General features: G+C 47.2%; 3 protein-coding genes and 3 pseudogenes across 3 annotated transcripts; 3 read left to right on the top strand and 3 right to left on the bottom strand.

The window, feature by feature from the left end:
* Positions 1-13050: 13050 nt before the first annotated feature.
* Positions 13051-15728, top strand: LOC120837816 (annotated as a pseudogene).
* Positions 15729-80812: 65084 nt separating this feature from the next.
* Positions 80813-84553, top strand: LOC8035451 (juvenile hormone acid O-methyltransferase-like). Its single transcript, XM_029982836.2, has 3 exons — positions 80813-81367; positions 83088-83244; positions 84375-84553. The coding sequence occupies exons 1-3, from the start codon at positions 80813-80815 to the stop codon at positions 84551-84553; spliced, it is 891 nt and encodes a 296-aa protein (XP_029838696.2).
* Positions 84554-98875: 14322 nt separating this feature from the next.
* On the bottom strand, positions 98876-108010 carry LOC120837817 (annotated as a pseudogene).
* A 5747-nt stretch (positions 108011-113757) lies between these two features.
* LOC115325663 lies at positions 113758-114455 on the bottom strand (the record flags this gene model as incomplete). The annotated part of the gene is made up of 1 exon (XM_040207434.2): positions 113758-114455. A coding segment is annotated over exon 1 (633 nt), but the record flags the coding sequence as incomplete, so codon positions are not given.
* A 6528-nt stretch (positions 114456-120983) lies between these two features.
* LOC120837818 lies at positions 120984-125230 on the bottom strand. The gene is made up of 3 exons (XM_040207427.1): positions 124191-125230; positions 121193-121330; positions 120984-121049 (listed from the first exon to the last, which is right to left on the bottom strand). The coding sequence occupies exons 1-3, from the start codon at positions 124995-124997 to the stop codon at positions 120984-120986; spliced, it is 1011 nt and encodes a 336-aa protein (XP_040063361.1). The 5' UTR covers positions 124998-125230.
* Positions 125231-132101: 6871 nt separating this feature from the next.
* Positions 132102-133669, top strand: LOC120837824 (annotated as a pseudogene).
* The last annotated feature ends 10510 nt before the right edge of the window (positions 133670-144179 follow it).

Below are 144179 nucleotides of genomic sequence, written 5' to 3'. Positions count from 1 at the left end.
TTATATTCGAACCTTCTTTTGTGTGTCCCAGAGGTCGCTTTGTTTCCCTCAAAGATTATAGACGCTTTCAGGCTCCTGTGCATGGGCGCCGCCATAACTGACCTTCAGTTTTTGTTTTCTTTTATTCTATTCGCTTCACTTCGTCATTTCCAGAGCAGGACAGGTTTTTGCCACTTTAGGTACTGTTGTGTCTTTTAGGTGCTACTAATCTGCTAGCCTGACTGCCTTCGCCGATTGCTGAGTTACGGTGCAACGGAGTATAAGAGAAATTAGCGTTTTGTGTCCAGAGCTTCTCTCCCTTTCCCCAAACAGCGACGAAGGTCCACAGTGAAGTGACCTAGCTGCTTTAGGGACCAATCTTGGTTTCCGGTTGTATGTCACACATGGTCTCAAGCAACGATAGACTGCAAGTGGCAAAAACCCATTCTAGGTAAAAAAAAAAAAAAGGAAAACTTTCTTGGTGAGTAGCTATTATCGCAAGACCGGCAACGAACGTCCGTGTGCACACTCTGACCTCTGGGTTCACTGATACCTAGGGAAAGTTGTCCGACCTTTTTCTTTTTCTAATCTCGGGTGCTGGCGTCCATGATAACGAGACCAAAATTCTGTTATTTAACTCATTCATCCCCTAAATAGGTGTTAATAACCCGGACTATGCCAATAATGATATCCATAATGCGGAGTGTCCACATTAGTGGCGTCCATATAAACGAGACATGGATGCAACACATTTTAGGACACGGGAAACACGCCAAATGGAGCCGGGTTCAAGGGGTTTTGGCTGTGACGTTGTTAAGAAATGTACAACCGACCGATCGATAGGTCCGCGCTTTATAGACCAGTTTCTTTGCAAAATCCACTAATCGGTGTTCCAATCTTCGACGCCCCAGAGAACTTCCGGCTCACAATACAAAGAATCAACAAAGCCTACCTTAACATTTCTTCTTGAAACGTCGATGAAACATTTACCCACCGATTGCACAGACGAACGCCAAAAAAAAAAAGCGGGAGATCTGCTCAATTTTTTTTTTTAATTCTAGTAAACCAACTTGTTTCCTCCAAGACGTTAAATCGTACAGCCGAAGGCCCTCGCTAAATCTCCAACTTTTTCGTTCGTGTAGCATTTATGATCTCTAGCACTTGTCCCGTACGAAAATGTCAAATACATGCCGGAATAAAAAATCCCGGTTCCACCTGGACCCAGAATTGGGGCACCAGTTTGTACCCAGTCTGGAACCGCGCAGTTCCGGACACCGCAGTTTCAAACGGGATACAAACTGCTGCCCCAATTTTAGATCTAGTCGGAACCGGCTGGTTCCAGTGGTTCTACAGAGCCACTGGTACCGCATGGTACCGGTGCCCCATTTTCAGACCCAGGGGGTGCGCCGCCGGAATTCCCGCTGCGCTCACCACTGGAGTCTATAAAAGTATTTCGTGCGATGCCCTTAGCCGTTACAAGCAAGATCGTCGCGATTTCAGACCCGGGCGGAAGATCCCGGGTCTAAAATCGAGACGATCTCTCGCTTTTAACGGCTAAGGACATCGCGCGAAATACTTCTGTAGAGTCCAGTGGTGAGCACAGCGGGAATTCCGGCGGCGCGCACACGGTCGTCCAGACGTCGTCACCAAACACGGTGCACAGAACACACAAACAGCGCGCTTAAGCACGGCATTCACTGTTAAGCGCATCGGGAAGTTAGGGTGGACAAGCGGTATCCAAATTGTTCAAGTATTGTCACCAAGCACACCAGCGCATCCAGATGCCGAGCCAAAGTGCAATGGGTCAGCAGCTTCATACTATATGAAGATTCAAAGCCGAGGTCAGTGGGTATCCATGTCGGGCAACGATGGGCGCGTTAGTACCCGTGCGCCGGCAACGCGAACGTCACCGTTGGGCGAGCGCCGGCCGACAGTTCGACGAGAGAGAAGACCCGAAACTCTCAGAGCGCTGCCGCCGACTGCGACAGACAAAACGAGGCGCGGAGAACGTTCGCTCGCAGTGCCTACGTACACTCTTTGTCTGGGGCCCACTATTGGGCCACCTATAACCGTGACAAGCGAGATCCAACTTGTCACGGCTCCATAGCTGTGACAAGTTGGATCTTGTGTCACGGCTGTATTGCCATGACATTATGTCACGACTTTGTAGCCGTCACAAGTTGGATCTCGTGTCATGGCTATATTGCCGTGACATTGTGTGACATAAAATGTCACCGCAATGCAGCCGTGACATTATATCTATTTTCTCGCGGCTTTATAGTTGTGACATGTCAAGTCAATACAGGCGGCCCATTTTTAGTCGGCCCGTTGAAGATAGCCGTCCAAATTGCTGTCCTTTTAGAGCCGGCTGTTTCTACACTTTGCAGCACCCACGCGTAAGGAAGAACAAGAACAACGACTCAGACAGTTACAAACCCATTTAAATTAAATCTAGTGTTCCACTTTACCTAGCCCATACTAATAAAAACAACACACTCAACCACTTATGTAAACTAAAATGAGTGTACAGGGTTTACACTTAAAACATAAACTTAGAAAACAAACGCTTTTTGACCTTAAATAACATGATTAAAAAAGAAACAATAACATAATTGTTGAAAGTAGATGTTTTTCAACAGGTTAGTCTGTCAACACGAAAAATATAATGTTGGCGTCTATTTCAGCCAGGGAAATGGTGCTTGATAAAAACCACAATCAAATACTCAGACCTCCAGAACTGTAAAAAAAACGGTAATCAGTTATTGAACGAATTGTATATATTTTCGTCACATAAAAGTTACATGCACAGAAATATTTAGCACTTCCTTCCCTGGTTCTAAGATTACCACACGGTCAGCCTGAGCCAGACTTGGACGTAGTTCATCTACTCTACTCAAGCTACTGTAGTTTAACTACTTTTCCGAGTAACTTGGTAACTTTCAATTACAACTTTATTTGGGTAATTACTAGTTTAATTTAACTCCGTTTTTCAGGTAACTTCTACTTAAACTATACTAACTACTTTCGAAATCGAGTGCTAACTTTGCTCATCACAAAAGTTAAGCGCAGAAATAAATAAGACGCCGGCAGATGAGGTGGTATTCTCGAACAAGGGGCCCCCTGACAGTCCGTTCCCACGCACTTATACTCGGCAGCCCTAGAAACCGCATCACAGGCGTCCTTGGGCCAAGGTCGCGACGGCAGACATGTACAAATTACTCAAAAAAGGTAGTTAAGTTACTGAGTATCGACGTTAAAAGTAATTGGAGTAGAGTAGAAATTACGCATTTGTAATAGTAATTGAGTAAACTACTAACTACTGTAAAAAGTAGCGAGTTACTTTGAAGTTACTTTCGAAGTTACTTTTTTATATTTTTGTGGTAGCGAAATGAACAGCAGTTTTGATCAATGAAAATCCCTGCGAGCCTAAAATAAATGCAGACTATTTATGGCTTGCGTTTTCGCCAAAATAGTTTATTCGCTCGCAGAAGCAATTGACTTTCAAAGTTCTTGATAGGAGAGTTTTCCCCTTTTCCTTCTAAGGACCTCCCCAGCCAAGCTAAATAGACGTTCCACCGACGGGCTGGATGGAACGGCATGTTGAATTTGAGAAACAGGCTGTCCAGGGTCGTGTAAGCGAGTGTCGGCATCTTAGGTGTCCATGACTAAACACGGGAGGGTTGCCTCGGGTAGATTGTCTTTTATAACAAACTTTCCTCCTTTTTTCTTTTTTCTTCGTCAAGTTGAGATTGTTATGACTGGTCCCTCTTTATTCCGACGTCGTTCTGAGAGTACACTGAGCGAGTGCACCAGACCGTCAAGGGTTCAAGTCTCGCGCCACGACGATGAGATCATCCGAACGACTGCGCCTCCCGTTGTAGTGCTAGTGCTACGCTACTGAAAAAAAAATTGTATTGGTTTAACAGAAGATGAAAAGAAGTATACTTCGCCGCTGACGCCGGGTCCAACAAAATGATCTCCTAGGGTAACTCGCAATCCTCGCCGGCGACTACAATATTCTGATGCGCCTGACACGCCTGACAAGTAAATCGTTTTTAACAAAAAAGTGGTCTCCCAGGCATGGATGGTCGGAAGGACGCGAAGGATTACATGAACAAGCATCGTCGTTCGTATACAGTTGCAGCTGTAAGCGGGAACGTGCTCTCATGAACGGATTATCCGTGCCAGGGTTTGTGCGCGGGGGAGTCCGGCTTTGCAAAGGCGTATGCGCTGACGACAAGGCGACCATAGGAACAGGCGCCCAGCTGCGAGGTCATTCCAGTGGCGCCTCCCGTGGAACCTACCGCTTGAGTCAGAACTCCACTAAAGACAGACAACACGAAAACAACTCTCGGAGTGTCCCCGTCTTTCACGGTTGCAGCTGGAAATGCGGCGCCTGCGTGCATTACCGGATTAGGTCAATACCCGACCAAGGCTTGTTTAGCATCTCTTCCTGCGTTCGTGCGTGCCGGTGTTATATTTTGGCTGCTCGTCGCCACCTTGGCCCAAGGACGCCTTCCCGAACAAGGGGGCCCCTCCCCCTTGTTCGGGAATGCCACTTTATCTGCCGGCGTCTTATTCATTTCTGCGCTCAAACGTTCGTGATGGGCAAAATTAGCACTATATAATTTCGAAAGTAGTTAGTAATTTGAGTAGAAGTTACCTGAAAAAAGTAGTTAAATTAAACTACTAATTACCCAAATCAAGTTGTAATTGAAAGTTACCAAGTTACTCGAAAAAGTAGTTAAACTACAGTAGTTTGAGTAGAGTAGTTGAACTACGTCCAAGTCTGGGACACAGGAAGGGATTCTTAACAAGCCTTGGTCGGGTATTGACCTAATCCGGTAATGCACGCAGGCGCCGCGCCTCGAGCTGCAACCGTGAAAGACGGGGACACTCCCAGGTTTGTTGTTGTTTTCATGTTGTCTGCCCTTAGTGAGTTCTGTCTCAAGTGGTTTGAAGGTTACACGGGAGGCGCCACAGGGATAACCTTGCAGCAGGGCGCCTGTTCCCATGATCGCCTCGTCGTCAGCGCACACTCCCTTGCAAAGCCGGACTCCCCCGCGCACAAACACAGACACGGATAATCCGTTCATGGCAGCACGCTCCCGCTTCCAGCTGCAACTGTACGAGCAACAATGCTTGTTCACGTAGCTCAACTACGCGTCTTTCCGACCTTCCACGCCAGGGAGACCTTTTCTTTGTTGAAAACGATTTACTTGTCAAGCGTGTCAGGTGCGTCAGGAAATCCTAGTCGCCGGCGAGGATTGCGAGTCACCCTTGGGGGACCCTTTCGTTGGACCAAGCGTCAGCGGTGAAGTACGTATACTTCGTTTTATCTTCTGTTAAACCAAACAATTTTTTTTCAGTAGTGTAGCACTAGTAATGTAACGAAATGCGCAGTCGTCCGGATGATCTCATCGTCATTGCGCGAGACTTGAACACTTGACGGTCAGGTGCACTCGCTCAGCGTACTCTCCGAACGTCGTGAGAATAAAGAGAAGCCAATCATAACAATCTCGATTTGCCGAAGAAAAAAGAAAAACAATTAGAAGAGCTGGTTATAAAAGTCCCTCTAGCCGAGGTAAACCCTACATGTTTCGTCACGGACACCCAAGATGCCGACACCCCCTTACCCGACCCTGCACAGCCTGTTTCTCAAACTCAACGCTACCGTTCCATCCAACGCGTCGGTGGAACGCCGTTTTAGTATGGCTGGGGACGTCTTTAGGTGGAAAAGGAAAAAACTCTCGTATCAAGAACTTTAAAAGTCAATTGCTTCAGCGAGCGAATAAACTATTTTGTGAAAACGTAAACCATAAAATGACAGCATTTATTTTGGGCTTGATGGGTCATTGACGAATCAAAAATTCAAAACTGCTGTTTATTTTGCTACCACAAAAATATAAAAAAGTAACTTCGGAAGTAACTTCAAAGTAACTCGCTACTTTTTTACAGTAGTTAGTAGTTTACTCAATTGCTATTACAAATGCGTAATTTTATTCTACTCCAATTACTTTTGGCGTCGATACTCAGTAACTTAACTTAATTACCTTTTTTGAGTAATTTGTACATGTCTGGCCTGAGCGCATTCCAAACCCATATGTGAGATCTTGTTTAATTATATGTTAAATAATAAATAACGTTACATAAATAAAAATTTATATAACGTGTATAAAAACGAATATACACCTTGATTATGTTTGTCACGACCCTGAAGTGACAGTTAAAGCGGAAGATGGAGAGTTTTACCGCTCCTTCGGCAAGCCCGTTACTTTGAGGGTAATGGTGACTCGAGGTTATGTGAGAGAAGTTGTACTGCTGCGCAAACTTTGAAAACTCAGAATGGCACGTCTTGACCCGTACGAAAATGACAGATCGGAATGGTTCCAGTTCGGATCCGCGCGATTCTGGGAGTAACCAGTCGGATCCACGGAGACGCAAACCACTGGAATCGCACGGTGTTCGGTGGATCCGATCCGCTCTCCTTGTTCCAGTAGAGTCTGCTCCCAGCCAGCGGGCGCAAACATGCGTGACTGGAGGAGGGGAGTGGTGGGGGGCTGGGGGGGGGGGGGGGGGGGGGCGGGCGGGGGGGGGGGAGTTTTTGCGGTTTCTCGCAGGTCACGTGTTAGGGACAGGCGCATCCGCTACGCGGGCGCTGCGAGCGGGCGTTCTCCGCGCGCACGCCTGGTTTTGTCTGTTGTCCGTTGCAGTCGGCGGCAGCGCAGCGCCGAAAGTTTAGTCAGTTTAGTTTTGCTCTTCGCTCTCATCGGACTGTCAGTCGGCGCTCGCCCGGCGGCGACGTTCGCGCTGCGGGCGCACGGATACTGACGCGCCCATCGTTGCCCTGGATGGATACCCACTGACCTCGGCTTTGAATCTTTATATAGTGTGAAGCTGCCGACCCATTGCACTTTGGTTCGGCATCTGGATGCGCTTGACGCTGGTGTGCTTGGTAAAATACTTGCACAACTCGGATACCGCTTGCCGCCGGAACTTCCCGATGCACTCCAACACTGGATACTGTGCTTGTGCGTGCTGTGTGTGTGTGTGTTCTGTGTACCGTGTTTGGTGACGACGCGCGCCTTGCATTGTCTGTTGCAGTCGGCGGCAGCGCTTCGATAGTTTCGGTTTTTCTCCGCTCCCATAGGACTGTCAGTCGGCGCTCGTCCGGCGGCGATATTTGCGCTGCGGGCGCACGAAGAATATGAACTTTCAAAGGATCAGAAAGGAGTGCGCCGAACAGTTGTGGCTGAAAGGAAAAGTCGCTGGGGAATCAACAGTCCTTGTAGTTGTTTACTTATAAACAGGGACAGATGCTAAAGAGGAAAACAGAAAAATGATTGATTGCATATCAAGAGACATTAGTGAGCTAGGGGAAGGCTCTGAAATAATTATTATGGGAGACAGGAATGCCCATATCAAGGGTCTGGATGGGTATACGGACTCAACTGGGAGCATATTACTAGAACTGGTAGAAAACCATGACTTAGTTCTATGTAATACCAGTCAGACGTGTGACGGGCACATAACGTGGGAAACTTGCAATCTACATTCAACTATAGATTACGTACTCATATCACACAAAATATATGGTAAGTTACAAGTAATGAAAATAGATGAAGAAGGTTCCAAAAGTCTTTGTAGTGATCACAAACATATTAAGCTGAATTTCGCCAGAGAAGTAAATGCCTAAACTAGACAACATAATTCAAAGCAAACTTTCTGCACCGACAAAGAGTTGGAAATAGCTGCTGAAAGAATAGAGGAAGCAGTTTCAGGGCAACGGTATACAGATTGGACCTATGAGAGCCTAACCAGGCTTTTTGCTCTGGAACTAGACAACGTTCAAAGTAAACGAAAGTGGAAGCAAGGACAGACCAAAAAGCTGGTGCGACAAAGAAGCAAGCGATACAAAAACGTCAAGAAGCCTTTAGAGAACACAGGTATTCCAAGCGCAGTAAGGATTCAGAAACGTAAGTAAAAAGAAAATGGGACACTTTTATAACATGTCGCCGAGAGGCATCCAGTTTGATCAATGCGAAAATTCAGAGAAAGGGTGAGGAATGGATGATTAATGTAAGCAAGAAAGATAGAAACGCAGCCAAGAAGTTTTGGGAGCACTTGAACTCACTCGGTGAAACGACGCAAGCTAGACAAAGGTTCATACTCTCGCATCAGGGAGATCAATTAGAGGGACATGATCCAATACGATATATAGGAGCAGTAATTGAGGAGAAATTTCGGGAACGGGTACATGTGGAAGATAGGAGAACCGAAGAAAGTAGCAGTCCAGCGTGTAACATCGCGGTTTTTGGACAAAGAGAATGGGAAAAGGCGGAATGAAGAGTCCCTAGTGGCACGTCGACAGGCACAGATGGCATCCCTATCAAGCTGGTGAATAATTTGGGTCCTAAATCTAAGGTAAAACTAAGGGAGGTAGTGAGCACTACGATAACAAAAGGAAATATTCCAGATGAATGGAGGCTTAGTAGGATGAGTATGATATATAAGGGAAAGGGAGATAAGTCTGATATTAGGAATTATCGTCCCATAACCGTGACACCAGTTATTTACAGGTTGGTAATGCAGATTATACAGAACAGACTGAAGGAATGGGTAGATTGCGAGGGCGTACTGGGCGAGTTACAGAACGGGTTTCGGAAACAAAGAAGGTTAGGGGACAATATATTTTCTCTAACACAGTGTATAGAAATAGCGTAAAAAAAAAAAAGACAACTCTGTCTGGCATTTCTGGATATCAAGGGTGCCTATGTTAATGTGAACCAAAGGAACCAGTGGGACATAGTGGAGGGCTTAAACCTAGATGAAGGACTAACAGCCATATTAAGGAACATTTACAACGATAATAAAGTGATCATAACATGGGAAGAAAAGGCGACGGGGAGAATAGAGATAACACGAGGCCTTAGGCACGGGTGCCCGTTATCGCCTTTACTGTTTATGTTGTATCTGAGAGGATTGGATGATAGACTACAGAAGAGTGGGCTTGGATTCGACCTTTTGTACAGTAAGCTAGGCCAAAGAAATTGAGCAATCCTTACTGGGATTGATGCATCCGGATGATATCGTACTAATGGCTAACAACAGGACAGAGTTGTAGGAATTAATGAGCATCTGTGGTAAGGAAGGAGAGGAATGAGGTTTAGAATTCAATAGTGAAAAATCAGCAGTCATGATTTTTAACGATGATGAAGTTAAGAGGCTGAAGATACAGAATATTACAGTTGAGAGAGCATGTCATCTCGCCCGCGCGAATGTTGCTCACTGCTTCCCTTGCGGGCCGCTCGTTGCCGGCTGGGCGGTCTCCGTCGGGTAATGGCGGAGGCCGCCACACACCTACTCCCGTTCCGTTGGTGTTAGGTCACTGGAGGGAAGCCATACGCTCGCGAGAGCTTCATTGTCATTCATGTTGACAAATTCGACAAAACAACCGCGTTACCGTGCTGCTCTACCCCACCGCGGTAACCAAAGTCTCGATCTCCTAAATACTACCGATACCGACTATTGACACCTGACGTCGTTCCCCACGTCACCTCCGGTTTTGGAAGCCCAGATATGAGAATGGAGATAGTTCAGTTTCGGTTTCTTCTGTTCTTTCGTAGGCACAAAAATAGGCGTCACAAATGTCTACAAAAAATTAGGCAGCGTGCTAGGTTCCTAAGAATCCTGAAAACACCATTTACAAAAATTAAATAAAATCGTCTTCATTCTCTCTTTAAGGGATACAGAACTCTAAAATAAAGATATGTAATTGCCTGACTCGGATGTCACAAAAGAACTTTCCGCGAACAGTGCCTTCAGCCTAATTACGTTGTGATATACACCTTTAGTTAGGACTGAAAATTAAATTAACGCCCATATCAAGGCATATACTCAAAAATAAAACTATTATGTGTAGCGACGCTATTAATCTACACGTGATGTTTTTCATGATAAAGGGACGATATGCGAGCATAAAGGCCTGTTCCCACATGCAGCGGAGCGCTACAAGCATAGCGCTGACCTCGTGCTGAGCACGTGCCGACGGGAGCGTTCACCAGCTTTGTACCGCACCGTCAAAACTGTTGCTCATGGCATACAATAAGTACCAGACGGCACGTGAGCAGCGCTACATCAGCTCTTCGCTGCATGTGAGAACCGGCCGTAAAACCCCAGCTTGCTCGTATAAGCTGAAATAATCTGTGTCGCTCAGTGAAGACAGCACACTGGACAGGCTCAGCAACCGATATCCCAGAACGCATGTTTGACCCTCAATATATTTCCGCCATCTTGAAAAAGAACGAGTGGTGCCCCCTAGAGACAGTAGGAGTCGCTAACCGCTGTGAATGGTATAAACCTGTGTAGGGCAGTCTAAAGTCGCACAGTATTTTTTCAGAAAAACGAGGGGGGGGGGGGGGGGAGGGGGAGGGGGAGGACCAGCTCATTCGCGAGACGCCTATACATTATCACAGGTAGGAAGCCTGCGCTGGGACGAGGGACGACTGAAAAGGAACTTAGCTACAGTTTTTATTTTGTCCATATTAGTAAAGCAAGAACAAAACTTATGCGTCACGCATATCTTTAAATACCTGTCGTCGGGAGGCGCTCCTGCGCTTTGAATGGATAGGATATTGTAGAATATTATTCAGATTCAAGCTTTTAGACGCCTAACAACATAAAATTAGTTCCACCTCTCACATTTCCATTCCTGCCTGCAGAAAATATTTAATTCTTCCTTAAAAAAACCTTACTGCGCTTTCTATAATAATTATGTTTGCATATATAAAAGAAACGTGCTAGCTAGATAGCAAAAACGTTCCTCTTTTAGAAACGAAACTGAGATCATAAATGTCAGCTTTTATCCTTGGATCTTCCACGCGCACATTTACCACAAATATACGCCTTGGCGCTCGTAAAAGTGTCCACAGAAACTTTTAGTAGGCCGTACGATAGAGCTCCGCGTTCAAAAGCTCGTTCCAGGGACGGCTTTAAAAAGGGGGGAGGGAGGGGCAGAGGCCAGCGGGTCCAGCGGTCACGTGCTCAATCCACGCTTCGAAGTGACGGCACGAGCTCCTGCTCTCAAAGCGCAGTTTCTAGAATACAATGAAATAAAAGTAACTGTGGATTGATAACGCGCCAGTTAGGCCCGCAATCCTCAAAGCGTAAGGTCTACTAAAACTATTTTAATCAATGCCATCCTCGCCGCTATTCCAGGTATCTTCAGAACACTTTAAAGGGAGATAAAGTTTCACGAGATACAAGATTGGCCTTTACAGCCAACTAAGTTTCGTTATACTTATAATTAAACTGAATACGGAGGAAGGTTTTCCGACTGACGCGTGAAATATTACCTGCCTCAAATCGAGAGAACAATGGGAAGAGCGCTCGTAAATTCCGTCTACCACGAAATGCTGAAGGTTTTCAAGCCTTTATTTAGTCGTTCTCCCCGACTAAAAGGCAAGATCGCCACAAGCTTCTCGGTGAGACTGTCAAGAAAGTTGAACTCCAGCAATGAACACCTTCATCCCTTTTCTCCTCTCGGCGTTGCTCATGGCCTCACTCACTCAAGTAAGTGTGTCGGACGTTGTCGGTTATCTGAATAATATTTGCGACCGCGGCAAGACATAGGGCACCAAGCGTACCAAAAAAAAAAAGATTTTTTTTTTTTTTCAATTTCTGCTTTCCTTGTGGTTTGCGTGACTGCATAATGTCGGCCGCTGGCGCGATAGCCGCCGAAGTAAAGCGAGGAACGTTTCGTTGGTTGTGTCTAAAGCAACGAAAATGGCAGGAACGACAGACCTCAGGGAAAGTCACGACGCCGAATGGGCTTAAACATTAGGTGCGCCTTACATTGCATGACTGTCGTTAGTGTCCTATCAGCGTGTTGCATAGGTCGCACGGAAAGCATCCTACGCAGCCGGCGTCATCCAGACAATTGCAAGTTTCAGAATTTCAGAATTTGGAATACCAGCAAAAGCAAGCAATGTGCGCTTGCGTTAGCGTTGCGTGTTTTGCGTTTAGAGTGCGCGGTGCCCCAGACTGCGTCTTGAATTGGCGAATGGCGAAGGCGCGTATGCGCCGCGGCGAGCATGTAACTCAAACGCAAACACACAAAGGTTGCGTTTGTACGCAAAACCAAAACTCTCGATTGTGCTTTCATCGTTCATCAACGCAGTATGAGGTCACTAGGTAGTCCTTTGATCACCACCCTGAAAAAGGTCAAACCTCTGAGAGCTCCATCGCTTACGCCAACACCCTGCGGCGAGGGCGTTCTTGCGTTAGAACGCCGGCGTTCGGCGTTCAAACGCGTTCGACGAGTGCATCGGAGATAAAGGCTGCCTCTGTCTGTCCAAGCCAATGGAGGCTTGAGGGACGGGACCCGCCAGTCGAGCGGAGAGGTACTACACTGCAAAGTATCATTCCGTTGCGGGTATGTTTACACAGCCGTAACCAGACATTTATCAGTAATTTAGAAACGTAATAATTACATATTTTCAAGAGTAATCTTAAAGTAATTTTCTTACATTTTTTACGTAACGAATTCCATGTAATCCGTTACATTTCTTTTCAGGACCAACCCCCCCCCCCCCCCTTTTCTTAAGAAAGTTTTTTTCTTTTTTTTTTGGTACAGTCGAGCGCAGTGACACTGTCACGCGAATTGACCAGCGCAAAGGAAGTCTTGGCACTCTTCAGTTCCGCAAAGCCTTTTTTTCAATACCTCGGTGGAACGTGGTACCCCACCACTGAAACGCAGGGCTGCAAGCGGATCCACGCATGACCGTAATCCTGGAAATGCCTGTGCAGAACCAGCGCCGGAGACGCAGCCGTTCAGCGACATTCTGCCACCCTCGATGTATTGTAGCAGTATCGTTTTGTCGAACGATCCAACGGCATTGCGCTTTGGATGGCACGTCAGGATGGAACCAGACGACGTGTGTGTCATAAAGCACATTACGTTCTCGGCATGTGCCGAAGCCACCGTGGCCACCGCTGCACAGGCGAGCGCATACCTTTGCACCATATATTGCCGAGGCATCAAAGTCGAAGAAATTTGAGTAAGTAGACGAGATGACGCCCTGGGCATTGAAAAAGACTGAGCAATTGCTTCTTTGCCCAGGCTATGGAATTGAGCCAGTAAGAGCTGGTCAGTGTGTCCAGTTTGGTTCCATGCACTTCGCAGAAAACTGCTGTGTGACAACAGCTGACGAAGAGCTTGTTTACGATGCAAATATACAAAAAAGCTCATCCAAAAACCAGACGTACAGGCTCAAGAAAAAACGTCAAACGACATTTAAGCAACGGATTGCCAGGAAGTCCCTTCAGCTGTTCTGGGCGAAAAAAAGTCTAGAAAAAGCCCAAGGAAGTGTTGCAGAGCTTCGGGCAGTCACAGAAACAATTTCCAGCTCATTTTTGGAGGAGAATATCAGGAGCCTCTCACCAAAGCAGCGTCTTGCTGTAAGAACCTGTTTTGAGGCGGCATCCAGAAAATCAAGCAGAGGCATGGCGTACGACATGCAGTGGGTTCTGGAGTGCATTTTGATGCGCATGAGAAGCCCCCAACTCTACGAGTATGTTAGAAGACACAATATTCTTGCCTCGCTGAGCAAGTCGTGCCTGGACAAACACATACAGGGATTTAAAAGCATGTTTGGTTTCAACACCAGTGTGTTTTCAGCTTTGGAAAAGAAGACACGAGACATAGACGAGTTCAACTGCCATGGTGGTCTTGTGTATGACGAGATTAAGCCCTCGGAGAACATCAATTTGACGGCATCTGTTGAACTGAGTGGCATCGTTGACCTCGGTCCTTTCATGGAGGATAGCAGCGAGACAGCACTGACTGACCACGGCCTCGTCGTAGTATTTCAACCCTTTAAAGGCAAGTTAATTTAAATAAGTTTGTCGTGATGGCGATACGATTGTATACTTTTTTTGGTTGTTGTACATCCTAGAGCCTAGTCCACCTAGTAAAGTTTGTGATGTCATTTACAACATACTTGCTTCAGTGATGCCTAAGCCCTGATTTACATTTTTATATTTCTCACAGTGAAACATCTTATTGTTGCAGGAAAGTGGACACAAATCCTGGGAGTCTTTGCTTCCAGAGGCAATGTAAAGGCGCCTGTCCTCTCGAAGATTCTCCTGGAGGCTACGATACTGGCTGAAAAATCCGGCCTCTTCGTCGATTTCTGGGAAAGTGATGGTGCTCCCTGGAATCGCTGTCTCTGGAAGCTGCTCGACATCCAAGTTGGGTAATTTCCGTCCCAGAATTACAGTGAAAAGCTTTTTTTTTTTTTTGCTTACCTCCTGTTATTCACAGAGATTCCTTACTTGTGCAGCTTCGTCTAAGGAAGTCACCTGCAAGGTTCCCCATCCTGTCGACACAGCAAGGAGCCTACACTTCATCTTTGATTTTCCTCATCTGATCAAATGCGTGCGGAATACCTTTGTCTCAAAAGGCGTACAGATTCCATGTGTTCATGCTCATGTTGATATCATCAAGGAGGCATGGAAAAGGGACAAGGAAGCATTGACGCTGAAAGTGATGCCACACACAACACAGACACATGTACAACCAAACACGTTTGAAAAAATCTGTGTGAATTTGGCTTTTCAACTGTTCAGTCAAGAGGTGTTGAAAGGGCTTTTCTTTTACAAAGGTGACTTGGAAAGAAGGTTTAGAACAACTGAGCCAACAGAGCAGTTTGTAAAGCTGATGGAGATGTTGATCTTCGTGATGTCATCCAGGATCCCGTCTAAGGGCCTTCGAGCCCAGTCAGGAAGTGCCCAGTTTTTGAAAAGGTTCAGTGCCTTCTTAAGTGAATGGGAAGAGCACGCTGCATGCCCAACACGCTGGTGGATTCCGAAGCGCAGGGACTGCTCTTGGACTCCGTGCGACTCTACAGAGCACACTGTCACTTCTGGGCTATCTGATTACCTCAGTGCACTACAGGTACTTGTTGACTGCAAACCTTAGTCAAGATAAACTAGAAAACATCTTTGGGATTATGCGACAATCCTTTGGATGTAATGACCACCCTCCCCTGAGCAGTTCTTGGTCAATATTAACAACCTAACTTTCTACAGCCTTGCAAGACCACCAAAAAATGGAAACTCGCCAGCTGAACTTGTAACTGCACTTTTGCAGCCATCTGATAACGGAAAAGAAAAGGCTGCTTGTGTAACAGCACTCATTGATGAACTCTTGGACGAGAAAGGTCTGGCTCATGCTGCAGTTCTGCTAAAAGAGCACAGTAGCCTGATTGACCACCACGTCTGTGTCGAAAAAAGAAGTGACAGTCGGCTGATATACTACGTAGCGGGTTATGTTGTCCGCAAAAACTCCGAAAAAATTCCCGTGCCCAGAATGTGCATCTTGCTTGAGTGTCCTGCTCCTGCAGGCCGAGTGCAATGACAACACCTCATTGACGAGAGAATTCGATCATGGGGGTTTGCTGTACCCTTCAAAACCACTTGAGGCACTGGTGACCAGACTGGAAAACGCCTTCACTGTGTTCTTTACCAGGAGCAAGCTCCATGCTAAGAGCGTGATCTGTTTTCTGCGCTTCCTTCAGGGGCATGCGCTGCAGGAGGTTGGCTGCAGTGAGCATGGACGCTTGGTCACAGCAAATGTCATCAAATTCTATGCTCTGACCAGGATGCATTTCTTTGCTAAGGCTCTTAAAAAGGGTCGAGATTCCCAAAGGGAAAAGCAAAAATTTCTCAAAATGAGGCGAAGCCGGTGAGAACCGGACTGCAGTACTGGGGAGGCAGAGCACACTAAATAAATCTTCGCGTACAAGGACCTGGAATAGACATTTAGCTTTGTGATGTTTTGTGTGGATGATTCGCAAGTTTGTATGCTGTTTTTTTTTTTCTTGTGCGAATATACCTTTAACTTCATTTCCAAAACGATAAGGAGATGAAGGGATTGTTTATTACACGCGCTGCGCTTGCTGGCTTCTGCAACGGTCGATTAGTAAAATAAAAATGAATGGCATGTTCCCCACGCTCTCGTCATCGTCTCATTTTAGCGATTTACTTCCAACCTTTCCTACATACAAGGCGAGCGCGTGCAGCAGATGCAACTACACTCGAGCGCTTCTCTTTTGCCCGTACCGCTCCGCGCGGTCTGTCTCCAGCGAGCTGTGGAGAACACCCGCCGAAGCAGAGAGGTTTTGCAAGACTCGTAGAGAAGTGGTCTTTATATATATATATATATATATATATATATATATATATATATGTGTGCGTGTGCGTGTGCGTGCGTGTGCGTGTGCGTGCGTGCGTGCGTGCGTGCGTGCGCGCGTGCGTGCGTGCGTGCGTGCGCGCGTGCGTGTGTGTGTGTGTGTGTGTGTGTGTGTGTGTGTGTGTGTGTGTGTGTGTGTGTGTGTGTGTGTGTGTGTGTGTGTGTGTGTGTGTGTGTGTGTGTGTGTGTGTGTGTGTGTGTGTGTGTGTGTGTGTGTGTGTGTGTGTGTGTGTGTGTGTGTGTGTGTGTGTGAAGATTAAACGATAGCGAGCGCTACAGCAGCCACACATTTACATCCGGAAACGCGTATCCCGTTGAAAATCGCGCGCCTACCGCCAAGCGACAGCGCGCCTGCAGAGCCGTGCGTTGGGAGAGTTTGGCCAATAGGCGGAGCAGAGGCCGCCACCAGCGCCGAGTATTCCCCCCGCGCTTAGAGCGTCTACTAAATTTGTGGCATAGCGTCGACCAATCTGGAGACCGCGACGTCACAATATTGCAAACGACATTTAAAGCGTGAAATAGAAGCGTTCAATCGCGGCCTCTCTACTCCGTCTAACAAATGTCTGCACTAAAGACAAAGGCACAGGTGCGTGAGCCTAGCTCAGCAAAACGCTTTTGTTTGTACGAGAATTCGTGCATAGGAGGCACTTTCCGAAGCCACTCGCTCGTGCCCATGCCTTTGTCTGCACTGCTGATGTCTGTGCAGATGAATTATAGGTGACAGTTCACTCTGGGCCGGCTTGCTAGAACAACGTCTAAGCTAAGACTAACTGAAAAAAAAAAAAGAAAACCAGTGGTGGGGCGCGCAAGCGTCTTGAGACGCAGAGTCCCGCTCAGCTCGTGCGCTGGCTTTGGCAGCGCTTTCTTTCCCCGTCTCGGCTGAGACGCTGTTTCTAGCAAGTCGGCGCTGGTTTGGAGCGCACGTTCGTTTTTTCTACACTTGAATATTGGCGTGACTAAAACCTCACATGCACAAAGTTTTCAGTCCACCGAGCGCTAAACCTTTTCACTCTAGCGCCGCTGAAACGGCTCAAATCAGTCGTGTCACATACTTAGAGCACACGACCACCGCTAGGGGCTGTTTCGCGGCATGTGGTTGGCCCCGAGATGCTCGCCTATTCAAACCAATGTATGGCCGAACTCTCTCAAAAAACGGCTCTGCGCGCCTGCAGGCAGCAGCGCCACCCGCCCGCGTCATCGCAAAATATTGCCGCTCATCGGCCTGCGTTGACGACACTAGGAAACCCTTCCCAGCCTTTGTAGTACGTACGTGTGTCGTCGGCGGTAGGGGTGTCGCGATCCGGCCGCGGTTCGAGTTCGACCAGGTTCGACTTTTTCGACCTTTTAGTGAAAAGTTCGACGAACCTTTCATTGAGGTTCGACTCGCGTGCGCACGCGCGACAGACTGGCCAGTTGGCTTCGGATTGGATGATAATGGCTGAGAGATAAATTAAGTGCAGCGGTGATTGGCTATTTCAGTTAATACAGTACTAAAAAATAAGTTATTAAATTCTTCATTGGTTAGATTTAGTTTCTTTTAATTGCAGCTGTTCAGGATATAAAATAACTTTGTGTACACTGTACACAAAGTCGAACCGGTCGAATCTGGTGAAAAGTTGGAAGGTTCGGCGAACCGGTACGACCCGTCGAACCCCGAAAGTTCGACCAAAAAGTCTGGTTCGACAAAAGTTCGCGACACCCCTAGTCGGCGGTCGGCGGTGTTGGTAACTTAACAGAGCCCCTAGACAAAGTACCGAATGCCGAACTCACATGGATAAATAACTTGAACAAACTATTTAGAATCGAGCGGTAACTTGCGCCACCAGCGAGATTTCTAGCAGCCTACGTTTAAAAAAAAAAAAACGAGTCTGTTCATACCCTGCCCGAACGACCACGACTATACTTCGTTTCAGCTTACGTCCGAGCGCGGCCGATGTTATGAACCGAAGGGCCAATCAAACAGCGAAAGAGGCACAAGGTCATGACGTGCGTGCTCTCTGCAGTTGATAAGAGTAGCCGGCCGGTATTCGCTGTCTCTCTGAGCGTGCTCCTCAGCCGGCTAGTCCTATCAAGCACAGAGAGCACGCCATGACGTTGCGCTTTTTGCGCTGTTTGATTGGCCCTTCGGCTCATAACAGCATCCGCGCTCGGACATAAGGTGAAACGAAGTACAGACAGCAACCCCACATACATCGCAGGCAACACCAGTACCACGTACTACACAGCACCGACATGTACACAAACACGACAACGACCACTACGCCCGACACTTCCTACCCGAAATTCATCTCTCCCGGCGGCGCATAGAAGCTTGACATGTGCGGGTGAGCTCTTTGGTCGCTGACCATTAAAGATTTATAGAAGACACAAAACACGGCGGAATGGACAGCCGTGTGCTAGAACTGTTTCCATTTAAAAAGTATGAAGGCAAAATCTATAATGTTAGTCCGTTGCGACAAATAGCGATATATCAACAATAAATCTTAAACCGGTCATGAAAACGTTCAAAATTTTGTTATTTTTTGCTGGACCAGTGTTATGAGCAGTCCGGCTAGCTTGAATCAGATAGAAAACCAAATTATTGGGATTTTGTTATTACGTATACAATAATAAATGAAAATTATCCTTGCGCAAAGCATTTTTTATATATTTTTGTGAAGGACATCCGCCCAACACTTCACTTCCGCTAAGTGCAAGTACGGGAGCAGACGCCTTCACTTTTGGGGCGTTTTGATGCAAATTGTTGTCGTATGTCGTGTCGGTGTCGAGTGGAGCGGTGGGGCTTGGGTATTTGTAACCGGTGTTGTTCGTGAACACTGGTGTGGGGCGCTGATGCGTCTTTTTTTTCTACTGCCACTACCCCGAACTTTGAAGATACACGGGCCCGTAGCACTGCATTATGCTGAATTGCGAGCCCCTTTTCTGTTGACGTCGCTTTCCTGGTACCACTCGTGGATACTGCGAGCGTTTAAAAAGTGTGCACCGTCTCGCCTACATCCCCGGTGACGTACTCGACCTGTTGAAACTTATTGCTTCCGTCATTTCGGAGTACGCAAGGCAGTTATCTGGTTGCTCTGGTTTCGGCTGTAAAAGCAAGGCAAAACGCTCGTAGTTCTTGCCCTCAGTACACGTTGGACATCTTCCACACTTTGACACCGGATAACTGAATGAACGAGGATCTACATTCACTTCAGAGGTCACTCTCGCCGCTTCCTCACCGTTCAGCAGCAGGATCAGCTGGCGTCAAGCCGCGGATGAAAGGCTGGAGCATCAACAGCCCAAGCGCACTCGGTGCCGATGCGGGCGATGCGGGTTTCTGTCAACCGGGAGGCCAGTACAAACAGTAACCGTTCCAGCTCTTCGTCATGACACGGTGTCGCTGAGAGCATTGTAAAATACAACTACATGGACAGCCGAAGCAAACGCACTGCTACCGTAAATCTTGGCTTGTTTGTGATTGTGCTTTTGTAGATCATCTTATTCGTTTTGCTGGAGACGCAAACGATTGGCATAATAAAATCGCTTGCATATTCTGCATACCTCGCAAAAGCATTTACCCCGTCACCTTGCGAAAAGCGCGAAACACGGAGTCCGCACCGTCCTAAGCTTCCCCTGTATTTTACCTGCTTTAGAGCAGCTTGTACCTGCTAGTAGATATGCCTACTGAAACTGAAAGAGGGCAGTGCCAGAGAGAAAAGAGACAATTTGGGAAAGCTTGCTCGCTCTCTCCGATTTCTCAACTCTCAAGTGATCGTACCATAATAAATGCACCAACGCCCTTTCCCAAGATAAAGAAAAAGCACTACGGTCACTACGTAAAATATAGTCTCAGTACATGCATCTGTGGGGAGGTAGGAAATCTTGCCCTAATTTATTCACGCCGCATGATGAGCGCAACCTCGCACGCGATTTACAGGTAAATATTGGAGGTGACTTAAGTTTCCCTGAAATTCTGTATAACCGGTTGTTTGCAGGACCGAATCTTCTACTTGAGCAATGTGCGTCGCTGTGCAAACGCAGTCGAACACGAAGCATAAAAACGGAAAATTTCGGACAACAATCCGGAGTCCATTATTCAATTAAAACGACGTGATTTTGTTGAAAACACCCGCAGCTCCTTACTCACCGTATGCGTCGGAATACTTCCACAGTTTGAAACGGAACGAAGGAAGATTTACTTTTAAAAACACTCGCTGCTTCCTCCCGGACCAGCTGACGACGACGGGACTAAACCCATTGAACCTCCATGCACTCCACAGCAACCAATTTGCGCTCCGTGTTAGTGTGGGTTCCTACCTCCAAGCACCGCACCACACAGCACGAACGTTTCGTCTCTTTCTCGCATCACCGTGTTTCACCAAACAAACGAGATCGCCGAAGTCAACGCAGCGCTGTCGTGAACCTTGGCTTGTGGTTGCGCACTCGTGGACCCTGTGACTCCCTTCGCTTTCAAAGCACACACGACGATTACGATTGGTGCTTTCCGTCTCCTGGGAACATCACAGGGGCACTTCTCCGGTCACGTCTTCGCAACATATAATTGCAAACCTTCGAGCTTCTAGCGTCCCGACAAACCAAAACAATACCGGCGCCATGCTAAACGAGCGTTGTTTTGTCAGATTTTCTCCGACCAAACAAAAGCAACGAAAGCCAACCGGCTCTAGCTTCCAGCGTACATCGGCGTTGCGCCGTGGCCAGATTTTCTCTGTCAGCTCTAACTTAAAGATGGACTACAGGTGCAGCAACCGGTATAAAGTTTTAATATCGCGGCCACCACGGAGCGCCGTAAATGTTGAGGAGGATGCATAAGAAGCGACGGCACACTCGCTTGCAGTTGAAGGGTTGAAGCCAAAACGAAACCAACTGCAATATCACGTGTTCAGATCAAGGGCACGCTTTTTGTCTCCATTTTAACTGTTTAGAACGAGCAATTAGACCCATAACCTTATTTGTGGGATGTAAGAAACTATTATCAAGACCCCTAAAATAAATACCAACATCGGCGATAAGAGGGAAGCCGCATTGCCATCGACCAGGATCAATGGCATGCAGGGGGGTAAAGGCGGGTGAGGAGAAGTGGCAATCCCGTGCGCCGACATCCTGGGTCCCGAGTGAGACTGCGAAAGAGAGCGACAGAACACGAGAGAAAGAAACCAATGTTGTCAGCTGATGGACGACAGTCGCAATGGTAATCGCAAAGACTGAAAACACTCAACAATATAAACAGTGATAACTTAACGTTGTAAACTAAATTCTGATCGAGCTATTCTAACGCTTATAAGAAGCAGTATACTGATTACGCTGCATTAACTTCCCTTGTGTCGAAATCTCAGAAATCTGGTGGTTGCGCGGTTTCGTATTCCTGGGGAGCGGCCACCGGCAAAGCGGTTTATCTGGTTTAGTTTAGCGTTGACTGGAGGCCGTACATCTGCGCGCTATGCAAAAAGAAAGCTTTGAAAGGAACGCGAATATCTTTCCACCGGTGGTTCGTGGATTGTTCAAGTTCATAGAACTGTTCTGATGATATAATTGCATTCGTGAAATCATAGGCAGTTGGTAACCATGTGTGGGACCCCGAAGGTCTGCCTGCAGGCTCCGCCACTAGCGGCCAGTGTTGCCAACCGTAGGGTAATTACCCTACTTGTAGGGTATTTTAGGCATTTTTGGTACATTGTAGGGTTGTAGGGGCCGTGCGGCCATTTCGCTGCCAAAAGTAGGGTATTTTCAGACGTTGCTTCTTCAACGGCAAGCATAATACAAAAAAGTAAAAAAAAAGCTGATGTGCAAGCTTTGTATAACTTTACAACCCGTGTGCTGCCACACCACGACATCATGCAAAACGAAAGTATCCAAGTTACAAGACGTGCTAACAGAGTGCACCACACGCCAAGTTGGAGTAAAGTCCCTCGATGTTTTTCTAGAAAGTTTTGGAAAGCTGGAGCAAGTGGGAGGAGGTGGGAGGAGGTGGAGTTGCGCATATGGAGTTTGGAGCCAGAAGAGGTATCTTCCCAGTGGAAACGTTCCCGCCAATTTTTTTCTGGTGACTCTGGTCCATCCGGCGGCCCTTGTTACACCTGCGAAAAACGTGGCACCGCGGGCGGAACCAGGCCGATCCCACCAGAACCGGCAGCCCCCTGTTCAACTGGACTTTTAAACGCGCTGGCGTAAGGTGCGCATGCTGCAAATAACCATAGCGGGAACTACCACTCGTAATGGGTGCTTTTTTTTTTTTTGTTATGGCGCATTGCAATTAACTCTCCTTACCACGCCAATAGAGCCCTGATCACGGATGATCGACGAGTACGGAAACTGATTTCAAAGCTCCCACGGAGCTTCCCGGCACGTTGTGCAGTCAGTAGGCAGTTTGAAGACTGTCTACCGACTGCGCAAGTAGTTGGGACTGGAGGCGTTCACTTGAGTGCACGACGTTTTAGCGAACGAAGTCGAAACCATCACGTTTCATCGAATGACACTTTAGCGAATACGAAAGAGTCGCCGGTTTCCTATCTTCCCCCGGTGTAATAGCCTCGTTTGTCGAAATATTACTTTAGTTTGACGAATCCCTAGGCGGTTCACCCAAAGAATAAGCTAATATACCGTTCGGATTAGCTTCCTTTGTAATGAGCCGCCTTGTCTGTCGCCGCGAGTGCTGGTCCCACGTAGCCCAGTTTTTAATTTGATGACAAATCAGCTAAACATGTTGGTTGAGGATGTCTGTGCGCTCGAAGCAACACTGTTGTGCTGATGCTACACAGTTCGCATGCAAGCATAGTGTTCTAGAATAACCCAGGTATGCGCCTGCATGCGTGCCCTGTCGCTTTGTACTGTATTAATACAACCCTATATCAGCATAATTCATGCAACAGCATTATTTGAACAAAGATTTGCCTCGTAGGGTAGAATGTAGGGTAATAAGAAATATTCGTAGGGTAACGTGGGGTTTTCTGGACGCTGGCGTGGAGTATTTTCAAAAAATAGGTTGGCAACACTGCTTGCGGCAGCCAAAATGCATGGGAAAATGGCGTACCTTTCCCTTTAGAGTTAGTATGTATGATCTCTAAGATGGCAGGAATGGCAGCGAGCGCGGTAAGCGCGGGGTTCGCCCCGTCCCGCGACATGGCGTAATTCCTTTTGGTGCATATCTGTCCCCGAGACATGTTTCTTTCCGCGGCATTTGTCTCGAAGGTCTTTTCTAGGTGTGTCCCCAAGCATTCCGGTGCTTCAATAGCCGGCAGTGCTGCGGTCGTCGTCGGGGGTCATGCGTGTTTTCGAGGTCGGCTACACGACTATGCGTGTATGACCGAACCAAAACACGTTTTTTACAACCTCGCATGACTTTTGAACAAATTATCCATTACTCAACGTGTAAATTTCTGGTAATTTGTGTACATAGCGTGTTTTTCACCCCAAATTTTCGCTAAATACACGGGACTTGCTAACAGTGTACGTTCGAGTAAAATAGTACTTCCATTGTTTCGCTGAAAAAGCTCAATTACAGAGCATGAAGCGTTCGTGAGGAACAATATGGCACTCCCATCCAGTGCCTTAGTTCAAATGCTGTTCAGCGTAGCAGCTGACATATTGAGTAAGAAAGAACGCAAAATGTCTGACGAGACTTTCGAGAGCCAGCTGTCGCTCAAAATACTCAAGCTCACTAAATGGAACAGGTTGCAACAATAAACACTTTAATAACCCTCTTCCCTTTTTTCTTACTTGAGGACAATAATGTTGAAAGTAACGCCACGAAAGTAACGGATTACTTTTTGGGGTAACGGTCAGTTACTTTTGTGGGAGGGTAATTGTAATTGTAATAAATTCCAATTTAACCTTGAGTAGTTGTAAATGTAGTTCCTCACTATTTTTCAGTAACGTGTACAAGTATGGCCGGAAGTTAGTCAGCCGGAAAGAGCGTCTGCTGTATCACTTTAGACGACCAATTTCGCCAGTGCAGTGCAACCGCTAGTATAGGGTCTCTAACGTGCGCCACGCAGTAGGGATTCACAACCCCACGCCGGCTTTGCTCCAAGCAGATTAGGTTAGGTTAGGTTAGACGCCATACTTGTCGTCGATCTCCAGGACGCCATCCTCGACGTCGTACGTAGTCCCACACTTTAATACGTGTAGAAGCACTATTCGAAAACATTTCTCCCGCGAGACGTGTCCGAGTATCGAGTGTCCTCCTGTACTTTTGATATTCTTTTATATTTTTACACCGGACTTCCACTACCTAGCCGCACTTCTGTGATAAATCAGAGCACGATACTTTTAGAAACCAATTAGGGCAGATCGTCCAAAGTGTGTTTGAAGCACTGGCGTACATACTGTAATTCTTTCAAACGTATATTCATGACGGTTCCTTGTGACTTTGTAGTCATAAAACGAGGTTCATAAAATTCACTTTGTGTTTAAAAAGAACATTATACTCAGGTAACGTGCGAAAGAAACGCCAAACTTGACCTAAGATTTGTAATCCTAAGGGCCTAGCTTGGGCCTAATATCGTTTTCCTCAAGGGCGTTAGTTAATGTCGGAGTACCTATTTTGGCTTTTCTCCGGTTTGCCCCAAAATTTCCAAGGTGCCATACTTCAACAAGACACACCTCGAATCAGCCGAAGAAGACGCAGAGCAACCTAATCCTGGCCTTTGCTCGGCAATTTCGCCCAAACTTGGCACATGAAAACCGAGCAGCCAGAAGTGAAGCCTAACTATGGCACATGTTTGGAAATTTAGGTCAAAAGGTGGCAGATGAGAGCCTAGCTAGCAGGCAGCGAAACCCAACTTTGTCATTTGTTCGTCTATTTATCGCCAAGATATTCAGATTCAGACCAAATTAGACCAAGCTTGGCTCTGACTTGACTTCCTAGAACATTTTGAAACCCTAAATTCCTAAAGAAAACTGAAACTTCCGCACAAGGAATTGTGATACCTGAGTGCCTTGTAGGTAAGATTCTAATAGTTGTTCCGTTGTGTTTTTATTTTTTTTTTCTCCAGCAACAGGAAAGCGGAGATGCCTGGGCTCCTCAGAGGAAAGGGAGTCAGGGCTCGTTATGCCACGGCGAAGGCGACTGCAGGCCTGGACTATGCTGCCTAGGAAAAATAAACATCGACTATATCGTTTCTACCTGCCAACCTTTGCTTAGAGTGGGCCAAAGGTGCTCCACTGAAGAAGGTTACGGAGGGATCCACAGTGGGACGTGTCCATGCAAAATAGGTAAGGCGGCATCTGCCGGTCCGTGTAATTTCTCTTTTCTGGGTCTGCATGTTTTTTTTTTGTTTTTTTTTTCATGTTTACGCACTTATACAAATTATCAATAAGCGTCAGATTTCTAGAACTGACTTTTCATTAAAGGTACACTAACAACCCCAGCATTAATATATATATATATATATACATAGAGAGACAGATTTTTTATCGTCTTTTTTTTATATCCGCGAAAACGATTGTAAAAGTTCTCAAAAATCGTCCTAATATCTTCAAAGGGCGATTCCGGTGTATGTTTTCGAAATCAGGATCACGACTGTTTTAAGCTCAGTCAATGCCCTTGAATTACAAGGCATCTTTTTCTCTCTTGATATTGTGTGTAGTGTTAATAATATCACGCTTAAAGCTTGGTTTCGGGAGTCCACGGCAAAACCGAAACTATCGGTTGGGGGGGGGGGGGGGGGGGGGGGGATCGCCACACTGATCATCAGCTGTTCGGCCGCGACATGACATCACCATTGTCTGCGATACGCGGTATTAAGTGCAGGAGTTCCCTTGCTTCTACCCGCCTTGGAGAATGACAAGACACACTGGTTTAACAACGCGTAGTCATTTATCCACCGTCATCGCCCGCTTCGCGATCCCAAAAGCCCTGGCGCATCCGCTGCGACGGCCTGTTATCAGCAACGGAGCGCCGCTCGCTTGACCAATTGTACTTGGCCCCCCTCGGGTTGATTTGTCATATGGGCCACATGGCCCAACGCTTTGGGCCCAAAGGTTGCTCATACCCGGGGATAAAAACAAAACAACATAGGAGACGTCTTAGGACGTGTAGGGGCGGCCTTCCTTTTGGCTCAGCCAGGGTCTTCGCAGTTGGGTAAGCGCCGGTCTGACATGAGTAATTCCGGACGGTACCTATTCTGCTGTGGAGGATCTGAAAGGAGCTGTGTCGCGCCGCTACGTCTTTGGCAAGAGGCTCTAGAACTTAAAATGATGCCAGGGCGGGACAGTAATAAATGACCGCACCCGAGAACGACACCTGCCCAACTGCAACACGGAAGCACGGCAACTTTCTCTTCTCCTTTTTCGAAAAACCGAACAGGGCACAAATATAATGCAACGAAGGGTCGTGGTCCCTTCGTCGCATGCACCGCCGTCGCAGGTTGTATCTTGGCAAAGACGGTGCGGAATCTTCCAAGAGGTAGTCAAGATCGATGACATCTGGAACCTGCTACATATCTGCCTCCTGGGGTTCATAGAGAGCATTTGGGTCGGCGACATGAATGGGTTAGCACATTTCACCAGATTTGCGATGCACAAGCTTGCAAGACGACAAGTGGAGAGATTCTTGCCAACACAGTAGGGGCCTCCCCATCTCTTTGCTAAAGAGGCCTTGAAGCCTCTAGCAGCATCACTAGTCGATGAGTTCGCCTCAGCACTAGGTCTCCTACCTTGAGCTACAGATTTCGCCTCCCCTTGTTCAACTGGTTGGCCGGCTGCCGACTCGAAACGTCGAGACTCTCGAAATTCCCGCAAGTTCTCCGTGAAACGCTTCCGGAGATCTTCTGCGAACTGCATAGTAGCGCGCTGCATACTGGCTGAACCTCTCCTAAGATGGCCATTTCAAAGAAGAAACGCGAACTCTTTCCCAAATTTAAGTTGAGCTGGAGTAAAACCCGTGAACCGGTTGGATGTCGTACGCGTAGCGAATGCCATATCAGCCAGTTTTCAGTCCCAGTCTTTGCGTCGCTCTGTCTGCACTACAAGCCTCAGCTTCAGGCTACGGATGATACTTTCCGTGATATTTGCCTCTGGATGGTACGGCGAAGTCCATTTGTGCCGTATCCCTGGTGCCTTGCACTTATCCACGAACACCTTGCTAACAAATAAGACACGATGCCTGTAATGAACGTTGCGGAAAAGCCAAAGTGCACGAATCTATCAAGAAGACAGTCCCAAATTTTTCTAGATTCCAGCTTGCACAAAGAAAATATGTCGACCCACTTCGTGAAGTGGTCCGTCACTACTAGCAAATATGTAATTCCGCGTGCACTGCAGGGAGAGAGACCAACAATGTCACAGGCTCAGTCAGTGGGCTTTCAATTGACTGCATTAAATCTGGTGGTTTGCCACCTTCTGTTCTCGCCTTGTTAAATCTGACCTTTACGTAGTTCAACTACTCTACTCAAGTTACTATAGTTTAAATGCTTTTCTGAGTAGTTTATTAACTTTCATTTACATTATTATTTTGTTAATTAGTTTTTACTTTAATTAATCTTCCCGAGTGACTTCAACTCAAATCACAAATTACTTTGAATTTTAGTGCTTGTTTTGCGTATCAACAAACATTCCTGCACATAAGAGATAAGATGTTGCGCGATCAGCTGATATTTGCAAAGAGGGGAAAGCATGCCGGCGGAGGCAGGGGGGAGGGGGAAGTTGGGGGGGGGGGGGGGGGGGTTCGGAACTGCCTAAAATGTTCAAGAGCCCTCCACTGCAACAATCCTGCTACGAGGCGCCTCGAGCGGACAAACACGTCGCAAGGGAGGCCGAGGAACTGCGGGTTTAGCGCTGACGACTGGCATTTCTTTGTGTCCCGACGCTCAAGGATACTTGACGCATTTGAAGAAAGGGCTTGTCGCCGCTTCTCCCCAACATAAGAACTCTCGCCCACTACAGGAGGTGTACACAATGCATACTCAGTCAAAGGAGGCAACAAACTGCAGCACCCGCTCTGGACCTCATCTGGTACTCCCGTCGTTCGTGCTGGACTTGCTGAATCACGTGGTAAAGGGCAACTCAATGGCGGCCCTTTTGCGTTGCCTTTCCTCCCGAAACTCGGAATATGTAGTTCTTCAAAAGATTCGAAGATCGTTCTAGAAACCTTATTAATTTCCCCAACGTTTTTACATAAAAAACTAATAAACACGCAGTGTTAGAATGTACTTTAAGGGCATGCTACTTAAAGTATTACTTTAAGTAGGTTGACAAAACTTGTACATTACTTGAGGTATATTCACTGATCATGTACTTGTGCTTTAGTAAAGTATTGTTTCTGGTACTTTCCGAGTAAAGTACAACTATCGACTTCAAAAATACATTCCTCAAATTTAAGAACAAAAAAGTTGGCGTATCGTTATGTGAAAACGTCTTTCCGTCATCTGGTCATTTCTCTCAATGAAGTAACGGCGGTTATAAGACCGATACAATAAGTGCCTATAAGTTTATTGCGTTAAAAAGTTCGTCAGCGAGAGTAAAACAAGTACTCTGTGGCAACTTGACTATATTCAATATGGGCCGCCATTTCTGAAAAAAGTTGATGCGCCACCGATTACCCCTGGAGCAATGCATAGTGCGTACAGGTAAAAAAACTATAGGGGATTGAATGACATCATGAAAGAATATGCTAAAAAGTACTTGCACATTACTTCGAAAGGACATTGCATTTATAGTACTTTACTTCTTCAAGTACATTTCATCAGGTGTACTTCCTACTTTACTTGAAGTACATAACCTCTAATTTACTTTGTAGTTTACTTCAAGTGCCTCTTATATGTACTTAACGCAATGCTGTAAAAAAGCAAACACTGTCTGCAAAATCAAGCTCAGGCAGTGCTAAACCTCAGAGTAGAAATCACACATTCGCAGTACATCATTGTGCAAAAAAACAAAGTACAAAACAATTAAGCACACAGAAGCAGAACCAGCTATTAAAGCGTGTCTGTGAAAACGCAAGCCACTTTATGTTGGCTAGCCTAATTTCACCAAAGTATCGAAACCCATGTACCTTTTGTCACCATAAAAATATAAGAGCAACTTCAAAAGTAATATGCTGCTCCTTTGCGGTAGTTAGTAATTTGTTCAATTTCTTTACGTGTGAGTAATTTCTACTCTATTCAAATTACTTCTGATGCCAATATTCAGTAACTTAAGTTTTTTTTTGTAAATTGTCCATGTCTGTCTCAAACACCGTGCAGCCACGCGCGTACCTGATGTGATTACATCCTTTCTCATGCATGGCCACGTTGCCATTTGCAATATTGTTAGCAGCTTCGGCGACGTCCATTGCTCGCTCTCGTGGAGCTCGAGGGTCGGGAGCGACTTATGAGAAGTCCCTTGAGTTCACAGGCGAGTTTGCCTATTCGTTCTTATATCCGTGAGTTGGAAGTCATAAGATGAGTCATTTTGTTTTTCGCTGACAACGATGGTCGTGCCGTATCGTATCGTTTAGTCTTGTTGGCCCGGACGACGGAGATAATGGGAAAGCCCGCGTCCATTATTTGCTTGGCCATTTGTTCCAACATCGCGGTTTAATCGCTAGTAGACGTGCTCTATATTAATTAGACTTGGTGTGGCAGTCTCTGAAAAAAAAAAAAAAAAAAAAAGCTCTTGGAAAATTGTTGTATTCATATTGGGTGCTTTATCTCCCAGGAGCTCCTCCATGCGCCGAAGGTGCTCCGTCGGCTTTTTGTCACCGAGCTCCTCAGCGTTCAGGAGTTGTTGTAGTCGGCGGTGCTCCGATTCTGTTGTCCGGCGGATCAGTTCAGTCTTAAAGCGTTCATAGGGCTGATTCTCTAGTGGAGCGCGGTGGGCGCTTCGGACTACCGCTGCCAATTACGGTGGCAGGGCGGAAGCGACGTGGTCAAACTTTGTCAAGAACGATGTTATTTAGCTCTCAAGATATTGATTCGATGGTGAGGAACCAGAGCTCTAGGTCCGCCACCCAAAATTCCGGCAACTTGAAGGTGACGGCCGTCTGCATTGTGGGATCGCCTGACGACCTTTCGCTTTAGGAAAGACTAATCTTTCGAACGAGAGTCGGTGTTTCAAATCTGGCTCACCGGTGAAGGGAAGTCATCAGGCACGAAGCTGGCCTTGTTTGAAGATCCGCGTCACCACTTGTAGAAATGCCCCTGGCTTTACTCAGACTTTTTTTTTTTTTACATTATTTACAAGGAGAATTAAAGGGGCTGCGTTGCTGTTGTACCGGACCCGTTGAGCTCGTGCTGGTTTTCTCGGGTTTCTTTTTTCCATCTGGTACGTCGTCCTTGTTCTTGCTGGTGCTGCCGCTACACACTCCTGGTTTCAATACGGTGCCGCAGACGATTAGAATTCACAAGCCGTTCTGTGAACATTGGCGAGAACCACTCCAATAGATGTTCGAGCCGCTGCTACTGGGACACTTCTGCACGACCGTGTGCACGCTGTCTGGGTGTAAAGAAACTTGCCCCGCAAAGTTTGTCGGAATAGACTCTTTCCGAAATTCAGCGTCATCTGGTGGCTCGTATAGCCGTTTAGGTCTTGCCATACCATAGGTGGTAATAGTATTTTTTCGGGCAATGTCACCAGCGCAAGTCAACGGCAGACGAGGAATTGTTCAAGGTGTAGTTCTTTCTTGATTTTCAAAATAAATAGCGCGAAGGTCAAGCACAAACTGACGGCAGAAGCGCCGTCAGTTTGTAATTGGAATTGCTCAAGGTGTAGTTCTTGATCACTTTCAGTTCGATGGTGACGAAGAACCAGCAGTAAGAAAAAAGCTCCAACCCACACAGGCGCCTCGATAAACATTTAGACACCAAAGGGCTTTCAAGCCAATAGTGTACCGCCCGCAGCTTTACTGAGTTTGAGTTGGAAATGTACGCTTACACAGCTCTTGCGTTCAACTCCTACGCAGCATCGTACTAACCCCCGAGACTACAGGCCTCGCATCATCCGCTTAGGAGCATTTTCAACGTTTTCCATTATCAGTCACTAGAAGGCCGCCATTGATACGGCTAAATGCCGTACTACAGATGATCATAGTGATCAAAGTGGTCAGAGTGAATTTCGGAAAGGGTCTCTACAATTCTCCCGTCTCTTGTTAAAAAAAAAAAAAAAAAAAAACATCGCAGTTGGTACAAGGACAAAAAGACGAAGAGAACACGAGACAAGCGCTGTGTTTTCTTCGTCGTTTGGTCCTTATTTCATTTGCGCTGTTTTTTCACCGTGAACTCTTACAAACTTGCCCAGTTATCTACCCTAACATCCCTTCTCGTTAATCGCGTTAGCTCAGTTTCATCTCTCAACCGATAGCCGGTTCCAGCGAATTTCATTGTAGCCCGCTTCGCCACGATAAAATTTCTTCCAATGATCATGGGCACCTTTAGCCAAGGCAGGTACACGAAGCGCTGTCTTCGCTTTCTGCCATAGAACGATATTCGCAATCTCAGCACCGCCAGCAGGTAGTAGAAATCCCGACGCCAGCTGCAAATTTACATGTGCCGTCCGAAGGCTTTTTTTCTTTTTTTACACAACTCGAATACGGTATTTCAAATATGCGATATGCTTGCACCTGTATCTAAAAGCGCGTATATTGTGGCACCCAGCTGATCCAAGGGCATGTCGAGTTCAACAGACTTGCGAGTGCGTTCAACTCTACGTACCGCTGGGATGAGCGGTGCTGATGACATGGGCTCAAGGGGTGTCGTAGCCCCGCACGTCTGGCGCGAGTCTCTGCGTACTCGACCATTTAGAGTGACTATCCTTGGTGTTAAGAACTTTGAGCCGCCGGTGTATGATGAAATCATGCCGAAACTTGCCAGCAGCCCGGCATTCAACGTTAACGGGACCGCGTTGGGTTTAAAGCAAAGGCGATCGCACTGCGTTTCAACGCTGAGGCGATGCGACCGGCTATCTCATGACTGAGATTGTTTTGTCTGGCCTCCCGGGGCTCGACTTCCTAACGGACCGACCGGGTATCTCACTCTAAGAAAAAAAGGGAGTGCGACTTAACTAAAACAACGCACAAGCACAGAAGGAATAAAATAGAACACAGGAAAGGAGCGCTGATTCCCAACTTATGTATTGTGAAAGAAAGAGAAAGTGGTCAAAGTAAAAAAAGTCAAATTAGTCGTTAGTTGTTTACACAGCAGGAGGTTAGCCTGCCAGAACATCGTGACATTGTTACCCACTGTAGATAAGCAATTTAGCCAGTGCAGTACGACTGCTACCGCACGCCGGTACGATGCTCATCCAGATCGAAACGGGCAGGGGTGAAGATTGAACCCAGAATCCCTAGGTTCTGCAGCGTGAGCTTTCGCTCCACGTGCTCTGAGCTGGTGTGCGCTAGCCTACTCGGCCATCAATCCTCCAGAGAAAGAGGAAGCTTCAGACACGAAGCCCACGTGCACCCACAAGGTAAAAAGAAGAAAGAAAAAAGGGATACATTACTAATTTTCGGTAGGAAAGGAGAAAAACAAAGGCATTATAAGGTCACGATGAAAAAGGGGAGGAAACGAAAGAAAGAAAAGCAACAAGAAAAACAGAAGAAAAAAACATTTGCATAACGTACAGGCCGGCCAAGTCTACCTCCCTGCCACTCAAAGATAGTGGAGGGTCACTCACACACCGCTCGCCTGATATTTGGATGTGGTAGGCTTCTAAAGCTTCTCTAGTTTGCCGATCTCGATATCGTCCTAATATTGTTGTGTCCGAAAAAGTTGGTGAGCACTGACGGGTGAGGCAGTGCAAGGGTAGGAGGCCTCCCATGGTGGCGTGAAGTGAATAGAAATATTCACGGAGTCGGCCATTAAGACATCTTGCAGTATGTCCAATATAACAACCACCACACGTTAGGGAGATCCTGTACACAACATCCTCTGAGCAGGGAACAGACTGGTGCTTGTGACGCTTCTGGCACCCTGGTGTTCAATGATTGTCAATAACGGAACCCACTTTAGAACAGATGTTGGCTATGTTGTAGGAAGCAGGAAACACCACCGGGACCTCGTACCTGCTGGCAACTTGTTTTAAGTTGTGGAAAAGTTTATGAAGGTGGGGAACCACTACCGGGTGCTTCCTCTGCAAATGAGGTCCGTCCCTATGAATCTCCTTCACCCTCCGTAACAGGGACCTTGAAGCCTCAACAAGCACCTGAGAGGGAAACCCAGGCGCCCTTAGGCGTTCAAGCTGAGACCCTCAACTATCTTGAACGCATGCTGCTAACAGGGCCTAAACAGGGCCGATTCTAAAATGAAGATTACTATGCCTCTTTTTAAGACCTTTCATTGGGAGGACCTGTTTGGAAGAATGCATTTCTTTGATCGGGGAGAAAAGGACCAGCAGACGTGATTTGGCTATCAGATAACGAAATATAATACAAAATGCAAGGTGCCATTCTTTGGCTGTTCAAAAGTGAACTTGAGGCCTAAGCCACACCTAAGGAAGGTTTGCAACACCTGGTTTACGATGTCACTCTCTACATCTTTTTCATACACAATCGAAAAATCGTCGACATATCTAAAACTTTCCCTAGCGTAAGAGGGCTAAATGCGATGTGAATAACATGATCTACCCTTGGACAGAAAAATGTCACGAAAATAGGGACAACACAAGACCTTATACAAACACCGCATTTTTTTGCAAATAATGGCATCCTTCCACCCAGTGAATATTGATTTGAGATAGAACATAAGAAGCTCTAGGAAGCTTTCCAAGAGCATACCGGTAGCGGTTCGGAAATGGAGCTCACCGTTAACTTCAATACATGAATGAACCGAGGCTAGCAAGGAATGGTGTGGAAGGGAATATAAAGGTTTTCAACATCTATGCTGAAAACACCATGATTGCTGAACCTCTCAGAACTCAACGATTCAACCACTGCCTCAGAGTTGCGGACAAGAAAGAGATCAGTGAGGTTTAAACCAGACAGGTGCCTTCGAAGATAGGCTGCCATTTGACCACTGCCAGTTCCCACACTCGGTAACGATGGCACGAAACGGGCGGGCATCATTATGGGTTTTGGCACTGAAGAACGCATCTGCTTTGTTATGTTGCCAGCCAGTTTGGTCAGTATCATGTTACACAGGTTCATTGCCCGACGCTTTACCTTCTTTAAATTAACAGGCTCCGTTCGAAAGTTCTTGATAACAGCTGCATTGGCTCTGTCCTGGCACATTTCTTCTGGCATAAGTACAAACGAACCTTCCATGTCAGCTTCCAAAATACGCAGCTGACTGTCCACTGCAAACTTGACCACTGGACGGAGATCAGAGGAAAGTGTACGCGAGCGGGCAGGTTGTAAAGATCATCCACACATTCCGAAACGCAGCGTGGTCTGAAGACTTCATTGAACATGTTCGACACACTTGTGGGCACGTACCATGCTTGATGTACCATAAAGCCACCTCTCAACTAGTGATGCTTTGGGCCGCTAGGTTGACTAGAACACCAGGGTCAATGAAAGGAAGGTTTAAAACGTCAAATGAAGAGCCTGTTGTACAAGAAATGAACTGTATTAACGTAGAGAATTGAGCTAGCTGGTACTTAGAAGACATACCTAAAACCGAGCACAAGCACTGTGTTTGTGCGCTGTTTAGGTATGGCTTCTAAGTTCCAGCCAGCTCAACTCTCTACGTTCCTACAGGAGCGTCACTTGCTCCCTCATGGGAGCGAATTCGCTGCCACAACCGTTAGTCCACTAGGAAAGCAACGGTAACGGGAGCAACTGTTGCACCACGTCCATTAGTCCCTCGCACTAGCACCGTTGGGACTAAGTGTTACATCGTTTCAATTGCCCCTCAAAGACCAACTGTTAGGCCCTTGCTCTTGGAACCCTGGGACTGAGCGTTGCGTTCTTTACATTTAGACCCCTGGGACTAACGGTTAATCCTTTACATTTGGTGCCGTGCCACATTTTGTAGCCTTGTTGTTAGTCCCTTTGAGTCTCAAAGTTGCGCCCCACAAATTGAACAAAACTGAAGAAACAAGCCTCGCACAAGTCTACTGGTTGCCTAGTGTACTGCAATCTCAGAAACAAAATTGTGCAGTTCAAGTTAAACATAGCTTTATTGCCTCGTAGATACACAACACATTCAAGGATGACTGAAGTCGAAGTTCCTGAGCGGTGAAATCCACGCTAAAGCAGAATTTTGAAGAGTGCGCTTGCGTCGGAAATGACTAGAACACTGGGACGTCTGTGTAAACCGGTCGAGGCTCAAGCACCGTTTTGGGGTCAATGGCAGCTTCTTGCCAGTTTGCGAGGAATTTGAATTATTAGTAACAATGGCAGCGTGAAATATCCGATCGCTCGACAAACGTACGAGACATAGCACATGCATAATAAAATAGCAAAAAGGCTGCGTAAGTGCTGCAACGGTTCACATATGACATGCGATCTGTTGACAGCAGACCAGCGCAATATTAGATTTTTAGTAGCCCGATCGCTGCGAATTACAGACCCAGAGTGCGCGAGCTCAATCTTCAATGCTTCAAATTGACGGCACGAGCTCCCGAGAGCAACGCGAAAGTCTAGCGTACGATCGAATAAATAGACAGTTTTAGCGGACCGTACGCTATAGCTTTGCGTACGCAAGGAGATTGCGGGTCGTGAGTGCGCATGCGCAGAACGCAATAGAAGGGCTAGCGTATTGCGTACGCACGCAACGCTGGGGACTTTACGTTGCTGGCTAGCGGGCCTTGCGGGACGCTCTCGAAAGATCTCGGACCCAATGAGAGCGCCAGTTTCAAGATGGCGGTTGCCTCGACTGGCGCAGAGAGGGCGACGTGGTGTTTTCCAAGTTCTGTGTTACGTGAAATTGCGTGGTGTTCAGCTCGGCGATTCTTTCTGGGACCTACCACGGTCGAATCAGATCGCCGTGCAGCTGAAGGAGTGCACAGTCAAAATGTTCGCCGCTCGGAATGTGCGTCGACGCGGCGACCTGCTCAACGCTAAGTTTATTCCCTCCCACAGCTCATCGCCGACGGACGAACGACTCTAAAAGAAATCGCCGAAGTTTTCGCTATGCACTGGACATCAGGGTCATGAATTTCATTGCGCTATAGCATTGATAAAAGGTGCCATTTCCACGGGGCGAGTGACGGAGGCTCCGTGATCGAATTTGACCCACTTGGGCTTTTGTGCTGAGCTGGGTAGGGGGCATGCTGCATTGTTCATGCAGGCCGGTGTGGTAACAAAAGAGCCACTCTTCCCCCTCACCGAAGAACACGAACTCCAGCCGAACGCTGCCGCCGCGTTCGGTTAAGTCAGCCGAGCGCTGAGCCATTGTGTTTGTTGTCTCCATCCATCTAGTTCTAGAGTTAACCGCTTGGGGCGCCACGGTCTGATCTCCTCCCCAATAGCTAAAGCGACCTCTTTCTTGTTGCCCCAGAAATGTTTTGTAACATCTATCAGTGATATTGCCACGTGTGTTGCCTAGCGAGCGCGTGGCCGAATGGTTACCGCGCTTGGCTCTCGCGCGGAGGCCCTCGCACGGAGTCTCCGGGTTCGATACCAGAAAGCGGACTTCTCTTTTGTTTATTTCTTCAACTTGACATTCTGGTAAGTTCGAGAATTTTGTCGTCTGATCGAGTTACGAATGTTCTACGCGTCGAACTTTCTACGCCGAATGTTCCAGAAACCCACGCGGGTACAAAAGGTGCTGCGAGCGGCGGTCCGGAGTCAGTCTCGTCCCAGCGGTCGAGTCTGCTGTTTCGCCGACATCGACGCCTGCGATGCTAGCCTTTCTTTCTTTCGTTTTGGGAACAAGTTTGCCCCATTAAACGTTTAGTCTCTTCACTTATTCGCCGCCTCATCATTTATCATTCGTGACAATATTTTGCTCTTTATAGTCGGACTGCATAAAACAGCCCTACGATACTTTTTTTTTTCGTTTTGTGTTGTTACGTGCTAATAAACCATACTGGTAACCCAGATTTGCGTAGCTGCATAATTGTCGTCGCCAATGACGTCGATACAAATTAAGCAATGCGGAAGTATCTTCAAAAGTAGCTGAAATACATTTCTAAGTATTTGTACTCTACTCAAGATACTTTACGGTGAAAGTAACTTGCGTAGTATTTCAAATACTTTATGACGCAGGTATTTAGTAACTTAACTTAAATACTTTTATCGAGTATTTTGTCCAACACTGGTATAAACATAAGTTGCACAGACCTCGCTTGGTCAGACATAATGGACGGTTTCAGAATTGCGTAAAGACCCTTCCGTTAGCGCGCGGGCTACTCACGCAAGCTGGATCGGCAACGCTGCGGTGCGTGTCAAACAGGCGCTTTTAGTACGGCGGTTTGACGCGGGCCATAGCAAGAAAATAAAATAAATGAAGAACTAAGGGCACCGCTGCGTACGCCCGCCAAAATCGATAGCATGCCTATGTATTCCAAAAGCTTCCCGTGTGCCGTACGCATGGAGCACGCGTAGCGTGAAGCATGCAACGCTGACAAACGCGCAATGATTTCATGTGTTCCTGTATCATATACTAAAACACTAAAATGGGAGAAAGGGCGAGTGAAACAGTAGCTTCCGCCGCGTTAACGTGGCACTTCTGGCCTCCAGAAAATAGGGCGGACTGACGTCCTGTGCATGGCATATCATTAGCTGATTTTGAAACGCAGTCTCTTTAGTTATTTTGTCATCCTTAGTTATTTTTTTCTACCCCTGCGAAAATGTTTTGCTCCTGCCTCATTCCCGGGTTAAAGTAACGATGGGGGCCTTCCACCAGCTCGCCTGCGCACTGACTGCATTTTCGTTAATCTTAAGGTTGCTCGGCAGTCAATAATTCCGACATTTCGAAATATTCAAGTTCCCCTCAATGCGCTCTTTGAGGCTGGCAGTTGCTCCCAGTGTCTATGACAGTAGTGTAAATACATGGCCCAGTTGCCCGTCACCGGACAAACTTAGTTTTGTTATTTTCGGGCATTTTCTTTTATACAGGAATTTCTTCTTTAAGGCCTCAGACTTTTTTTTAAAGGCGCCAAATATATAACACTGGGGTTTGTAGAGGTAATTTATGCGGCCATCGGGCATGATGTTTTGGGCTAATCGTCCCAATAAGCCAGTTAAACTAACGTGTGTTAATCAACTTTTGAATTATCAAAAATGCACAAATGGCTTCATTTAGAAACTTTCTAAACGTCATCAAAAACCAGTAGACAAATAATATTGAGAAAGATCAGGAGGCGCGTGGCAAGTGCGGGGTTAATGGCGTCATTTGAGGGGGGGGGGGGGGGGGGGGGGGGGGGGGCGTCACTGCCCCGAGTGTCGCTGACCCTAGTGACGCCACTGCGCGGGTGTCCGCTACAGTTGCCACTCCTGCAGCTTTTGCCGTCGAGTATCCTTCGAGTTTTCGCAGCGCCGGCCTTGCCTCCATTGCAGGGGCGTCGAGAGTAACTTCAGCTTAGTGGGTGGTTTTCAATTGCGTTATGCAAGTTTCTAATTGGGAACCTGCGTTTATTGTGATTAACTATAAAGTTAATGAACAGATTTTTGTTTTCTATAATCCGACCTGTTGTGGCGATTGACCCCTTATATTTGTGGTTCTCAGCCATGAGCCATGGATGTGTCGGGGACACCTTGCGGACCGCTGGCAGTGATGGGAGACCCCTTCCCGCGGGAAGTGGGGGGGGGGGGGGGGGGGGGGGGGGGCGTTAGTAAGTTAACACATCTGGAGCATGAAACAGGCGCCTTTTGTTGCTACGTAGCAGAAAAACATAAAACAAAGGTGCCGCATCACTTCATTCTGGTCAGCTCATCAAAACGTGCCAACTAAAAAAAAAAAAAAAAAACATTTTGTTGAGGGTCTTGCGGACCCCAGAAGTGGCTTCGCGGACCCCCATTTGAGAACCACTGCCCTAAATTATATCTCCTCGATCGCATAACTCACCTGCAGACACAGTATTTGAGCAGCTTTCACGACTTTGATAAACAAATGTGCAAAGTCTAAAAAAAGCACTGCGTATAGCCGCCCCTTTGTGATAAACTATACTGCGTTCAACCAAAAGCTGACAGTAGGGGGAAGCTCAGGCGGACCAATCAGTCGCTTCCCTTTCATCACGTGACCCTGCTTACTGCTCGTGGAGATGGGCGGGTGCCTTATCGCGTGGCGAAAGATGGGCGCATGACTGGTCCGACGAGCAGGTTACTTCCACCGCACTATCAGCTGAGGGGCGAAGGAAGAAGAGTCCTGGGCGTGCGAAATTGATATGTTGAGACTTATTTCTAGGCGGTTTAATAATCACGACTGGCGTGCTACTTTGATGACATATAGTTACTGTTTTATGTACTATCCTATAAAAGAGCCGCGTATTTTATTCTAATAATTCTCACCCAGCGTGCCTCCTGTATGAAGTCGAACTTCGATGCAAACAGTTTGAAACTGTTAGTGCTATTTTTGACTAACTCTTCTCTCCAAGTTATAAAAATTGTAGACACGTGACACGGAGAAACGAAAAAAAAAAAAGAATACAACTGAAAATTGTTTTATTTCGCCGTATTTCTTACACAAAACTAGAGAGACACCTACCAAAATTGCACGTTTCTCATAAACCTTCGTGATTTTTGTTCTAGGTTCGTGCGACCGTGGTAGATGCCAACCGTATATAATCAACTGACCGAACAAATAAACGTTGATTGAATAAAGGCTCTACTGTGTTTTGTTTTGCGTGGCAATCGGAAATCTGTCTCAAATGAGGCAGCGAGAGAGCCTGGGCGTTCTTGTGAGTTCTGAGCATGCCAAGGTGCCTCCAGTTAGTTTTTATAAATAAATATAAAAAGAAATTTGTTGAAAAACAATCCTTCCAAAAGATAGTCACGAAGACATTTCCGCATATAAATGTATTAGTATGATTTGGGAATGCTGCGCTCATGCAAACGTTATTTAGCTTTAACTCGAACCGCGGGAATGCGACTGGTCTGCGTGGGCACATAACGCCTGAGTCAAAGGGAACGTGGACCCTTTGAATGAAAAGTATGAATTGCATGGCTTCCAAACGTATTGGATTAAGATTTTGCACAGGGGTGATCAAATATAGCCTGTCTTGTGCTTCTAAATGTGAAAAACTGAACTTACATGAGTAAATAGTTAAAAATTAAGAGCTTGAATTCGCTACCGTAACGGTCAGTCTGCCAACGAAAGCATGAGAATCTCAGAAGCCATGACGCAAGCTTGGCCCCCGAGATTTTTGCACGCAAAGCTCTTCTTCAGCCCTTTCAACAACTCGGAGGGTCAGCAAAAGGACCGCATGAGCTTACAGCACTGGGACCATAGGAGCGGTCGGGATCGACCAACCGGTGCTGCGATCATAGTTTCTGTGGTCTGTCGCCCTCGGACCTCCACTGAGAATGCCTTCCAGTCACGTTTGCTGTCTCGTCAGACGCCACGACAGCCGGGCAATTGCAAGAGGCATGCGTTCACCTGTTCACTTGTTCCCGGGGAAGACCTTACAAGCGTAGGTCGCCACGGTCCGTCGAATCGAATTTCTTTCAATTGAATTTGTTTTCATAACAATGCATTTCCCTTAAGGCAGAACTGTTTCATTGTTATTGTATTTTAATACTCATCTGGTCCTAGAACTTGCACAATTCCGGCGTTTCACATCCACGTTCCAAGAGGAGAGCAGTGTGCTACGCGGTCTCTCCTCATCAAACTATGTTGTTATTCTTATTTATTTTTTTTTTTTAGTTATGTAAAAATATAACCCGATCAGATAGCAATATCCGTGAAGATATTTTTTCTGTCCCGTAAATCACTGCCATCTTTTCACCGCTCGCGTTGATTCGCTATCCCCGCGCTCCGCGGAAAATCAGACCCACAGGCCCTGTTCATAAGTGTGACTATTACTCGAGCAAATACTGTATCAGTCACTCAGGTAAGTCAAAGGCGAAGCTGCGAAGCCCCCTGTTGATTAAACTGGATGGCGTCTTCTACCCATCATTTTTATGGCTTGGTAAGAGATGGGTCACAGCAGGACAGTGGATTATTTTGTTCCATGGCGCCTTGATAAGCGGTAGAACGGAGACATTCATTGACTACATTCTTAGAAAAAAAGGGTATGGATAGTCCTCCCTTAGGGGAGGAACGGTCTTGTAACCTATGTTCCTTTAGAAAGGGAGAAACTTTCGTCCCTGAAGCAGGGGAGCAAAGTTCCTCCATCGCTTGCATCTCAATATGGCAGCCCCGAATCGAGCAAATCGAGCCCAATAAGGCTTGACGAGGACGCTACGTCTCTTGTACAGGACGAGAGCAGCAGCAAATAAAAGCGTAACACGAGCTTCCCGCAAACTGTGTTTATTTCCGAAGCCTGATTCCCCCCACAGGTACAGAAACTTGCGTTTTGAAAGCAGTTACTCAGTCTTCTAGTCGACAGCACTGCGATGTTAAACGGAGACAACCGATACCCAGTTACTTTGCGCACTTTGCGTCTTACCTTTGGTGTTCCTCGAGTCACAATTCCTTCGTCAACCGCACATCACGGAGAAGGGCAAACTCAATCCGCGAAACCAAAAGGCGCTCTCGAAAGAACAAACTCGAGTCTCGAAGCCGCTGTTTATCGCGTAGCATGAAAGAAGGTTAAATCGCTAGCCACCAGATAGCGGGGTCAAGCAGAGTAATTGCAAGTAGCTAGGCTAGGTGGCGCTAGGTGCCGCCCAATTCATGTTCTACAAGAAATAATTTGCTTCTCTCAAGCCACTACTCCGCTTGGGGACCCTCAATATACACACATTACGCTTATTACAAGCATCAGGTGAACAGACATTGAGCACATACACGGCACATACAAATATCAATACAACGGAACACCACACTAAACCGAACACTACAACCGTGCTCTGCCTTTCCGTCTATTATACTGGTCGTTTGGAACGTACGGAACTTTTCGGTGACACCCTAAGCAATAAAAAATATTCCCAGCATGTTGATTTTTTCCCGGCAATGTCATACCTCTGAGAGTATTTTGAATGGCTCAGGAGATGAATCTCTTATTAAGAAGTAAACGCTCGATCATGCCGTAATTACTTGAAAGTCAATAAATCAAGCCGCTCCAATGCGATTCGAAGCCATGAGTATGTTTCCCCACACGGCACGTCGTAGCCTGTATTTCTATTGGTTTTTCTATTTGTGCTGTTCGCGCAAAGCTGCAATTGCCGTCTTGAATTAATTTCTGTAGAGTGGATATTCACTCAGCTGGAAGTGATGCCTCACGGGCTGAGAAATCGCTTTTCGATCAGCTTGAATGCAGTCAAAGCCGCGACTTGCGGCAGGTACGGAGCTACGCCGTGGCGAGCCCGAAAACTTTTAGCGCTCATCCCAGCGCGCCACTTGGAGGGCAGTTCCTCCAGGAACCGTAGTGTATTTAAACAGCAAAATAAAGGGTAGCTTTTTTTTCGATTTTACCTACTAGTTTTAATGCCGAAATTCCATACTGTAAATATACGTACTTTCCGTCACGATTTCGTACTGTTCAGTCCTTGCCCCAGAGCGCGATCGCTCTCGGGGAAGAGACAATCACGGCAGTCACAACGGTTACTGTACGATAGGAGCTTCTACTGTTCAGACCAGCGTTCCAACATGACTATCCGCACGTTGATCGATTGGACGTAATCCCTCAAGTGGTATTACACTTTTTAATATAAAGCGGAATGTCAACCTGCGACACCCCGCCCCCTCCGATCACGGCCCGACCAGCGGCATCAATGCCCAACAGTTTACAATCTCATCTTCTTGTTGCACCACTGATACGCGAACACACGGTCACATCGGCGATAATTCCAGTCTTCTGTTCACAACCCACAACACTGCCATCACGATGTTGCGGCTATGTTGCTGACACGCACAAATACAGAACCACGTTGAACGCCGGTTGCACTCGGCATCGGAAAACAGAACCGAACTCAGAACGGAAGGCACCCAGGCAGCCGGCAGCAAAACCTGCCTGCCTTGGACTTAGTTCCTTCAGTTTCCATAACGTCGAAAACGTCGACACAGTTCCGCGTGTTTTCGCTACTGCAGTTCCGTGCCGCGCGAGTCCCGCAATCCGGAGACGGCCATCCCCCAGTGTACGTGGCGCTGCTGGCACTGCTCCGGAACTTCGCTATTTCTAGCGGCTTCGTTTGCTCGTTTGATAAAATTAGTGATAAAAACGTCAATGCAACCGAATTGTTCTGCACGTTTAGACTAGAAGACGGAATTACAGACGGCCTTCGCTGCCGCTGAAGCTCAATCAACTCAACAGCTATTTATGAAACAACGTGCGCGAACTGCTCGAAAAACGAAACCTAAAGAAGATGAGTCGGGAGGGCGAAAGCTTTCTCCCGTCTGCCTGGAGAGGGAGAAGAGGGAGAAAAACTTTTCGTTCCTCCCCTTTTCTCGTGTCCGCTTGGGGGCGCGTCAGTAGAAGGGAGAAAGTAGGGAGGCTTATTAAGGGTGGGCGCAACTCAAAACCTGGAGAGCGTTTGCAATATAATGGCGGCGACTGAGGGAGAGGGCTCGAGAAAGGATATGCGCCAGTGTTGCCTGCACGAGAGCCGGCGCCCGCTCTGTTGCAACTCTGTTGCTCCATGCGCCTTTCCTCCTCTCGCCTCCCATTGTAAGCAACGAGCGTCTTGGTGCAGCCTCTCTCGCTTCCTTCTCGCTCCGAGAATAGCAAACGTCGAGCGGAGAAAGCAAGGTTGCCAGACAAGCAGCAACGTCCAAGATGGCGGAATTTACCATTTTTCGCGTTAAAAAAATACTTAACCTATCGCAACAAAACTGGTGGCTATGGAAAAGTAATCATTTATACCTTGTGTAAATTATTCAAGCACCTTAATGGGCTTTCATGACCTGAGTTAGGAAAGAAAACGACCCTTTGCCCCATAGACTCCCAGCAAAATTTAGCAATTAAATGGCGTCCATGTCCCGTGATCGCCGATCTAGCAGTTGCACCCACCCTCACTTGAGCCTCCCTAGGAGGAAGACGCGCCGTTGCTACTTTTTTCCTCTATTTTTTCTTAGAGTGTACTCGACCTGCCACGCCAGTGATCAGTATGACGAGGCTTTACAAAGGCCACATTTTGCAGAATAATACAGAACTGCAAACAAGTTTTTAAATCTTCCTGCAATTCAGTCAACAGCGGTTTCCTCAAGCAATCGAATGGAGAAGGAAGGGCTGGTCAGGCCGTTCAAATCCCTCCAAAAACAAGGTGTCGAGGTTGGCACAATCGTAACTGACCGCCACCGTGAGGTAAATGCCTATCCGCGGATCAACCACCCTGACGTGCAGCACCGCTTTGATGCTTGGCACTTTGCAAAAGGTAGGAGCTTGCTTAGTCTCATTTTTTTTTTTATGTTTAGCGTATATTTTAACGCATCAGAATTTGAATATCATATCTTTACTCAAGCTCCAGTATTTTCAAATCCTTGCATTTTGTGTGGCGAAAATTGTTTAGGCATCAAAAAGAAGATAGACACAGTTTCGAAGACAAAGCCACACGAGGTGCTGCGCAAGTGGAAAAGCACCATCATCCGCCACCTGTACTGGTGTGCCCGTACCAGCGACGGCGATGGCGACCTTGCCCTTGCCAAGTCCATTATGCGGCACGTCATAGGCGTCCACATCCACCGAAATCCTCTGCATCCAGCCTGTGAGCATGGCGACATCGGAAACACGAAATGGCTGGAGGAAGGCAAGCCCAGTAGGGGTACAGTCGGGAGCCAAAAGTTTGCGGGGCACGCCTTTCGTGATACATGTCATGCCTTTTTCGCTTGTTCTTTCCGACGCACTCCTGACAACAGGAGTGGGCGCCAGGGGCGAAAGTTTGCGCTTCGGTGGGTGTCATGCTGCCCGTCTGCTTCAGCCGCCTCAGCCGCTGGGGGGAAGGGGGGGGGGGGGTAATTAGGTGCTTCGTCACCTAGCGCGGCTCCTGAGGACGAGGACGCGGGGCTTGAAAGCCAGCGAAACGGCGGCTGGCAGCCCTGGCGCCGACTCTGGTTATCAGGAGTGAGTCGGACAGAAACCAGCGAAAGAGACATGACTGCCAGCACGAAGGGCGCGCATTCGCAAAGCGCGGCTTTTTAATGCGGCGGCGCGCTGTCGCACGGCGCAGCGATGCAATTCGGCACGTGCTCCCGTGCCCCGCAAACTTTTGTTTCCGACTGTACTTGCTGCTGAATATCTATACCTAAAAATTCCCCACTTTTGTACTGGCACATAAACCTTCAAGCGACTGGAGTCTGTACTCACGCAAGCCCACCTGCTCAGAGACATACCCAGAATGTCACCCAAGGAGCAGACGTATGCACTAGAATCCTTTGAAGGTATCGTGGTCCATTTCCCACCGAAGTCGAGCATATTGAAGTACGAGGGAATTCTGGCACGGTAAGCAAGTGTGGTCATATGGGACCTCGTACAAAATAGTCGTAACATATATATAGCTAGCTCTGGCATCTCAAGCGCATGTGTAAAAATACCATATATAGCAACTTTGTTGGTGTGTTTCTGTTCTTTTTGAGTTTGTGCTATTGGGGAAAGATGAGCAGGAGCAAAGTCTACTTTGACCCTTAAAGAGGCCCTGCAATCATATTTAAGCGTCTACCTTTTTTTGCGGTTTCCACGTCTCTTGGGGTTCGGGAAATCCAGCGGGCACGGAGAGAGTGACTATAAATATCAGTGCGTCATATTTTAACTGGGCGAAGCGGAAACCTCCCCTACCCACGAGGGCGACCCGTGCCGCCGAAAGCGCGCAAAATGTGACGTCTTTAGTCCTGGGCTTACTACTGGTCAGAGCCCCTAAAAGCTTCTTTTTAGTCGAAGCACAAAATACGAGTGGCGCGAACCGTTTCAATTATTTATAAAAGTAGTTTTAGTTCAGCATTTTAGATCAGAAAAGAAACAAATGCAGTTTATAAAGTACGGAAACAAGAAACGACCGTCGACATACCCGCCACCAAGCGGTAGAAAAGGCGGTGCATACTAGAAAGGTGTAGTGGGATCAGGCACCGACGAACGGCGAGCGAAGGAAGTCCCGGATGGATGCGGCGGCGCTGCGGTCGATGATCCGACCGGTTCTGAGCGTTCCCAAGGCCTTCGGCGAGCAGCTTTTGCTTGCTGTTTGGCCCTTTGGCGGTATGGCAGCGCGAAGCGGCTCCCGTTCTGAACTGATCTTTACCCCGTGTTTACTGTCGGTTGTGCCCAACGAAGTGTCGGGCTGAATTAGTGTCTAATCGCGCAGCAGATGCAATGCGAGCCGCCCTGGCTGCCCCCTTCATAGAGCCTATCCAGAATATGTTTTAGTGGTGCCCTCTCGAGCCGTCAACACGGAGTGCGGCAGCCGTGAGCGCTCGATGAGCTCACTACTCCTCCTCTAGTTCACGGCCACTCGAGCAACCAAGGACGTCACAAAAGAGTTTATGTTTCGCTTGTTTTTTGTCATTTGAATTTGCCTATAACTTTTAAAAGAAAGCGAAATTTGAGAAAAGAACAGTTTCTTTAAGTTACTACGTTGCCACAGCTGCGGCTACGGCAGCCGGCCCAGGCGACAGCTACAGCTCGGCTTGGCTCGGCTAGCGTCACTCCTCCATCTGCGCGTGGACCAACGAGGTAGAGGGGCTTAGAGTGATAAACCGGAAGTTCGGAAGTGGCACCGCCCCGGTTGCCGCCATATTTTACGCAAATGTGACCACTCGTCACGTGACCTCCCAAGAGCCTTGACGTCACAGGTAAGATGGCAGCGCCCAGAGCTGGCGGATGCGAGTTTGTTCGGTGCGCGGTAGCCGTGATGTGCAGGTGCTTTCCGACGATTTCGGGCTTCTTCGTGCTTGCTGACGCAGGTATAATGTGAAAATATGAAGGAATGAGACTTTATACCGTTTTTGCGCAAGATCGCTCTGGATCATCTGGATATTAACGCCTGTGAGACAGCATCAGCTCTGCATCGCCGTACCGGTGGTTGGATTCCGGGATGTGTCCGAGGATCGATAGAACTTTGAGTGCTTTTAACATGAAATTTTCGCATTCTCTTAGCTTTGTTTGAACGTTGAATTATCTAAGAATCTACGCGAAATGTATACGTCGCGTTAGGGCCTAAGGGAAGTTGTTTCAGCCCTCCGTCACCGAACAACCATAGCAACATTTAGCGAGGAAGCTCCTGCGATTTTAACCTTTTGTGCTAATCCACGATTCTACATTCGATCGCTTTTCTTCCTTTTTTTCTTTTTGTGTGTGTGTGAGTGCGAAGTGCACCCTTATTTTCAGCTACGAGGTTGGCGTTTTATTGAGTATGGGGAAGAATAAATCGTTGCAGGCACCTGCTTCAAAGCTATTCGACTTGCTATAAGAACAACTGTTTTGGTGCATGCATAGATTAACTGCGCATTTTTTCTGTTTTGTAGGATTTATTGCAGCTATACTCTTTCCCATCAAGAGTGCATTGTATTAGTCGGTCAATTATTTAATTGTTCTAATTACCTGGATAAGATGATTCATATTTGTGTTCATCCCTTGCCTGGAGAGCAGTCTTGTTGAAAAATGTTGACTACCATTCCTTTCGGTCTCTTCAATAGACTTTTTTTAAAAGTGTGGGCTGTCTATACTTCGCATCACCGTAACTTAAAAAAGGCCAACCGCCACAGCCCCCTCGAACCAATCAGAGAGACGGAGCGAAGGTGTGTGACAAATCTGTGCAGACGAGCACTCTGGTGATATGCTGTCATGTGCCTCTCTCCAATGTGTGTATTGACTCACCGAGACCGTAGCCTTTGCCGTCTGCCAAATTCTGATAAAACAAATTACAGTAGCTACTACTGTAATTACCCCAGGCTTTCATACTTTGGGTATTTGTTCGACAAGAATGTTATGTCCGCCATCCTTGTAAATTCGGCTCAGCACCTATTGGACTCGAATGCTGCATTGGCGTTCGACGTGAACTGGGGCCCATTCGTGTGCTTTGCGCCGAAAAAAATGGTTACGGTTGTGTTGCTTGATAAGGTTCTGCAAAGGGTCTATTGTGTCATACATATAGGAAGTGTCATGCTATATAACAATGCATCAACACATACTATTAAACTATATGCTCAGAGGTGTGTTTGTTTTTCCAATTAACAAGTTACAGCAGTGTGCTTTGATGCTATTATCATGTGTATAGTTTTAAGTATCCTCTCTGCAATGCCTACAAAGGCCCCTGGAAGGAATAAATTAATGAATAACATTTTCACATCACTGGAGTTGGTTTTCGGATGCACCACATGTTCAGGAAAGGTTGATTGAGTGCAGCCCCTTGCAAGAAGTCTGCCAGTCTGGCATGACCCCTTAATTAATATTGAAGGGTCAGAGAAGCGAGTGTCCTCGTAAGGTCCAGAGCGTGCAATGGACACAATTCTCGGTGTGTAGACTCTCAAGGCATGAAGGCAAACGGAAATATGTTTATCTGGTTAGTGTATCAAATATGTTTATTTCCACTTGATTACAAAATTATTGATTCTTAGTAAATGGTTCCATAACGAGTTCTTTCTGCGACAGTCTCGTGTCAGGCGTTCAGTCATAGTACCTGTGGACCTTGTTGTCGGATGACGCTCCTGGCACGTCGGTGTTCAATTTGGCCGAGTGGCAACTTTGACCGACTGATGCTGTCTTGTAATCATACGTCATGTGCACTGAAGCTGCAGGGCTGGCTTCTAATCCGAAAATTTTCCTGGTAGTTTTCGGCATCAATGTAGCAAGTTCGGGCATGTATTGCTTAAGTGGCTGTGCCTTTTGCTGTACCGTTGACTTGAAAGCTGGCAACAATTTTTGTTTGCTATCCAAGTCTGGTGATGCTTGCAGTTCACTTTTGAGAGCAACCAACCATTCTATTCCTTCAAGTCACTCAGGGGCATTCTCCCTCAAAGTTGTAAATTGTGTGCTTCGTGGAGTGGACACAGAAAATTGCTGTCAGCAAATTTTTAGGTATTGTCCTTGGACGACAACCGACACCAAATCCACTGTCACTGCATCGCCGCTCACCTGCTTTGTCGTGCTTACCTCTTGTTGAGGTGATGGACATGAGGAGCTTTGGGGTAATCAGGGATTCAGAATCTTTGATTCAGCACCTTCGGCATCAGGGACAAAGGTCGCCGAAGGTAATCCTTAATCTCCCGTGGTCGCTCCTCAAGACGGAATCGAGGGTCGTTTGGCACGAACTCTCGCCGACCAATTCATTGGTACGGGCTGCTTTGGTAGACATGGTAGGCTTCATGCAGTGGTAGCAAAGTGGTTTTCGGTCGCACATTCGCATCACCTACGTTTTCCTCGGTGTACTTTGTTGAGCGCAGTCCTACACACAATGTCGGGAATGCTTCAGCGTTAGAGTGTCTCATTGAATTGGCATTGAATACTAAGGGGCAGCCGGTGCGGTCGTCGTGCCATTGTGGCGTAAGTTGCCCCTGGTTTGTCAGATGCCGCTTCGCTCGCAGAAGTCTCGGTTGAAATACCTGTCAAACTTGTTCCGAAACAATCTCGGCAATCAAAATAAAAGCCGGGCAACTGATGGCAGGAAGTAGCTTCCTGATCTCCTCCCAGACAACGTCGTAGGTGATGTCGTGGATGCCTGGGAGGCTGGTGTCGAAGTAGTAGCTGGACAACTCGAGTGTCGAGACGCCGGAAAGTTGTTCATAGTGGCAGGCTCGGGCATGCAGTGCACATCCCATGTTGGAAGCCTCAGTGATATGAACACTTCGACGGTTGTTGGGGGTTGCGGACAAGGCTGCCGAAGGTGTTGTCCCTCACGTGAGGCGCATGGGATTCTTAGGTTCTTGTCTTCTGTAGCATCAAGGTCGGCGTGGGCGTGGGCGTGGGCGCTCGATCAAGCGCAAAACATCCTCCACGAGTGCGGTGGCGCTCTCATTGGGGCAGTGTCCTGGACAGAATCAAGAATGCGGCTCTCTTTCGTTGATGTTGGCTCACGGATGCGCGCTTCAGCTTGATCTTGCCAACTTCCCATGACGTTAAGGAGGATCCATGGTTCTGAGACCAGCGCCGGCAGTTACTTCCACGAGAAGTATAGGTTCTGCAGGAACTGGTTGTCTGTCCACCCAATGTGGCGGGCGACACTGTCATATTGTTCAATCCAATCCTTGACGTCTTCATACAGCTTGCGTGAAAAAGCGTCGGAGTGTGATTTGCGACGGGCATGCAAACAATGGTGGGAGGGGACACGGTTTGCTGCTACAGGTTTGTCATTGTTGGCTTAGTCAGCTTCGGATTTTCTGACAGGAGACCGAATTCCGGTGGTTTTTCCTGGTAGCAGCAACTGGCTTGGATTTCAGGTGCTTCGTGGTGTATTTCCGAGGTTACTCCTTGTGGTACTCGGTCGTCTTGCGGTTGTTCTGCCAGGCTGGGGTCAGGACTTTGCCTACGGCTCGACAGGGGTATAAGACACAGAATAGTCCGCCAGCCGTGTCCCATTATCGGGTAACTCGGCTGAAGAGCCGCCGGGTTCACACAGAGTGAAGGGCTACGGGTAAAGTGCCCAGTACCTCCACCTGAACATACGATTACAGCTGAGCATGACCTGCAGTGTCCCAGAATAGTGAATATTGATAGAAGATAGGACTGGAACAAGGATCCGTGACAGTAAAACAAAACTAGCAGAAGAGAATCTATCCTGACCACTGAAGAAGCTGCATTGCTTTAGTGGCATTCTGTCCAAATAAATCCTCTCCTTTGGGGTTTGGCGACTGCCGTGGACGAACTGAACTGAAATGGATGTGGGACCACTTTTCTGGTAATGAGCCACTGCAGACTGTTGCCACAAAGCGGCGTGAGCTGGGTACGTAACACGCTCGGTGAAATGTCCGGACAGCTTGCAATTCGCGTAACGAGTGTGGATGAAACGTTTGTGTTGACGAAACGTGCGACAGACCAGCGGGATCAATACCAACTGCAACACCTGTGCTCCGTGAAAGTGCACGTCTACGCCGGAACAATTTCGGAAGCAGCACAGCATCACCTAAAGCATGGCACAGGAACTACCAGCTTGAAGGCAGCTCTTCGGTGCGCCGCACACCTGTGCTCCGTGAAAGTGCACTTCTACGCCGGAACAATTTGTAAGCAGCACAGCATCATTCAGCACGGCACGGGAACTACCAGCTTCAAGGCAGTCTTCCGGTGCGCCGCACAACCGAAGTGAGCCCTCGGTCATTTGATCGAAGCTGCACCGCGATTGCACACCGCCAAGCACGACTCAGGCAATTTCCGTCGCTAAACTGTGTATCCAAATATATTGCACACGCTTCACTGCAAACCTCGAAGATTCCGATGGTCAACGAGAGCACAGAAACGTCGCCTTAAAATGTTATCCTAGCGGTATCCGAATCAATCCGAGGTCCGAGCGACGTAGGTCAGATTGTCTCTTCCGTGGCAATATCCCGGTCGGTCACCAGCGAAATGCACACCGTTTCTCCGTATTTTCACGTTATACCTATGTCAAACACCACGCTGAACTCTGAACTCGCTTTCGACCGGCCTCATATGACGGCTTCCGCGTCTGAAATCAACTCGCCGAGACGAACGACAACCAACAAAGCAACCGACAAGCTCCGGCCCAGCTGGGGCCAGCCGCTCCATGGGCGCTGCCATCTTTTCTGTGACGTCACGCATTTGGTTTGGTCATGTGACGTGTGGTCAAATTTGCGTACAATGGCAGCCTCCTTATGGGGGTCACTTTCGAGTGCAGACCGGAACCCCGGTTTATCGCTCTAAGCCCCTCTACCTCGTTGGCGTGGACCCAAGATGGCGGCGCCTGACGCGCTTCAAACGCGTAGTTTTGGAGTTTCGGTACTCTGAAAGCGTAGCATTATTTAGAGACTCTACAGGAAACCAACCCACACCGGACGCTACCTTGATTTTGACTCAAACCACCCAGTGATGTTGCAGGAGAAGCGCTAAAGTAGACTCACTCACCCTCACATTCACACTCATACTCACACCAGAAAAACGGTCACTCACGTCGCGCTGACTTTCAACTCAAATTGTATTTTCGTCTTCTTTTGTTTTTCTTTTGCCGTATTAAATTTGTCACCTCACTTCTTTCTCTTCTGTACAAAACCATTAGCAATGTCTATCGCACATTGCCTTCGAGAATCTAGATATAACAATTCTTTTTCCGTAAGCGTTATGGATGGACTACTAACACAGGTGTCACTCCTTTTTATGATGTTAGCTGCCTCTATTATCTCACGTGTTAACTGATGATGGTTCTTTCCGATTATGGTGCTATTTTTGAAGTCCGCGGCGCACCCACAGTCACGAGAGTGAATGCCCAAAAGTCCTGAGTTTGCTAATCGGGTGTTGTTGGTTCCCTTAATCTGTCATTAATACATCTTCCAGTTTGTCCTATGTACTGTTTGCCGCATGATAGGGGAAAGGAATAAATCACTCCTTCTGAGCAAAGTATGTATGGGGTTCTGTGCTTTTAGTGCAGACGGTATTAGTTTTTTGGTGTGGCGTTAACTTTTTTACATAGGCCTGATAGTTTGATGGGGGCGGAAAAGACTACATCGATATTTGCGCGATTCCCAATCTTCTTCAGGTTATGAGAAATGTTATGAATGTAGGGGATGACTACCGGTCTCTGGTTACTGATTCTTTCGCGTGACTTGCGGGATGTGATTTGACCTTTTTTAATCTGTTTAAGGAGACTTTCGGCGACTGAAGTTAATATATGTGTACGATATCCCGAACTTAGTAACCTAGATACTTGTCCTGTGAAGCTTGTTAGGCCTGAATGCGGGCAGGACTTGAAAATGGAGTTTTTGAAGCACTGATTAACTATGCCTCTCTTTACCAATTTGGAGTGCGCCGAATTATAATTGAGGAGTGGTTTTTTTCCTCTTGGCTCATACGACCAACAGACATGACGGGGCTGAAGAGACAATCTTAGGTCCAGAAATCTTAAGGATCCTAGCTCTGGAAGCTCGTGTGAAATCTCCAAAGGGTTTAAGCATGTTTTAAACTTGACGAGCACACTGGGCATAGTTAATTACGCACGAGCTTCCAGAGCTCTTGGAGAGTCCTGGGCGTCGTACTACAACAAAAATATGAAGACAGCAGAATCGGATCTACGAATTCGGTCACTTGAATGCCAAGACGTGCAAGTGGATTATATTCCGCAAGACTTGAGAGCACGGTACGTTCACAGCATTCTCGCGGGAACGCTTTCTCCGTCTCTCTTTTGCGAAAGTCCAAGTTTAGGTCACGAAACGTCCCTTGGAAATCACAACAATGTTCCATATTGATGTTCCTTGATTTATAATTTGGCGGCTGGCCATAACAAAACCCTCTCATTTGACTTGAAAAAAATGAGGGGTTTTCAAGCATACCAAGTTCTGGAAAACACAAAAAATCATTGGTCCCACATACCCGCAGTTCATTTCTACAATAGTCAATTATTATTCCGCAACTAATAAGATTGCAGCATCAGGCGACAAGTACCGCGAAGACAGAATAAACAAAAACAAACGTCCCCAAAATAGGTAGTGCCCCGCACTTCTGAAACTGTCGGTGACTGTATATAGCAAATATGTTCTATATTATTCACAACTCATCCTTTTAAAGACCGCGGCAGATTGTCAGGAAATGAAAAATATACGAGCGAGATCAGCAGCAATAAAGTTTGTACAATTTAAAACGCGTGCAAGTATATGCCCTAAGGTTCCTTGGGAGCATCGTGAGTAATACATTTCGTTATTCAATGTAACGAATTAGGAGTGTGAATTGTATCGCACATCAATGATCCCACAGTCCTAGTTCCAAAAAGGAGCAAGACTAATGCCGCCGACAGCTAGCGACCATTGAACCCTTATTCCGGTCATTCGTCTATATCTACATTAAGACCAATGATTAGCGATCCACATTCTGGGTGAGAGTTACGAATTTTTTTTTAAATATTTTTTTACGAAATAACAGCAAGTAAAAAAAATCAGATTATGAATTCCCTTCAATTTATATTTTTATTCGCAATAGGCTCAATCAGCCTGCACTCTTAAGTGGATGGTGTTGGGGAGAGAACTAGCTTCACTTTCGGCTCCGGGGCTGCGCAAACATACTCGGGTTGACCCGATGGTGTACCGCAAAAGGACACTACAAATCACCGGAGCCGACCCATAACTCGGAGGGTGTCGCGTGTCATCCCGATTGGGCGGAGCGACGTGATGAGCGCAAAGTCGCGTGGACTATAGCTCCGAGCTATCGGTTCACTACGGTAACTCGTGTCCGTCGCCGCTCATCCTAAGGCAAAACGTACTATATCTGAAGGCCTCATTTTGCCCTCTACGTTTTAGTATATCTATGGTGCCTATCTATATATACTGACAAAGCCTGGCAGATCGCCACAAGAAACGGCCGACGAAATGGAAAAGATGGAGCGGCAGACAACGGATGAGAGAAGAACCACGTGACTGGTGCCCCCCTGCGGCGAGACGCCGAAACACACTTCTCCCGAGCGGGTCCTCGCCGCTGCAAAGGCTGTGCGCTGATGTCCAGGCCCCCCAGAAATGGCTCTTTGATGCTCTGCGCTACCAGATCCTCGCGCTCCAAATCTGTCACTGGGCACGCTGTGGCTCCGTCGTCGAACTGCCAGGCTTTGTGGGTACAGAGGAGGCTATGCTAGAACGCGTTTCCAACTGGTGTTTTTATCGCGTCCAAAAAGAAGTGCTCTCTCACTTTCTGCCCGACGACGTCATAGAAGTACCATGCCGTCGTCAGCTGCAATCCTGGCGGTGTCAGAGTAGCGGTGGAGGATATAGCGGACGCCTGTTCTGCCCTAGGTTGCTCTCCAGCTTGACAGTTTACGGAACCTTCGGCAGCCATGAATCGGAGGCCGCGACGACAGCGACGCTTTCGTGCCCTCATGCCTTTTGCAAGAACGCCCAAACGTCGGGATCGCGAGATCTGACAACCCGACACTTCTGATTTTGTAACGCCATTTGTTGACACAATGGGGCCACTTTTGGTGCATGGGCGAAATAGGACAATAAGGATTGAACATGGTTAAAATCGCGCACAAAGAGACGAGGACAAACGAGGAAGGAACACAGAACACAGACAGGCGCGCACTCACAACTCTAGTATATTAAGTGAAGAAGAGAAAGATGAAGCACTATTTGTTACAGGGGACAACGTCACCAGAGGGAAACAGATCATCCGCAGTCAAATGATCGCAAGAAGGCAACTTCTTTTTCACTCAAAGCAACCGACGGCTGGCTAACGCAGCGATCGCTCAGGCTCAAGATGGTGAACGCCTCGAGCACTTCGCGCGTTTGTTTTTCTTTGAAGCGGCCAATGATTGATGTTTTTTCTAAAGATGGCGTGCACATACAGGTTTTACAGTGCACCGAAAGGTGACCTCCTACATTAGATGTTAAAGAAAGTTTATGCTCTCGTAGCCGGTCATTCAGACACCGTCCCGTCTGTCCAACATAGCATCTTCCACATGAAAGAGGGATGCTATAAACAACGCCCGATGAACAGGGAACAAATGGCCGCACATGTTTTTTGTGGCACGTGTTTTTGGATAATTTTTCCGCCTTTTCACGAACCCTAGAACCCTTTAACATCTAATGTAGGAGGTCACCTTTCGGTGCACTGTAAAACCTGTATGTGCACACCATCTTTAGAAAAAACATCAATCATTGGCCGCTTCAAAGAAAAACAAACGCGCGAGGTGCTCGAGGCGTTCACCATCTTGAGCCTGAGCGATCGCTGCGTTAGCCAGCCGTCGGTTGCTTTGAGTGAAAAAGAAGTTGCCTTCTTGCGATCATTTGACTGCGGATGATCTGTTTCCCTCTGGTGACGTTGTCCCCTGTAACAAATAGTGCTTCATCTTTCTCTTCTTCACTTAATATACGAGAGTTGTGAGTGCGCGCCTGTCTGTGTTCTGTGTTCCTTCCTCGTTTGTCCTCGTCTCTTTGTGCGCGATTTTAACCATGTTCAACGTTTACCAACTCGCCCAACTTACTACTCTTCGACAATAAGGAGTTTTCGGGAACCGTTTTCGAACATCCGATAAGGAACGATGCGAATATGCGAGTCTTCTGTCGCAGCGCATGCGCGGTTCGTACCGGAGCGCCCATCGTACCGTATCGGATGTGCAAAAACGTTTCCCTAAAACTCCCTTATAAACGCATCAGTCGGAGACGCGTTCCAGACACCGTAGTTTTGGGTACCCACGTACTACAGTGGCTTAAAAGGGGTAGTGTAGTTACCGCGTAGCCTCCACCATGCATCGGGAACGGCCGCTCCTTGGAAGGCGGTGTAGGGGGCGCTTCGATCCGGAGCTCCATTGGGTGCCTCAATTGGCCGGCAAATACAGGCACCCTAACACGCTTCATGACTAATATAAATACCTCAAAAACAATTATTTGTTTCCAGTGAACTTCCAACGACATGATTTGTGTTTGAAGGTGAATAAAAAATCTGAAACTAGCAAACGACAGTGTAGTCGACAGCTGCGAATCGGCCGGAGCTGGCCGGAGCCAAGCTGAACAAGCGGCCAAGCCGGAGCCATAGCCGGAACGACGGTGCTGAAAGCGCCAGCGCCACCCGCGGCTTCTTCCAACGCTGTGCCGCTTCTCCGGTTTTGTTCGTTACACTACCCCTTTAAGCCACTGTACACGTACGGTACCTAACCCATTTCTGAAGAAGTACCTGCGCTCCACGACCATGAACGCCTTTTAGGCTTGGCGCGTCAGCGGTGCCGACTGCTCATTTTCTGGGTCGCGCAAAAGCGCTTCTCGAGCTCTTCGGTATTTCCGAACATTGAGATGTTATTGCAGAAACATTCACGCGTGCGTCGGTTCTAGCATTACGAGTACATAACTTGAACGCCAACAAGACAAATTCAGTACTAATTAACACGTGTAAGTTATGTTTTTCTTTTCTAAAACTCTACTTTACTCCGTTTAGCAATGTTGACCTTGACTTCCACGTCTATCAGTTTTGTATGCAATACCACAAGTGCTGCGTTTCTGACAGCGCTTCTGGTGGGGCGCGGCAGCTAAGAATCTTGGAAACCAGTGGTGCGTAAAGTAAAGAAATACGCATTTAGCACGCCTTGCAACATTCGAATGCCGAACGTACGTATACCTGATATTGTGAACGCGAACGCCGTTTCGCAAAACGGTTCTATTTTCTTAAAACACACCTGAGAGGTGTTAAAATAGTAAAAATAAAGCAAAAACGTTGACTGTGCACTTCCTATGTCCCATACCAGTCCGTTCGTCGTCTGGGCACTGTTTTCGACCTCACTCCCGGGTGGCTCGATGAACGCGAAAGCCCTCAAAACGCCATTGTAGAGGCTGGCGACAAACGGGATAATTGCGATAAGTAAGAATACTGACGAAATATATAAATGATGACTACCTGGAAGCAAGCTCAGAAACCACCCTGCAGATGACGAGCATTCGGTTCATGACATTGGAAATGGGGGGCCACCGTTTTTGCTCAACTTTTAACATCCAAGATACATCGTTTCACATTGGTTAAAAGCCACATATATTCAGCAATAAGAATTTCAATACAAACTAAGCAAAGGAATCAGATTTACGAGCTATACATTTTGGTATGGAGTTAAAAAAACACGAAAGCAGGACTTGGTTTGTAATGCAGTGTCTTTAGTTATGCAATTTTCTTCACCATTTCGTTATGAGCTACCTGGCATGTGCCAAAGTCAAGCACTCCAACAATTCTTACTCAACTTTCAAGGGCTTATCACAGTGCTGCCCTGCGACCCTTTAAATTATAAAACATCGCGACCCCCCTCCCTTCCCCTTTTTCCGCCGTTTTTTCACGATGCCCAAGGTTTTCGATTCCAGTTCATAGATTTTCATTTGGCAGTTAATAAAATTAGCATTAATCAGCTGGACTAGAAACGAGCTAAAATGCATGCCTACAGAAACTACTGCTCCTAATTACTGAAGCGAGTGCGTTTGTTAGAGCACTGTTTCTTTAAACAAGGACAGAGTTCGGACACCGCAACCCTCATTTCCTTCCACGATGAGGAGTTGCAGCCTGCATTTTGTTGTCACCGACGTCAAAACGCAAAAAAGCGAAATTAACCTTCTTTTATTCCTTATCCAAACCGCAGTGAGTGGCTATATCTTGTGTTCTTAATGTCGTATTTTCGCGAGCCCCTCGAACTCAGCCATCGAAGTCCTCGCGACGCGTCTCGGGCAAAGTTGTGCCTATCTCAAATACTCTACTCAAAATACTGTATCTTAAATACTTTTTGGAGTAACTTGGTATCTTGCAAATACCTTTGATGGAGAATATTTAATACTCTATTTTAATTACAATTCCGAGTATCTTGTACTCATTATCTTAAATACATTTTTGACATTCCGCCATTTTCCGAGTTTTTCGGTATGAAGTGGGGTGGGCATGGCACGGGCAAACGTGAACATTCTTTCGAGCAACCGAATCCTGTTGCTAGCTCCGATTAGCTGCGGTGACTTTATCTGAGCTCGTGAAAATATCGCTTTTTTGCCGACTGTGACTCGTATTTTAGCAAGCAGACAGGGAAACGACCTACGAGAACAATGGAGACTTAAGTGTCAAGAAATAACAAATAGAAGAAAATGAGAAGTGAACACACACAAAAAAGTCGACATTTTTGTTTTGCTTTTTGTATATTTGACCCCGCTAAAACAAAACTTCGAGGTTTTTTTTTTTTTTTTTTTTTTTTTTTGTCAGTCCGGCACTTATTGCTCTCGCGAACACTATCTGCAAGCGAACATTGATAAGCAGAGAACAGTACAGGAAACGAACTAGGAGCTGGGTGAACTCTGAAAATGCCAACAAAGTGTCCCCCAACGTTCAGTGCCTTTCTGAACGCAACCTACTTAAAGAAGGTGCGACCACTGCCCTGGCTATTATGTGGGTTCTTTTTATTATCCATTCACTCATATCCGTGCACCAAGTACGTTTATAGTGAACTCCCCGTATACACTCCGTGCGACGCGACCGGTGCGCCGCCGCGCGGCCGTTACCGAAGGTAGGCAGTGAGAGCCCAAGCGAAACGAAACCACGCCGCGTACATTGGTACGCATTGAAGTCGGAGCGGTGCGGTTGCGCTGGGTTGACAGCATGAGCTGCTGCGTCGTTAAGTGCTCCCATAGTTATGCGCCGCATCTCGTGGGGACGAAGTTTTACAGTTTTCCACCTCGTCGATGTTTTGTGGGAACAGCGACAACGATGGACCCGTGCCGTACGACGCGAGAAATTTGGTCTCCCGATCATGTCTGCCACATGTGTCAGCACGGCTGACATATTCTACACTGCCACTTTGCGCTCTGCGTATGTTTTCGTACCAGTAACGCCTACCATATCTCAGCTCGAACTGATATGCCATCCCACACTTGCGGGTATGCAGTGCGAATTTCGTTGAAGAAATGCCCTCCAAAGAAGTTCCGTCCCCATCGTTCGTGTCAATGATATTTCCGGACCAGTATGGCACGCAGTCTGTACTTCATGAAGAAAGATTCGGACGGTACAAAAAGTGACAAGTATGGATCTAAGGAAATCTACAATGAAACTCGGAATCACTGGAGAATCGACAATTGAGTATGGAAGTTTATGTGGTGTGCTTTCTTTTTTGATTAGCCTCCTTCTGGACGTGGAAACGCTGACACACCGAGTCTTGTAGACAACATTTTTTTCCCCGGCTTTAGAGTCACCTATCGCAAAGTTGTTCGAACTGGAAGTGCCATCCACTGGTCCTTTCCTACATGTAAAGTGTGCAGCTCCCGACCATGATGAGTGGTATTCTCTTGACAGCCTTTGACGGTCAAAACCGATTCCCATTTAGTTATGCCGGCCAAAGATATTTCCACCTGGTTAAACTATGTCACCTCTTTTAGGTATAATAAGTGCTTTGTCAAGTTACGGTTGTCAAAGTACCTGTGTGCCGAAAATCAGTACCTCGCACAACCAGATTACTACACAACAGCTGACCGCAAAAGCCTTTGACGGCCAAACCGTGTGTTGGCCGGCAACTTGGTTTTCTCGGCTTTGAAGCCACCTTTCGTAAAGTTGTTTCTATTGGAAGTACAGTGCACTATAGTCCCTTCCTACCTGTAAAGTATCCATCTCCCACGACGAGTGGTATTCTCTTGACAGCCCTTTCACGGTCAAAACCGTTTCCCATTCAGTTACGCCGCCCAAACCAAATTTCCACCTGGTTTCCCTTATGCCATCTATTTTTGGTATTATAACTGTTGTGTCAAGTTACGGTCATGTCCAAGAACCTGTGTGTCCAAATCTGCACTTCGCACAGCCCGGTTATAACACAACATTTTGGGTCCAATATTGGATATTCCTGACAGCTTTATTCCTTTATTCGTTCGAACCATAACTTTCACACCTGCTGTCTTAATAAAACTTGGCCCACTTAGTGCACAAACGTAGTGAACATCTCACTCGCCGCCAAATATCATCGTTCCAGCAGTCCTACGTTTACAGCGACGAGCGAAACAAATTTTCCGCTGAGAGCAACTATGGTGGCGGCCGTCGTGCTTTTCGGAAAATTGCTCAAACCCCTTTTTCGAACACAACTAGAGAACTTACTCCTAATAACGACTTAAACTCAATATATAAGAAGTGGAGAACAGCTAAATGCCCTTCTGTCCCAGCACTCATGCAACGTCACCCTCAACGTATCGGCTCAAACAGCAAAAGTTTCGTCCATGCGCGCTTCCGCCGCCACAGCTTGGCATGCGAAAAGGCGCCGCAGGCTGCTGAACGCGCCTCACTGTCGAAGGCCAGGTCCTCCGCTAGCGGCGCTGCGCGCGTTTTTCAAAGCGCCCCCTATAGACCTTTGTCCGGAAGTGCTCTTTTAGCCTCGACCGCAAGGCTCAACAGCCAACAATAATCTCGAACCCAGACGCTCACGGGGAGGGGGGGGGGGGGGGGGGGGGGCTGCGTCGGCCTGCGCCGCCGCTTCCCGTTGAGGGCTTCTTCGCTGGTGTGCCGACTGCCGTTTCGCCAGCGTCGGTCCTGTTTACCGCGGTATGTGAGTATAGTGCCCGTAATGTGAGAGCCGTGTGTCCATACGCGACTTTGCCGCTGTTGGTTTCCATCTAGCCGAGCCAGAAAACATCTCGCGACGAGTTGACCGCGCGACGAGTTGACCGCGCCGCGAGTGACGAAGAAGAAGCAAACATGGCGACGGTTTGTGCGATTGTTTTGGTGGCTCCGGTGTTGAGTGTCTTCAACGTCTTCGTGAGAAGGTTCCCCTGCCCTTCGAAGTTATTGCAAGTACCACGAAAGATGTGGAATCATCGTCTCAACTACAAATAAGCAGGCCTTCACGAGCAACAACGGTGCCGAGCAGGCGCTCGGCACAGTTGTGTCAGGCTCACGCAGCCAGCGGCACAGTTGTGTTGGTTGTGTCGTCAGATGTTCAACAACGCCGAGGTATTTTCATTTATCATTTGGAATGGCTTCAAGAGTGGTCAATTAATCGATTTCGAGGATTGTTAACGCCGAGGCGAGTGCCCTCCGTTGCAGTGCCGTCGTCGCGCAAAGTGCAGAGAAAACCGGGTGGCGATGGCGGCGGTGCTCTTTGATCTTGCGCCGTCGGGTTCATGAAGTCCGGAGTAAACGTACGTACGTGCGTCTGCTGGATCGGTGTTTTGGACTTCCTCAAAACTCTTTCTCACGCGCATTTCCCTTGTGAAGCTTAGTAGCTCATTACACCTCATCGTCGACTGCGCTCATTTGACTACGACGGACGAGCCTGCGTGATGGGAATTTCACTGCCTAAGATCCTTGGTGTGCTGTAACGAGGACTAATAAAATATCACCGCGCACTTCTGAACAAACGAGTCGAAGTTTCGTCTGCTATCATAACTGATCGCCTGTCACAATATTAATCAGTAGCGTTCCTAGACTCCGCCCCCACAGGCACCGTGCTTCGTTGCCCGATAGTAAGTGTCTCCTGGTACCTCGTAGAATTCCAGCTCCCACTTCAAGTAAGTACCATCCTTTAGAACTGGCAATTAATAGTTTCGAACCCAGACGCTCGCAGAGTGTGTGTGTGCGTGTGTGTGTGGGGGGGGGGGGCACGTGCTAACATACTCGGAGCCCTCGTTTACGCCGCTTCGCAGCGGCAGACAAGGCGCCACATTACAAAATAAAGCTAATCCGAGCTGTCTATGTAACTAGACCCATTCGCTAGTCATTCGATAAAACGTCGTGTTTGATAGAATGTCCAGCGCAGCGCGATGCGCGAGGCGCGTGCTCTTTAATTCCTTTTCCTTTACAAGCTGTACATATATACAACGAGACTACAGCGCTATATAAAAGTCTGTGTCTCACATCTTCCCTTTTCTAACAAGGAAGTCAGGTGGCGTAACGTTTTGGTCGAATAACACATCTTCCACTTGTCGTGTGTGTGTGGCTCGTGTCGGTACATGCAGGAACGAACAGAGGTACATTCGGTGTACTTTTTCGACGATGGGTGGTTTCGGCGGTCGCTTCAGGCATCGGGACTAAGTGTGTCCTGTTGCGGCGAACGGACGTATCGCCAGTGTCCACCCAGTATGATCTCGGCTCCTCAGCTGACCTGTGGACCGTGCCGAACTTCTCGAGGTCCACTACCCAGACGTTTGTGTCGACGTTCAAGTCAGGAAGATTTCGCACCCCATGGCGGGAATCAAACCAGAGTTTCTGCTTCTTCCTGCTTTCTTCTTCGTACGCCCTTAGATTCTCTTTGTCTGGGAGACGAGGAAGCAGGCTGTTTGAAGAAGTTGGAAGAGTTGTTCTGAATCTTCTACCCATTAGTAACTCCGCAGGAGAGTAACCGTTCTTGAGGGGGCTCGCCCTGTAGGTAAGAAGGGTCTGGTACGGGTCTCCCGACTTTTTCAGGGATCCTTTGATTATTTTTACAGCAGCTTCTGCTAGACCGTTACTTTGTGGATAGTGGGGACTTGAAGTTGTGTGTCTAAACCCATATTCTTTCGCAAACAATGCGAACGATGAGTCGGGTCCTTTGGAAAACTGTGGTCCGTTGTCACTGATGACTACCTCCGGTATGCCGTGTCTTGCAAAGATGGACTTGCAGTGTGTGACGACAGCGTTGCCAGTCAAGCTAGTGAGCTTCACTAACTCGGGAAACCTCGAGTAGTAATCTGTGACAATCAGCCACCACGACCCTCCAAGAAAGAAAAGGTCCATGCCGACCTTTTGCCATGGTCTTTCCGGAAACTCCGTGGGCTTCATTGGCATTTTCCTGTTTCCTTTCTGTTGGAGGCAAGTCCGACATGACTTCACCACATTCTCAATGTCAGCGTCGATTGTTGGCCACCAGACTGCGTTTCTTGCCCTCGCGCGGCATTTATCTATGCCAAAATGGCCTTCGTGCAGAATGCGAAGAGTTGCTTCCTGGAGCTTTTTCGGGATGATGATTCTGATGCCATGCATAAGGACGTCTTCGACTTCGGTACCATGGTTTTTATGCGGCCAGAACTCCTTTAGGCAAGGCTGCAGATCACGATGACTTGGCCAGCCTTTTTGTGTGAAAGAGCGGCGTTGGCGGCAGGACTCATCTTCTTCTTGTTCCCTTTTTAGCTCTTGCAACGAAGGGGGAGCAACTGGCAGCGTTGAAAACAGCTGGTTTATGTAGCCTTCGATCTCTTTTTCCAGCTCGTTGTCTTCGATCTTCCCTTGCAGCGGAGACCTTGACAAAGCGTCAGCGGCGGTGATGTCTTTGCCTGGAATGTACATGATTTCAAAAGCGTACCGCATTAAGCGCATGCGCATCCTCTGCAGTCGAGGTGTCAGGTCGTCAATCGCGTTCGACCCAAACAGCGAGACAAGAGGTTTATGGTCCGTTTCCAGGCAAAGCTTAGTTCCGCAGACGTAGTCGTGAAACTTCTCGCAGGCCCAGACGAGAGCAAGGCCTTCCTTTTCGATCTGAGCGTAACGGCGTTCAGTCTCGGTTAGTACTCGGGAAGCATAGGCAATGACAGCGTAGCGACCGTCGTCTTGCTGCTGACGTAGGACAGCGCCCAGGCCATACGAGGAGGCATCCGCCGTGACTTTAGTTGGTCTCTTCGGGGAGTACATCGCGAGGACTGGATCTGATGAGAGTAGTCTTTTCCAGTTTGAGAATGCTTTTTCCTGCTCGGTCTCCCAGACGAACTCTTGCTTTGATGACAACATGCTTGACAGTGGTTGTAGCAACTCTGCCATGTTAGGTACAAAACGACCTAAGTAGGTGGCCATGCCCATCAGCCGTCGGAGTTCAGTCTTGGAGGTTGGCCTCGGCATCTCAGTGACTGCTTTTATCTTGTTCTCGTCAGGTCGAACGTGGTTGTTCTCGATGATGTGCCCCAAGTACTGTATCTTCGTGACGCCAAACTGGCATTTGTCTCTGTTCAGGGTCACGCCTGCGTCTCGAACTCGCTCTAGAGTAGCGCGGAGTCGTTGCTCGTGCTGTTCCTTCGATGATCCCCCGACAAGGATATCGTCCATGTGGCAAGCAACACCTTCAAGACCCTGGAGAATGTCGCTCATGCGCCGTTGGAAGTGTTCCGGGGCAGAGCAGATACCAAATGGTAGGCGATTGAAGCAAAAGCGACCGAAGGGCGTGATGAAAGTGGTCAGCGCTTTACTCTTCTCGCTTAAAGGAATCTGCCAAAATCCTGACGTGGCATCCATTTTTGAGAACCAGGTGGCTCCTTGCAGCGTCCCAAGGGTGTGTTCCACCGCCGGAATGGGATGCCATTCACGTAGGACGAACTTATTGAGCTCTGTGTAGTCTACACAGATCCTCAGTGCTCCTGACGGTTTGGGTACCACCACCATTGGAGCACACCAAGAGGTGGGTTCTGTTACGGGGTTGATGACGCCGATTTCTTGCATCCGTAGAAGCTCCTCTTTTGTTTTCTCATACAGAGGTAGAGGCACCCGACGAGGAGACGTGAGAGCATGTGGAGTGGCGTCAGGTCGAAGCAGTATGTCACACTCCTGTTGTAACTTGCCAAGACCTTGGAAGACCTCAGGGAAGTCTTTGTCGACGTTCAACACCGAAACAGAGTTGAGGGAGCTGAACAGTCCCAAGCGATTGATAGCTGGCTTGCCAAGAAGAGCGGTGCGGAGTAGCGGAAGGATGTAAACGTCTTCGACGCTTTTTCGGCCGTTCAACTTGAAATGGAGTTTGGCCACCCCCGAGATGCAAAGAGCTTTTCCATCAGGTCCCTGAAGACGACGCGTTGTGGGGTTTAGAGGGATATGTTTGAAATGCTGATGGTACTGTCGTTCAGGAATGACAGTCTCGTCCGCCCCCGTGTCGATCTTGAAGATCAGTATTTTCGCTTCTACTTGCGGAGCGACTTCCCAGGTTGACGAGGCAGTTTCTCCCACCAAACCAAGGAATCCTGGCTCTTTTTCGACTGTCTGCAGCATTTGCACCGACCGGCAAACAGTCGCATAGTGGCCTTTCTTTCTGCACTTTTGGCACGTGCCACTCTTTGCTGGACAGAGAGCTCGCGCGTGCCGCTCTTTACCGCACCAGCCACATGAGCGGGCTTGATTTCTCTTGCCGCTGCCTTTTGTGGGTTGATGCTGAGTCTTAGACGGTGGCTTGGCGTCGGAGTCGTGTTTAGCAGACTTGTTCTTTCTCACGTGTAGTGCATCCACGTCTGCAGTTTCTTTGGGATGGCCTTGACGGAGTTCTGCCTGTTGCAGCTGAACAGACTCGTTCTGACGCGCAAAGGTGAGTGCCTTCAACAGATTGAGGTCGGGGTCTAACTGAAGAGTTTGCGACACCTTGTGATTCTTGAGGCCTACGACTAGGCTGTCTCGGATCAGTTCCTCGCGGAGTTCTCCGAAGTTGCAGGTGTCCGCTAGGGCATGGAGAGCTGTAGCAAAATCTTCGACGGACTCACCGTCCAGCTGGACTCTGGTGTTGAATTTCGCCCGTTTGAAGATGACGTTTCTTCGAGGAATGAAGTAGTTGTCATAGCTCTTGAGCACCACGTCGAAGTTTTTCTGCTCATCGGACGTCAACTTGAACGTGTTGAAAATGTCCTCTGCCTGGGGGCCCATGAGGTACACCAGCGTGTCGACTTGACTCTCCCTTGGACGGTCGCAGAGTCCCGAAGCAGCGCGGTAGCGCAGGAACCGCTTCTTCCATTGAGGCCAGTCTGACGGCGATGAAATCGTGAATGGGTCAGGCGGCGTAATCTGGAACGAAGTCACGTTCGCTGGCGTTTGGCTTGGACGTTCCATCCGGTTACGGGGAGTCAGGTCTGTCGGCAGATGAAGAGCATAGGTCCGTAGTGAAGGCCGTAGAGGTTAAAGCCAGGTTAAGGCTTCAGGGCAAGGGCCCTTAGGGTGTGCTGACGTGTCGTTCGGGAGGAGAGCAGTGGTCAGCACATCCCACTTCTGACACCATGTTTGATAGAATGTCCAGCGCAGCGCGATGCGCGAGGCGCGTGCTCTTTAATTCCTTTTCCTTTACAAGCTGTACATATATACAACGAGACTACAGCGCTATATAAGAGTCTGTGTCTCACACGTCGTGGTCTGGTTTTCATTCGCTAAAACGGCGTTCGATCAAGTGAACGCCTCCCGAATGTAATGCCGTATACAAGAAGCCAACAATCAAGCATTTGAAAGCTACAAGAAAGCGGTAGCGAAATATTTACTACGCAATGAACCCGGACTGAAACGCGGATGTCAAGGGTCAGCAGACACCGAGAGCATTTAAGACAAGAAAGGTTTTCTCTTGTTTTCTTGATCGAGATGGGTTCTCGAATGTTCACGACATCTTATCCGTTGAATAACGGGTCGCGGAGGCTTCTGGTGAAGAGATCGTTCACGATGTGCCGGTGCATTCGGACAGCCTGCCGCATCCAGGGGTGCTATGTTGCGCTTTTTGGACTCCCAGGAGACTTGGAAGAGGGAAGTGACGTCAACGACTAGAGCAAACGCAGATTGGATATTGACAGAAGAAAACGAAATCAACACCCAATCTGCGTTTGCTGTGTCGTTGACGTCACTTCCCTCTCCCTAGTCTCCTGGGAGTCCAAAAAGCGCAACATAGCCCCCCAGCTCCCCAAAGCAACGCCGCCAACGCAGCCCCCCCCCCCCCCCCCCCCCACCTGCCTGCGAGTTCTCTCCGCGCGGTGGCGCGAGCGTAGATAAACATGGCGGCGCCCTGGAATTGGCGCGGACACTGGTCTATAGTTCCCGCACGGAGCGTATAGGGATTATGGATTGTAGTTAAACGATGCGTCTAAGGTGCGCCGCAGGATGTGATATTCAGCGATGTCACTATTGGCGAAGCGCTCTGACCCGTTTGTCACCTCCACACCTCGGTGTTTACCCAACACAAGGCCTCTGCACATGCCGACAGGCCTTGTGGGCATGTTCGTGTCATCTTTTTTAATAGAGCGCGGGGCATAGTGTAATGAAAAAAATACAAACAATTAGTGAAGTGACTTTAAGTGCCGGATCTCCCCCGAAAGCGGTCGTCAGAGATGCAAACTTGGCCCACTTGGGCTCTTTTGCTGAGCAGGGCAGGGTGCATGCTGCATTGTTCATGCAGGCCGGAGTGGTAACAAAAGAGCCCCTCCTCCCCCTTACTGGAGAACACGAACTCCAGCCGAACGCTGGCGCCGCGTTCGGCCGAGCGCTGAGGCACTGCCATTGTATTTGTTGTCCCCATTCATCTAGTTCTACAGTTAACCGCTTGGAGCGCCACGGTCTGGTCTCCTCCCCAATAGCTAAAGCGACCTCTTTCTTGTTGTCCCGGAAATGTTTTGTAACATCTATCATTGATATCGCCACGTGTGTCGCCCAGCGAGCGCGTGGCCGAATGGTTACCGCGCTTGGCTCTCGCGCGGAGGCTCTCGCGCGGAGCCTCTGGGTTCGATACCAGAAAGCGGACTTCTCTCTTATTTATTTCTTCAACTTGACATTCTGGTAAGTTTAAAATTTTTGTCGTCTGATCGAGTTACGAATGTTCTACGCGCCGAACTTTCTACGCCGAATGTTCCAGAAACACACGCGGGTACAAAAGGTGCTCCGAGTGGCGGTCCGGAGTCAGTCTCGCCCCAGCGGTCGATCCTGCTGTTTCGCCGACATCGACGCCTGCGACGCTAGCCTTTCTCTCTTTTCTTTTGGGAACAAGTTCGCCCTATTAAAAGTTTAATTTCTTCAGTTATTCGCCGCCTTATCATTTGCCATTCGTGAGAATATTTTGCTCTTTATAGTCGGACTGCATAAAACAGCCCTACGATACTTTTTTTCCCGTTTTGTGTTGTTGCGTGCTAATAAACCATTCTGGTAACCCAGATTTGCGTAGCTGCATGCATAATTGTCGTTGTCAATGACATCGATACAAATTAAGCATTGCGGAAGTATCTTCAAAAGTAACTGAAATACGTGTTTCTAAGTATTTGTACTCTACTCAAGATGCTTTACAGTGAAAGTAACTTGAGTAGTGTTTTAAATACTTTATGACGCAGGTATTTAGCAAGTTAACTTAAATACTTTTATCAAGTATTTTGTCCAACACTGCGCCTAACTCACTGTACATTTGCCGGGGGGGGGGGGGGTTGTAATAAAATAATCATGGCAAGAAAGCGATACGCAAAATGTGTACGAACTTAGCACTTTTATAACACGAGAAGTACACTTATAACGAATGCTTTTATTTTACATAGTATGCATACTTTTAATATCTGAAGTATGCTAATACACATTTAGTCCACTTCAACTTTCAGCGGTTCGCTCGCGTCGGCCAAGTCTGGCTACAATGGTGTACGTACAGCAAGGGGTATCGATAATATACTTTTATTAAAAACTGAGAGTATATCTGTATAGTGGCTCACAGCCACACAGCTCGCCGCACGCGAGAACAACCATGTGCACTTCTTCATTGGAGACGATTGATTTTCACTACCGCTAGGGGAGACATAAAAGGAGATCGACGAGGAAGAAAAAACTGAAAGCCGTTTACAAATCCCTGTAACGCCGAATTGGAGCGCAGCTCTTGAGGAGGAGGAGTGAAGGGTACTGAGGGGAGGGTAGACCCCTCCTCCTCCCCTCATTCTTTAATATGCTCCGGGGGGGCGGTCACGTGACCTCGGGGGGGGGGGGGTGTCACGTGACTTCGGGGAGGGGGGTCACGTGACCTCGGGGGGTCACGTGACCTCAGAGGGGTCACGTGACCTCAGAGGGGTCACGTGACCTGGGGGTCACGTGGGGGTCACCTTGGGGTCACGTGACCTTGAGATGACCTTGGGAGGGGTCACGTGACCTTGGGGGTCACGTGACCTTGGGGAGGAGACCACGTGACCTCGGGGGTCACGTGACCTCAGAGGGGTCACGTGACTTGGGGGTCACGTGACCTTCAAAGGGTCACGTGGGGTCTTGGGGTCACGTGACCTTGAGATGACCTTGGGAGGGGTCACGTGACCTCGAGGGGTCACGTGACCTTGGGAGTCACGTGGGGTCACGTGACCTTGAGATGACCTTGGGAGGGGTCACGTGACCTGGAGGGGTCACGTGACCTTGGGATGACCTTGGTTACGCCGACGGCGACGGCGACGGCGACGGCGACGCCGCTCAAGCCGGGAACGGGCCCCTAAGAGCTGCGCTCTAAAATAAAGTAGTTGAGATCTGGTACGCAAGCTTTCAGGTCGTTCTTTCTCGGACCTCGCTCGCCACCTCAACATTGGTGACCCGGAACTTGGCAGCAGCGCCATGACCTCGCCACAAGAGCAGATCCCCTGTCGGTTTCCCCCGTCAACATCAAGTTACCGCCCTTCTGGACCTTTGATCCAGAATTGTGGTTTATTCAAGTGGAATCACAATTCGCTGCACGACTCATCACGGTAGACCTCACAAAATACCACCACGTGGTGAGTAGTCTTCCGCCGTGGGAGATTTGCGATTTGTTCTTTGCTCCACTCGCGGAGGATGCGTACAAGACGTTTAAAGAGACCCTCATTCAAAGGGTTACCCCTTCAGAACGCCAGAGATTTCAGCAACTGCTTTGTGAAACGGAGCTCGGAGACCGCACACAGAGTCAGCTACTCCGTCAAATGCAACAACTGCTCGGGACCAGGACGACGAATCTCGACAGCATAGTGCTCCGAGAACTCTTCCTTCAGCGGCTTCCTACAAACGTGCGGATGGTACTCATCTCCCCCGGGGCATCCTCGGAGCAGACTTTCTTCGGAACTTTGGCCTTTTAGTGGACGTGCGCAACAGACAGCTCCGAGATCCCGTCTCGCAAACAGCCGTGCAAGGCAAGCTTTCTAGGCACCCCCCAGTGAGCCCCACGCTATTAGGACCGTCGGGCCCTGCCCGCTTCACGGCAATCTTATGGGAATTCCCTGATTTTATGCGCCTTCTGCAAGCGGACTCGGCTGTAAAGCATGAAGTGCGTCACCACATTGCCATTACAGGCCCGCCCGTCCACGCACGGCCCTGTCGTCTATCGCCGGAAAAGCTACGGGTAGCTCGTCAGGAATCCGACTACATGCTCGAGCTCGGGATAATCCGCCCATCATCCAGTCTCTGGACATCCGCACATGGTGCAAAAGTCCACACCAGGAGACTGGCGCCCGTGCGGAGATTACCGAGCATTTAAGAGAGCGACAGTTCCTGACCGCTACCCGGTTCCACACATTCACGATATTACCACGAACTTACACGGCGCCACAATCTTGTCTAAAGTGGATCTGGTTCGAGCCTATCACCAAATCCCCGTGGCAACAGAAGACATTCCGAAGACGGCCATATCAACACCGTTTGGCCTATTCGAATTCCTAAATCCTTCCAAGACTAAGGTTCTTTCTTTGAGCAGAAGACGCACTGTTATGCATTTTACCTACTCTCTGGGAGGAACTCCAATCGAACGCGTGACTGTGATGAAAGATCTCGGTGTGTGCCTTGATAGCGCGTTGTCATTTAATGCTCATGTTTCCTTTATTGTTGGCCGTGCAATGAAAACTCTTGGTATCATATCTCGTATAACTAAAAAGTTCAGACGCCCTGCTCGTATGATTCGTTTATTTTGTGCTTTAGTTCGTTCACGGCTTGAATTTGTCTCTGTTGTTCGGAATTATCTAACAAGTACACAGTATTTAAGTATTGAATCAGTGCAAAAAAGAATGATCCGCATTTTATATGATAGACACTTTCAGCGTCGCTTTTATTATGATTATGAATTTCTTCTTAAGAGCGTTTTACTTAAGTCTTTGTCAAATAGAAGATTTGAGCGGGATCTTATTTTTTTGCACAGGGTGGTAAATGGTTGGACTGATGCTAACCAACTTTTGAATTCTTTCGATTTTCATGTTCCTTGTCGCGTTACCAGAAATTTTACTGTCTTTTATACTAAATTCATGCCTAAACTCTCACCACTGTCCCGTATGCAAATTTCATTTAATACAATCGCATCGTCTAGCTTGGACATCTTCACAGATCTCGTAGTTTTTCGCCAGAACTTGGGAAGTCTAGTTAAAAGTTGAAACTATTACATTTTGTGTGAAGTGTGCGACCTATTTGTTGTCATGCTAATTTGTACATTTTAAGCTGTGCGTGTGCTGTGTTTCTTCTTTTTGTTTTGTGTGCGCCAATGTGAAGACCCGCGTGGTTGTTTTTGGGCACATTAAATAAACAAATTATTATTATTATTATTACCTTTCTCCCGTTTTTTTTTTTTTATCGGTCTTTTCAGTCTATACAAAGTCATTGTGTAAAAATGTTATTTGTATTTTGAAATTTTTTCTTTTGTAGCTTCACGTTTTTCGACATAATTCTGTCAAATTATATGTTGTATAAACTTGTGTAAACCTGTTGTAATCTAGACAATTGGATCTTACCGCATTGTATATAATACCTCTCTGTTTTAGTATGTCTAGGCTATAAGCTGTATATTTGGCAGTAATCGATTTTTCTATTGAACTTATATGAATTCAATGTATATTTACTTGATATGTATTATGTGTTATATGCAGACTTGTACGTAATCCGTTACAAGTAACGGAATTACTTGTAATGCCTTACGTTTATCAGTAATTTAGTAACGGAATAATTACATATTTTCTAGAGTAATTTTAAAGTAATTCCCTTACATGTTTGACGTAACGGATTCCTTGTAATCCGTTACACTTTTTATCAGAACCAACCCCCCCCCCCCCCCCATTCTAAATAAAGTTTTTTTTTTTTTTTCCATTTTTGTAAAGTCGAGCGCAGTGACACTGTCACGCGAATCGACGAGCGCAAAGAGAGGCTTGGTACTCTTCAGTTCTGCAAATCCTTTTTCTGCAACACATATCCTCTGAATCTCTCGTATTTTTTAAACCCTAACATCAATGTCTAAAAATCCAAATAAACAATTCTACAAAAAAAAAAAATAGGGGGGGGGGGGAGTTATATCCGCTTTTTTTAGCCCCTTTGTTTTTTCTTTGCGATCGAAGACGGGGAGGGGAGGACGTGCGCCTCTTCGAGAAGCTCGAGGCGGTAAGTGCACTGACAAGAATTAACAATGTCCTTCTCGGTTATAGTGACTACGACCATTTTCATAATGTCACAACACGAGACAACACCCCGTCTACCCTACCCTTTTTGTGAGTCAGCTTTTTGCGAGCATTTAGAAAATGGTAATAGAAGGGTGGCTTCATGTGCGCTTTGCACATGAAGGCTCCCTAGGTAATAGTCTTCCTTCCTTCTTCTTTTTGTTTGGCCCCAGCAGGACGAATCTTATCTGAAGTAGATATTTTTACAAATAAAACATAATGGTGGCTGACGTAGGCTTGCTACTCTGGGCTCGAGGGCAGAGTGAAATTCGTGAGTGGGGCCATAGCGCGGCTTACTTAGTACTCTACCCTTTGCTGCCCGTGGCATCAGCGGACGTCTATCTGGAGAACACCGGAGTAAACTGCAGTCGGTTCGTGCTCCATGCATTTTTGAACGGCACCAAGAAAGGTACACACGGCAAACTTGCGTTTACATTTCCTTGTTTTAACCGACGTTCTAATAATTGTTGTTATAAGTGTCCTTCTTTTTCTATTATTACTTATATTTATATACTGGAAACTTTTTTTTATTCTCCAACGTCTCAAGTGAGGCTCGAACTGTTCAGAACCAAAGGAAGAATATCGAGCCAAACCTTATTTATTATTTAATTATCACCTTGCTTATTTATGACTTTTTCGCGATTTAAACCATGAAGAATTTTAGTAGATGGGTCCGATGATTCCGCTAACGATATCCGATACTTCACCGCCGTCTCTGCGTATGCATCATGTCGTTATCGGGTACCGTTATCGCGGGTATCTGAGGTATCGGAAGGATCTACTCAATCTCTCGAATAGCAGGCAACGGCTGCAACGACGAAGCTTTGCTCTACATTCGAGGTAAATAGTACTTTCCTTGCTTCGCTGAAAAAGCTCAATGCAGAGCATGAAGCATTCGCGAGGAACAATATGGCACTCGCATTCAGTGCCTCAGCTCAAGTAGAGTAGACAGTTGGGCGAGTTGGTAGTTATTGAACATAGTGACAGTTGCGCACACAGGGACAAGGACAGAGAAGAGGAACTGTGTGGCCAACGCTCGAGCGAATTCCGCGTTCTGTACCACTTTCTTTTCTTCTTTCGTTAATACATGAGTTGTGAGTGTGCGCTTGTCTGTCGTCTACGTGTTCCTCTTCTCTGTCCTTGTCCCTGTGTGCGCAACTGTCACTATGTTCAATAACTACCAACTCGCCCAACTCTCTACTCTACTTCAGTTCATTTCTTGTACATCGGGCTCTTCTTCTGTCTCCTGCAATCTTCCCTTCCTTAACCCTATTCTTCTCGTCAACCTGGCCGCCCAAAGTGTGTGCAGCGCCCGGGCTGCCTCCTGGCACATCAAACAAGGTACCTGCCCTGTTGAACTACTTGGTCTGAGTGGCTATCTTACACCCTCTGTAGGGCATGTGAGAAGGGTTTGCAAAATTTTAAGATCTGAGTACTGGCGCCAGGCTAGATTCTTCAAAGACTGCCTGTGGGTTGCCTGTGGCGTCAATGGGGCCGATTCGTACCGGCAACGACGATCCTTTTCTGAAATGAATAGGACATTGAGTAATGTTACCGAGTTTTTGTGGCAGCGAGTTCGACAAAACCTCCCCAAAAAGAAGAAAAAACCTGTTACAGCTGCAGGGAGATTTACCAACCTCGGGGATATTGTGGTACCCCAATCCCTTCAATCAACCTTGAATCTTGGCCCCAAGTTTTGCCTTCAACCGAATCTGCGCCCTCCGGAACTACTTACTTTGGCAAGAAAGGTGGCGTACAAGACTGATGAGAAGATACGACCTCGATGTGTATCGGAATGACGCTATTTCTGGCACGGGGAAACTCCAGACCCAGGATCCTATGCGTCTGGTTAACTTCTTGGTTGACAACCAACAGCGTGTTTTGGAGGCCGATAAAGAAGGCTCCTTCGTGATAATGCCTGAAGGCATGTATAATGAAAAAGCCTGCACAGCAGTACAAAAGAACTTCCGACAAATGCAGATTGTGATGAAAAAAGTGAAGAGCCAGGCTCTCAGTCTGTGTGAACGTCTCACGTTAACACAGTTAGCTGCCAACATAAGAAAAGCTGAAGAGCTGCACTTAGAAATCTTCTTTAGTGCCAAAACACACAAGGAAGCATGCCCAATCCGAGCTATTGTTACTGAAAGAGGTTCGTGGCAACGGCAAGCATCGACATATCTGCAGAAACACCTTTCAGGGTTAAAAATTAACGACCCCTTTTTGATCAGCAATTCGGAGGCTGTTCTTGAATTTCTGAAGACAAATGACTTTAACAATCACAGTGTCTTCAGCGTGGATGTTCAAGACCTCTTCTACTCCCTTCCCCATGATTCCTTGCTCGCCTCTGTCACGTCCTGCATTGAGTCACATGATGAACTTTCGTTCCGGAACTCAAGTGGGATAACGTTCGAAAGTTTCCTAGAACTTCTCTATTTCTATCTTAATTCCACTTTCATAGAGTGGCAAAATGGGGTTTATTTACAAAAAGTCGGGTGTGTGCATTGGCTCCTGTGTAGCGCCGGTTTTAAGCGATATTTTTCTTTCGGGTGTTGACCGTGCTATTGAGTCTTCCATTGATCCCACGACTGTCACAAAAGTGTTTAGATATGTCGACGACTTCTTGCTGGTGTACAAAAAAACGGTCGATGATGATGTTACCTGTAAGACAATGGACATTTTCCACAAATCTGGTTTGGGACTTCTCTTTACCTGTGAAACGCCAAAGGAAGGAATTTTGCAATTTCTGGACCTTTCGCTTTCTCTGCTACCCAATCACCTGTGCTGGACCTTTTCTCCTCGTTGCAAGAAAGGCATCCTAAACTACACGTCCTCTCACTCCAAAGTCGTTAAAAGGGGTATAGCTATGTCATGCCTTACAAGCGCCTTAAATAAGTCTTGTTTTCATACCCTCCAATGTAATTTTGAAGCACAAATAGAGAGGCTGACATCCTCGGGCTTTCCTATGCAGGCGCTGACTGAGGTAGTGGGAACACTGGTCAAGAGAGTGAAGGGAGCTCAAAAACCTAAGCCCGCTTTTGACAAAAAAAGAATTGTGGTCGTCCCGTATATGCATAAAATTTCCCACAATCTTAAAAAGGTGGCTAGCCGTTACTTGGTCCCTTTAGTGATGTCAGCCCCCCAAAAAATGGCTAAAATTTGTCAAAAAGTTCATGCTAAGGTAAACAATTTTAAAAAACATACGTGCCACAAGAACCACTCTCACTTTTATGTGCCCTGCTCCCTGAGTGTAGTATATAGTATCCCCCTTTCATGTGGTAAAAGCTACGTTGGACAGACCGGACGGTGTGTGAACGACCGGCTACGAGAGCACAATATCTCTCTAAAGTCTACGGTGGGGGGCCATCTACCCCTTCACTGTAAATCCTGTAATTGTAGGCCATCCTTAGCGAAAACCAAGATAATAGGCAGGTACCGAGAAAAACACACCAGAGAGATTTTTGAAGCTTTCATTATCCTAAGCATGGGCGAGCGATGTGTTAGCTTTCCGTCTGTTTCATTAACAGAGGAGGAAATTGCCTTTTTAAAATCATTTTCGTGTGGGTAATGTTACCAGTCCCCCTCGAGCCCTCGGGCCTGTGGTCCCTCGTGCCTGTGTGGCCAACGCTCGAGCGGATTCCGCGTTCTGTACCACTTTCTTTTCTTCTTTCGTTAATACATGAGTTCTGAGTGTGCGCTTGTCTGTCGTCTACGTGTTCCTCTTCTCTGTCCTTGTCCCTGTGTGCGCAACTGTCACTATGTTCAATGCCTCAGCTCAAATGGTGTTCAGCGTAGCAGTCGACATATTGAGTAACAAATAACGCAAAATGTCTGACGAGACTTTCGAGAGCCAGCTGTTGCTCAAAATACTCAAGGTCATTAAATGGAATAGGTGGCAGCATTAAAAACTTGAATAACCCTCTTCCCTTTGTTTCTTACTTGAGGACAATAATGTTAAAAGTAACGCCACGAAAGTAACGGATTACTTTTTGGAGTAACGGTCAGTTACTTTCATGGGAGGGTAATTGTGATTGTAATAAATTACAATTTAGCTTCGAGTAATTGTAAATGTAATTCCTTACTATTTTTCAGTAACGTGTACAAGTCTGGTGTATATCATGTATTGTATATGTACGTTGATGCTCGCCGCATACCAAGAGGGGGCTAAGGCCTTGTCAGGCGCTCGTGCCTTTAGCCCTAGACCCCCTCTGCGGAACATGTATCCGCAGACACAAATAAAGAAAAAAATGTTCAAATCAATATTGTAATTTTAGCAGTTCCAACTGGGGGTTCGAACTCTCATTTTTGCCGAGTAAATTTGAACCAGTTCCGTGAAATATATGTTAGAAGGATACTTCTTGTAATCTAACGAAAGACCGAAACGCAAAAGAAATTTGAATTTTCAAACTTCATTGCAGCTTTCTGAGAGCGTGCGACGTTTCCAGCGCGTTACAAACAGGATGTAGAGCTGAATTGCCAACATCCTTTCAGTCACAGCTGCTGATTTGGAAGCCTGCGCTTTCAAAGCAACACACTGTCAGCGTCCCTGTAACTACACGGTTTTGCAATCTTCCACTACGCCGGGCAGAGCGGAGATTTGTCACCGGTACGTAAGCTTTCTCTGGGAATAGCTATAAGTAGAATTCCTTGGTTACAGAGTTTTCTTCAAATTCACTGGGCATTCAAGCGGGACGAACGTTTACCGCCAGATTCGGTGTTTCTCAGAGTCAATTTCGGATGTCAGACAAAAATCAGTGATTTACCGGGGTTTATATTGAACTAATAGGACACGATCGCATGCGATTTTTCCACTTCAAGGGAACATGCGCATGACTTGAATACTTGGAAAACATTTATGTACTTATAAAATAAAATTTAAAAAAAAACGAAACAATGCACCTTGTTTCCAAAAAAAAAAAAAAGATCAGCAGCGTGGACAGTTCAGGGTGTGTTCTGTTCCAGATCAACACAAAATAAAGCTGTAGCTAAAGATGCTTTTCTTTCCTTGAAACTTGTTTTCCTTTTTCTCATTCAATGTAAATTCTAAACCGTTTTTCTTTTTCGGTTTAGCCCGGTCTTGGTGAACGGCTCGAGAGTTACTTTTTTGGGGTTTATCGGTGTCTACCGAATATACAACACCCTAGCTGTAGTCTAGGGTTCCGTGTTTTCGGTGTGTATTTTACTCAAAATTTTTTTTTTTTTTTTTTTTTTTGAGGGGGTAGTTTGTTTTTTTTTTTGTTTTTTTTTTTTTTTTTTTTACTGATTCGGTGTTTTGGGGTGTCAATTTTTGGTGTCGGACGAAAAGTCGGGGTTCATTGGGGATTATGTTAAAAATAATAAAACAAGGGCACAAAATTATCTAACCTCCAAGGAACATACGCGTGATCCTAATACTTGGAACACATCCCCGTACCAATAGCAAAAAACAAACTAGATATGATGTGTGGTTTCGACGCACGAAGCCTCGCGGGGGCCTGACTGATGATTTCTTTCCCGTGAAGCCTCGGTTTTGATCATTGAATGACAGCCCCAATTCAGAATTTTTTCGATTTTCCCCGAGTTTGATAAAAAACGACTCGGGAGTATAGTTTTCGGGGTTTCCCGGTATTTACCGAAAACACAGAACGCTATATAGCTATAGCACAACAACAACAACAGAACAATATCAAATCTTCACATATATATATTTAACGCGGGTTGCCTTCCACATTTATTCCGATTTAATCGTTCTTGTGGTCATAGCTAATAGCTAATAATTGAGAGAGGGAGCCTCAATGACTTCGTGGCACAATGCGAAGATACACCCTTCGCGAAAGCGTGTTTGCGAAGAATATCTCCCGACTCTGGACTGCTCGATAATCCATCGGGCAACATTCACAGCCGCGGCCCGCCACATTTTGGACACTAAGCGAGTGACTGGATCCAAGTTCTCGCCCAACGCAAACGCGACCCTCGTGCCCAGAGTTCATGCTCAAAGAATCCGCACTCGGGCCATTGCAGGAGCATCGTCTAGATAACTCGTACCTTTGAAAAGTGCATGTTGCACTAACGACTGAGATACGGAGCTCTGCCTGTCTAGTGTACATTGCCGAAGGGCATTTTCATCGAGCAACAAGTTGTTCCTCGAAGAAATCGCTGTAGCTTTGCGCCAAATTAAGGTTTAATAAAAAGTGGCTGTGTAGAGAACTCAACCAACGTTTATAGCTTTTATTGAATATCTGTTTTTTTTTTTTTTTTTTTTTTTTTTTAATTCCTGCTTTATACAAAAAGAGGTCTTTGAACGTACAGGCTCACGGACAGATTTCGAAGTGATCCAATGTGAACGATTCATGAAATGTCACTATAGGCACGGACAGCTTCCGCAACACGAGAAGAAATGGATCCCGAACGTGTTATGATCACTCCGCAACCACTGAGCTTCCGGAATTAACCGATAAGACAGCGTTATAAACCACGTTCTGCGTTTGGTAAGCTCTCAGTGGCCATATTATACTGTTATGGGCGGAGCCGACGCTACGAGCAGATGCGATCAACCAGACCGAGTCGAAGGCGCACCATCAGGATGTTCGTCGTGTTTCTGTACGTGTTCTATCGTCGCTGAATCAATCATAAACAGAAAAGGCCTAGTGATTTGCATTTTTCACGCAGCTTGATCGGTACCATTAACTTGTAGTGTAGGCTGCGTTAGTACTTAAAGGGACACCCAAGTGGCTGTTTGCCGAAGCTTATGTTTGATGGCATATTGTTTGCTGGGCTTTAGTCAATGAAAATGACAAGTTCTCGATGACAGGAAGTCCTGATAACTAACAGCAATAGGAATACACGGGCACTATTTTCTCTTGGGGAGGGGAGAAAAAAAGGGGGGGGGTCTTTTTCAGGTCCCCACCACGTCCATAAAATTTGACCAATGCGAATAGTTAATTGCGTGGGAGATTCCGAACGTTACTATTATTACTCTTCTCAGTCGCGTTGTGCATTGTATTTTGACAAAAAAAAATCAACTCTTTGGGTGTAGGAGACGTAATGCCGCAATTATTGTTTGAAAAAGCCGTCTGACGGCGACCCCGCCAGTGTCTGCTCCAAGGCGCGTTAAGAGGGTCGTTTCACAATTTTTGATTATAATTTTAATGGGTAAATCGGCCGCCCATGAGTGTAATTTTGGCATTGTTAGAATGTTAAGAGCCTGTTAAGAGATTACAAACAGGCGATCTTATAATCCGCTCGAGTGCACCTTGGAGCTGAAGCGAAGCTTTCTCTTGCGAAAACGTAACTTATATTGTTACAATAAGTTACGCACAATAGTCACACCTGAAAGTTGGAAGCACCCCTTTTTAACTTGCAGAATGTTTTCTTACTCTGCTTTGCTTTCTATTCTATTCAAGAAGCCCGCGGTCAAACTCGCAGACTTGCATGCTCGCGGTCTTCAGTTTATCCTTTGTAAAAAAACAGGTACTACACTTCAAAGCATCAATTTAGTTGGTTTAATTATTAAAATTGGTGCAAGAAATATAATTGTATTTGAAGGTCTTGAGGTCCTTACTTTTGTTTTCCTTATTCACGTTTGTCTTAATGTAATCGCTGAAAGTTTGAGGAAAGCAGAATGTGGCCTAGAATGTTCACACCTCTAGCTTTGTGACTCTTTCTTTGTCGTGCTTATCGGCTATTATACCACAATCCCTTTGGATAAGTAATAATAAGATGCTGGATATACCCCTGCGCACCTTGAGCTTGCAGCTACCATAGTTGGTTTATGTATTGCCTAATATAGCAGGACCGTTCAGAGCGTTATGTTAAATTTACTCGGTATTCAGACGGCGCACTCCTCATGTCCTGTGTGTCTATCCGTGTCTATTGTCTTTTGCTGGTTACAGCTAATTTCCTCTTGCAGGTAAACTGTAAATGCTAAAAAAATAAGCAAATATTAAGAAAACATTTTTTGTGACAATCGTACGCAGATTTATATAAAGGTATTTGTGCGATTACGCTACATTTCAGGGATTTCTACTGAAGCAATCACCAAAACAAGTGTTTTTTCAACCGCTGTCGACACGACCGCGGCAACATGGCCACCGCTTCTTCCGATGCCAACGCTGCTGAAAAGCTGCCGCTCGAGCCGACGATCGCTCCGCAGCTCTACATAAAAGCCAACAATTACCAGCGTTCCACTAACATCAAAGTGCTCGACTCGCCGCAAATATCGTTTGCTACAAAACCGAACCCTAGTCAGCAGTTCATCGACTTGGGCTGCGGGACGGGCGACTTCACGCTCCAAGAGCTGCTGCCGCGCTGCCAGCCCTGCCGCAGGATTGTGGCCACGGACGTCTCCCGGGATATGGTGGAGTACGCCAAGGAGAACTTCACGCATGCGCAGATCGCGTACGAGGTGCGTGACGTCGAAAGCGACATCTCGGGACTCGTCGAGAAGTACGGCAAGTTTGACCGGGTCTACTCGTTCTACGTCCTGCACTGGGTGCAAGACCTCACTGCTGCCCTCCGCAATGTGGCCGATTTGATGACTGACGAAGGGGAGTGCTTGCTGGTGTTCCCGGCTCGCCTCGGTCTCTACAAGATATGGAGAAAACTTGTGGAGATGGATCGATGGAAGCCTTACAAAGGAGTGCGTTTACAGGCTCTTTCAGTCCAGTGCTACACAGAAATCGTGAAATTCTCTTATACGAAACTGAGCACTATCACTACACTCGACACTTGTATTAAATTTCATTACAAGCGCTATATGGTTAGAGAAAAGGAGAGCTGACCTATAATATGTACAGAAACTTCCTCGAGTTATTATGTTAACCAGAACGCGCCAGGCAATTGCTAATTGCCAGCTTGCATTACCTTTTCCAACATAGTACTCGTATGCCATTACTTTAAGCCTAATGCTAGCGGTCAATGACCTCTTCAGCTATTTTGTAAAAATTTCAGTTTTAATTTTAAGTGTTTTAAATAGATTCGCACATAAAAACAACCTGCAATGTTGACCAGTACAACTACAACAAAAACAAATTGGGCCCACGCAGCCGAGTGCTCACAGGACTCCTCCTGTAACTCTTTTCACGCAGTGATGCCATGGATTAGAGTGCGTTTTATATTTCGCTAAGAATTGGTATCAACATGACAATATAAAATTCCACTCCATTGCCACAACGAAATCGGCACATCACTCATGGTTTCAAAAATTTCAGGAAGGGTTGCTTAAAAAGCAAACACTGAATACCTTGAAACTTTACTGTGAATATCTCCAACACTTGAGCGACAGCATGTAGGTTGTTCTTATTTCGTCTGCGGCGTACTGGCGTGGACGCCCGAGCGCGCGCTCTCCTCGCCCTTGCGCTCTCCTTGGCCGCTGCGCGTCGTTGAAACCGACGTGCAGCGGCCAATAAGAGCCTCGTTCCTTGAAACGATGGCGCGCTCCTGCCAATGGGACTGAAGCCAAAATCCATCGGGTTTCGGCTTCATTGCGCTCCATTAAGAGCGAGGAAACTAGGTTTTAAAGCTGGTGACGTCAGCTCGCTCTATGAGATAGTTAATGATTTCGCATATTAAAAAAGAAGGCGATACTATGACTCCGCCATTCAGTAACTCTGGTGAGGACAGCTTTAGGTCCGACAGCGGCTGCTTCTGAGAAGAGCCGCGAGGCAGTAAGACCTGACTGAAGTATTATATCAAATACGACGAGTATTATTTCCAATATTTCTTTCCGCCCGAAAGGAGCCTGTTTTAGGTACAGGGTGTGGCGTATACATAGCTTGCAAGTTTCGGCATTGCTGGGTATTAACTTTTTTTTTTCTACTTACCGGTTTCTTCGAACTGTAACATCTGCGGTGTGAAGCTAACACGGCGAACCGAACGCTCGCGGCGCAGGAAACAATGGCGTGGCCGCAAATGACGTACGTCACACGCAATCTATGTATATGAGCTAACCCGGCGGCAATCATGCATGCTGAGACGGCGCAAAAGTCATGCGGGCAGCCCCACACATGTTAAGCTGTAAAAAGCAAAAGGTTCGAATAAGATGCTACATTTCCTATAAAGTCGGAATACGGCAGTCGGTGGTACAGCTTACCGTACCGGAGACTCCCCATGCCGCATTTTTATCTCTTTTGAGTAGCACTGAATTCGGTCTGTCCATGTTGCCGCTGTCTATACTTTAGTTCATGAAACTCTGAAAACTCGACCCACTTGCAGAAGCGAAATTTCGATTTTACGAGCTTACAACGTAGAAATAGAATACCACCCGACAAAAGCAAGCAAGGACAGCTCAATATTCATGGAGTGAAATTCCACAACAAACTGGATTCACATAATATATTATTTATCTATTTTTATCGCAGGTCATTGAGCGCTTTATTCCGCCAAGCCAGGACATCAAGGGCAGGTCAGGCCTTAACTCGTATATCCTGAATGTTCTGGAGACGGCCAACCTCAAGCCACTCACATGCCAAGTGCTGACCCAGGACCGAACCGGCATGAATATGGACCAATTCATCCGTAAGTACGAGGGCTGATTTCTGATGTTTTATCAGTCGAATTCTGTGAGAAAACCACTATGTAGAACCGTCAGGATGAATCACCACGAAGGACCGTCATAACTGAACGTCACGTCAAATTCCCCCACTAAATTTAGCCGATAAATCATTGTCACTTGACGTCACTTTCCCCGTTAAATTAAGCGTGAAAACGAAGGTAACGTGACCGTCATGTGAACTCAAGTCACGTGGCGTCTGTTTCTCCGTTGAATTTAGCATGGAAAAAACGTCGCGTGACGTCGTTTTCTCCGCTAAATTTAGCGGGGAAATTGACGTCAGGTGACCACGCCATGTGACCTCCAGTCACATTACGTCAATTTCCCTGCAAGGGGGGAAATCGATGCAACGTGAACACGTGATGTAACCTCAAGTCACCCGATGTTATTCTTCCCTCTACATTTAGTGGGGAAGTTCATGTCAGGTGGCATGGCCCCTTCACGTAATGTAAGGTGGCTCTGCGAGGTCATAGCTTGCGCCGAACACATTCTGTGCTCCCTGATTAAGCTTGTATAGTTCTTTTTTTTTTTCATTATTCGATGATTTTTTGTTTTGTCATGAAAACTTTCTTAATATCCACGGGATTTAGATGCGTACTCTAGCAGCTTTTTCACGTAGTCGCCGCATAGATCTATGCTGTTATTAGGATGCGGCACACGTTTTTCAAGCACTCCCCGAAGGAGGATTCCGCCGTTCTCAGCCCTTCCATTATGCGCCAACGAGACCGTCACTCGCAAGCATCTTCAGGAAGGACGTACAGGAATCTTTGACGAATATGGTCAGTAAAGATCGTCTGTGACGACTGATGGTCCTATTGAACTCGTAAAGGAATTACTGAGAACCTAAGCGGGTAACTTTGGGGAGGGGGGGGGGGGGACCTTCAAACGCTTTGACATTGTCATAATACGTGCCTAAATCTATGCGTTGATTACGTAGCTAGAGTATGTGTCTACCGCGTGGGTCAAAGGGATTGATGGCAGTTTGAAGGGACGATAACTTCGCCTGTGGGACTTTTGCCGAACACAGTTTTCTTCTTATCTCTCTTTTTTCTATCCTAAGTGGTCAAACGTCTGTTCGCATTTACCTCTCTTTCAGAACTCGAAGTCTCACTAAATCCTATTCTACCACTGCTGTCCGAAGTATCCAAGATGAAATTTAAGACCGACATGGCGGATGTCATCCGCAAGTTGTGGACCCAGGAACCAGCCGGGGACACACAATACCACACAGACATCTTTGTGGTCCACGCCAACAAAATTTCAAAATCAGCCTAAATATTTTTTAACAACCAGTTCTAATTATGGATAAGCCATTCACGTTCATCCAACGCGAAAGAAGTACAACTGTATGGCTCTAAAGTTTTTCGCAAAGAAAAAAAAAAAAAAGAATAAAAAAGCACTTATACTCACACCGTAAGAACTTCTGAGCGATAGCTCTCCCGCAAAGCACTTCCAAGTACCGATCTTTGCAATGTGCGGTACGAGCTCGGCGAGTTACGAGGCTGTTAATATCTTGAAACATATAAAGAACTCACTGTGGCACTGAGCGTCACGTTTCGCCATGCTCTTTGCAAAGGTGCAGACTAAAGTTCTTGTCCCATACCTATTACCAACAATGATTTGCTCCTCCAGGTACTTTGCGGGAGAGTAGTCCCTCCAGATATCTTAGACTGCAAACTGAAAGCCGCAAGCAAAGCTTGCACTTAGGACCAATCACAATCTCATAATTTATATACAAAAAAAAAAACCTTACGACTTTGTATTTCAAAATATTTAATAGACCTTGCAGGAGTACTCTTTGGGATGATGCTGATTAGGGCACCACTAGAATCAAGGTAAATCCTGCAGTTCGTAAGTTTATGCGGTGCCGGATGTATGACTGAAAAAATGCAATGAAGTGACAAAGGCGTGATTGGGTGTTTCGGTAACGTATATTACACATCGCGGATTTTAAGAGGACTACAATGAAGGTCGTTCTTGAACGGCGTGTCAATACAACCGATGTCTCGTCTGCGTTTATCTTTGGGGTGTCGCATTCCGACCCTGCAAGATACAAGAAGTGTCAACAAATGTACTACGCGTCTCCACGTTCAAAACGAGCCGTCGCCGACACTGTAAGTCTGCTTGCACTACTAGAACAAAAAGAGTTACACAAAACATGAAGGAAGAGGATATACAGGGTGTTTCTTGAAATGCAAGTCAAATCCTTCCTGTGAAAAGTACGCATAGCACAGAAAATATTTATTTGTTGTTGGTCTGTGCCTGAGGGACTATTTTGGAAAATTAATAACATTCGGCATAACTACTTGATACCTATTTCGAGTAATTACCTTTTTAACAACTAAATTGAAAGGTATGAACATGGTGTAGGTGAAACAGCACGTAACATCGAGGACTAAGAAAAGGAACACACAATATTGTATCAGAACACACATCACAAAGCACAAGGTCGGTATGGCATCCCGGTCTGTTTTCTGCTCCCGAGATAATGAGCCAAATTTGTTCGAGGGTCAACTCAAAGGCAAAGGGGCTTCCAAAAAACAATTGTACCAAAAAGGATTCCAAAGCGTTTGTGTCTTGTACTTTGGTTGTTGTATACAGGATACCCCTCTCTTGTGGCAAGGTCTATATTGGGACAAACCGGTAGAGGCTTAAAACACAAGCTCAGGGAACACGAATATTCCTTGAGATACGGTCGGCGGCCACCTGTCGGTGCACTATAGGACTTGCAAGTGCAAATCATCCCTTAATGAGACCGCTCTCAACGTTACTCGATCAACTCAGTTGGCAAACTCCCATGGAGAGCATGATTCCTTCTCGTACCCCTCAGCCGGGCGAACACTGTTCAAAGCGGCAACGTTCTTGCTCGCGGCGCGTCTTGCAACAGCAGTTCAGACACGGCCGCAGCGGGCAAGAACGATAACGCTTCAAACAGCATATCCGAATCTATGGGTTATCAGCGGAAACTGAAGTGTGTCAGCGCGTGTCTGGGGAGTCACGCTCTCCGTAGGAGTTTGCCAACTGAGTTGATCGAGTAACGTTGACCGCTATGTAAGGAAGGCACCGAAATAAGGTGACGAGAGAAGTGATAAACGCCTTCCACATTTTTAATTACGGAGCGCAATGTATAAGCAAGCCATCTGTGGCATTAGCAAACAAGAAAAAAAAACTTTTTTTTATTATGAATGGGGGCTAGCGATGCGTTTATCGATTAATCCCTTTGTGGCGAGACAGTTTGGGTCGTGATTGCATGGTTGAGTGTGCCTTTTATGTTTTCCTGGTTTCTGTTTTTATTGTAGGAGTTCGCTTGGGCGCGGCCATAAACCGAGCAAGATCGCGGCGCCCTGAGCCCGTACTTGCACACGTGTATAATCACAACGCTGAAGGTCACATCTTGTGGTGAACTTACAATGCGCACCTTGGGCGCACCGTTCTGCCGTAGCCATCACATCCAGAGTTCACGTTCAACAAGTTTTACATGGTCAAAAGAATGCCTGAATAAGGAGGTCTCACTTAAACCCTCCATGCACAGGTGTTCTGTGCAGCCGTCTGGTGGTCAAAGTAGGATCTATCGGTATACGTCCACGGCGCTCCGTTTCCGCGGGCGAGACAGCGTTTCCCATGCCTCGTTAGGTTGTCCGCAGCATTGTGGACAACGAAGTTACTGCTGATTTTTCGTTGCATGTACGATTGCTTCAGCGGCTGAATGAATAAAGCTGAGAGGCTTTCCCTTGTGAAATTCTAGCGAGTTCCGGGCAAGCCGTAGGCAGTGGAGCCGGCGGAGCGTCGTGGCAATGTATCCCAGAGGTTTCACGGTGTGAACCGCCACGCAAGCTCTGTTCGCGTCGTTTTTTTATTTAGTTTTTACGGTACAAAATTGCGTGTAGCTGGCACTAAAGTGACTTTAGCCGGCAACGGACACCGTTTTGATGCAAACCCTAGTGGCAGTCCGTGAACGGAGACGTTCAAATTCCCGAACCACCTACTTCGTGTGCAAATAAATGAGCCTCACCACTTTGCCTAGACCACCACAGTCTCTCTAACATGAAAAAAAGAAGGGAAACCTAAGTGCATGAAGGTTAACGTAGCTGTGGCAATTTACACATCAAATATAAGTGCCTGAAATTTTTCTTCTTATCTCCGAAATATGTGAAGTGTGTAAATACCTTTTTTGCCAGCTAAAACATTTGCACATTTTTATTTACAAATAAATGCTAAACCGACTTTTTTGCGTTGTTCGCGTCTGTTCATGATTATTGATTTGTGACACAAATCAAGAAGCATGAAGCAGAAATCAAGAAGCTCGTTGACTATATTTGGCTCGTCGACGACTGCTGCAATGTTTGTGTCCCCCAGGCTTAGGGCGCAGGTGTTGACGAAACCGCATGGGCATTCCCGCGTTGGGCTAGTCATGCACGATGCCTTTACGAGTGCGATTTGCACTCAGGTTGGGGAGTTTCCGTAGATCAATTCAGCATTCCCGAGTCCCCCCCCCCCCCCCTTGAAACAGCCGCCACTGGGCAGGGCAAACACTGCACGGCGGCGCCCAAGGGATACCTAGGGCACCCACCCCGGCCCTGAGAGGGGGGAGGCGGCGGGGTCTGGTTTGCTCCCCCCCCCCCTCATTTGAAAACAAATTGGTACGCCACTCCTTATTGCAACGTCATTCGGAACCCTGCAGACACAGCATTTTTGATGCGGAAGGTCCGGCAAAGGGGAAATAAAAGAAACTACGAAAACTGAACTCCCTACTAGTCCTAGTCAGCGTAAAAAATTGCCTGGGTAAGATGGCACACTTAAAAAAAAAGGGAACACAATGCACTCGGTCGTCGAAGAATCATCTGCGCGAAACATTTAGCCACGACTTTGCCTACCTGCTGGATATCGCTGCAAGAATCCTCTTCCATGGAAAGCAGGCGATTGTCAGAATAATTCTGGTTTCCTAAGTTGGAGCACTTTGCTTTAAAATATATTACACCGTCACTTATCCTGTTGGGTCGCAAAAAGCGCGACGTATGGCCACTCCCGCACTCTCGTAAACCGCCGCCTCCACATGCGCTTATGGCGCGACAGACGGTGGCGCCATCGCGGCACGCACATAGCGTATGGTAGACATGGTACTTGCTGCACCTTCTTCAAGTAGGGTACCCTAAACACTGCATTCACAGGTGACAGTACTTTAAAAAAAATACCCAAACACCAGAAAAAATTATTGCAGGCTTTCTCGTGGTTGTCGATTTTTCTATTATTTTTCCATTTTTTACTCTAGGAGCCTGCTCAGACAGGCGTGAAACTTTGCGAGAACTCTTGTTTGCAGTGCTCATAGCTGGATTCCTACCGTGTTGCAATCTCTGTCTCACGGTTCCTGCCGTAGCAAAGTCAAACATAAAAAAAATCTTCCGTATTTCTTTCTTTTTTTTCTTTTTTTTTTTTTTTTTGCACCTTGAGCTTGCACTTTTGGTTCTGGCTTTTCTGTTCAGTGTTCGGTGGATCGCGCATCCCCGCTTGTTCGCCGCAGCGCGAGCACTGTGGCGCGAGTGCGGCCACCGAACAACCATCTCGCATGCCGTTTTTTTTTTTTTTTTTTTTTTTTTTTTTGCTAGCGTTGAAAACGCCGGGGACAGTGTGCTAAAGAGACGTTTTCTACTCGTTTGTCGTCATTCGCCGAAGACGTTCTTTAAGATCCTAAGTGAGGCCTGATACTTGCCATTGAGAACACGTGGAAATTTTTACGAAAGAGCAGTGTCGCAGGGAAAAAGCACAACTCGTCGAAAGCAAATTTCGCCCGTCTGGCGCCGTGCTCAAAGCTTCCTTGGCACGCCGAAGTGCTGTGTCCCTGTACCTTCGCACGCTTGGATACCGATCAAAAATTAAGTTCAAGAAAAAAAATATATTAAAGTGGGCTAATGAAATGGAATGAAAAAAACACGTAAACAGGAAGGAGAGAGAACAAGCTTTGTGCTAACTTGGAGGTGAAAGATAAGCCACCGTGGGCACAAAAGCAATGTCTCCGGAGTTGAATCTAGGCCACCATCCACTTTCTGAAAAACAGCCGAAGTAACTTAAAGGGGCCCTGCAACAACGTTTTGACTGGTTTTTAATTTGCACCGAACCTGAGCGCACTGAACGTAGTAACTTCAAGAAACTTTTCTTTTCTCAAATTTCGCTTTTTACAAAAACGAGCAAAAAATAACCTCCTTCATGACGTCGTAGGTCCTGGCTTGAGTGGCCGTCAACTAGAGGAGTAGTGAGCTCATCGAGCGCGCACGGCTGCCGCACTCCGTGTCGACGGGTCGAGAGGGCGCCACTAAAGCACGTGTTGGATATGCTGTATAAAGCGGGCGGCCAGGGCGGCTCGCATTGCATTTGCTGCGCGATTAAAGACTAATTCGGCATAACACTTATTAGCCACAAACGACAGCAAACACGGGGTAAAGATCAGTTCAGAACGGGAACCCCTTCGCGCTGCCATACCGCCAAATGGCCAAATCGCCTGCCAAGCCCGCGCCGAAAGCCTTCGGAACGCTTTGAACCGGTCGGATCCTCGAGCCGGTATACGATCGCAGCGCCGCCACGTACATCCGGGACCTTTCTACGCTCGCCCTTCGTCGAAGCCTCATACCACTAGCCCTTTCTAGTATGCGCCGTTTTTCTGCCGCTTGGTGGCGGGTTTGTCGACGGGAAAGCAGCTAAACGTGGGAATGCGTAAGCTGAGGGGTGTGTCTGAGATTGTGCAAGTGGTTGTGTACACCATTTCAGAAGTTCGGGGGCAGTCCGGGGTAACGGCGAGGAGGGTTGTCGAAGCCAACAGAGTAATTAAGGGTATGAGTCGACAGCTTCGGTACGACGTAATGGAAGTAGACAGGGAAGTGTACGAGGCTGGCTCCCACCCTTTTGCAGATGGCATTCACTACAGTGAGGCCACGGGTTACAGGGTGGGGGATAGGATGGGCCGCACGGTGACTGCTTTTTTGAGGGGACCGAGGGCCCTGGGGGCACTGAAGTAACTGAAAACCCAACAAAGTCAGGAAAAGCACCCAGGGTTAAAAAGAGGAGAAAACGTAAGAACAGGTATAAACAAACAGCACAATCAGACATTGGATATATTAACATTCAGGGTAGTAGAAATAGGTCAATATGGGAAGAGGTAGAGGAGCAACTAAGGAAGGAGGATTTAATGGTGTATGGGTTTCTGGAAACACATCTCAGAGACATAAAGCAGCCACCTTGCAACCCTATGTGTGGGAAGAATGCAACAGAATGGGGGGAACGAGGAAGGGAGGTGGAATTGGAGCATTTATTAAGAACATGAACTTTCAAAGGATCAGAAAGGAGTGCGCCGAACATTTGTGGCTGAAAGGAAAAGTCACTGAGGAGTGTATTGCAACAGGAGAGCACGTCTTTATTTATTATTTCAGACGTCCACTCATGGTCGCTAAAGGCCTACACCAGTACGAACTTTGTATAGTAAGAAAGGCACAGCCACCGGATTCACTTTTCGCCGGAGAGACCGGCCAGTCTGACACAGTTTTCCCTATTTTATTTTTATTATTATTTGCACGCAGATAACAGCGCAATCGGACTCTGTTAGTCTTTTTTTTTTCTAGCATAGTAATACACAATATCTGGCATACCAAAATATGCGCATCTCCGCTTGAAATTTCCAAAATGACGCTATTTTAAACAGAGTTTGTACGCCAGCCGGATGCTAGGTACTGCCCACTCGGCGGAGCAGACGACATACGGGTGAGAGGGGGGGGGCATTTTTTTTTCTCTTTTTACCCTCTCTGCAATGACCCTAATGGAACGGGTGACTGACGTTGAACTGTGTTGAACTCGATGTATATTTTGGTGGAAACTTTCAGGGACTGTTGAGAGGTACATTTTACATGGCCGTATCCCAATGGTGCACAAGCAGCGCAAATGCCAAGACCCACAAGTTTTTGTTTGTTCATTTTTCTCAAGAAAAGACAGGTGAGTATGTATCTCCCGTACTCAGTTTTATTTGCTCAGCGAACTTACCATTAAACTTTTGCTGCCCATAGCTGTTAGTTTGCGGGTTTACCGTACTATAGGCAGGCTCGTTCTCACAGTAAAAACACATGCTTTTCTATATTATCCACCCCGAACAACTACGGTTTTAATGAAGTTAATGGGATACGCTTACCCCCACTACGATTTGGGCACAGCTGCGTATTTAAAGAGTAACAATTATGTTTAATCTTGAAAATGCTCTTTGGCGGTCCTCGAACAGACGGAGGGTAATAAAAAGAAAGAATTAGGCTTCCTATATTTTAATTTGAAGTTTCATTTATTTCTGCATGGTTCCGGGTGCGACAACGGCATTATGTCATTAGTTTGTTCTCTGTAGATAGACATTTGTTTTGTTTTTAGATCAGTTTAAAATTTTAAATATCATGTCCACATTGTCATTACAGATGCTGGGACGTGAAACGAGCATTTGAACGTTGTCTCAAGGAGGAAGAAAACTTCGGACACTTCTTCAACTTCGTGGTTCCTAACCAGTTATACAGCCTGTTGAGTGCCAACATTTTTCGAAGCTTTGAATAAGTAAAAAATGAAGCTAATGATTGCTGGAGGCCACCTAAGTGGCTTATATTTCTTAAATCAGTGAACAACTTTACTTTCAGTGAACAGCTGATCCAACGTTGCGTGTTGAATGCGTAATTTTGTGGGTCAATGTGTACGCTTGTAAAGATATATGTTGGTGATAATTCCCAGGAAGTGATAGTGATAAAATTAGTGATAAAGCCCATTCCCAAGAAGGCGTCCGGCGCCGCATGTAATAATGAAGTGACGAGATCGTGCACAGATGACATTAGGTGCTGGCGATTTAAACTGGAGCTTCTGGGCGAGGATAACACATTATTTTCAGTGTTTTTTTTTTTTTGTTTTTTTTCGCGCGTATGCAGGTGCAGTGCTGTACTTAATTTTGTTTTAGCATGTGTGGAATAAATATGCCTTGAAATATTGTCACGGGTGGTGACCAAAATAAAAGGAAATAAACGGGAAGAAATAAACGTTTAATGTGGCGAACTTGTGCCAAAAAAATAAAGGGAGAACAAAGATAATAACAGAGCGTCGCGGGCGTCGAGGTCGGCGTAGCAGCACGGTCGAACGCTGGAGCGAAAACTGACTCCGGCTTGCCTGTGGAGCCGCTTTTGTACACACGTTGGCTTCTGGAGCATTCGACGTAGAAGGTTCGACGCGTAGAAAATTCTGACCTCGAATCAGCTAGACGGTTCTCGATTTCACCAGAACATCACATTACAGTGTTAACAAAAATGCATAGCCGCGGCCAGGAATCGAACCTTGGCCCTTCGCGTGGGAGGCAAGCGCGATAACCGTTAGGCTACGGCCGCGCTGCCTACTTGGCGCGCGGCAATATTTCGGTCGCAGCTCTGGATTCCTTACTGGACGGCGGGACGCCTCGAAACAGAACAACGAACGCACACGACTAGGCACCTTATACAGCTGAAAGCGAAATCGCACCTGGTATACTACTTTAGGAACTTTTAGCGAACTGTTACCGCGTTCCGCGTACCGCACTATCGGAGCCGTTGAAACATGCTTTATAGGCACGCACCCGGAGTGAGACTGTGACCGCGGGGCGCGCGCTTATTAAAGGGGGACCAGCAGAAATATTCTTCTGCCTGGCGGAAAGTCCTCATCGCCCTCTTTCTTTCCCTTTCTCTCTTGTCCCCACCCCCACAGAAAGCCCACAGGTGAATGCCCACAGAAAGGTTATAGCTTGTAGGGTACGGCTATCCAAGAGCTAAAAATGATCCACTAAAACGTTTAGAATCGACACGCACCATTCCTGCCTTCTCACTTCATGTGGTTGTTGGGATGTGTAAATATAAATGTCATCTACATTCGTTGGCCATTATTAGTGTTCATTAAGCACACAATAATTCGTGCTCGCTGCTAGAAAACAGAGACCTTCTACAAGATGCCCGCGCCTGGTGCATAGTTTGCTTTTCCATTGATCCCACTTTGGGGCAGGTTTGAGCGTGATAAGCCGTTTTCTCTTTTTTTTTTTTTTTGAAGATGGAATGTTTTATGAACATCCTTACATATTCCTTACATCCTTACATATTCAAGTCAAAACATCTCGAACATGTCTTTTGAGCTCCTTGATCAACCGAGAATATCTATGAAACATTCCTTCAGTGGATGCGGGGATCAGACATGTACAAATTACTCAAAAAAGGTAGTGGGGCGCCGGCCCGTCGGTAGGAGGAATTGGCTGGGCCGGCGCCCCACTACCTTTTTTGAGTAATTTGTACATGTCTGTACAAATTACACTAACCCTACTAACCCTAACGAGGGTTAGTAGGGTTAGTAGTAGTAGTAGTAGGTTAGCAGGTAGTAGTAGTAGTAGTAGTAGTAGTAGTAGTAGTAGTAGTAGTAGTAGTAGTAGTATAGGTTAGTAGTAGTAGGTTAGTAGGTACCTAACCCACTAACCCTAACGAGGAATACGGCACCTGCGCAGCAGGCCAGCGGCGGGGGCGGAGCACTCCCCAAGGCACCGAGACCCAAGATGGATTACGTCGAAGTGGCAGGTGAGGACATCTCACCGGAAGAGTGTACAGCAGAGGCCGGCTGGCTCGTGAGCCACCGACAACGGGGCACACGAGCCCTCAACAAGCTAGGCCTCACGGCGACGAGCACAGCCAAAAACGACGCAGGTGGCCGGACAGGAAACCGAAAACCACGTCAGAGACACAGGAAACAGCGTCAGCAACCAGCCCTCCCACGCGAGGACATAAAAATCATCCTGCGGCCACGAGAGGGCCTCGATGTTACCAAGGTGAGATGAGCTCCGCGAGGCTACGCGACGGCGTATTTTGCGCCATCGGTCTCAAAGAGCAGGAAGCCGAGGGAGACCTGCTACGGGTCAACCCGGAGAAGAACATCATCGTGACAAGCACACCAAGCATGGAACGAGCTAAGAAATATAACTCCATTTCAAAAATCTGCATCGCAGGCAAGACCCATGAAGTCACCGCGTACGCGGCGCCGCCAGAGGATACTGCGAAGGGGGTTATACATAATATCCCAGATTGTGACACCGCGGAAGACATTACGCGCAGTCTTGTCTACAACAAGAACCCTACCATCCTTCAGGCACAAAGAATGGGAAAAACCAAATCGGCGGTCATCGTCTTTGAGGGCAACAAGGTGCCCTATTATATATATTACCGTGGAGCGGAGTACCGGTGTTTCTTACATAAAAAAAAGCACGAAGTGTGCTCCACCTGCGGAAAAGTGGGACACCGCATGGACGTCTGCCCGACGCCCGAAGACAAAATATGCCGCTCTTGCGGTGCAAAGAATCCACGAGAAGGGCATAAATGTGACCCCAAGTGTGCCCTGTGTTGTGGGGATCACCCCACTGGAGACAAAAACTGTAAGAACCGGTTCCAAACGCCGTACCTACTACGAAAGAGACAGCGAGAAAAAGAACGTCAGAATGGCGCTGGTCAATATGGCGGGCACCGAAACGCAGAGTCGACGTCCGTTCTGGGTGGCAGCGAGGGCGGCGGGAGAACGAAAGAAAGGGGGACGAGAGATCGTTCGGGCTCCTTCCCACGTCTACCCCACCGCGGATCAGGGAGCGACAACGACGCGGGACAGCGGAAGCAGCGCCGGTCAAGATCTAACTCAAGATGCCGGAGCCCTAACACCCAAGGCCGACATGAGTCAAGATCGACATCCCGAGGCGGCCGACACGAGACTCCGGGGGGAACCAAGCAGAACAAGGTGAGCTGGGCTAGCACGGTCTCCCACAGCTCGGCTCCGCAGAATGCAAAGAAAAAGGTTAGCAACCAAACTAGCGCGCAACAGGCAGACAGGCAGCAGCAGGGGGAACTCACCAAAATCAAGCAAATGCTAGAGATGGTAGTCGCCGAGAATACAAAGCTAAAGGCTAAAGTGGCAAAACTAAGAGGAAGCGAAAACGCCGACAAAGTAGTCCCCGAAACGCAGGGTCCCTCGAAATCGCAGGCCCCACCGCCAGACCAGGGCAAGGCAAACACACCACGACCCACACAGGTCCTGCTAGCTGAGGACTCGTCCAGTGACGAGATGGAAAACTCGGAGCCCGAGTCTCCTCCCCCGAAGCGTAAGGCGAAAGACCCAACAATAACAAACATCCCAAGGCTCACAAAGAGAGCAGAACAAAGGGACGCAGAGACACTGCAGCACTTCGGGGAGAAGCTGAGCGAAATGCTCACCACAAAATTCGAAGCCATGCTGGCGAAATTTGCCGAGAGCATAGGCACGCAAATCGCAGCACTTAACGCTAGGGTAACGGCGACTGAGGCCACCTCACCGCGCTTCACCGGCGGGGGAGGAGGAGCAGGGCCGATGAAATCCACCAAGCCTTACGCCAGACCCGTATCATTGGAAAGCGCTAGAACAAGCCTAGAAAGTACACAGCTTAAGGATTATGGCACCGAATAATCACAAATACATAATTTGGCAGTGGAATTGCCGCGGGTACCGCCGCAAAAGGGGGAACCTACAGCAATTCATAGACAATAAAATAGCAGAGGAGGCGCCAGACGTCATATGCCTGCAAGAAACGGGAGCTTTGGCTAAACTTTCGGGGTACAAACCGTACTACAGTGAGGATGAACCGGCCTCGGACGATAAACGTATAACAGTAGCGACCCTCGTTAGACGTAATCTACCGGTTATACGGCGCGATACCGGCATAACTACCGTGGACCACGTCCTCGTGGAGATCATCTCAAGCCAAAAAAGGGCCATGGGAAGTCTATTTGTATTAAACGTATACAGCAACCCACGCAAGCAACAGATTCGCGAACCTGTTTCGCAAGACATTAGACATTGCAAAGCGTCAAACACTAGTGATAGTAGGTGATTTCAACGCACACCACCCAGCCTGGGGATACAAGCGGGAAATGGTCAAAGGACGGAATCTCTGGCTGGATGCCCAGCAGGAGAGGCTGTCTCTGGTCACCGACCCCGCGTACCCCACTAGGTTGGGAAACAGCGTATGTGCGGACACCACACCGGACCTAACATTCACAAAGAACGCTAAAAAGGAAGTCGAGTGGCTAAACACGCAGGAAAATCTAGGAAGTGACCACTATATAGTGGCCACAAAACTAGAAGCGGGCCTCCACAAACCAAAAAAGGGCACGCAGCTTAAGATCGTCGAGTGGGACGAGTTCAGGGAACTAAGAGCAGCCGAACGTTATTCATGCGAGGACAAAACAGGGACGCACGAGATTGAGGACATCGAGTCGTGGGTCGAACAGCTTCACACATGCGTACAGAAAGCAACAAAGACCATTTCGGAGGAAGCCGAACTAACACAAGCCGACGCTAAGCTTCTGCACATGTGGGAAGCGAAGCAAGGCTTGCAGAAAAGGTTAAACAAACAAAAACTAAACCGCGCACTTCGTCGACGTCTAGCGATCCTTAATAAAACAATAGAGGACTACGCAAACCAGCTGTCGCGCCAAAACTGGCACAGCACGTGCGACGGTATGGAACTACAGATTGGACTTGCAAGAACCTGGAATATCCTTAGGTACTTAATCGACCCAGATAAAAGTAAGACCACGCAAAAACACAATCTAAGTAAAATTCTGCACACCTACCAGGGCACGAACGACGACCTAATCAAGGAAGTCCGCAACAGATACATCGGGACCAATCCAAAAGAACAACTTAGAACATACGCTGGAGCCTCGAATGAGACTCTTGACCATCCGTTTACGACGGCGGAGGTGCGGGGAGCCATACTAGGTCTCCGCACCAAATCCGTTCCGGGTCCGGACGGGGTAACAAACACAATGCTGAGGAATCTAGATGACGACTCCATCGAGGCTCTCACCAAGTACATGAACAAGTGCTGGAAGGACGGTAAAATCCCCACACAATGGAAGACCGCTAAGGTTATCATGATACCGAAACCGGGCAAAAAGCTAAATCTGGAGACCCTGCGGCCCATCTCGCTCACCTCATGCGTGGGGAAGCTGATGGAGCACATAGTGTTAAACAGACTAAACAAGTATATGGATGAGAAGGGACTCTTTCCCCATACCATGATAGGTTTTCGGCCCAGGCTCTCGACTCAAGACGTGATGCTGAGGCTCCAACATCAAATTATAGATGGGGAGGAATGTTCCCCGCTAGACACCAGGGCCATTGTGGGGCTCGACCTCACAAAGGCGTTTGATAATGTAAAACACGCAGCAATTCTAGAGAACTTAGAACAGTTGGAGGTAGGTCAAAGGACCTACGACTACATCAGGGATTTTTTATCTGACAGGACGGTCACCCTGACAGTAGGGGGGGTTGAGTCTGGCGAGCTGGAGTTGGGGAGCAGAGGCACGCCGCAAGGCTCTGTCCTCTCGCCTTTCCTCTTCAACGTCTCTATGATCGGCCTACCCAGCCTCTTAGAGAAAATACACGGCCTAAATCACAGCCTGTATGCTGACGACGTCACACTCTGGGTGGCTGGCGGCAGCGACGGGCACGTGCAGGACACACTACAGCAGGCAATAAACGCGGTGGAAGGGTACGTGGAACCGAAAGGCTTAAGCTGCTCCCCACAAAAATCGGAGCTGCTCCTTTATCGGCCAACCCGGAGAGGGCAAAAAAAGGAAGCAACCACCGAAAAACCACGAATTCATCTATACGCTTGCGGGGGGCTGCCCATCCCGGTAGTACACAGCATTAGGGTCTTAGGCTTGAAAATTCAGGAGAACGGCCACAACATCGAGACAATCCGAACACTCGAAAAAAGTGTGTGTCAAACCACCCGCCTCATTTCGCGGATAGCCAATAGGCATCACGGAATGAAGGAGGGCAACTTAATCAGGCTGGTCCAGGCATTCGTCCTGAGTCGAGTAACCTACGTCGCTCCCTTCCTTGACCTCAAGGCAGATGAGCGCAATAAAATCAACACTTTAATAAAAAGGGCTTACAAGCAGGCAATTGGCATACCAATCACGGCCTCCAACGAGCGCTTTGAAGCACTAGGATTGCACAACACGCTAGACGAGCTAGTAGAAGCACAGAGGATGGCGCAGATGGAAAGGCTCACCAAGAGTCCGACTGGCAGACACATCCTCCAGACGCTATACATATCAACTACGAAGGAAGACTCGGGGAAAAACACGACATTCCACCCGATATCAGGGGGCATATACATATCCCACCATTACCAAGAAACATGCACTCCGAACACAATACGGAACGCAGGCAGGCCAGAGCACAAGCACTAGATAAAAGGTTCGCACACCTCGAGGACGTGGTTTACGTGGACGCCGCAGATTACAGTAGTCGCGACGCCATGGCCACATCGGTAGTTGATCGAGAGGGCAAGTTAATTAATTCTCGCACGGTCTTCACGACTTCATCCGAGGTTGGGGAGGAAGCAGCCATTGCACTGGCAATGACCTCGTCCTCCCGGATCAAATTCATAGTAAGCGACTCCAAGCCGGCAATTTTAAATTACACGAGGGGACGCATATCGTCCGAGGCACTCAAAATTCTACGGACCGGTTTCCACGGAGATCGAGTTAGGGGAGTTCACATCGTGTGGGCGCCAGCTCACTCTGGCCTCCCGGGGAATGAGAAGGCGCACGACGCGGCTCGAGGCTTAACCGACCGGGCCGACGTCACCAACATCTTTGACGCACACTCGTTCCGCCGGTCGGACAGAGACAGGCTGGTTGCCTATCGGGACGTGATTAACCACTACAGGCTGGGAAGGGCTAAATACCCCGCAGCAGACAGGACTCTGTCCAAATGGCAGGCAGTGGCGTGGCGCCTTCTTCAAACTAATACATTTCCAAACCCCGTGGCGTACAGTCACTGCTATCCGGGGCTTTACTCCAGCGCATGTAAGCATTGCGGGGACAGGGCCGACCTGCAACATATGGTCTGGGCCTGCCGCTTTAAAAAACATAGAAACAACAGAAATAGAGCTCAAACTTTAATGCTAAACATTAGAACCTCCGAGCAGTGGGAGACCGTGCTGCTCAGCTCGGACCCGGGTGAACAGGTCCGTCTGGTCCAGATGGCCGAGGCCGCCGCCAAGGAACAAGAACTCCTGGCCGCCGACTGAGGGGGGAGAGGGGGAGGCTCTCTCAACACTCCCCCTTCCCTGACCCCATCTATGGGCAAATTAAATGTTGTCATCATCATCATCAAAAAAGGTAGTTAAGTTAAGTTACTGAGTATCGACGCCAAAAGTAATTGGAGTAGAGTAGAAATTACGCATTTGTAATTGTAATTGAGTAAACTACTAACTACTGCAAAAAGTAGCGAGTTACTTTGAAGTTACTTTCGAAGTTACTTTTTATATTTTTGTGGTTGCACAATGAACAGCAGTTTTGATCCCTGAAAAACCCTGCCAGCCTAAAATAAATGCAGTCGTTTTATGGTTTCCGTTTTCACCAAAATAGTTTATTCGCTCGCAGAAGCAATTGAACTTCGAAGTTCTTATCGGAGAGTTTTCCCCTTTTTCTCCTAAAGACGTCCCCAGCCAAGCTAAAAAGACGTTCCACCGACGCACTGGATGGAACGGCAGCGTTGAATTTCAGAAACAGGCTGTGCAGGGTCGGGTACTTCAGGACGTCCTTCACATCTCTATCGTCTGACTGCAAGTAAAGCATGACGTCCTGGGCTTCTGAATCCCGCCTGCAGTGGCCCTCCTCGTTGAAGCTGAAGAAATCTTCAGGCTCTCCTGTCGCTGGGGGGTCTGAAGTTACGTGGTGTTCCCGCCGTGGCAGGCGAGAGACCTCAGTCTTCAGCAGCTGGATCACTCTGTCACGGTCAGCTTCCGGTACCCACTGCCGCTTAAAGCGCGGGATGAGGACAGCGCTTATCACCAGAGCGGTGTCGTCCATGGCACCTGCGAACCTGTAAAGAGGACAAAATATTTAACATGCTCGTCGGGCCAAAATAATGAAAATCACATAACTTCTAGCGCCACTATAGAAGTATCACCGGTTTACCTTTTTTCAATGCCGTCGGTAATTGCGCTTTTTAGCGGCCTACAATACTGGAGGCCGGATAGCGCCGCTGGTCGGCGTCTTGTTGCAGTTATTGTGGGCAGCAGGTACCCAAGATACATCTTGTCATCCGCTTGCAGTATGTCCAGCGCGTTGGCAATCGGCTTCATCACCTAGTCAGAACGACATATCACATTTGTTACAGTACATTTCAAAAAAGTACTGACAATAAACATACCTCGCAGTACTCGCTTATGAAATCTGCTTCTATTGGGCGACGAAGGATCGGAAGTTTCAGGCGCAGGCACAGCTCCTCCAGTTTTTGCGGCTTCTCCTCCAATATACCTTGCAGGCATCGCATCGCGTCGTACCGTGAATTCCAACGCGTGGCGTTGGGCACAACAAGATACCTGCGTCATTTAATTGATTCAGCAGCGTTAAATAAGAAAAACGCTCATTCGAATATACAGGTGTTTTTTTTAGACGGTTCACATTTTTCTTATGAAGCCATGAAAGTTACACTAATGTTGTCTGTGTAGGTGAATTATACTGCTTGTGAGACATATTAGGGGGGGGGGGGATATGGAAAATAAACATATTCAGAAACTTGCTGAGCGTGATGAAAAACTCAATTGGTTAACTGAAGAAAAATATGGTGCTCTTTCCGCGCTCCGAAAATGCATCCAAATTCAACGAGTGCTACACTCTAAGCCCGGTCCCACTTAGTAAGAGGGACATTTCTTCGATTTTTTCCCACTTAACTTTAAGGGGGGCGACAGACCTCTTAATATTACATGGAGATGCTCCCTCTTAATTAAGTGAGACACCACCCCTCTTAAAGTAAGCGAGGCGGCGTCTCCCTTAAATTTGAGGTCAGAGTCCCTTAATTAAGAGGGACAGTTTTTAGATATTTTCTTCCTTAAATTCGGAGGGACGGTGGCCCGCTTAAAATGCAGGGGCATAGTCCCCCTTAAGTCGGGGTCACGCTGCTTATACTTCATACAAAATACATTCTGCAGACATGTTCTGAAACGAGTCGCCTCGACATCCGCGCTTCGTACGCCACGAGGTAACCGATCAAGAGGTTACTTTGTCACGTGGCATACAAAGCACGGATGTCGCGGTGACTCGCATTGGAACATGTCTGCAGAATGTATTTTGTATAATGTATAAGCAGCGTGACCCCGGCTTTAAGTTATCTCTGTTATTGTATCGTAGAATTTCTGCTCCTTCGTGTTTTGAGTGTAAGCTGACATGCTGCACTGCACTTCTCGCACTTTTGCTGATATGGTTTAACCAAAGTTATTTTGTGCTGCGTAGCAGAATTGAAATTTGATCTGTATATCTTGTTTGATAAACGGAATCAATGTGTTAAAGAAAACAGTAACAATCTTTAAGAGTAAACACTGTTTTATTTGCCATGACACAAGAAAATATTTTGATATGTCTTCATCAAAATATTAATTATATAACGATGTTCTGGTAGCTTTTACGAATGAAAAAAGACTTAGAACGACGCCAGAAATCGGCGTTTCATGGAAGCTATCACACAAAAAATTTCGTGCTGCAGAGTGACTCATTTTGACTATCATAAACAACAACAATACAATCGTGCTGGAAAAAAAAAAAAACTTTTTTTAGCGGATAACACAAAAAGAAAAGTGCATTCTAAAAAAAAAGCCCGTGCGTCTACTTTCCCGCACAACACTTCGAAAGACAATCACCATAACTCTCGGAGGCAGCTCAGCAAATGTAGATGCCGAAACATGATTATACCAAAAAAATGAGTTGCGACATTAAGCACAACAAGCGTGATGTTTTGCATTGGTTAATGTCACAACTCGGACTGGCTTTTTTGGTCTAATCTTATGTTTCGGCATCGTGATTCGCTGAGCTGCTTCCGTGAGTTACGGTGATTGACTTTCCAAGTGCTGGCTCGGGAAATTAGATTCCTGTGCTTTTTTTTAGAGCGTAGTTACCTACTTCATAGCATTAAAAACGAATTATTCGGCGTCTCTTGCCATCAGCAGAAGCTCAGAATTTCTGTTGTTTTTGAACGGCCATAAGCGATTTTATGAGCTTCTCCGACATAAACTGAATCGAAACACTTTATTTTCAACGAGCAGACCCTAGAGGAGTCCATGGGTTTGTCCACATGCCACGGGGTAGGAAAGCCCCGTTATGTAATACACCCATAAGCACATGACTAGTGGTGCCCCCTCCATAGTCGTGCCTAGCGGTGAGTTTCACTGACTAGTTCCCAGAAACGATCCCTTTCTCCGAACCGAAGAAAGTCTTGGGTCTTGGAACTTTTTCGTCAGGGGTAAAATCGTCCTGCAAGCCGCAATTCTTAAAAAAAAAAAAAAAAATTGCGTCAGCGTCAAACTTAGATTTCTATTTTTGCATTCGCTTTTTCACATACCATAGGTGATGAAAGAACTTCTGGCCAATCGAGACCGGAGGATGGTCTTAATGTTCAAGAATGTTGTTGGGTTGTCTCCGCAGAAGGCCCCTTTTACCTCCTCCAGGTTTCCCAGCATGGTGACGATCGTGTTATGGAACCGAAGTTGTGCATCCACCTTTAGCTGAATGAAAGACCATATTGTTTTCCTTTAGATACAGAGGGTGGGAATTAGAATAAAGGTAATGAAGCGCTTTCACCTGTTATCAAGCAGGCGATAGGAAACAAATGCGAAAATAAAGTGCAAACAGTTCAAAGATTCGGAACCCAATCTGAATGCGATGAAATAGCGAGTGACATTAGCTTATGACGCAACTTCTACTACTATTAATTTTTGGTACGAGAATAGACTGCAGTTTTGATTAATTTACGAGAATCAATTGTTTCTGTATTACCAAGACAAAACGAAAACGCATTTAGTAGTAGATGAACTTTAGAAGCCCCATGTGCTTTAGAAAGCATGGATTGCATTTGGGGCTCGAAGCTGCAGAAGTGATCTAGCGCATGTTTTAGAAAGCAACATAATCAAATAAAAAATTACATTTCTGTAAATATTTCGCCGCAAGCCATTAATTTTTTTTTTTTTTTTTTTTTTTTTTTCAGAAGCAGTGCATATGCCATCAGAACGTAAATAGAGCCTACCTACATACCGGAATACAAAAAGTTAATAATTACCGAGTTCGTTGTGAACCGTGTGCGGGTGGCCGCAGTAGGCTCACCACTCAGGGTGGTGCGTTCCACCGTGCAGAGGGTCCCGGTAGAGCTCTTTACACGAGCAATCCGAGCGGAACCCCTGCCTGATTCCCTTCATGTCAACGTTCGTTGCCATTGCCTCACTCTGAAAACAAGATTGTTAATAACGGTCAGTCATTTAACGCCCACAGTCAACGCACTAGCCCTAAAGCGCATAAGAAAGAAAAGAAAAGAAAAAAAGCAAACTTCTGTTTATATATTTTTCGCGGATGCACGACACAGAAAAAAAAAAAATTCAGCCAGCTAAAGCAAAGAGCATAATAAACATCATAAATAATATCTCCAAAAACAAAAACATGGTCGGCGCCAAAAAAAAAAAAAAAAAAAAGCCGGTAGCTGTGCCGGCACGACCGTCAAAATATAACGAACAAAACAGTACGCCAAAGATATACAAAAAAAAAAAAATGTACTCCCTGGCCGCCGCTACACCCTTCCCCCAGACGCCGGGACGCCGACGCAACGCGAACACGTGAAGAAAAAAAATCCTTTATTTCTTCTTTTTGTTTGTGCTCGTCCAATCCCCCTGCCCTTTTCACAAACATACACACACATTATGGGTTTTTACTCGCCGCCCACTTGAGAAAAAAATGTTCATAATCACTGCAACGCTAACGATGTCTACAACATAACGTTGCAGTGTAAATTGCTGTAATGAATTGTGAAGGCAAACAAACGCAAAATCGCCAACATTGTTTCTGTCAATCAACGCTCTCGGGCGGTCAACCTCAAGCATTTAGAGTGCACACCGAGAAAGAAATCGGCGAGCCAAGCTTACAAACACTGACTCCCCCAGCTAGGGTGCCTTTATGTTGGCTTTGCCTTAGGGAGGGTGATGCCATCCTTTGTAGTACTCGATGCCGACAGTGTACGCTCACGGATAAAATACCAGGAAATTGCCGGTAATAAAATGCCGGCGTAGCACTGGCAAAGTTAGCAGCTCGAGCTGGGAGAAGAACGATCGCGCGTTCGAAATTGAAAAGTAGACAAAAGCGCCGGACAGAAAATGGTCTGATATCACCAGCTTAAGACAGACGCGTACACATTGGGACACCCTAACCCGCTAAAAGTGTTTTGTGCGAAAGACAGCCCTGCGGCTCACGGCAGGACAAACGATTAGCGACGCTTTGTCCTAGCTGAACGAGCAGATCCAGGAAGCGACCGCGTCCGCGGACTACAGCTGAACACTCTCACTCTACATGCAAAGCTCGTGCATCTCACAGCCAGCGTGAAAATATTGATGGCTCGTTATTCCCACCCGCAATGCACCCAAAACAAAAGCGCCAATATGACAGGATTACTCACCCGAAGGAAGTCAAACGAGCAGCATGACGCTTGCGACTCTCCGGCAACGACCGTTTCCAGCTCTCCGTGAATTGGCGCGAAGCCTCAGCACCGTCTGAACTCTTTGCCATGGATTAGTGCGCCTGCCCCCCTCCTCCTGACCGAACTACATTGGTCCAGTTAAGAGGGACCGGTCCCCTCTTAATATGAAGGGACACGCGTGAATCTTTTTGTCTGTCTTTCCTGTTCAGAGGGACTAACGAAACGGTTTCCTTGGTCTCTCTTAATATGTTGGTGTCCCTCTAGATGTTGCTATTTTATTTTTCAATTTCCCTCTTAAAAAGGGCTGTCCCCCTGAAAGCATTGTTGTCCCCTCTAAAATCAGAGGGACAGCGTTTTTTATGAGGGACCGGTTTTAGAGTGTAGTTTTAGCGCACCGCTCTGCTCCCCATACATTCGGACGTGTTCTTTTCTTTTTTAAGTTGCCTATTTTAGTTTTTTTTTTTTTTTAAATCTCTTTTACTAATATGAAGTTAAATTACCATATTTTCGAGTATTATTTGACTTATAGTAACAATTCGACCATATTATGTCCCCCTGGCCGCATAATTTACCAGCCCAGAGCTCAACAGTGTAGCTTTCACATCTGTTTATAAAAACTGGGACTCTCAGAAAAAACAAAAAAAAGAAACATCCTAGGATTTGCTCCCAGGGCAATTTGGTGAATACTCACCTTCCGCAGAGGTCATGAATTTCATCTGCCGCCAACGTTGATTGATTTTGCTTGGCCCAGAGGCTCTGGCACTTGCCGAAGACCGACTGGCTTAAGGTTCGATCCTTGTCGTGGTCTGCTCTTTGGGCGTCGACACTTGCTACAAGGTTCAGCGTGTGCGCAGCGCACCTTTGATGTGGAGGCAAACGAAACGGCTGACCATTCTCCGGAACTGACGCCAAATCCACTATGTCTAACTCCTCACTCTCTTCGTCATGTTGACCATAAACTCTGTAAAAAGATGCAAACATTCAGTCCGTAATCAGTATAGCACATAGTGCACTATACAATTAAAAAGTACTGTACCGGAATGCCTTGAGGAAATTCGAGCCATTATCCGTGATCACCTTGACCACTTTGCTGTGCACCTTGTAACTTCCTCTAGCTCCTCAGCAATATTTTCATACGTCATGCTGCCTCTTTCTCTTCTGCAACACAGTGCCGCCGTCTTTCTCACCAGTGTCATCGAATCGAGCCACAAGGCGGTGACCCCAAGGAACGCACTAAACATCAGTGGAAAGAAAAACCAGAAAAAGTATAAAATACTGACACCTGCGGATGTATACTTCGTGCGTTCTTTTTTTTTTTTTTTTTTTGTAAGAGCTAACACAAATTGTGGCGTTTCGATGGACGAAAACACGTTCGGGAGCCTCTTCTACTACGCGACGAGTTTATACTTCGTTCCACCCGCCGTACTTCAGCCGTACCCGCCGTACTTTTTGCCTCTGCAGCCCACATCACTATTTGATGATGATGTAAATAAAATTGATTGATTGATTGATTGATTGATTGATTGATTGATTGATTGATATATAATTACAGCGAACAGCCGGCGGGATGAAATTTAGTGACAATATATTTCCTTCTCTTGCCCTTGCGTTCGTTCAAAGTTGAAAAGAATAAAATCGTATTTTGAGTGCCAACCGCACCGTTCAGTGGGATGCTTCATCAGGTCACAATACTTCTTGATAGGCGCCAAAAAAAGCCAAATTTGTTGTATGAAAGTTAAGACAGCGCTACGTCAGTGAAGCACGGCTACAAGCCTGCGGTCTTTCATTTGGACTACCCTGTAGTGATTAAACGAACACATGCCGGTGCGAAGCTCATCTAGTTCGTCATCGTAACGGGCAGAGGGGAGGTTATAAACTCAGGATCCCCGAGATATGCCGCCCGCCAACGGTGACCTACGAGCCTGCACGGCCTTGCAACCCATCGTTGTTTTCTATTTCCAGTGAAGCTCTATTAATCACATATGCCGCGCGAAATTTCGATCCACGTGCTTCGAGCTGCAGTTTGTTAACACACTCGGTCACCGATCATCCACGTGTGCACTGAGGTGTATTAAACTGTTTAATACGCTGAGCGCTGCTAAACTTTTATTGTGTTAATTTTAAACGTTGCGTTTTATCACTTCTCCTTTGAATATAGAAGCTCCACCGAGAAAAAGCAATGTAAACTGTTCGCCCGATTCTAGAAATGTCTTTTTCTTCTTCCGTTTCTTTTTTTTTTAATTTAATAATACAAGGGCAGCCTTTTTTTAAATCATATCTCTTCGCGCTCAAATAGTATAAAACAGCACCTACCGGTTTAAACCTTTCCAGCAATCGGCCGTGATTGCGATGTGCTCAGCTCTCCCCAACTCGTCCAGTAACCGCTGCTTGGTCTTGTCAGAGCGGGCAGCAATGCGTTCCATGAGCGCACGTCTCGTCAGTGGAGTCTTCGTCGGCGCAAGCCGTGTCACCATGTTGAGGAAGTCTTCGTGTTCGACGACGGAAAAAGGCTGCATCGCCCCGATTACAAAGTTTTCGACGACCTCCTCGTAAGATTTCTGGGTTAAAACTCCGGAACGAAAGGCATCCAGTTTCAGCTGCTTGGCTTCGCTTTCTGCTTCAGGCCTCGATCCAGAGTCATGGCATGCCGTTCGTTTGCGAATGCCGCTGTCCAGTTTCGAGAGTTGGGTAGGGTGCAGCGACTGCAATTTATGACATTGTGTCAAGTGAAGCACTCCCAATAGTCAGACAAAATATAACTTTACGTTTATGTTCATTAGCTAAAGAAGTTAGGCAGCACAACATTTTCATTACCTGGCGAATTGTAACTACGATCATAGCCCGACCGTAAGAGCTACTTGCAGGTTTCAAGCTCAAAGGTAATATAATTTAAGCAGCGGTCAAAAGGTGCAGGCGTGAAATTAACTTCGTATTCTATTGTAGCGCCAATCACAAGCACTAGTCACAGCGTTCGTCTGTTGCCGTAAAATCAGATTTTCACAAATAGCTCAAAACGAAGTAGAAATATAATAGAATGCAATTAAATGCAAAGGTGCAAGCGAGCTGGACAAGAATGATGAAAATAAAGAAATGTAGCTCACCTTCATATGTTTCCTGAGGTTGGAATTTGACTTCTTGCATGCAGCCAGGACCTTGGTTTTCGGAAGACATAGTTTGCATTTCGCTTGAACAGAGCTTTCTGTCTCAGAAACAAACACAAAGAAAGGCCTGAAATTCGGCCAGGGTAAGCGAGTGTCCGCATCTTCGGTGTTCATGAGGAAACATGTGAGGTTTGCCTCGGCTAGAAGGTCTTTTACAACAAACTCTCCTCTTTTTTTTTTTTTTTTCTTTTTTTCTTCGGCAAGTTCAGAGTGTCACGATTGGCCCCTCTTTATTTTCACGACTTTCGAAGCGTATGCTGAGCGAGTGCACCTGACTTTCAAGGGATCAAGCCTCGAGCCACGACGATGAGATAATCCGGAAGACTGCACCTCTCGTTGCAGTGCTACATTACTGAAGAAAAAAAAAGTTTTGGTTTAACAGAAGATGAAACGAAGCATACTTCGCCGCTGACGCCGGGTCCAACAAAAGAATCTCCCAAGGGTGACTCACAATCTTCGCCGGCGCCTACGGTATCCTGACGCGCCTGACACGCCGTTCGTTCAATCGTTCAACAAAGAGGAGGTCTCCCTGGCGCGGAAGGTCGGAAGGACGCGAAGGATTTTGTAAACAAGCAGGTCGCCCGTACTGTGGCAGCTAGAAGTGGGAACGTGCTCCTATGTACGGATTATCCGTGTCTGCGTTTCTGTGCGGGAAGTCCGGTTTTGCAAGGGAGTATGCACTGACGTGGCGACCATGTGAACGGGTGTTCAGCTGCGAGGTCATTTCAGTGGCGCCCCCCGTGGCCCCCAAACCGCTTGAGTCAGAACTCACTAAAGGCAGACAACATGAAAACAACTCTCGGAGTGTCCTTGTCTTTCACCCCCCTCCATCCCCGTCTTTGCTCGCACGGTGCAGCTGGAGTGGCGGCGCCTGGGTGCATTACCGGATTAGGTCAATACCTTACCAAGGCTTGTTAAGCATCTCTGTCTGCGTTCGGGCGCGCCGGTGTTATGTTTTGGCTGCTCGGCGCCACCTTGGCCCAAGGACGCCTGTGATGCAGTTTCTACGGCTGCCGAGTATAAGCGCGTGGGAACGGAATGGGAGGGGGCCCCTTGTTCGGGAATGCTACTTTATCTGCCGACGTCTTATTTATTTCTGCGCTCAAACTTTTGCTACAAAAAAAAAAAAACGGTTTTGAAAGTAGTTAGTAATTTGAGTAGAAGTTACCTGAAAAACGTAGTTAAATTAAACTACTAATTACCCAAATAAAGTTGTAATTGAAAGTTACCAAGTTACTCGGAAAACTAGTTAAACTACAGTAGTTTGAGTAGAGTAGTTGAACTACGTCCAAGTCTGGCGGGGATGCATAGCAGCTCCCAAGTATGCGTTTACTTTGTCACGGGCTAAACCAAAGAACTTCGACAGCTCAAATTCGGTGACTGCGAGGGCGCAGCCTTGCAGCTCCGTAAAACCTACACCTGAGGGGCTAGGCTTGGCGAGCGCCAAAAAAAATAGGGCAGATTACGCGATAGGAGCTGAAGATACCCGTAAGTCACGAGGTCGCTGCTGCCGCACCCATCGCCCGTCGCTCAGAATGGGGATTTTCTCGACTTATCCTCTCAGAAGAAGCCGGCCCAAAACGCTTATGGTCAAGAGGTCCAACTAGTCAAAAGGTCCAACGAGTCAAGAGGTCCAATAGCCACGTGACAACCGAGTCAAGAGGTCGAACGAGTCAAAAGGTCCAATTCGAGTCAAGAGGTCCAATTCGAGTCAAGAGGTCCAACGCGTCAAGAGGTCCACGACTCAAAAGGTCCAATTTGTGCCAAGAGGTGCAACGCGTTAAGAGGTCCAATGCGTCAAGAGGTCCAACGCGTCAAGAGATCTAACGCGTCAAGAGGTCCATCGAGCCTTATTTTTATCTTCTCTGTTTATAATGATATTGCTATTAATGGGGGGACTGCTTGTGACGGTTACTGACTTTTTCACCTATTTGAATTATTTTAGACAATACAAGTACTACATATATCCATTGGAGACAAGTAGACAGATACTATTTGCCACAGTGTATATGTATTTGAGTGTTAAATAATGGATAGTGCCTGGTGACATATTTTGGACTTGTAGAACTTAATATCTGTGTTCAAGTCTCTCTGTTCTAGAACTCATATATGCCATTTCAACGGAAGTGTCTCTCAAATTCCCGATATATAAAATACAAATGTACCTCAGCATCTCGCGTTCAGCCTTCCCTTTCATGTATTTCAGTATTTGTAATCGCAAATACTTCCTTGGGTAACTTTGTCCAGTCCCGGGTTCTCGTATGTTCTATTAAAAACGTGATGCACTTCAATTTTATGCTTTTGTTTTTATTCACTGAGTTCACCGAATCACTAAAGAGGTAAATACAACATGGGAAGAAGCTCAAATATCATTGGAGGGCGTCTTTAAACGAGCCCAGATTATGCCATTTGGCGTCCAATAAGTGTTGCAAATGAATGCGAGCATTGTCTCCTTGAAACGCTATGACCGGTGCAAGCTATAGCGGGTTAATTCGGGCCGTTGACTCATTCAAAAGCACGGAGCAGCCACAAATACTTATACATTACAATACAAACTTTATTCTCACCACAGATACATGTGGTGAATGGGAGGCCGGAGAAAAAGCTGCAGAAATGCAGCTTGACGAGCTCCGGACCTTCCACTCAGCAGCTATGACGGAACACAAAAACAAATAAAATGCGTTCAGAAATAAACAATGCAAATATAGTGCGCACATAAGGAATACATTCTTAAGTATTAAAATACAAATTGAGTATACTGCTCTTTGACATATTCACTACATCTATATTTTGATCACAATATTCATTCAACAAAAAAGGTAAAGCATAACGTATTGTTTGTTTTCCATAATTTGTCCTGCATTTCGGAATTTTCCAAGGTTGGTGATGTCTAGACGGGTAATGATTCTGTTTCTTTTAAATCAGATAGTTGAAGAATTGTACTGGAACGGCCGTAAGTAGCATTTCTGTAAGCTATTGTTAAACGGTAGTTATAAATTTGCTGTATGTTAAGGATCCTATATAATTGAAACAATGATTCGGTGTGATGAATGTAAGAAACATCTGCTATTATTCGTATCACCTTTTTTGCAATAAATGTATCATATTTAAATTTGAATCAGACGTATTTCCCCAGACGAGATTGCAATAACACAAATGGGAATAAAATAATGAGTTATATAAAACCCTTTTTACGCTTTTCGGTAGAACATGTCTATGTTTGTTCATAATTCCTACAGATTTACCCAGTTTAGAGCAGAGCTTTCTTATATGGTTAGTCCAGAGCATATTATCACAAAAAATAACTCCAAGTGTTTTAACACTATTTACAAATTCAATGTGCAAGGATCCAAATTTGAGAGGATTGTATAATCTATCGCTCGAACCACGTGGGCGAAATATTATTGCTTTTGTTTTTGAGACATTAATAGTTAAACAATTTACTTCAGCCCATGTTTTTAATTTTATAAGAAACGCATTTGCTTTATTTACAAGACCCTCCTCGGATGAATCTGAAAAAAATACACTGGTGTCGTCTGCATAGATAATATATTTGCAAGTTGAATCGAGTTTCACTATGTCATTTATATATAACAAAAAAAGAAGTGGCCCGAGGATACTTCCCTGGGGAACTCCTGATAATATATTTAAAGGTGTTGATCTCTGATTTTTAATTTGCACAAATTGGGAGCGATGCTGTAAATAGGACTTAATTAGTGCGAGTGGAAGGTCGCGAATGCCATAAGAAAATAATTTATCTAGCAGGATTAAATGATTTATGCAATCAAATGCTTTGCTGAAATCTAAAAACAACCCAAGCGTCAAAATTTTGTCTTCGAAATTTCTAAGTATATGTTCTTTTTGAACTAATAAGGCTGTTTCTGTTGATCTATGTTTTCGGAATCCAAATTGACAGTCAGTAATGAGCGAGTGCTTATCACAGAAATTAATAATGCGGGAGTGAATAATCTTTTCTAATCCTTTTGAGAATACTGGAAGAATGGATATAGGACGGTAATTTCCTAACTCATTTTTGTTTCCCGATTTGAATAAAGCTACAACTTTCGCGATTTGCATTTTTTTTAGGAAAGATACCGGAAGATATTGCGAGGTTGTATATGTATGTTATATATGGGGCAATAATATCTGCTACATATTTTACAGGTTTAATTTGTAAATCATCCGCATCACGACTGCCACTGTTACTCAGACACATAATAGAGGAACACACTTCAGTCTCATATGTGGGGTACATAAAGAGCGATTCCGAGATAGGCTTAATATTTTCTGACGCTTCATGACAATAAGAGTTGTTCCCGATATTCACAAAATGGTTGTTAAATACGTTTGCCAGGTTTGAGGCACTTAAGACCTCTCCATTATGTTTAAATTTTTCAAAACTTTCTGGCTTGTAAGACGAATTGAAAACACTATTTATACGTTTCCATAATATATCGGCCTTTTTTAGACACTCAGCATCAAACAGACTAGAATAATAAATTCTTTTAGATTTTCTAATTTCCGCTGTTAGTTGGTTTCTGTATTCTTTGAAATTGACTAATGCCACTGCCTCACGTGTCACAAGAAATGTTTTATAAAGTTTATATTTTATACGCGTCTTCTTAAGGAGTGCAGTGGTCATCCAAGGCTTTCGTCCTTTTCGAGCAAGTTTAATAGTTTTATTTGGAAAACAAGAAAAATAAACCTGTTTAAATTTTTCCAAAAACGCGTTGTATGCACTATCCACGTCTTTTGAGTTCAGTACATCGGTCCAATCAGTGGCCAATAATTTCTGCCTAAATGCATCTAGTGTAAGTGGTGTAATGTTTTGGAAAGTCATAGAATTTGTGTCACGCTTATGTACCTCTCGTGTTGTGTCAGCTAGCATAAATATGGGCAGATGGTCGCTAATATCCGAGCTTATTACGCCAGCTTTGATCTTTTCCTTCTCATGGTTTGCAATAAAAAGATCAATTAATGTTGATGTAGAAAGTGTAGTGCGTGTGGGATGAGTAATTACATTAACAAAATTGTTCGCCGTTAACAATAATAACAAGTCGGCCGCGTTGGGGCTAGTTTCCAACAAATTAATATTTAGATCGCCACCAATAAAAAGAACATATTTGCTTTCGTTTGCGTGACACAGCAGTTTACCTAGAAATGTCAAAAATCGTGCCACATTCCCGCTGGGCGGACGATATATAACAGCAAAAATATAAAAGTCCCGTTTTATACACAGTATTTCATAGTCATCCGTAACAGATGTGTATTCAGGAATATTTTCGAAATTATCACTCGCGACAAGCATAGCGACACCACCCCCCCGCCCGGAAACACGATTTTGATAAAAATGATTATACTGGGGGAGAATAAAAAAATCTGTTTCATCTCTGTACCACGTTTCCGTGAACATTATGACATCGAACGAGCATTTACATGACTCAAAAAGAAACATAAGGTCGTCTATCTTAGATCTAGCTGACCTAACATTCAGGTGAAAAAGTTTCAAGAGTTTACTTGTTTTATTTGTTTCGTTACAAATATCTTGCGGAAGAAACAGATCGTTGTCTGCCATTACCTAGCAGAAAAAAACAATAAAAAGGAAAACGCTTATCCTACAATTTTGGCTTAACAAATCTTGTCGAGATCACCGTCGTGTTCTATCGATACGATATCTGCGGTTTCAGATCTACGGGCCCAAATCTTGCTGTTTCGCACCCACACGTATTTCCATCACGCGTCTCGCTTTTTTGCAGTGGCCTTTCCAAGTAGTTTCTTCAAGGTAGGGCACAAATGCTCGTTTACAAAGACCGCGGTGTCAGTCGATAATCCGAAGTCTTTGTTCGTGAGTCGCTTTTTCCTGGCTTTTGCAAGCACCTTTTCGCGTTTCTCTCTTCGCACGAACTGCACGATAATATTTTGCTTGTTTAGTTCTCGTGTGCGGACTCTGTGACAGATTTCAACATCTTGTTTATCAATCGGTTCGCCAATTAGTTCACCAAGCTTGCACAAAGTTGCATGAAGATCCTCGTTTTCAATAACTGCCATTCCTTTTATCTCTAGATTGTAGGCGCGAGAGTGCTGTTCGCATTGGACAATGCTCATCCGGTTTCCTTTCACATCCCCCTCAAGGGCGTGATACCTCGCTCGAAGCTCATCATTTTCTTTTTTTAACGCAGAAACTGTCTCGACTTCGCTTGCAAGTTTCTTCTTCATGTTCTCAAATTCAGCATTTATAAAATCCATACTAGACTTCACTTCCCGTATATCTGAACGGAGGTCACGAATTTCATTGCGAAAGTCCCTCTCTATCGTTTCCCTCAAGGATTTCCACTCGGTCCTCATCTCATCCCGCAATTCTGCGAAAAAGCGCGTAAGGTCCTTCGCCATTGGGTCGGTTACACCTTACCGTGAACAACAACACAATTGGCAGCAGCGACGGCAAGTTTTCTAAATGTTCGGGTAGTATTATATAGTAAAACACCAACCTGCAAAGTAGCGCAGTTTTAGAATGATGCGTGGACTGCCGTCGCGGCTGCCAAGTGATGAGCGATGCAAGGATCCTCTTCTTATAGTGCAGACGACAGCAGCGGCCTCATACAGCGGTCGGTTAGTATCGTAGACGTCCGAGGGGAAGGCAGCAGCAGTGACGGAGCGTATCCAGCCAGGCACAGGATCGTAGGCTGTCGACGATTGCAGGGGTAGCGCTTATCAACCGGAACAGGCGATTGAAGCAGTCTGCAAGGTAGCGCAGTTTTAGAATGATGCGTGGACTGCCGTCGCGGCTGCCAAGTGATGAGCGATGCAAGGATCCTCTTCTTATAGTGCAGACGACAGCAGCGGCCTCATACAGCGGTCGGTTGGTATCGTAGACGTCCGAGGGGGAGGCAGCAGCAGTGGCGGAGCGTATCCATCCAGGCACAGGATCGTAGGCTGTCGACGATTGCAGGGGTAGCGCTTATCAACCGGAACAGGCGATTGAAGCAGTCTGCAAAGTAGCGCAGTTTTAGAATGATGCGTGGACTGCCGTCGCGGCTGCCAAGTGATGAGCGATGCAAGGATCCTCTTCTTATAGTGCAGACGACAGCAGCGGCCTCATACAGCGGTCGGTTAGTATCGTAGACGTCCGAGGGGAAGGCAGCAGCAGTGACGGAGCGTATCCATCCAGGCACAGGATCGTAGGCTGTCGACGATTGCAGGGGTAGCGCTTATCAACCGGAACAGGCGATTGAAGCAGTCTGCAAAGTAGCGCAGTTTTAGAATGATGCGTGGACTGCCGTCGCGGCTGCCAAGTGATGAGCGATGCAAGGATCCTCTTCTTATAGTGCAGACGACAGCAGCGGCCTCATACAGCGGTCGGTTAGTATCGTAGACGTCCGAGGGGAAGGCAGCAGCAGTGACGGAGCGTATCCATCCAGGCACAGGATCGTAGGCTGTCGACGATTGCAGGGGTAGCGCTTATCAACCGGAACAGGCGATTGAAGCAGTCTGCAAAGTAGCGCAGTTTTAGAATGATGCGTGGACTGCCGTCGCGGCTGCCAAGTGATGAGCGATGCAAGGATCCTCTTCTTATAGTGCAGACGACAGCAGCGGCCTCATACAGCGGTCGGTTAGTATCGTAGACGTCCGAGGGGAAGGCAGCAGCAGTGACGGAGCGTATCCAGCCAGGCACAGGATCGTAGGCTGTCGACGATTGCAGGGGTAGCGCTTATCAACCGGAACAGGCGATTGAAGCAGTCTGCAAAGTAGCGCAGTTTTAGAATGATGCGTGGACTGCCGTCGCGGCTGCCAAGTGATGAGCGATGCAAGGATCCTCTTCTTATAGTGCAGACGACAGCAGCGGCCTCATACAGCGGTCGGTTGGTATCGTAGACGTCCGAGGGGGAGGCAGCAGCAGTGGCGGAGCGTATCCATCCAGGCACAGGATCGTAGGCTGTCGACGATTGCAGGGGTAGCGCTTATCAACCGGAACAGGCGATTGAAGCAGTCTGCAAAGTAGCGCAGTTTTAGAATGATGCGTGGACTGCCGTCGCGGCTGCCAAGTGATGAGCGATGCAAGGATCCTCTTCTTATAGTGCAGACGACAGCAGCGGCCTCATACAGCGGTCGGTTGGTATCGTAGACGTCCGAGGGGAAGGCAGCAGCAGTGACGGAGCGTATCCAGCCAGGCACAGGATCGTAGGCTGTCGACGATTGCAGGGGTAGCGCTTATCAACCGGAACAGGCGATTGAAGCAGTCTGCAAAGTAGCGCAGTTTTAGAATGATGCGTGGACTGCCGTCGCGGCTGCCAAGTGATGAGCGATGCAAGGATCCTCTTCTTATAGTGCAGACGACAGCAGCGGCCTCATACAGCGGTCGGTTGGTATCGTAGACGTCCGAGGGGAAGGCAGCAGCAGTGACGGAGCGTATCCAGCCAGGCACAGGATCGTAGGCTGTCGACGATTGCAGGGGTAGCGCTTATCAACCGGAACAGGCGATTGAAGCAGTCTGCAAAGTAGCGCAGTTTTAGAATGATGCGTGGACTGCGGTCGCGGCTGCCAAGTGATATCTTTGCATTCTCAAAAATTTATCTTTGAGAATGCTGTGAAATAAACCATGAAACTAAACGTTCCATGATTAAGCATTCTTAGCACGAATTACCGAACACTTGTCTGTCGATATCATTTATTTTTAGTTAAAATTGCGCGATGTGTTAGTCGGTTGGAATTGTAAGATGGTGGGTTAGTTGCTCAATAATTTTTAGAAAATTGGATTATAAAGACTGAAGTCGATTGAAGAATTGTTCGTGTCGGAAAGCGCGTCGATCTTTGAAGCCGATAGATCTAGTGTGTCCAGTGCTATAGTTAAAATAGACCATGGCGAACGGGAAAAAATGACTAACTTTACACGCCATACTGCGCCAGGCCAAACTGTCTCTTCAAGCTCCTCGAAGACCAAGGACTCCAAAATGTCAAGGAAGCTATTTTGACGGGACGTGAACAAATTAAAATAATTACTATAACTTTTAAAAATGATGACACGGAAAAAAAAAAAAAAAGAACTATGTTCGGTTATCCTGACGTCAAACGCCGTAATAGTGCTTTAGTGTGATGGTAGACGTCGAAATAGCAAATAGCTATGGAAATATCGTTCGTATGTGACGAAAGATGTGTTCAAAATAGTTTTGCAATTATTTCGAACCCGGATGTCGAAGCAGTCACTTCCTAAAAAAAATGCTTCTGGTTACGTGTTCGATATTCGCGGGGGAGAGCAACACGGGAGATGCAGATTTACGACTTTGTGGTCGGGGGTAGAAGAGAGAAGGCACACAGGTCCCCAACAAACGAATGTTGCTATAAGCTTGACAGTTTATAACAACAATGATTTCCGGTGTTTACAAATCCAGTGCCCAGCATGCGATCCCCACAGCCCAGCGCGCGCGTATCTGTCGCTTCAGAAACCAAGCAAATCACGGGTCATACGCACGAACACTGATTACATCACCGGCCAGAAACGATTTATCTAAGCCGTGTTCGTGAGACCCCCCTGCCGTGTGGAAGTCTTCACAGCTCAACTGTTTGCTCTTTTTCCGACATTTTTCTTCTCCGCCTTTATTGTTAGCATCTCTGTTGTCTGCTTTTTTAATGCGTGAGCATTACCTGGCTCAGTCAGCGAAAAAGCCGTCGGCAAAATTCGTGACTTGTCCAACACAATCCAACATAAAAAAAAAACTCTGGTTACGTGATATCTTTGGTCACGTGATCTCTCTGGTCATGTGGCCTATCTGGTCATGTGACCAAAACAAAAAGAAAAAGCTCTTTGGTCACTTGACCACACAAAAAGAACTGGTCACGTGACCTCCCTGGTTACGTGAGCACGAAACCATCCCCTGCCTGGTTTCGAACCTAGGCCCTCTTGATCGCGCAACTAGCGCGCTATCCGTTGCAGCAACACAACTCGGGAAAAGGTAGTGCTCGCGCATTCTCACATCGTAAGAGAAAACTTAGGTGCCCTCATAATTGTTTTTTTTTTCTTTCTTTTTTACCTGTGCTCATTTCACACCCCTTGCCTGTACATATTTCACACCACCAAGAGATGCAACGAGTCAAGCTAACCAATATTGGACCCCTTGACGCGTTGGACCTCTTGAGTCATCGAGGCACGAGTCAAGTGATCCAATATGAGTCAAGAGGTCCAACACGTCAAGAGGTTCAACGAGTCAAGAGATCCACGGCGAGTCAAAGGGTCCAACGCGTCAGGAGGTCCAACGCGTCAAGAGGTCCAATATTGGACCTCTTGACTCGTTGGAGCTCTGGACGGGTTGGGCCTCTTGACTCGAAATCGGCCAAAAAGGGGACCTTTCCCCTCGCCTCGCCGTGCTACAATACAAGAGAGAAGGGGAAAGAAAGTGGGCGAGGAGGACTTTCGGCCAGGCGGAAGAATATTTCAAAGGCTCCGATAACGGTTTGTTAAAGGCCCCAATTATTACACTACCGGGACCGGGCGGGATGCTCAGGAGCCTAAATCCAGGCTCCAGTACGACCCCGAAGCGATTATACGAGAACCACCCTACAAAAATAAAAGGGCGCCATGTTGGATTCTTTATGGCTTGGCTTAGATACGGCTTCAAAGTAGGCTACTACCAACGTTACTAGATTACCTCAGTTGTGGAACTCCCTCGGAGAGGGGTACCCCCCTCACTCACTTCAATCCGCCAGCCGTCGTTCAAAGCGCCATCTATATTTTCGTTGCATAACTGTGTTCAAAAGAGCACAGCTGAAGCGACAAATGGCGATCACAACACCGCCATATCTCCCGCAGCGGTCACTCGAGGAACTGCACGTGACGTCTATTTCGGCTTCAATTGGTTATTTCGGAGCCGAACAGATACGGTGGGAAGGGTTACAGGGGTGTCACCGCCAACTCCCCAGCGGAAGCGCCGCGGACGGGACGCGCTACCTGAAATCACCGCCGAGGCAAGGTTGTATAAAAACAATATAAATTGTGCTGCAAAACCTTGCAAACTAAAGATTTTAGAAAACATCACACGCCCCTCATTTTGTACTGAACTCCAATAAAAGTTAATACAAAAAGTATTTTTCTGTTGGTTTTTACGTTTCTAGTAACGTTGAAACGAAGCAGCCGTCTGCCGGCGCGTCGAGCGACACCGGCCGGGCGAGTCGTGGTGAGTGAGGGGGGTACTGTTCGTGCATGCAGCGTCTATGAGCAGTTCCGTAACTGAGCTAATCTAATAACGTTGGCTACTACGTTCCAAACATGATATATAGAAGCCGTTTTGAAAAGTGAGCCAGATATTTTATGAATAGCATGATTAGTTGTTAATATAATTTTATAATTTACCGAATATAAAATGATAAGTTGACTCGTTCAAGTAATGAGAGCCTCCGACCACGGACGAGGAATTCGGCGCTACTGTACAAAAGTCGACTCCATTCCATTCCTTCGTTTTTGTTGTTGCGCTCGACTTGTTTCGTGGATGGGTGAGATTTTTGTTGCGCGGTTAGGGTGCCACAACCACCGGGCAGCACATTCGAGCCAAAACGTGACGTTCCACACTTCCGCGAGACGTGCAAAGACGAGCAAAATGGATCGTCGCCGTGCGTAGGGACTGAGTTCCCGTCAAGATAGAGATCCCGCTTATGCAGCAATCACCTCACAAAAGAGAGCTACGAGCCCGTGCTACGAGCTGAGCTCTAAGCGGACAGAAGGCTCGTAAGCTGATGTGTTATGCTGTGCCAACGATATTCAACTACATTCACCCACTCCTCACCCGAATCGGATCAATCGGTTTGATCATGCAGCGAAACCGAAACCAACAGCTAGGCCATCTGGAAACGATGTCAAAAATTGTATTTAGCACTCGTGCAGCCAGATCCTGTTTGACCCGCGTGTGAAAATGGAGCTTGGCTACGATTCGCCAAGCTCGTTCAAGTGGCGACATGCATTTAAACGATTCGCCGTTTGCCTTCAAGCGGCGCGGACATCGCCTCCGAGGGAACGACCCGCCGCCTCATCACCGATCCAGGGGATCCGCCGATTCGATATCCGTACCCAGATGCCGCTTCATGTACCTACGCATGCCGCTTCAGAGGCAAAATCTGATTCCTTTGCTTTGCAAGCGCTCGTAGTTCGATCGGTGCCCGTCGCAGTTGTGTTTTCGCGAAACGGCATAATTTTGTTCAAAGCTTATGAACCTTTTTGCACACGCTTGGGAACTGCATTAAAAGGACCGTATTTCAGTAGGGTACGGCCTATGACGCTATAATTCGAAACAAAATACAAGACATCCATCCACCACCACTTGTTATCGCGACCATCTGACAAACCTTTGCGTTTTGTGACGTCACGCAGCAGCTGCGGATGTTAGCCATTGACACTGGCGAAATTCGGGGTGCAGTTTCGTACATCCGCTCATGAAAGTTTTCGTTAATAAGGGGAGATCATATTATAGAGTTAATATAATGTACGCTAGAGGTTCAAGTTGCGCTAGTGTGCTGCTGCAAATTGAAGCAGACAGCAACCAGTCAGAAAATGACTTCCGGTAATGCATTTCTATGGGAAAAAGCGAGTGCATTTTCTCGCTGCGCTCTATTATAAGAGCAAATATTACGAATATTCCGTACGTGCTGGCACATTGGAACATTTCTCAGTCACGCAGACGAAATAATGGGTCAGTTAAGGCGTTTTTATTTGAAATTCGTGGCATAAAAAACGGTGCTAAAACCGCTTCGTACATGTATTTATGTGGACTGTCGGACACTGTTAGCGCGAACACGGCATCGGCGCTTTCCACCATGGGGGATATACGTGTCAAACTGTGATAACTTGAGCAGACGACATTCCAACGGGCAAAGAGGCTTCTTTATTGAACGTGCTATACTTATAGGCGCTTGTCACGTGACATCCGTGACCGGGGTGTGCACAGCCGATGCGCCGTGGTGCGCCGTGACTTGCAGCGCCACGCTGCTACATTCCTTCCCCCTCACATCAGCTTCGGAAGTCCTCCGGTTTGTACCTGTCCGGTGGACGCCGCACTCGCGTACTTCTTCTGGAAGTCGGTGCCTCAGTACAAGGCTCCGGTGTCGTCACTGGCGCACTTGTGGAACTCGGTGGTGGAAGCGGCTGCTGACGCGTCCGTGTAGCTTGTTGACTGCCGGCTTGAGAGTCCGCTGGCATAGCAGCAGAAGCAACTTGTGGCACTATCGGCTGGGTTTCTCGAGGCACCGGAACATCTGGAAGCGTAGGCTCCTCCGGCGTAGGCGGTGCAGCAAGGGACGTCGGGCTTGCAAGGCGGTCTCGGATGTGGTCGGCGTGTGTGAACCGCACAACCTGCGCCACTTTCACTAAATATGTCACAGGACTGACGACTTGAGTCACCACACCTTCTTCCCATGACACTAGCTCGCCTCGCACCGTTTTGACCAACACAGTATCACCCACAACAAAAGACCGGTTAGCACCTCGCGACGCATCACTCTGTTCCTTCAGGTGCTGCTGTTTGTTTTGCATGGCTTTTACAAAATCGGGTTTAAGCAAAGAAAGTTTCACTCGTGGCTGTCGCTTCAAAAACAGCTCGGCTGGAGTGCGACCAGTGGTACTGTTTGGGGTGTTTCGATAGCTCAGTAAAAAGCTATCCAAACGCTCGAGCAAAGAGTGTTTCTTGCCACTCTGTTTCTCGTCTAACAATTGCTTCAGCAGAGTTTTTTTTGTGGTCTGCACGAGACGCTCTGCTGCGCCGTTCGAGGCAGCATGATAGGGTGGCGTCTTAACGTGCTTGATGCCATTCACCCTCATAAACTCAGAGAACTCATCTGAAACAAACTGAGGTCCGTTATCACTCACCAGTACCTCTGGTAGCCCATAAGCCGCAAATACACTTCGCAATTTGTCGAGTGTTTTACCAGTAGTGGTGGAAGACATGGACCACACTTCGATCCATTTTGAGAAAGCATCCACCAGTACTAGAAAGACATGGCCTTCTTTAGCAGCAAAATCCACGTGTACTCGTTGCCACGGCTTAGTTGGATAGCTCCATGGCTGTAACGGTACAGGTGGAGCAGCGTTCTGAACAGACTGACATACGCGACACTGTCGTACGTAGCTCTCCATTTCTAGGTCTAGCCCTGGCCACCATACAAAACTTCTGGCAAGCATTTTCATGCGGCTAGCACCTGGATGGTCCTCATGCAACAGTGCCAAAACCTGTGACTGCAGCTTTTCAGGTACAATCACCCTTGAGCCCCAGGTGACGCAGCCTTGCTCAAATGACAACTCGTCACGTCGTACATGGTACGGTTTTAGCTCTTCGCTACTTTGGGCAGGCCATCCATTCAGAACGTAGTTAGCTACGCGAGACAAGGTCAAGTCACGTTTTGTAGCTCTAGCTACGTCTTCCGCGGTCAAGGGAGTACTGTCAAACAACAAAAGACACTCAGCAGGGTCGTCAGCTGTTGTCATCGGTCGTGGGAGTCTAGACAGAGCATCAGCCACCTCGACATCTTTTCCTTTACGGTACTTGAGTTTGTACCTATAGGCTGCAAGAATCATTGCCCATCTTTGCATTCGAGCTGCCGCTAGCGTAGGTACAGGCTTATCGTGCCCCAGTATCCCAAGCAGTGGCTGATGGTCTGTATAGAGAGTGAACTCCCTACCATACAGGTAGCGATGGAACTTTTTCAGACCAAACATCAGAGCTAGCGCTTCTCGCTCGCACTGCGCATAGTTCTTTTCCGCTGACGTGAGCGTTCGCGACGCGAACGCCACTGGGCGCTCTTCCCCTTCTGGTGTTACATGAAAAATGACAGCACCAATCCCGTACGATGAAGCATCACACAGCAATGCAATTGGCTTGTCTACGTCGTAGAACGTAAGAACCTGGCTGTTTACGAGCAACTGCTTCGTAGCAGCAAAGGCCTCGCTGCACTTCCGAGTCCACGACCACTTTTCACCTTTTTTCAACAACCGATAAAGCGGTTCAGCTACGCACGAAACATTCTTGAGAAACTTAGCGTAAAAGTTTAGCATCCCCAAATACGCCTTCAGTTCCGTTACGCAGGTGGGCTCGGGCGCTTCCGTGATAGCCTTTGTCATTGCTTCTGTCGGGTAAATGCCATCGGCACTCACCGTGTGACCAAGGTAGGTCACCGAGCTTTGGAAAAAAACGGCACTTGTCCGTTTTCAAAGTGACATTGTAGTCACGAAGTCGACGCAAGACGCATTCCAGCGTCTTTTGACAGTCCTGGGTGTCCTTTCCAGACACGATGACGTCATCAATGTAGCATCCCACATGAGGTATGCCTTTAAGCACCTCGTCCATGAAGGACTGAAAAATGGCTGGCGCACTGGCCACACCAAACGGTAGGCGTTGGAACTGAAACAACCCCATGTGCGTGTTTATAGTCAAAAGTGGTTTGGACTCGGCAGCCAGCGGTACCTGCTGATACGCAGCAGAAAGATCCAGCACGCAAAACACTTTGCCACCTGCGATGGCAGTGTACAGATCTTCAGGTCGCGGCAGTGGGTAATGGTCGGTTTTTAGTACAGGGTTGATCGTTACTTTGTAATCCCCGCACAACCTGAGTGATCCATCTTTCTTGTGAATTACAACTACCGGAGTCGCCCACTCACTGTGACTTACGCGGCGTAAAACCCCGCTCTTCTCTAGCCTGTCCAGCTCTTCTCCAACCTTATCGCGTAACGCGTAAGGCACCGGTCGCGCCTTGCAAAAAACCGGCGTACAATCTTGTTTTAGAACTATCTTCACTTGATAGTTGTTCGTGACACTAGACTGATTAGAAAATACTGTCGGGAACTTGTTACGCAGCGCTTCTATTCGGTGTGAATCAGTTACATGCTCCAGTGACATGACGCTTTTCCAATCAAGTCTGAGCCTCTCAAGCCAGTTCCGCCCCATGAGCAACGGCAATTTCTTGCCTTGGTTATCGACGACGATAACGGGCAGTTTCAAAGTCTGGTTTTCGTATGTGACGGAAACGTCACATTGCCCTTTTACCGGGATTCGTTCACCCGTGTACGTTTTTAGGTTTACCCGAGATGGCTCACACTTGACATGAGGGAACACGGTTTTCGCAACACTTTCAGGAACAATTGTTACAGCCGCTCCTGTATCAATTTGCATGAAAACGTCCGCCCCTTCAACATTGACTTTCACTTCATAACCCGAACGCACCGTGTTAAGGCAGTGATAGACGTCCAGTTCTGAATCGTCCTCCGAGCAGTCCACTGCATTCGCGTTCTTGGGTCCCTTTTTCTCGCTCGAGCACACTTTTTGCAAATGGCCTAACTTGCCACACTTGTGACACGTAGCATTCTTGTACCAACATTTGCTTGCCGCATGCGCCCTTCCACATCTTTCGCAAGACTTCTTGCTTTGCTTGTGTTTTCGAACGTCACGCTTATTGACGTTATCTTTCTGGTTCGCTCTTATCTCGTTCAACGACGCGTCTTTGCTTCCGGCGTGTAGTAACGCTGTCTGTCGTGCCGCCTGCTCTTGATCCAATGAGATCTTGCATGCCCTTTCGAAGGTTAAGCTTTCTTCGGCGAATAGCGCACGTTGCGTTTCTTCGCGCCGTATTCCCGCCACAAGCCTGTCCCTCAGAGCATCTTGCAGAAACTGGCCAAAGTCACACTTCCTTGCCAAATGCTTTAGCGCTACAATGAAATCTTCAACGCTCTCCTGTTCCTCTTGTACACGTCTGTTGAATTTGCACCTTTCCGCTATGACCGAGCTCTTCGGGCTATAGTGGTTTTTCAGCAAAACTTTCACTTCTTCGAACGACTTATCTCCCGGTACTGCCGGTACGACCAAGCTTTTCAGAACTTCGTAAGCTCGAGGTCCTATAACGGTCAAGAACACCGCTAGCTTCTTTTCTGGTTTGATGTCGTTTGCGCTAACGAAGTGCTCGAAACGCTCTAAATACGAGTCAAAATTCTGTTGTTTTTCGTCGTATTCGTCAAGCTTTCCAAGAGGTGCCATATTTCGGCAAACCGACGGTGTACTTATCGGTTGCTGGCTTCCGTCCGTCGTGTCCGCTCCGTCCGTCGCCCGCTTGAGATGCGATGACTGCGCTGCTTTGGCTGTCGCTGTCCGTTCAGTTGGCCCCGCTCGTATGGTGCTCGTCTGCTGCCGTCTGCGACGCTTCCGCTGGGCAGCGCGGGTGCGTTGTCATCCTCGTCGCCAATGTGATAACTTGAGCAGACGACATTCCAACGGGCAAAGAGGCTTCTTTATTGAACGTGCTATACTTATAGGCGCTTGTCACGTGACATCCGTGACCGGGGTGTGCACAGCCGATGCGCCGTGGTGCGCCGTGACTTGCAGCGCCACGCTGCTACACAAACGAACGAAGGACATGTGGAAAACCGAGAGAGATGGCAAGGACTCTGCAGTAACACTGGATAAGTAACTCCTTGTGCATGCAAGCCATCAAAATGAATTGAAAATCACGTAATATAGTCCGATTTGCAATAAAGAAAGTACTGTTATATTCTTTCTGTTCGTGAATATGTGCAAAGATGTATGTTCTTGGTTCAATCAACGTTACTAAAACACTTAATTGGGAAACTCGCCGTCGAAACCTGGGCCGCTGGCGTCCACCGAGACCGAGCTAAATGCGACAACAGCGCCACTCTTTATCATTTGTCTGTACTGTGGTCACCTTGAGCTTTTTGAAAGCCTGTTTTTGCGTAAAAACAAACGGAAAAGACTCTTTTTGGTATGAAATTTATTGGAGTTTAGTACAAAAAGAGGGGCGCGTTATGTTTTTAAAATCTTTAGTTTGCAGGGTTTTGCGGCACAATTAATATTGTTTTTATACAACCATGCCTTAGCGGGGCTTTCAGGTAGCGCGTCCAGACCTAGGTGCATTTTAACTTCGGTAGTTCAACGCGGCGCGTCCGCCGGGGAGATGGGGGTGGCACCCCTGTAACCTCTTCCGCTGTATCTGTTCTTAATTAGCGAGTTCGTTTCACGGCACTCGTGCCCACGCGTGCCCACTCGGAGCGTGGAACGGGTTCGTTTCGGCCGGCACTCCACGAGTGGTTGCACTCTCCAAGTTCGTTTCAGCGCTGACACCCCACGCGTGCGTGCACTCGCTGCACCGAGAAAATCGGGAGTGCGCCAAAATGCAATCCCGTCATGCCTCGCTCCGGCGGGGCCGGCTAGGAGCGGGAGCAGACGACGAGGGTTCGTCTGCTACGATGTGTCGCGGAACCGAACGGAAAAAAAGTAGATTTTCTGATAGAAATCGCGTCCCGCGGGCCACGAAATCAAACGCGAGCTTGAATTGTGAGTGTCTGCTATTTCCCGAAGAAAGCAATTGACAACCCGTGATTTATTTGCAGGTTTTAAATCGCTCTGTTGCCGTACAAACGCTGAAATATACCAGTGTGTAAAGGAATGCTCAGAACAAACGTAACAGCGGCCCCCGAGATATCTATCACCATCCGTGTGCGGGGGAAAAATTTGACATTTGTCGACAAAGCTCCCCCAGCAGAAACCTCCGACTGCTCAATAAGCATCAGAGAAAGCTAAAGATGGTAACTTTACCCGAGGATTGGGCAACATCATCATGTTTAACATTTACCTACGTCAGCTAACTTGCCCCGTCGTATTTTGTTCGAGAATGTTCTCGTTCTCGACGCCCTCACCAAGGCTAATATCTGATCCACCTATAATGACGATCCAAATAGAAAGTCCCAGTTTTGCTGGATATTCCAACAGGCTAGTTTTAAGCCGCACCCTTTCAGCGGTTCACGCATAATACCATGTTCAAACGGATCATGCTTGTGCTCGGACAGCATCATCAGTTTTCTTCAGTGTAAACGGTTATAAGAATTGAAAGATCGCACCAGCTGCTTTGTAGACAGCTGGTTGCGGAAATTTACGCCGTCTGTAACTATCTCTACGGCAGCCGAGCTGCTTGAAGTCATCGCAATATATCGCCACTCCAGCGACCTATAGGGGGCGCCACCACCAAACAAACATGGCGGCTGAGTCCAGGTCGCGGCGGCTCGGCCGGGCCGCCTGAATGGGTGGCGCGTTCGATTTAACAGATTTTGTTTTGTTTAATGCACAATTTTATAGATATTTGAGCTGAGACGGTGAAGTGTAGCCGGTGCAGATAAACTTGCAAAGCATAGTTTTGTTTTGCCGGGGTTTTTTTGTTCTTTTCGTGTCAAACTTTCGTTTCGGAAATTTCGTTCAAAACCGAAACAATGGGCTCCGGAGAGACGGTAATATACTAACAGTGGCGTACCAACTTGTTTTTGAGTGGGGGGGCAAACCAGGCACCCTGCTACCCCCCCCCCCCCCCCCGCCCCTCGGGGCCGGCGGACACTGAACTTTGTTTCTATTAGGGAGGTAGTTTCTATCTACCAACGTTTTTCTAAGCACTGAGGTGAAGACAAGCTTTTACACACTACATAGTAATGGTGGGATGATGACATCTGCGTTTTGAGGAGTATTTGTTTTTAATTTTTACTCGAAACAGCAATTAGGATTTTGAGCGTTTATTAGAGAACATGATATTACTGATGATCAGATGAACACCTGCACGCGGTTTAGATTGTTTTATTGTTGTTTTTGGGTGGTCTCCAGCACGAGCGCAGCGCTTCCACTTGCCCGTCGGCTCCGCGTCAAGTCAGCGATCTCACACTACAAATTCTACGACAGAAGAACACACGCTCAAGTTTTTTGGTTTGTGGGGGTTAGGGGTTTAGTGATTAAAGGCAGCAAGAGATGATTTCAGGGGCGGAAAAGGCATGCCTACACTTTTATTGATCATATAAACTCACCACACATGGAAGGTCAACTTAAACATCAAACGAAAGAAATTAACATACTAAACATACTACTTGCATTGCTTGAGATCGCTGAATGTTATATGTTTCCAAACGTGACTTTTCTTTCTGTAGTTCTGGAGACGAACTCCTTCGTGGCCTGCACTAGGTCGAGCGCAGCAGTTCTCTCTTGGTGAACATGAAGGACCATGAGATGTGTAAGTCTGGACTGGGACATCGATCATATCCAACGTTGCTATACCCCGTTTACCCGTACAGCGCAGCGGAGGCAAAAAGCGTGAACTGGGCGTACACGTCTCGAAGCTGCGATCTCGTGCTTAATAGTGAATGGAGTACAGGAGCGATCAAACATATGTGTGTGCTCTGTTTGGTTCTTTTAATATGGCAAGAAATGTGTCCCTGAGTACGGGACCGACGAAAAAAAACAGCCTTACCACTTTTCCTAGTTACTGTTACATTTTTCTCAGAAAGGACCTCCGCTATTTCAGGGGGGGCAAAACACATACCTTGCCCCACCACTCTGAGAAGTGGGGGGGGCAAGCGCCCCCCTTGCCCCCCCCCCCCCCCCGGTTGATACGCCCATGTATACTAATCAGTTTTGATCATCTAAGGAAAGCGGCGATGACTATAGAATTGTTCCACAGATAGTAACTTTTCAGCTAACTCGCATGCCTCGACCATGCGACTTATCTGTCCGCGGAATCGAGCTTTTGTGCGTATCCGCGTTTACGAAACAGCTCCAGTCGTCTGCTCGGCCATCAACACAGGCTGCAGGAAAATTACGAAAATTAAGCAACCGCTTTTTGAGCCAAGGACCATGTTAACCCGCCGGCGCCCCACTAAGCAGCTGATACTCATATTTCAATTCAGGTTTTAGTAGCAATCGATAAGTCATTTTGACGAGCGGGTTATGTATTATATTACGTACTATGGTCCCACTAAAGCGATATTAGTATATCCTTCGGGTTGAAATATGAGCTTAGTTGACTAGCTATTAGGCGAGCTGCTGAATAAAAGTATATTTGACATACAAGACATATTACTTAAATTTAGCCAAATGGTTCTATAGCCGGCAGCACGGAGACAAACTGAAGAGAGTCTTCATTGAAGATCCACGCAGAACCTCTCTGCATTGAACTTTGCTTCGAATCCTGAACGGAAAAATTAGTATTTTTTTGTGGCCGGTCAACCTGATCAATGTAGACGTATATTACTGCTGGCTTCGACGTCCTGGTAATATAAATATTGGAAGCGCGATAGGTCAAAATGCCGTGGCAGCATCTAACGTTGCGAGACTTGTCTCCCACCTTTTGAAAACAGATAGTTTCCCTCATTCATCAGTTGCAGCGAGCAAGCTTTCCTGAATCAAGTACTTGCGAAATCAGCCCAACTCCTTCAGTGTGGTCCAGAGGCTTTTTCGGCGAAAAGCAGCCAAGATGAATAGCCAACGCACCGACCGGCGTAGGTGGCTCGAACTTGAAGCTAACCGAACACAACCAAACTCAAGAAAAGCAGCTATCGAACCTTCCCATTCACTTGACTGCAACATTGATGTTCCCTACAGTATCAGTTACCAAGCAGTCGTCACTTTGAATGTGATTCGAGACAGACAAGAAATCAAAAAGTTTTTCCGTGATTCCTCCCCATCCAAGAAATCGAAAGCGCGCGACCGTGTGCTGTGGAGTAAACGAGCTCTCAAACACGTAATAGAAGAAAACAATTTACTGAGGCTTCACCACACTAATGATCACTCAGGCAAACTTAAGAAATATTCGGACCTTCGTCAAATTACATTGTTCGCCACCGCGCCGACAACACGTCTCCGCAAAAGCCACCAGAGACGCGGAGGGGCGCGGAGCGACCTGGACCGGCTGGTTCCCGGTTTTCCCGCTTGGCGGCGTCCGTTTTGCTGGAGTCGCGGATAAACTACAGGTTGCAGCGACCAACGTGTCTAGATAAACGTTGGTAGCGACCAACGTTACTAAAACACTCAGTTGGGAAACTCCCATAGGGTCAGCCCTAAAAATGTGGCCCCAATTTGTCTCCGAGCACCGAGCTAATGACGAACACAACACCACCATTTCTCCCGCAGCGGCCACTCGAGAAACTGCACGTGACTTCTATTTCTGGCTTTGACAGATGGTGAACCCCCGTCTCCCCGGCGGACGCGCCGCGTTGAACTGCTGAAGTTAAAATGCCCCTAGGTCGGGACGCGCTACCTGAAAGGCCCGCTGAGGCATGGTTTTATAAAAACAATATTAATTGTTCCGCAAAACCTTGCGAACTAAAGATGATAAAAACATCACGCGCCCATCATTTGGTACTAAACTCCAATAAATTTCATACAAAAAGAATATTTTCCGTTTGTTTTTACGGAAAAAGCAGGCTTTCAAAAAGCTCGAGGTGACCATAGTACAGACAAACGAAGAAGAGTGGCGCTGTTGTCGCATTTAGCTCGGTCTCGGTGGACGCCAGCGGCCCAGGTTTCGACGGCGAGTTTCCCAACTGAGTGTTTTAGTAACGTTGGTAGCGACTGCATTCTCGCATTCCCACGCATCACTCCGATCAGAAAGGCGCTAGTTTCGGTTTAAAGTCGGTACCTTTTCTACCACATAGATGGCGGCAGAATCAGTCTTCTGCACTCGGTGCATTTGGCGAGTTCGTTTGAGTTCAGTTTTCCGTGCAACACTCTGAGAGTGCGATGCATTCTGGGAGAGAACTCGAACGGTGCCAGTGCGTGTGAAACGAACTCGCTAAAAGTCAAAATAGAAGTCACGCGCAGTTTCTCGAGTGGCCGCTGCGGGAGAAATGGTGGCGTTGTGTTCGTCATTAGCTCGGTGCTCGGAGACAGATTGGGGCCACTTTTTCAAAGCTGTCTCTATGGGAGTTTCCCAACTGAGTGTTTTATAGCGAGTTCGTTTCACACGCACTGGCACCGTTCGAGTTCTCTCCCAGAATGCATCGCACTCACTGAGTGTTGCACGGAAAACTGGACTCAAACGAACCCGCCAAATGCACCGAGTGCAGAAGACTGACGCTGCCGCCATCTATGTTGTAGAAAAGGTACCGACTTCAAACCGAAACTAGCGCCTTTCTGTTCGGAGTGATGCGTAAGAATGCGAGAATACAGTCGCTACCAACGTTTATCTACAAACGTTGGTCGCTGCAACCTGTAGTTTATAGTTGCGATGACTTCAAGCAGCTAGGCTGCCGTAGAGATAATTACAGACGGCGTAAATTTCCGCAACCAGCTGTCTACAAAGCAGCTGGTTGCGATCTTTCAATTCTTATAACCGTTTACACTGAAGAAAACTGATGATACTGTCCGAGCAGAAGCTTGATCCGTTTGAGCATGGTATTATTCGTGAACCACTGAAAGGGTACGGCTTAAAACTATCCTGTTGGAATATCCAGCAAAACTGGGACTTTCGATTTGGATCGTCAGGTTTAGATATTAGCCTTGGCGAGGGCGTCGAGAATGAGAGCTTTCTCGAACAAAATACGACGGGGTAAGTTAGCTGACGTAGGTAAATGTTAAACATGATGATGTTGCCCAATCCTCGGATAAAGTCTCCATCTTTAGCTTTCTCTGATGCTCATTGGGCAGTCAGAGGTTTCTGCTGGGGGAGTTTTGTCGAAAAATGTTAAATTTTTCACCCGCACACGGATGGTGATAGACTCTCGGGGGCCGCTGTTGCGTTTGTTCTGAGCATTTCTTTACACACTGGTATATTTCAGCGTTTGTGCGGCAACAGAGCGATTTAAAACCTGCAAATAAATCACGGGTTGTCAATTGCTTCCTTCGGGAAATAGCAGACGCTCACAATTCAAGCTCGCGTTTGATTTCATGGCCCGCGGGACGTGATATCTATGAGAAAATCTTTTTTTCCCGTTCGGTTCCGCGAATACATCGTAGCAGACGAACCCTCGTCGTCTGCTCCCGCTCCTCGCCGGCCCCACCGGAGCGAGGCATGACGGGATTGCATTTTGGCGCACTCCCGATTTTCTCGGTGCAGCGAGTGCATGCACGCGTGGGGTGTCAGCGCTGAAACGAACTCGGAGAGTGCAACCACTCGTGGAGTGCCGGCCGAAACGAACCCGTTCCACGCTGCGAGTGGGCACGCGTGGGCACGAGTGCCGTGAAACGAACTCGCTATTAGTAACGATGGTTCAAATTCATCAACCGCACGCTCCAAACCTTTGCAAATAGGGGGAGCCAGAGAGCAGTGTGCCCGATATAGGAAATAATAGAAAAGCACATGGCGGGATTGGACGAGTGCGGTCGTGTTTTTGGGCGCTCCGTGTTTTCGACGTGGAAGACGCCTTGGCACGGACGGACTGCTGGGCCAGAATATCCTCTGAGCTTCTGGGTGAGAAACGCATGTCTCTTTGTAATATTCGGAGACGACAGGAAAGTTTATCGATTGATTTATATCGCACAAACGAGTGAAGAAACCGGTGGGAGCTAGGCCTAACGCTCAGGCTGAACGCGGCCATGCAGCCGCAACAGGACGAGGATATGGCTAGAGACGAAGATCGTTCTAGAATGCACGACGAGAATATTCGCCGGTATCTTGAGGACCTAGCGAAGCAAAAAAAGGAAGAAGTGGATGCGGACAACGCAGCTAAAGCGGCGGGATGGCAAACTGCCAGGAGTCGAAAGTACAACCGCAAGCTGAAGAAGGAGTTCACCGCGGCGGCTAAAAAGGATAGCCGAACTCACATGATCATTCTGAGGGTACGTGAACTAAACGTCAACGGCCTCTCGAGAGGACATCTTTTAGGCGAAATCGCTAAAGCTGCAGGAGTGCAGGTTGCGGAAGCTTTCGCGGAGGACAGCCTATATATAAACAGCGCAAGCAACACAATCTCCATTCGCACGGACAACTCTGAGCGAGCAGGCAGGTACGTCGAGATCAAGGAGATCATAAGCAACAAGAAGAAGATAGAAGTCCATGGACATGGAGCCATCCCGGGCGAATTTCAGCGAATAGTACTGACTAACGTGTACTACCCGTCGGACGTAGTCGACGAAGTCGAACTGTTGAATCATATGGTCAACTGCAACAAGCACACGGTGATCGTAGACGTGAAACGGATGGGAAGATCGATCCTGATTACCTTGGGAACAAGCAAGCTCCCCGCGTACATTAAGTTCTTCGGAGGAGTGTTCCCCTTCCACATCTACCGAGAAACCAAGAGAGCATGCATGAAATGCTGGAGATTAGGACACAGAATGGACGTATGCCCCGAGAAGGACAACGGAAGGTGCCCCAATTGTGGGGAATTTCACGAACACCCGCCAAGAGTCAGAGGTGTAAGAACGGAATACACGTGCACTCCTCGCTGCCTCATATGTGATGGTCAGCATTACACTGCCTGCAGGGAATGCAAGCAAAGATACGTAGAATTTCAGACGCCACGGGAAGCGAGAGAAGGAACCTTACCGAAGAAGACAGACTTCACTGCAACTCTGCCAGGCCAAGAACCCATGGGAGAAACTGCGCCCAAACCCAAGGAGGGATATGCGCAAGCACTCCGAAAGCAAGAAACTGACAAGAAGGAAACGGAATTGGATAAGCTCCGCAAGGAGATGGAAAGGAAATTCGACGCCATGCGCATAGAGTATCAAACTCTAAAGAGGGAAAAGCTTGCTGCGGAGAGGGAGATCCAGGAACTTCGACAAAAGCTTCAAGAAGCCATGACCCCGCAGCGACAAGAAGCCGGACCATCTGAAATGCAGACGCAGCCAGTGACACGGGACCCGAGAAAGAAGGCGGCACCAGTGATGCAAATGGAAACCGAAGACGCACAATCCGAAGTACGTGTTGCCAAGAAACGAAGAAGCAGAGCCAACTCCGAAAGCACGGACGTGTCGGTATGCACGGATGCAGAGGATGGCTCGAACACACGCAAGAGGACGGACGAATTGTACGCAATGATGCGAGACGTGATTAAGGGAATGTCCGCTCTGAACGACAGTGTGAGCACTCTGCAGAACAACGTGAGCGCTCTAAAGAACACTGTGATCGCTCTACAGAACTCGTGCGAGGAAAGATTCCGCAAGATTGAGACGCACATAGGACTGATACCGTCAGCGTCACACGCCCAAAATGGAAGGTAGAGGCGGACTCAAGATCTGGCAGTGGAATGCGGGTGGTCTTGGTACCAAGATCAACTCGCTCAAGATGATACTGATGGACAGCAAACCACCACCCGATGTACTGGCACTTCAAGAAACGGATACGAACGGCAGTATACCCGGATACGACAGGTTTGATACGGAACAAGGCACAACGGGGAAAAACATTTGCACGTTCGTCTGGCGAGACTTGGCCGTCAAAAAGCACACAGTCTCGATGGACGGACCCACTAAACTCATAGTCACCGAAATTCTCCCCAAACGCAAAAAGCAACGAAGTCTGTTCATATGCAACATGTACTCCAGCCCGAAAGACGCATCTGCGGAATGCGCGCAAGTTTTCAAAGCACTCAATCCACTGCTAGTAGATAACGCCGCCATAGTGTTAGGGGACTTTAATGCGCACCACACAATATGGGGGTATGGGACGGACTCAATCAAAGGCAAAGCAATCATAGATGCAGCAGACAGGTACAACGCAGTCCTACTCAACGTACGTAACGTACCCCACAAGAATAGGCAACAGCGTGCAAAGAAATACTACGCCGGATCTTGCCTTCTCGGTCAACCTGGAAGATGTCGTCTGGAAGAACACGCAAGAGAATTCAGGGAGCGACCACTATATCATTGAAGTTCAGGCTACGCTTCCGGGCTACACTCCACGCAAGGCAAGAATACAACCCTGCGTAGACTGGGACAAGTTCCGACGAGAGCGCGAAAACAGAGTCTTCACAAGCATCGAGGAATGGAGCGCCACGGTTGTAGAAGACGCGGCGAACGCAACGAGGCAAGTCGAAAACCCCACGCAAGCAGAAACCATCGACTCCAGACTCGGAAATATGTTAGAAGCGTATTATTCTTTATACAACAGATGGAAGAGCACTGGCAAACGCTACAGCAAGCTGAGGAAAAAAGCGTCAAGGTTATATAAAGACATTGAAGACTATGCCAAACAGCTAAACCACCAGAAATGGCAGCAAGTATGCGATGAAGCGCAGAACATGCTCCACACGAAGAGCCCGTGGTATCTGTTTCGCAAGATACTGGCCCCGGAAAACACCAAGCCGGAAACGCAAAAACTTCTCATCAAGTTAATGAGAGACTATGTGGGAAACACGGAAGACCTCATTGCCGACCTTTACGCCAGATACCTAGACGCTCCACCGGAAGCAGGGGCAAATGACGTAAGCTACTCAGGAAACAGCAACCCGTTATTAGACGCTCCAATCAAGGAACATGAAATAAGACGGGCACTAGCTAAACTCAAGGTTTCCTCTGCCCCTGGAGAAGACAAAGTCAACAACAGAATGCTAAAGAACCTGGACGACAATTCAGTGCGGTGCCTCACTAATTACTTTAACGAAATCTGGACATCAGGGGTCATTCCAAAGGCCTTCAAACACGCGACGGTGTGTTTCATCCCCAAGCCCGGCAAGCCTCTGACCATCGACAATCTAAGACCAATCTCACTCACCTCGTGCGTGGGTAAGGTACTAGAACGCATCATACAAACAAGGATTCAAGAGTACATGGAAGAACACAACCTATTCACGGAGCACATGTTTGGATTTAGAAAGCAGCTATCCACGCAAGATGTGCTCCTCCAACTCAAGGAAGGTGTACACAAGCAGAAATGGACAGCACTAGCTGCACTCGACCTTAGAAAGGCCTTTGATCGAGTCTCTCACGTCGCAATCCTACGACAAGTGTCTGCACACAACCTGGGCGAGAGAACATTCAACTATATCAAGGATTTTTTACAGAACAGGACGGCCAAAATACAACTAGAAGGAGAGCTAACCGACGAACTAGAAGTCAACAAAGGAAGAGGAACACCCCAGGGATCGGTAATATCGCCGTTACTCTTTAATTTGATAATGATCCCCTTGTCAAGGAAGCTTCAAGAAGTTGAAGGACTCAAACATGCAGTGTACGCCGATGATATAACACTCTGGACTGCTCTGCCGTCACCGTCTAGAAACAACGTTATAAACGCTGGCACAAAGATTGTACGACAAGAAGCGAAAGAGGCTGGACTCGAATGTGCCACCGATAAATCAGCGCTACTAGTCCGCACATCAAAGAATCGCAAGTTAAGGGAGAACGAAGAATTCTACATCGAACTACAGAGGATGGACATCCCACGAGCGGATCAAGTAAAGATTTTGGGGATGATAGTATCTATCGAGGATCGAAACAGAGAAGCGCTCACTAAATTAAGGAAGCAGGCGGATAATGTCGCGCGACTCATAAGGCGCACATCCAAAAGAAGTTACGGACTCAAAGAAAGTGGAACGTGTAGGCTGGTGCACGCCTTCACATTAAGTAGAATAATGTACGCTGCACCCTACATGAACTTAAAGAAGGCAGAGGAAGACTCCCTAGATGTCATTATAAGAAGATCTTTCAAGGCTGCGTTGGGGATTAGTCAGAAAACATCCAACGACGGCCTCGATCAAATGGGGATACACAACACTTTCGATGAAATGAGAAAGGCACAAAGACAGGTGCAAATCCAGCGATTATCACAAACCCGAACTGGAAGGCGGGTCCTACAGGACATAGGTGTTTTGCTAATGGACCAGGAAATGCAGGAGAAACACTCTATACGACAAGAATGGACTGACACAGTACGGAGTATTCCCCTTCCGAAGAATATGAGTTCGGCGCACAACTCAGGACGAAGGCTAGCTAGAGCCAAAGCTCTGAACAAGCTGCACGAAGGAAAGGTGCATATCTTCCAAGCCGATGCTGGACCCTATCCAGGCAGGCCAGGAAAATTTGTAATAGCAGTACACAATGCGAGACAAGATTCAATGGCCACAATCAGCGCCAAGTCGATAGAGGAAGCCGAGGAAGCAGCCATCGCCCTTGCGAGAGTACAAGCAGCAAGAAGAGGAGAAATGTACGCCATCGTCACAAGCGACTCCAAGAAAGCCATCACCAATACAAGTTTGGGAAGAGTTGGACTAGCAGCATACAAGCTCTACGCCAGAACCCAGATCAGCAAAGAAGCAAACCATACGTTAACCTGGGTGCCCGGACACTCCGGGCACACAGGAAACGAAACGGCCCACATGCTGGTGGTGCGCGGTCTTCATCTCCGTACCACTGGCAGAATGGGCCTCCCCACGACACATGGGGACCATAACTACAGCGCCTCGACAAACACAATAGGGCCTGCAGGTTATGGTGAAATCCTCGAGAGACTCCGGCTACGAAGACAGACGTTGGCAGCTCCACACAAGAAGCTCAGCCGACTCCAAGAAAGTGCCTGGAGAAGACTCCAACTTCGAAACAACACCACTCCCCACATACTAAAGAGGTCCTGGCCAGACCTCTTTAGTGGCAAGTGTGAAGACTGCGGCAACCAGGAAGAAGGAACCTGGCGGCACGTGTACTGGGAATGCCCTACAAACCCGCTACCTGCCACCCTCCGGGTAGAAGATGGCCTACCGGTATGGGAAACCTTACTGGTTGCCGAAGACATCGGCACGCAACTGGAAGTCATCTCCAGGGCGCAGAAGATCGAAGACAAGTGGAAGAAACGCCTATGCATGAGACAGTCCCATACCCCCAACCCTTCGAACCCGTAAACTAGACTTCGGTCTATTGTTTGGTTCAATAAAGTTTTCAACAACAACAACAATAGGAGATAATAATAATTAAAAAAAAACACCTTTCGTAGTCCACATGCTTTATTTCTTATATTCGAATGGTTTTTTTTAACCATCGCAAAGATGCACGTCATTTTCATAGAGTGACAGGACGGGCATATTAGCGGCACCACCGCAATGCTAGCGAACCTTGAACATACATTCTTTTCAATCGTTAGTTTGCTTAGAATCGTCGCTCGTTTTTACATACCTGCCATGGAACATAGGTTTGGGCCTGATATATAGCGAAGCTTAACGTCGTTCAGTGGTAAAAAAAAATGCTGTAAATAAAGCAATTACACTTTTACAATATTGTTACGTTTTTAATTTACAAGAGGACGTCCACAGCCAAATCAGACCAAATTAGAAGTGTCACGCGCCGTCTGCACGCGCTTCGTCGTCGTCTTCGGTGGTTCCCGGCACGCGCCTTAGCACGCCGCTACACTATTCCCCCACAGGAATTGTTTTCTTGAAGAGATGATCTTTGGATCGTTTTCCTGCTACACAACCTTGCCCCATTGCTGTGGTGTTAGACAGTTTGCTTGAACTTGTTTGTTTCGAAAAGTTTATCTTGAGTGAAGTCCTTTCAGCATGCAGATTCTTGACATGAAACTTCGTGCTCACTTGCACACACTCTAAAGTTCAGGCCGCCCTCACAGTCCGCCTGCAGCACCAAAGTCCAGCACGTTAGCGCTTTTGGAAGATTGATGCGAAGAGTCCTGATACCAGGGGGTCAAGTCGTTCACTCATTGTCACCCCTGGCGACATGTCAGGGAACAAATCTTATGCCGGCACAGAAGATGTCGGTGCCTAAGTTCACAGCGCATTCGCGCCTTTTGAAAAGTTAACACCGACAACGATATGCATCAGCATTGCCTAATACAGGAAACACCATGATTTTTCGTGAATGCTTTCAACCGCAAAACTGCCACAACCTGTCCGAAAACCATTGAAGCCTAGCGCGCACTTACGCGCTTTTGTGGCGTGGGCTCCCGGGAGACCGTGACAGTCGGCTAGCGTTGCTTCAGTGATGGAACATGGCGAAGGAAGCTGGTCTGGTCGGTGGTAATCCAGGCAGGGCCACGCCACTCAACGAGGTGCTGACACTCGCGCAGAGAATGTCCTTCCGCCTTGTAAAATGATTTCTTGGGCCGTCAGGAAAAATGCCGGGAATCCCACTTCTGACACCAAATGTTACGTTTTTAATTTACAAAAGGACGTCCATAGCCAAATTAGACCAGATTAGAAGTGTGTCACGGGCCGTCTGCACGCGCTTCGTCTTGGTCTTCGGTGGGGTCTGGCACGCGCCTCAGCAGCACCGCTTCACTATTTCCCCCCTGAGCTTTTTTCCTGATGTTCTGTCCTAGGTTGGTTCATTCTGCTAAACAACTTCATCACGTTCCATTAAAGATAGACAGTTCTTTTCGTTGGTGTCGTTACCGTTGCTCTTCTCCACGCTCACGAATTTCACGCCACCGTCGAAGTTCCTCCGCAACACCGAAATCCAGCACATTGGCGCTTTTTGAAGTTGATGTCCGGAGACTTATGACTTGGCCGCCGCTAGCTTCTATTTTCGTCACTCTCGATGAAATGTCTGATAGCTCCGATGCCGGCACAGATCATATCGGTGTAAAATAACACTGCACATTTGCGCATTTTGAAATGAACACCGAAAATGAAATGCGCTGGTGACGCCGAAGCCCAGGAGACGCAGGAACGTTTTTTAGAAGATTGCCACTTATGACTTCCTACCTTGAATGGCCACAACGACCGTCAAAGATTTCAAGACCAGCGCGCACTTACGCGCCTTGACTGCCTGAAGGTCTGGGATGCAAAAGTGGCCATCGGTCAAAGCAGGATCTTCATTTCACGGCCACAAACTTGTCGTGAACATCATGGCGAAGTGATGACTTGTCCGTGGAAGGTGCGGCACGGCGATTTGCGACTTCAGGTAATCAAGCCGTGAGATCCTATGGCTCATTGAGACGCCAGTGACGACCATGTCGCACAGGAGTTTCATCCTGACAAGGTGCCTTCCGGGTGGCATGAGGTGCCATGCCAGAAATCCCACTTCTGACACCAAATGTTACGTTTTTAATTTACAAAAGGACGTCCATAGCCAAATTAGACCAGATTCGAAGTGTGTCACGCGCCGTCTGCACGCGCTTCGTCGTCGTCCTCGGTGGGTTCTAGCACGCGCCTCGGCAGCACCGCTACACTATTTCCCCTCTGAGTTTTTAGTGATGTTTCTTCGTAGGTTGGTTCATTCTGCTTAACGACCTCGCCACGTTCCATTAAAGGGTAACTGCAAAGAAAAAAAAGTTTTTTTTTAAACAGCCTAATTGGGACAAGCATGTCACAAAACAAATGTTCCGCGAAAGAAATGATTTTTTTAATCAATATTTACGCCACAGGACGTAATTTAGTAGAGTGAGAACCTCTCCACATTTGAAACTCCCGCTCTTTCGACCCCCGCGGAAGAGGAGTACGCCCCGCCCCTCACTCTCCTTGCGTTGCGGAGTTGAACGACGCAGCGTCTCGACTTCCGGCAAGATCTGGCAACTACGCCAACTACGCCAGGCCAGTGTTGCCAACCGTAGGGTAATTACCCTACTTGTAGGGTATTTTAGGCATTTATGGTATATTGTAGGGCTGTAGGGCCGTCCGGCCATTTCTCCGCCAAAAGTAGGGTATTTGCAGACGTTGCTTCTTCAACGGCGAGCCTAACAAAAAAAGAAAAAAAAGTTGCCCCGAAAGTTGTGCATAGCTTTACAACCCGTGTGCTGCCACACCACAACATCATGCAAAACGAAAGAATCCAAGTTGCAAGACGTGCTAACCGAGAGCAGCACACACCAAGTTGGAGTATGTAGGCTCCCTAAGTAGGAGAGTATTGAAGAGCTGGAGCAAGTGGGAGAGGTGAGAGGAGGTGGAGTTGCGCTTAGGAAGTTTGGAACCAGAAGAGGTATCTTCCCAGTGGAAATGGTCCCGCCAATTTTTTTCTGATGACTGGTCCATCCGGCGGTCCTTGTTACACCTGCGAAACACGTGGCGCCGCAGGCGGAACCATCCCGAGCCCACCAGGGCGGGTTCATATCTCTTGAGCGAATCGACGTTGTAGCGAATAACGGGGGCCGCGCCGCGCTTACGCCGTTTCGCGGCGACAGTCTGCGGCGGCTCATTACAAAAATGGGAACCCATTTGGCCCACCCGAAAACGCCGCCTCGCGGCGTCCGGCTATTCGTGGGCGTTCGCTAAAACGTCATTTAAATAAGTGAGTGCATCCCCGTTTCATCGAATGACATTTTAGCGAATACGGAGGAGCCGCCGTTTTCATATCCTCCCCTGGTGTAAAAGCCTAGTTTGTCGAAGTAGTATCTTAGTTTGACGAATCCCTAGGCGGTACACTTAAAGAAGCTAATATACCGTTCGGATTAGCTTCCTTTTGTAATGAGCCGCCTTGTCTGACTCCGCGAGCCCAGTTTTTAATTTCACGACAAATCGACTAAACATGTTGGTTGGGAATGTCTGTGCGCTCGCTACATCACTGCTGTGCTAATGCTACACAGCGCACACGCAAGAGGCAAGCATGGTGTTCTGGAATAACGCAGGTATGTGCGTGCATGCGTGCCCTGTCGCTTTGTACTGTATTAAGATTACCCTGTATCATCATAATCCATGCAAAAGTATTATTTGAACAAAGATTTGCCTCGTAGGGTAAAACGTAGGGTAATAAGAAACATTCGTAGGGTAATGTAGGGTTTTCTGGACGCTGCCGTGGGGTATTTTCGAAAAATAGGTTGGCAACACTGCGCCAGGCCGCGGGGCCAGCGGGGCCGCGGTACCAGCGGTACCGCGGTATTGTTTTGGTTTGACGCGGTTTGCGAGCACATGTAGCGAAGACGTGACCGGAGAAGTGCCCCTGTGATGTTCCCGGAAGACGGAAAGTATCGTTCGTAATCGTCGTGCGCGCTTTGAAAGCGAAGGGAGTCACAGAATCCACGAGTGCGCAACTACAAGCCAAGGTTCACGACAGCGCTGCGTTGGTTTCGGCGATCTCGTTCTGTTATGTGCAAGACGGCGATGCGACAGAGCTGAAACGTTCGTGGTGTGTGTAATGCGGTGCTAACACGGAGTGCAAATTGGTTGTTGTGGGGTTGACGTTCAACCAGTTAAGTCCCGTCGTCGTCAGCTGATCCAGTCAAACTGGTCCGGGAGGACGGTGGGAGCGTTTTTAAAAGTAAATCCAGTAAATCTGCCTCGTTCTGTTTCAAAATGTGGAAGTTTCCCGACGCATGCCGTGAGTAAAAAGCTGCGGGCGTTTTCAACAAAATTACGTCGTTTTAATTGAACAATAGACTCCGAATTGTTGTCCTAAATCTGCCGTTTTTATGCTTCGTGTTGGACTGCGTTTGTACAGCGACGTGTTGCATCGTGCGGTGTGAATAAATTTGGGCACGATTTCGTACCTGCCTACAGATGCATGAACTGAGACCATTTTTACGTAGTGGACATAGTGCTTTTTTATTTTCTGTCTAGTCGCGGACGTTAGGTGCACACGGGGCGAATCTCGACGGCCTCCAGAGCGATATGACGAGAACGTAACTTGACACGTTGGTCGCTACGCGAACGCCCGATTGCCTCCAGCCAAATAGCATTCCTTTCGGGGCGACGTGGCTGCTGGAAGGCTCACTGTCGGGATCACACATCTGACATCTCCGAAAAGTCAGCATTTGCACGCGCAAACAAGAAACCAACAAAAAAAAAAAAAAAAACACGCTAAGCAAGCAGCGAGGAAAACGAAAGAACCGCGCTATGAAAGCCAAAACCCCGCGTCGCTTCCTATCACTAACACCTGCGACAGCTGCTAAACACACACTACTTCACTTCAAGAAGTCTCACTCAAGCACCTGGGTCAGCACGAAACGACGAAACACTGATCACTTCGGTGAAACGATAAGTCGAGGTAGGCGAGACAGGCGGGCGCAGAGACTTCGGCGGCCATGAAAGAATGGCGAAGCGCTTTTGTTTGTATGAATCAGCGTTGCCAGATTGGAAAGATGCTTCGGCACCAAATTCTGGCCAAAATTTCACCAGATTTCACCAGCACTAAAATATCGCGTCTATTACGTATTTCCAGTTCCTTCAGCTTTTTTACGCATGCACTCGCAAAGGGTAGCTTTCAGGAGGTTCACTAATATAAGGCATCGCAGCACAATAAAAAAGGAAGAAAGCGGACATGTGGGGCATTATCAGCATCGTTGCTTTTTAGTATACCATGTTTATGAGATGTTTGTGCTGGGTAGTCCTTAGACGGAAAATTCAAATTAATGAAGGCCACCGACACGTTAGAAAGACCACATAATATTGCTCTTCAAGACACTCGCAGTGTAAATTAAGCATACATTCTCTGCTCAGCAGTAAGAAAAAGAAACGCATGAGAACGAAGTCGAAATACAACACCATGATAAAGTTCAGTTCATAACAGGTTTTGAAGTCAAGCTTCAAGAAAAAAACTGATAAGCATGACATCTAGTCACATAACAGTTCACACAAAGCCTAGTCACACTGGCACGGACTAACTCTTGACACGTAAAGCACATCCATCGCTGATATCCATAAGAATATGGAACATAAACAAATAGGTTACATAAATACACTAACAAAACGCTAACAAAACGATGTAAATTTGATTAATGCAAGTGACAAGCCATTTCTCAAGAGTCTTCACCAGTTTTCACCAGATATCGTCTGGTGTAGCCGTTGCGGTACATGAACACCAGTAGCCCCCCAATTTCACCAGATTTTTCAAATCTGGTGCCGGATTTCACCATCTGGCAACGATGGTATGAATCCGAACGGAAGTGCCCGCCTCGTAAACCTTCTGTAAAGAATAATAACTCTCATCACATGGGTTATTCTTCAAACGTAAAAATATGCCGCTCAAAAGGAAATTGCAACATATAACAAAGGTTTAACAACCGGATCTAAGTTGTCAATCAAACTCTTAGCCAATGAGAACCTTTTGGGATTGACGTCACATAATCACAACTTCGTGGCGCGCGATTTAAAACGGACGAAATAGCCGCAAACTAAAATGAGTCTCACGCAATAAATATTGCTGTAAAAAATGTTTTTTCTCGCGGAAAAATTGTTTTTTGACATGCTTGTCCCAATTAGGCTATTTAAAAAAAAAACTTTTTTTCTTTGCAGTTACCCTTTAAAGACAGACAGTTCTTTTTGCAGGTGTCGTTTCCGATCTTCATCGCGACAGTTCCTCCGCAACACCAAGATCCAGCACATTGGCGCTTTTTGAAGTTGATGCCCGGAGACTTGTCACTTGGCCGCCGCTAGCTCCTGTTTTCGTCACCCCTGGTGACATGTCTGATCACAACTCTGATGCCGGCACATATCATATCGGTGCAATGCATCACTGCACATTTGCGCATTCTGAAAACCAATACCGAAAATGAAATGTGCCGGTAAGGCCAAAGTCCAGAAGATGGAACGCTATGTTAACGTTGCTGCTCATGACCTCATCCGCCGAATGTCCACATCG

Source organism: Ixodes scapularis, unplaced genomic scaffold (assembly GCF_016920785.2).
Source record: "Ixodes scapularis isolate PalLabHiFi unplaced genomic scaffold, ASM1692078v2 PGA_scaffold8__174_contigs__length_109621045, whole genome shotgun sequence".
NCBI lineage: Eukaryota > Metazoa > Arthropoda > Arachnida > Ixodida > Ixodidae > Ixodes > Ixodes scapularis.
Note: the sequence above shows the minus strand (reverse complement) of the source record. Positions and strands in the feature narration are given on the sequence as shown.

Bases quoted from the DNA above. Each gene is read 5' to 3' on its own strand.
- LOC120837818 (XM_040207427.1), bottom strand. From the start codon at position 124,997: ATGGCACCTCTTGGAAAGCTTGACGAATACGACGAAAAACAACAGAAT. The intron at 121,331-124,190 runs GTGCGTTCGGGT...AAAGTGGCGCAG, and splicing joins TCTATCACTGCCTTAACACG to GTTGTGCGGTTCACACACGC. The intron at 121,050-121,192 runs GTTGCTTCTGCT...ACCGACTTCCAG, and splicing joins CCCAGCCGATAGTGCCACAA to AAGAAGTACGCGAGTGCGGC.
- LOC8035451 (XM_029982836.2), top strand. From the start codon at position 80,813: ATGGCCACCGCTTCTTCCGATGCCAACGCTGCTGAAAAGCTGCCGCTC. The intron at 81,368-83,087 runs GTGCGTTTACAG...TTTTTATCGCAG, and splicing joins GATGGAAGCCTTACAAAGGA to GTCATTGAGCGCTTTATTCC. The intron at 83,245-84,374 runs GTAAGTACGAGG...CCTCTCTTTCAG, and splicing joins GAATATGGACCAATTCATCC to AACTCGAAGTCTCACTAAAT.